The 138,419-nt window shown below is 50.6% G+C and overlaps 7 protein-coding genes and 1 pseudogene across 13 annotated transcripts in view; 5 read left to right on the plus strand and 3 right to left on the minus strand.

Moving 5' to 3' along the window:
- Nucleotides 1-1,136: 1,136 nt before the first annotated feature.
- Nucleotides 1,137-4,269, minus strand: CLP1 (cleavage factor polyribonucleotide kinase subunit 1). Of its 2 annotated transcripts, none has more exons than XM_055301010.1 (3): nt 4,176-4,269; nt 2,653-3,280; nt 1,137-2,259 (listed from the first exon to the last, which is right to left on the minus strand). In XM_055301010.1, the coding sequence occupies exons 2-3, from the start codon at nt 3,256-3,258 to the stop codon at nt 1,588-1,590; spliced, it is 1,278 nt and encodes a 425-aa protein (XP_055156985.1). In that variant the 5' UTR covers nt 3,259-3,280; nt 4,176-4,269; the 3' UTR covers nt 1,137-1,587. The 2 variants fall into 2 exon arrangements, with proteins under 2 accessions (XP_055156985.1, XP_055156986.1); XM_055301011.1 differs by lacking the exon at nt 4,176-4,269 and adding an exon at nt 3,967-4,089.
- A 4,582-nt stretch (nt 4,270-8,851) lies between these two features.
- Nucleotides 8,852-14,541, plus strand: YPEL4 (yippee like 4). Of its 2 annotated transcripts, none has more exons than XM_055301007.1 (5): nt 8,852-9,031; nt 11,377-11,701; nt 11,871-11,914; nt 12,254-12,362; nt 12,576-14,541. In XM_055301007.1, the coding sequence occupies exons 2-5, from the start codon at nt 11,561-11,563 to the stop codon at nt 12,663-12,665; spliced, it is 384 nt and encodes a 127-aa protein (XP_055156982.1). In that variant the 5' UTR covers nt 8,852-9,031; nt 11,377-11,560; the 3' UTR covers nt 12,666-14,541. The 2 variants fall into 2 exon arrangements, with proteins under 2 accessions (XP_055156982.1, XP_055156983.1); XM_055301008.1 differs by lacking the exon at nt 8,852-9,031 and adding an exon at nt 10,987-11,158.
- A 20,888-nt stretch (nt 14,542-35,429) lies between these two features.
- LOC129494262 (60S ribosomal protein L12-like) lies at nt 35,430-35,976 on the plus strand (annotated as a pseudogene).
- A 7,235-nt stretch (nt 35,977-43,211) lies between these two features.
- Nucleotides 43,212-76,231, minus strand: SERPING1 (serpin family G member 1). 2 transcript variants are annotated; one of them, XM_055301098.1, is made up of 8 exons: nt 76,074-76,231; nt 54,741-54,824; nt 52,920-53,352; nt 51,055-51,189; nt 48,792-48,995; nt 48,465-48,604; nt 44,990-45,209; nt 43,212-43,718 (listed from the first exon to the last, which is right to left on the minus strand). In XM_055301098.1, the coding sequence occupies exons 2-8, from the start codon at nt 54,798-54,800 to the stop codon at nt 43,465-43,467; spliced, it is 1,446 nt and encodes a 481-aa protein (XP_055157073.1). In that variant the 5' UTR covers nt 54,801-54,824; nt 76,074-76,231; the 3' UTR covers nt 43,212-43,464. The 2 variants fall into 2 exon arrangements, with proteins under 2 accessions (XP_055157073.1, XP_055157072.1); XM_055301097.1 differs by lacking the exon at nt 76,074-76,231 and adding an exon at nt 55,390-55,477.
- A 787-nt stretch (nt 76,232-77,018) lies between these two features.
- On the plus strand, nt 77,019-92,352 carry UBE2L6 (ubiquitin conjugating enzyme E2 L6). Of its 2 annotated transcripts, XM_055301287.1 has the most exons (4): nt 77,019-77,094; nt 82,059-82,154; nt 89,601-89,787; nt 91,647-92,352. In XM_055301287.1, the coding sequence occupies exons 1-4, from the start codon at nt 77,068-77,070 to the stop codon at nt 91,796-91,798; spliced, it is 462 nt and encodes a 153-aa protein (XP_055157262.1). In that variant the 5' UTR covers nt 77,019-77,067; the 3' UTR covers nt 91,799-92,352. The 2 variants fall into 2 exon arrangements, with proteins under 2 accessions (XP_055157262.1, XP_055157263.1); XM_055301288.1 differs by lacking the exon at nt 82,059-82,154 and having other exon boundaries at nt 77,021-77,094.
- Nucleotides 92,353-94,008: 1,656 nt separating this feature from the next.
- On the minus strand, nt 94,009-105,706 carry SMTNL1 (smoothelin like 1). Of its 2 annotated transcripts, XM_055301291.1 has the most exons (9): nt 105,587-105,706; nt 102,677-102,845; nt 101,211-101,905; nt 100,827-100,959; nt 100,656-100,707; nt 99,122-99,280; nt 98,806-98,920; nt 98,499-98,650; nt 94,009-94,497 (listed from the first exon to the last, which is right to left on the minus strand). In XM_055301291.1, exons 3-9 carry the CDS (start codon nt 101,901-101,903, stop codon nt 94,353-94,355), a joined length of 1,449 nt encoding a protein of 482 aa, XP_055157266.1. In that variant the 5' UTR covers nt 101,904-101,905; nt 102,677-102,845; nt 105,587-105,706; the 3' UTR covers nt 94,009-94,352. The 2 variants fall into 2 exon arrangements, with proteins under 2 accessions (XP_055157266.1, XP_055157264.1); XM_055301289.1 differs by lacking the exon at nt 102,677-102,845.
- A 6,278-nt stretch (nt 105,707-111,984) lies between these two features.
- TIMM10 (translocase of inner mitochondrial membrane 10) lies at nt 111,985-114,941 on the plus strand. Its single transcript, XM_055301088.1, has 3 exons — nt 111,985-112,083; nt 112,495-112,607; nt 114,493-114,941. The coding sequence occupies exons 2-3, from the start codon at nt 112,537-112,539 to the stop codon at nt 114,692-114,694; spliced, it is 273 nt and encodes a 90-aa protein (XP_055157063.1). The 5' UTR covers nt 111,985-112,083; nt 112,495-112,536; the 3' UTR covers nt 114,695-114,941.
- Nucleotides 114,942-127,432: 12,491 nt separating this feature from the next.
- SLC43A1 (solute carrier family 43 member 1) overlaps nt 127,433-138,419 on the plus strand; it is a 22,096-nt gene continuing 11,109 nt past the window's right edge. Inside the window, exons 1-6 of one of the 2 annotated variants that reach the window (XM_055301243.1) lie at nt 127,433-127,727; nt 128,856-129,022; nt 135,341-135,515; nt 135,621-135,676; nt 135,801-135,877; nt 138,144-138,236. In XM_055301243.1, coding sequence (XP_055157218.1) covers nt 128,869-129,022; nt 135,341-135,515; nt 135,621-135,676; nt 135,801-135,877; nt 138,144-138,236 — 555 coding nt within the window. In that variant the 5' untranslated portion in view covers nt 127,433-127,727; nt 128,856-128,868. Of the gene's footprint in view, nt 127,728-128,159; nt 128,291-128,855; nt 129,023-135,340; nt 135,516-135,620; nt 135,677-135,800; nt 135,878-138,143; nt 138,237-138,419 lie in introns of those variants that run through there. The other variant, XM_055301242.1, reaches the window with a different exon arrangement.

Here is a 138,419-nt window from a genome sequence, read left to right on the forward strand (position 1 = left end):
CTTTGTGTGAGTGGGATCAGTGTCTTTACAACAGAGGCTCCACAGTAGATCCCTGGCCCTTCCTTCTACTATATGAGAACATAGCTAGAAATAGGCAGTCTGCAACCCCAAAGAGAGCCATCATCAGAACACAACCATGCTGATGCCTTGACCTTGGACTTTCCTGCCTCCAAAACTGAGAAATCTGTTTATAAGCTACCCAGTCTGGCATTGTTACAGCAGCCTGAATTAAGGAATTAAGACACCACCCCTCTCCCATCCTTTGCCACTGCTCTGAGATTACAAGAGCCCTACATTATCTGGTCTTTATTGCCCCCTCCAGCCTGAATTTTTACCATTCACCCCTCAGTACACCACACCACCCTTTCCCTTCAAATACATCAATATTTTTCCTTTTTTAGGATTTTGAACTGTTTCCCCCACCAAGACGTCCCAATTTCACACAGCCATTCAAGTCTTAATGTGAAATGTGCTCAGGGGAGGCCTTTCCTGACTACCCGCTCTAATTAACCCTCCCAGTCACTCTGTCTCAGACCACGCAATTTTAACTCTACATAGCACTTACCTTTTTTGTCTGCTTATTCTATGTAAGCTCTGTAAGATTTTGTCTATCTTGTTCCCCATCTAGAATAGTTCCTGGCCAATAGCATATGCTCAATAAACACTTGTGGAAAGAATGAATCAAAGGGTATCAGATAATACTCAATAATCCAGTCTAAACTAGGAACACAAATCACTTGCAAGAAATCAAAGAGAACGGGGCTTTCTTTCCCAGCTTCTTACCACCCGAAAATTCAATTTACCTTGACCTGGGGCCCAGTTCCAATCAGACGGACAATACGAAAGACAGCTGCAGCTGAGAGCAAATGAGCTATGTATGGAAAATGATTAGACCAGAAATCTCAATCCAAGTTTATCACCAGCCTCTGTAGCTCCTCAGAGTAAACTTGGCATTAACAGATTTAGCATCTATTTACCTACAAGGAAAGGAAAACCATTATAAAAATTCACCTGCTTGGCTCACAGGTGGGCCCTTGGCTTTCTTTGAAGCATTTAGCATAACTCACTTCAATAATGTTTCCATCATGCTTAGGGGAAAAAACAAAATTTAAAAAAAATTATACCAACTTCTGTGGTATGGCAAAAATATTTATTAAAATTTCCCAAGTTTGAACTTTATTAGAAAGAGGCCTTCTGATTCAATCTTTCATCTTGGATAAATGGAATAACAAGTGCTATATACAGAATATAAAGCAGTGATAATTTTTAAAAAAGTTCCTCCTAAAAATTAGTCCACCAAGTAAGCATAGTGGAAAAAATATGATTCTCCAGGGCCTCGGAGAATACAAAGCGGCACCTTTGGTGATCCACGAAACCAATTATATGTTCTCCTGGTTCTTTTTGGTTCAAGATCAGAAAAGTTAGGCTTCCACCACCCATCTTAAGAGGTAGAAATATGCTTTCTACTAGTTCACTATTTACTCGTCTGTTTGGCCTCAACAGTCTCATACTTTAGCCCAACTTTTTTGCCTTTCATGATGGCCAGAAGATCTCGATGCCCCAGGCAGCAAGGCTTCATACCAGTCTCTACTTAAGATCCATGAACCGGATATCCATGATGAGAAGGAAGTTCTTAGGCAGTGGGCGGGGGGCTGGAGAGAGAACAGTAAACACCTGATGTTCCAGGTCCACACTGGTCACCACGATGAAGCCAGCCACACTGGTCTCAGAAAGGTTCTCCTCTGTGCCCTCAGCAGTGCTAACACTCAGAAGGTGGTGCACCATATCTCGTCCAGGTGTGACTGGTACTAGCTTGAGCTGATTGTCCTCCTGAGACATGCCCAAAGGCAAACAGGAGTCTGGGATAGTGGGTGCCCCAACTTTGTAGATTTTCACATCTGAAAATTTGACATTGAAGGCATGGGGATAGAAACAGCCCCGGAATCCATAGAAATACTCACGGATACGCTCATCCCTACACTCCCGCCGGAAGTCTTTGGAGCGTTCAACCACACCCCCTGATTTAGGGAGCAGCACAGTTCGGACGAAGTGAGGCAGGTCGCGTTTTAGTTCATTGTACAGTCGTTCTTGATCCAGAACCACAACCACATCTACCTCAAAGGCTGAGGCTGCGTGCACCAGGGCCTGGTACCCAGAACCCTTGACCCAGCCACACGTGTTAATGACACAGCCACTCACAGAGGCCCTTCGGTTCACTTCACACCTTTGATTGAACACATCCGCTAAACGAGATGTAATCTGCAGAAGGGAGCATCAAGATGAGGAAAGGAAACACAAAACGAAAGAACTCATAGTTATGTAGAGTAATTGGCTATTAGGTACCAGAAAACAACGACATTCTAAATGGCTAAGGTTTTAACCCCATAACACAGATTTCAATTTTATGTTGCTTCTTCTGTTTCGTGTCCTAAGTAGAAATTTAGTACATTACTTAAGAACAGGGCCACAGGAATATTTAAGAACCTGAGATTGACTTATATTTGAAACTGTCTTCCAAAGTCATGTGACAGTAATCCCAGCTGAAAGGGAGCAAAGAAATGGCCACAGACAGTTTTAATTAGCACACTTTTGCACAGCTTCCTACTCTGATAGCAGCCCTTCCCTCCATCCCACCTTGACTCTGGCTCTGACCTTATTATAAAGCTTGATGTTGGTGCCAGGAGTGGTGGAGCCAAAATGATACACCAGAGGGGCCTGGATAGAGAATCCCTCTTCAACATCTGCTGGCCGCTCAATGTAGAGGGCCCCCATGGTACCAGGGATGGAAACAGACCCCTGGCCCACATCCAGCTCCACATAAGTGGGACGGCGGCCCAAACGCACTGCATAGTTGAGCAGCAGACGGCACACTGTGGACTTGCCCACATCAGTGGGGCCCACGACCATCACCCGGGGACCTCGCTCTTCTTCCTTCTCCGCCTGCCTCCTCATCTGCTCCAAGGCTGTGTGAGTGTTGAGATAAAGCAACATAGGAGTGTCCTTGGAGACATAAGCCACCTCGGTGCGGCCACTCAGCTGTAAAGAACAACCATGCCAAGTGAAAACAGCCACCTTGGCACCAGCATCAAAGGTGAATTTCTTGTTTCGGGTCAGCTCTGTGCCAAATATTTCTGCCATGCCAGCCAGCAGCTCCAACTGAACTGACTGAGATGCCTCCACCTCAAAGCGAAGTTCTGTTTCTCGCTCTAGTTCAAATTTAGTTGTTGGCTTCTTGTCGTCATTGGCCTCCTCTCCCATCTTTTCTGTGTAGCTGCTGTGCCTAGAACACAAATTAATTACCAGATTGAAACAGGAGTTAGGACACTACTCAAAATCCTCCCCTGGATATTTCCCCTTACCCTCATTCTTCCCCTTAGCTGTGATCACCCCGACTCACTATACATTTGCCTGTCTACCCCCACTGGAATGTCAGGGTTAGGCAGTCTGGTTTGCTGCTGTTACTTCCAGTATCTAAGGCTCGACAACCCATAGGCACCTCATAAAAACACCGACTGAATAGATGACTCATACATTAGAAAAGTATATCTACACATTGACCTAAAACTTGATTATATCACTTCCATCGCTCCTTTCGTCACTCTATTGGGATACTCGACTTGAAAAGGAGACAAATACCCTCCCAGCTGTCTTAGTCCACAAGAAAGGGCGTCTGCAAACTGAATGCAAAGCAGAGAACCCTGGGTTCGGACTTAGGAAATAGCCTGGGGTGGGGGCACCTGGGTGGCTCAGGGGTTGAGCATCTGCCTTCCGCTCAGGTCATGATCCCGAGGTCCAGGGATCGAGTCCCACATCTGCTCCCTGCAGGGAGCCTGCTTCTCCCTCCGCCTGCGTCTCTGCCTCTCTCTGTGTGCCTCTCATGAATAAATAAATAAAATCTTAAAAAAAGAAAAGAAATAGCCTAAGAACCCGCTCAGCATCTGCTACTACTGTCGTTAGACAAATCACCTGATCTCCCTGAACCACCTCCTCTCCCCAAGTGTTGTGGGGATCGGTGAAGGGGAAGAATTACTTCGTCAACTAGAAAACGCCGAGGAACCGAGGAATGGTGAAGAACGATTTCCGACTGCGAACCGCAAGTCTAAGTCCAGCATCTGTCCCAGAACCCCGAGACGCCGAAATGTGCCCTGGTCCCAAAGGGCCGGCCGTTATCTCACCTGCACAGCCGCAAACACAAACCGGAAAACCGAGGAGCCCCCGACAGCGCCTAAACCCAACGGCACGCCGCGCCCGCCCGGATCCACGCCGGAAACAAAGGCGGTTCTGCGCAGGCGCGACGCAGGAACAGTGGGAACAGTGGCCGCGCGATGCCTATCGGGATCGGTAGTTTTGCCGGAACTACCTCCAGCGACGGAGCTCGCGCAGCCGCGCAGCCTTCTGGGAGTTGTAGTTACAAGATTGTTTTGATCGTGACGCCATAGGTGGGCGGGGCGGCGGCGTCCTTGTTCGCGAAGCGGGCGAGCGGCGGGTAGGATGCGGTGACGCCCCGCGCGAGGCGGGGACCCGCCGAGGAGCCTATGGTTGCCGGGACGCGGCTGGGGCGGACTCTCGCCCCCGAGGTTCCAGCTCACCTGCAGCCCGGGAGAGAGCGGGGCGGGGGGAGGGGGAGGGGAGGCGGGTGGGCTCGCCGTCTGGGTCCCACGACCGTCGGCTTGCCTGGTCCACAAGCAAGGTCGGGGAATTAGCGGAATCCCTCGGAACCCCTCGTGGGACCTGGGGACGTCTGGGGGTAAGGCAGGTGGAGGAGGCCGGCCTGGGTGTCGTCCCCTCCCCGACAGCGCTTGGCACCGAAACGGCGTTGCAATTTATTTTTTCTTAATATTTTATTTATTTATTCATGAGAGACACAGGGAGAGAGAGAAGCAGGCTCCATGCAGGGAGCCCGACGCGGGACTCGACCCCGGGTCCCCAGGATCACACCCCGGGCAGAAGGCGGGGGCGCTCAACCGCGGAGCCACCCAGGCGTCCCTACAATTTGTTTTAATAAAACACTTAAACTTCCAAGAATTCCTTCCAGTCATTACCCTACGTCTCTCCTCCGGAGCGGGGATTTCTTTGGGGGGCTCGGTTTCCCTCCCTGAACTCCCAACAGTTGTACAAGGCCGCCCACCTACCCCGCAGGCAGCAGTTGGGGCCGCATCCATCAGCCTCGCGAGCTTGGGCTTTGGAATCTGTGCTCTGCTCGGCCACTTTCTCGCTGTGTGGCTTTGGGCAAATCAGGCTAACTCTCTGAGACCCAGTTTCTTGTCTGTAAAACAGGGATAATAACAGTACCCAACCTCTTAAAGTCGTTTTAAAGATTGCATGGATGACTCGTGTAAAGTCCTAAGCACAGCGTAACACAGTGTAACACAGCATCTGATGTTAGCTTTTGAGTTTTTATTATAGGTTGAGGAGGGGGAGCTCTTATAATGCCATCCACATGTACAGCAGTTTGAATTTTTTATTTTTTAAAAAGATTTTATTTGTTTATTCATGAGAGACAGAGAGAGAGGCAGAGGCACAGGCAGAGAGAGAAGCAGGCTCCATGCAGGGAGCCAGACGTGGGACTCGATTCCGGGTCTCCTGAATCATGCCCTGGGCTGCAAGCGGCACTAAACCGCTGAGCCATCCGAGCTGCCCAGTTTGAATTTTTTAAAGCCCTTTCCAGTATTTTCTTTCTCAGCCAACGTGTAAAGTCAGTTGTATGATCTCCCAATTTCAGAGGAGGACGGAGACAGGGGAAGGGATTTGCCCAAGTTAGGACTCAAACTCAGGATTTGGGAGTCCGAGTCCAGTTAACATGATAGCAAACAGGTAGTGTTAGATGCCAGGTACTGTTCAATGAGCTTTGCAGGTGTAAATTAATGTAATCCTCTCAGGAACCCTATGAAACACATACTATAATTGTCACCCCCTCTTTATAGATGAGTACTTTCTTCAGTCCGGCTCTCATGGTTACTTGGGATCAAGAAGCCTGGGACAATTTTCTGGGTTGCCTCTTTCACACCCACTCTTACCTTCGCACTCATTCTGTCAGCAGGCAGTGCCATCCTCACTTTCTACGGCTTAGTCCTTGATGGTTTGCTTTAATTCATTCGTTCACCACACATGCGTTAGTTCTCCTGTGAACTCTCAGGTATCCTGTAACCATTCACCATCCTTCAAAAATTAAGTTCCAGGCTTCTGTTTGCAAATTCCCTCCCTGAATGAGCTCAGCCTCTCCTCTTTCCCCGCAATCTATTTCCCTGATCTCTTTCTTCACCTCCACACTCTCTCCCTTGAGGCAATTTCTCCCAATTATCTGAAGGTCATCTTTATTTGGCTTATTTGTGCAGCCATCTCAAGCTGAATTTAGGGAAAAGAAACCTCTCCCCGCCTTTAGACTATCTCCCATTTCACTTATTTTTAAAAATTAATGTCTACCTTCAATATGGGACTCTGACTCACAGAGCCGAGATCAGGAGTCCCATACTTCACCTAGTGAGCCAGTCAAGGCGTCCCTCCAACTCACTTCTTTTTTTTTTTTTTTTATGATTGTCACAGAGAGAGAGAGAGAGAGAGGCAGAGACACAGGCAGAGGGAGAAGCAGGCTCCATGCACTGGGAGCCCGACGACGTGAGATTCAATCCTGGGTCTCCAGGATCGTGCCCTGGGCCAAAGGCAGGCAGGCCCCAAACCGCTGCGCCACCCAGGGATCCCCTCCAACTCACTTCTTAAACAGAGTGAGGGCACAGTATTTACAGCATCTAGGCTTGCCTGCACTCCTTTTCTCCCTTGTCATCTTACACCAAGCATTCCTGCCATCACCACCACCCCCCAAAGAAGACTGTCCTCATGTCTTTTTCATTCTCACCAGCTAAAACCTTGATCATTTTCTTCCTGAGTTAAATTAATTGGCATCCCCTTTCTGCTTCCAAACTTTCCATCCTTGCCTTAAGAACTACTCACCTACATTTTTTCCCACTTCCCATTGTTTTCCTCAAGAATAGTTCCTCAAATCCCTCCTCCATTTACCTTTCCTCTCTCATCCACTGCCCATACAGAAACACTTCATTCTTTACCCAAGTCTCCCTCTTAGTTCCAAACCTCTGATGATATCACTCAAGGAACCTGCACTGTGTTTCAAAATTTATCTTCAACCCCAGAATCTTCCTTGGTTAAATCTTCAGAATTCCTTATATTTTTTTATACCCAGCTAGCAATGCTTCCCATGACCCACCATTGACCTATGCTTCCCTTCCTTACATGTGAAAAGAAAAATGACCCACGAGCTGTCCTCCCTGAGTACCTATCTTTGTCACACTTCATTTTCTAGATGGTAGCTAGCCTCCATTAGAAATTAGGGTTTTGGGGGCAGCCCGGGTGGCTCAGTGGTTTAGCACCTGCCATTGGCCCAGGGTGTGATCCTGGAGACCAGGGATCAAGTCCCACATCAGGCTTCCTGCATGGAGTCTGCTTCTCCCTCTGCCTGTGTCTCTGCCTGTCTCTCTCTCTCTTTCTCTCTCTCTGTGTGTGTCTCTCATGAATAAATATGAATAAATAAATAATCTGTTTTAAAAAATCCTTTAAAGAAATTGGGGGTTTTATCTTAGAGGATATGTTCTGTCCACATACTTCAGAGATATTCACAGGACAGCACTCCATGAGAAACGGAATCTGAGTCAAATGAAATATAATTGGAAGCTGATAGAAAAATAGCACCGAAACATAGAGGTTCTTCATAAGAAAGAGATTTGGTACACGTCTCTTGAGATATCAGAACTTAATAGTAAATCCTCTCTGGGTTTAAGGGTATTACGTGGAGAACACCGTTTTGAAGTAGCTACGGTTTACTAAGTGCTTATCACGTGCCAGGCACTTTTTAGGTGTTTACATGTTACCTCGCTTCACTCTCACATCTCCATGAGGTCAGTATCATGAGCTTCACTTAGCAGAAGAGGAAACCGAGCAGCACAAAAAGGATCAGTAAGTTCCCAGCGGTTCCTGGTGACTATACTGGCAGAGCTGCTATTCTAAGGTCTCTCTGAGACCAGCGCCAGACACTTGGACCACGTCTGAAGATGCAGCTCCACTGCCGGTGTGTGATCATCTTCCGTCGGGAAGCTCTGCGCTAGGCACTGCAGTCCCGGGATGCAGACAGGAGTTGCCCAAAGGACCTTTCTCAAAGTTTACAGCCCGGTGGAGAAGCTTACGTAATGTGGGCGTCTCTGTTCACGAAGCACAAGGAACGTGGAGGTAGCTGAGAAGAGGTGCCTGCTCGAGAGAGGTCAGACTCCATCTAGGAGTCCTTCAGGGGCATCACGCTGAGGCTCTGAGGCTTGGAAGCGCCCAGTTCAAGCTTAGGGGCACAGTTGGCCCCGTGTGACAATTAATATGTCTTCCTTTTCCCTGCGTCAGGGCTGGCATCCGAGCTGAGATGGGGAACGTATCATCTTGGATGTGTGTGCACACGCCTGACTCTGCATCCATCTCTCACTGTCACCGCCTGGCCGCCTCCCTTCCTCCAGCCCTGCCGCCCCTGCTCCATCCTTGCCCAGCCCCATCCTTTCCCCAGGTTCCTTCCGTCTCCTTGGCCACACTGCCTTCTCCTCAGCAACCAGCCTCTCCTCTAGCATCCCGCCTCCCCGGCCGGCTGGCCCTCTGCTCCCACCCCCCTGCACCCTTCTCTAGACCCATCCCTCGATGCCTGCCCCCTCCCTTCCTGCCGACCCGCCTCCTGTGTCTCCCAGCCCTGCTCTGACGTGGGAGGTGAGGGGGTGGGGGGACGGATGACTCACAGTGTTATGATGCAGTTCCACAACACACAGCTACATTCACCCACAGACCGGGGTACAGACGAGAGACAACCTCTGGCCCCCCAGCAGCTGGCCAGCTTGGCAACCCCAGGCCCGAGCCCCTAACTCCCCTCCCCCGCCCCCGTCCCCTTCCCCATTGAAGGAGCGGAAAGAGAAGAGAGAAGAGTGAGCAGAGAGATTGAGAGATTGAGAGAGAGAGAGAGAGATAGACGGAGATCTCTGGAGCAGACCTCAAGGTGAGGGGGCAGCCCTTCTCCAAATGAATTTTTTTCCCCTTTGCAAATTTCCTCCTCCTGCTGCGTGTTGCTTTCTCCCCATCGCAAAAGCATTATTCATCCACCCTTTGTCCTCCCTTCCCCCTCCCCGCTGCCTCGGCTCCTCTCTCAGCTCCTCCATCCCTCTCCGAGCTCTGACGGTTCCCGCACTTATTTCCCGGCAACTTTGGCTGCTGCATCAGGCCTCACTGGTTATTGTTTTGCTGCTGGTGCAGACCCCCGAAGCCCGCCCGCCCGGGGAGCTGGCTGCGCTGCTAATTATTTGGACTATACCATGCCGAGAACGCCAGCCTGGGGGGGGGGGAGGTGAAGCCTCGGAGCAGATGAGAAAATCACTGTGAGCAGGTGTCGTGTCCCCCCACCCCCAGCCACAGGATTCGCACCTGGTTCCTGGAGCCTCCTCCTGGGCACCTCTGCTGTCAGCGCTGGTTGCTCAGCACCCCCCCTCCCTACCCGCCAGCGCTCTCTCGCCCCCACCTCCCACGGTCCAGCCCCATCTCACTTGGGGGAACATCCTCTCCCTGGTGCTCAGGTTGCCTTTGTTTTTTTCTTCATTTGCCCAACTTGAATCTGCCTGTGATCTGAGCCCGGGAAGCAATGACCCCCTACTCCCCCTCCTGTGAGTGATTCTCTGGCCTTCTGGGCAGCCTCTCCTTGGCCTGATGGGGAAGGTGGGGAGAGAGAGGGAGGGAGGCGAGCTGCGGGCTGGAGAAGGAGCTGGAGAGCTGGGACCCAGTGCAAGCTCCCTGGCCGGTGCAGTAGGTGGAGCGCAGCAGAGGGGAACTCACAGGCAAAGTTGAAGGCAGACCTGGGAAGTGGGCGCTGAACGCTGGATGCTGGTGAGAAAGGCCCATCTCCTGTGGCCAGAGCCCAATGTCACCCTGAACTCAGCTCAAGGTGTCTTTCTAGGGCCCAACCAGGGGTAGAGGACCTCAAACTGAAGATGGGCTCTGTCTGGGGTTCTGCAGAGAGACTACATGGCCGGCCCAGGAAAGGCTGGAACAGCTGGGGCACAGGCGGCCACCGCATAGGACAGGACGAGAGCCTATGTGCCCTGGCCACTCGCAGCCACACTGCCTCTGCTCTGCTTAGTGGTCTTGCATTGCCGGAGCACCCACCTGGCACCTCTGAACCAGACTTGAGCTAAATCACCCATCACAGACCCAAAGGCACCATGGAGGAAAAGGCGGGACTTCACCCACTTATCAGAGCCAACAGATGACCCCTCCCTTCTTTATCTGCTGCCTCTAGCACCCTCAGCCACTTTGGGGCTGGAGTCTGGGCAGATAATGACATCTTCCTCGGCCTTCCTAATGAGAACCTAGCAATTTTATCTAATGTCACCCACAGAGTCACTGCTGTTGGTCCTTACCCCAGGAAGAAGGTGGAAACATGCTCTGCCTTGTACCCCAAAGCATAGGTTTGGAAAACAGGAGTCCCCCCACTTCTGCTCCTGCTGCCCGTTGCTCCCACAGCATACCACTTAGCCCCAGAATGCAGCCTTCCCCGACGTGATCCCCATTTCCCATTGCTTCCAGCTGTTAGAGTTGCCTGAAAGAAAGGTATTTTCTCTCCTAGGGCTGTATGTCCAAGTCTTTAACTGAGGCTAAGGCAACAGTGAGCAAGAGCAGTATATAGATCAAGGGGCTCAGAGGCTGAGAAAAGAGCCAGTTGCTGTTTCTGAGCTGGAATGAGTGGGCCAAAGTGCAGGGCTGGCAACGGGCCACGTCTGAGGTCTCTGGTAGCAAAGGAGACATCTATGAAATTCTAGTTCCCAGGATGCAGGACTTCAGCCCCCAGGAGAGGGCTGACTAGGGTGTGTGTGTGCCTGCCTTCTGGGCTGGCCTCCCCCCCCCCCCCCCCCCCCCGCCAAATCTGTGAAGGACCAATTGCATTGCAAATAGAGGCGCAGAAGAGAAAACCCGCCAGGCTTCCCCAACTTGTAAAAGGCTCTGAACCCGAGCCTGCCAGCACTTGTGGGATGCAGACCCTCACAAAAGGGCTGAAGCCCAGGAGAGGACACTCGCCGCCGATGACGTTGCTCCCATGGCAGCCTTGGTAGCAGCAGGCTGCTCTCGGTGGAGATCGGTAAAGACTCCTCCCGCCCCAGGAGGGACAGACACTGCGTCCCCGCCTGTGGCACCGGAGGCCTGGACCGGCCACCAGCAGAGCCGGGATTCCAGGGGCCTGAGAGACAGTGTGATGGCATGCTGAGGGTCTCCAAAGATCCCGTCTTCTCCATTCCCCCTGGGGAGGGGCTCCTCGGGAGGTCAAGACTCTCCTGATGCACTCTTTCCTCTTCACAGGTGACTTCCATTTCTATCTGGTTCACGTCTGGGGGGGCCCTGGCCGGGCAGCCCCCCCACATCTCTCCTGCCCTGAAACACGGCTCTAGCCAACCTGCTCCGCTGCTTCACCTGCGACCGTCTGTGTGGGGGCTGCACGGCGCCAGCCCCTCCGGCCCGCCAGGGCATCGTCCTCCAGCCGGTCATGCCCAGCTGCGACCCTGGCCCGGGCCCCGCCTGCCTCCCCGCCAAGACATTCCGCAGCTACCTGCCCCGTTGCCACCGCACCTACAGCTGCGTCCACTGCCGCGCACACCTGGCCAAACACGATGAGCTTATTTCCAAGGTACACCAGGTGGGGGACCGCCACTCCTCTCTTCTCTGTCCCACTGGGATCATCCAGACTCACCGAGGGGAGAGGCCACAAAGCCGTCCGCCCTCCTCACCCCTGGGGCATGCAGGCAGTGGGGCCCTCGGGCCACCCCGCAGTCACCGTCTGTCCTATGTCTCCACAGTCTTTCCAAGGGAGCCATGGCCGAGCCTACCTGTTTAACTCCGTGTGAGTCTCTCTCTCTCTTTGTGTATGTGCGCGTGCGTCTGAGTGTGGACAAAGGGGGTGAGCCATCAGCAGGTGGCCTTGCACCTTCAGCTTTTGCCTCTCCTTTCGCAAAGGGGTTCAGAAACTCAGTCGGCAGCTTGTGTCATGGAGAGTCTAGGCAGAACTGACTCCCCGGAGAGAGGAGGCCCAGCCACTAGTCCTGGGGGCCGGAGCGCTGCCGGCAGGGCTTCCAGGGGGCGGGTGGAGCACTCCCAGATGGAAGTTCCTTGGGGCTCTTTGGGGGCCCGAACTGGCAGAGCAACTCCACCGGTGCTGGGTCCTTCGTGTTTCCCGAGACAGGGTCAACGTGGGCTGCGGACCGGCTGAGCAGCGTCTCCTGCTCACGGGGCTCCACTCGGTAGCTGACATTTTCTGCGAGAGCTGCAAGACCACCCTGGGCTGGAAGTATGTAAGTACCCGGAGACGGGGCCGCCCTCTACGTGGACAGGTGCTGTGTGGCCCTCCGAGCCCCAGTGACCACTGCAGGGTGTTGCATGGTCCCGAAAGGCAAGAGGGAGCTGCTGGGTTGGACTGGGTGGCAGCCCCGGGGGCAGGGGTACACCAGGTAGGAGGAGGTGGGGATGTCTGTTTTGTCCTACATTCACTGCTTCCCCTCCACCAGGAGCAGGCTTTTGAAACGAGCCAGAAGTACAAGGAGGGGAAATACATCATTGAAATGTCGCACATGGTGAAGGACAACGGCTGGGACTGAGGGGCTCAGGCAGGCTGTGCCCTCCCTCCGCATGCCCACCCTCCCCACACCTGTCCCCTGGCCCTGCCAAGCAGTCCATACCAGCATGAGTACTGCCCCACCCCTGGGGGGAACCCAACTCCCACCACCCCTCCCCACCCCTTCCACCTCGTCACTCCTAGGTCCCTTGGGAACAGGGGCCCGGGGTACCCCAGGGGTGTTCAAGGCTCAGGGAGAGACAGATGGTCGTGGGTCCTTCTAACGCTGAGGTCCTGAGAATGGAGGTAATGGCAGGGTGTAAGGCAGGCAGAGGACCGTGGAAGGATCCGTGTTGGCCCTAACCTCTCTTCTGAGTGGAGGACAAGCCTTAGACACGGGGCTGGTAGGTCCCAGGCCATGGGAGTAGCAGATAAGAAGGGGCTGGTGTTGGAGTGAAATTTTGGCCTCAGACACCGTGAGACACCAGTCTCTGACGGTAAAGCTTCCCACCCCCGTTCGCAGGAGAAAGGATTCGGGGGTGGAAGGGAAAAAAAAAAAATCCCAGATCCCAAGCCCTGGGAAATAAAAGAATCACAGGGGTTTCCATTTCACTCCACTTGTTTGCTCATCTTGGCACTAAAGAGGCACTTTCGGAGTATCTACCCTTCGCCAGTGGGTGGGGTGGGCAAGCTGCTCCTGGGACACCCCCCACCCCGGTCGGCTGCTTCCAGAGCGAGCGGGCTTTCTGGGCATGCTGAGGCCCAGCCGCTGCTCCCGGGGCCACGGTCCCGTGGAGGGGAGGTGGGACAGCAGTACCACGGGGCCAGGCTTCCTCGTGGCTGCCACCAGCGAAAGAAACTTTTGTATGATACATAAAGTGTTTGGGTCTATTTTTAATAAAAAGGGGAAAAGCAACTGTGAGGCACTCTGTCCTCTTGACTTTCCCTCCCGAGCACCTTCAGTATACGGTCCTGTCACCAACCCCCTGGGGCCTGTCCCTTCGGGCCACTAGAGGGCAACAACTACTCCGTCCGTGCGGAGACCCCACTGGAGCTTTAGCCAGGGGATGGGTCTTCGGATGAGATTAGTTTAGTGAAGAGGTAACTTTTGTTGAGCGGTGTCCCAGCGGGAGCATCCAGGTCAGCTCCTCTTCCAGAGCCCTGGACAATGAACCCGGTTGTGCCAGGATCCAGGATGGGGTACCTGGAAAGGGGCTCATCCCTGAACCAGTGTATTCTTGGGTCCCACTGCCTTTCAGCCTGATTTTTTAAATGTTTGGGTTAGCTTGTGGCCACACAGAAGGCTGAACAGAAAATCGATCAACCAAGGTGCTGCCCTGGGCAGCAGGGACCAAGTGGAACGGAAGGGCTTAAAATCACAGCATCGGTGCCGTGTGACCCACGCGCAGTTCCTTGGCAGTGATGTGAAATTCTCACCGTTGTTTGCTGGGTCACAGACAACGGCAGGGTGGACTGTGCACATTATAGAAGTCTTTTTTTTGGGGGGGGGGTGTACACTAGCTTGTTATTCTGATTCATTCACTGGTACCGCAGATCTTTGTAGAGCACCTGTGACAGGCCAGGCTTTGTGTTCAGCACTAGGGATGCAATGATGAGCAAGGATGACTTCGGGGGACTTTCAGTCTGGCGGGAGGACAAAACAATAACCAGGCAAATCCAGGGCCAAGGGCCAAGGGCTCTGGGCAGTGGTGGTGGTAGGAAGGGTAGGCTCGGGAGCTCCTAGGAAAGGCTTAGCTTAGATTTGAGGCATCAAGGAAGACTTCAGTAGATTTCATAGAAGTGATGACTGATGGGAGGTAGAGGAGGAGCCATCAGGTGGGCACAGGGGGACAAAGGGAGGGGGCCTGATTCAGGCAGAGAAAACTGTGAGTCAAGTGGCTTGAGCTCAGTTATTTTGAGGAGGGAAGAGAAGTTTCCCAGAGCCAGAGTGGAAGTACCAGTGGGGGGGGGGGGGGGAGGAGAAAGAGAAAGAGAGAGAGAGAGAGAGAGAACACAGGAAAGACAGACCATTTGGGGATCTAGATTTCATCCCAAGGGTATTGGGAAAACACTGAAAAATTCTTGTTTTCTAATAAGAGGGGAGTGACATTATCAAATGGCTGTTTGTGCCCAAAGAGGCTCAAACAGAAATGTTAATATACCGAAGAAAGTAAGGGACATAAGCTAACTGTCAACATCTGAACGGAGAGGCTGTCTGGGCAGAAAGGCAGAAGGGAAGCCGAAGACCCAGAGATGCAAGAAGGCAAATGCAAGCCACGAAGGAATGATGCCCCACACCTCCGTGCCTCAGAGAAGTCTGTCCCATGGCTCAGGTTCCGCACGCCCACTGATGCCAGAGAGGCTGCTCTCAGGGTCCATCCAGCAAGAGACCTGAAATCCTAGCACTGAAGAGGAGGAAGGCTTCTCTTCTCAGACCCCAACGCTAACCCCGAAAAGCAGGCACAAATAAGCTACCTTCTTAAAGCTCCCCAAATCTGCCCTGCCCTCACAAATTCTGACTAAGCTACATACGTAGATACCGTGGGAAAGAGAAGAGGGGTAGAGAGTTCTTTGTAATCTCTCTGGAAGGAATCGTTTAGTGGCCTTGGACCCAGGGATCCGACTTAATTTTTAAGGTCAGGCCATGGACAGTACTTGTCCAAACCATGGATGCTCAGACAGGTGGGCCCTGGAGAAGCATCACTATGAAATCCCCTGTATGTCCCAGCGGGGTCACGCTGGGAACTACAGGTGAAGATGGGGTCTCCTTTCTGTGCCCTAATGCTAGAGGGACAGATCCTTGCCCCTGGTGAGGGTTAGCTCTTTTCCTTCACCGTGCACCCACTCTTTCTTGTGGAGGTCTTCAGTGACTCTCTCAACCTTCCCCATCTACCCTCTAACCCCAGGAACTCTTCTGAGACAAGCCACCACTTTTGTCCTTAAAGGTTTGAGGCTTTGGAAGATACCCTCATACAACCAGCAGGTGGCATCCAAACCCTCCAACCCCTCTGCTCAGGTGCCCTCTCCCTGGACCGAACCCACTCCACCCTCTCTCCAGATAGGTCCACAAAAAAATGGGAGAGCTGTCAGACTTAGGACAGGGTTCTATCTAGGCTCTGCAATTTAAGGACTGTATAACCGTGGCCGTGGTGCCTGTCTGGCTCTCAGTTTTTTCATCTGTCAAATGGGGTAGGTTACTTGCCAAGAAGCTATTCAGTCTCCCCACCAACTCTGAAGTGTCTAGCACGTGGAAGTGCTTCCGGACATGTGAGCTGTTAGTATGGCTACTAATAGGCTTCCCAGATGCTCACCAGGAGGACAGCTGATTGGCGCCCAGATGGGAGAGGAAGTCTTGATGCTGAGGAGGCAGCCGGCGCTGGGTAGCACTACGCGGCCAATGCCCTTTTAACATTGCACTGCTAGTGGTAGGTGCAGACAGTAGCACAATGTGAAAAGAGCTCCGGCCCGCAGCAGAGGCATGCCGGCCCTGCCTCCTCGCCCCTTCTCCCAGGCCCTGGCCCACTCAGCTCTCTTGGCCTCCCTCTGCCCCTTCTCATCCTGAGACTCCTGTCTTCCCATCTCAGGGCTAACCCTCTATTTCTTGTCCCCTTCCTCACACTCTTCCCAACAGACTACCTTTTTCTTAAGTTTTTTTTTTTTTTTTTTTTTTTTTTTGAGACAGGGTTCATGGAGAAAGGGATACATTGAGCTTACGGGGGACTGGTGGTAACCACACAAGTTTAGGGGACACTCACATGAAACTGTGTTCCCCTGGATGTGATCTGGGTCAGCTTCTCTTTTGGAGGAGCTTGCTGACCTGGACCACAGCACCCTCTATTCTTCCCTACTTGAAAGCTCCCTCCTTAGTTCAGATAAAGAGGAGTGCTAGGCCTCACGGGGACAACCTCAGATGTACGTCCAGGACCAGAGTGTGGAAGAGTATAGTCACAGGTCCCGGGAAACCCAGTGATGCTTCCAGGCCTAGAGGTGGAAGCTGCAGGGGAAGGCTCACCCTGCATCTCCCTCTGAGGTCTCCAAATCCACCGTATGGATTCAGCATGGAACGAAATTGTGAGGGCGAGTCCCCCTCTTGCAGTGAGCGTTAAGGGATGGGTTTTCACTGGCAGTGAAATCAGAATCTTAGCCGTTCCTGGTTTTATCCAGGGACTCTGTGGAGGGTTTTCAAGCTCACTCATAACTTCCCCCATTTTATCCTAGTCAAGGGGGCTTAAACACAGGATAAACAACCCTGAGACTCAAACCCCAAAGGCAGAAGACTGCCATGGAGGGACACCTGGAGAGCCAAAGGTGCAGAGCTCCAGCATGGCCTGATCCTGGCTAAAGCGCCTCTCTCAGAAGCCTAACTCCAGTTCTGGCCTGGTAAACTGTGCGAGCCCCAAAAGGGCAGAGGCTGCGTGTGTGGAGGGTGATTCCTCAGGCACACCCGTCAATGAAGGCCATCAATGAAGGCCTCCAGAGATGGAGCTGCCTCTGGGAGATGCCCTCCTCCCCATTCCACAGCCGGGGAGGCACACAGGGCAGGATTCCAGTTAGGAGCTCTTCCTCAGGGCTTCCCCTCCAGCTTCCTCCCACCCACCCCCACCCTCCCGGAAGCAGGAGAGGTCGCCCCCCGCCCCGCCCCGCCCCACAGTTTGCACAGTTGTAATGGCGGAAACCCAGGCCCCACTAGGGTCAGTCACCAGGTGTCGGGCGAGGCAGTCCCAGCTGGGAACTGGATCAGGCCAACAGGGAGCAGAGGAGTAAAGGCAGGGCGGCCCAGCCAGCTTCGGGGAGGCTGGTGGCAGACTATTCACCACGGAGCGCCCAGATCTCTCCCCGGGCAGAGCAGGGAGAGGGGGCTAGGGCCAAGATCCCCTCGGCTCTCACCCCCAACTCCTTCCAGAGCGGCCCCGCGATGCACCAGCCAGCAGGGCCCCTCCCCCACCTCGGGCCCAGGAGCCATCCCCCAGCTCCTTCCAGAGGCGGGTGCAGAGACCGAGGAGGAAATGGGGGAGGGGAGGCCCCGGCTCAAGTTCTCTCCACTCCCCCTCCTCATTGGCCACCATCTTCCGGCCCCTGCCCCCCGGAGCAGCAGGGGATGGGGCCCAGCCTGCGGAAGGGAGAGAAAGGGCAGGTGGAGGGTTAGCCCGAGCAGCAGGGGCAGGGGCCGGCCCCAACTGTCTCCTCCCACCCCCTCCCCGCAGCCATGGCGACGGGCGGAGGAGACCAGGAGGGTCCTGAGCGCCACGCTCGCGGAGCGGGCTGAGAGGGGCAGGGGGAAGTGCAGGGTGGGGGCTCTCTCCCGCAACACCCAGCCGTGCCCCCCGCACACACACGCCTCCGGGCTGGGCCACACACGCGCGCACACAAACTCCCTGCCCTACTTGCCACTCGGCTCAGCCCGCACGCCGCACTCCCCAGGCAGCAAGCCGTGGAGCGCGAGCCCCAGGACCCCCGATCCCGCCCCGCACCCCCGGATCCCGCACCCTGCGAGCTCCAGGGCCGGCCTCGCACCCGCTCGCAGCCACCCCGGCTCACCCCACAACTTCTCAGGATGCACAACTCCCGGCCGGCGCGGCCCTCCCCGCACACACCCCCACCCCCCCGCCGCCCGCACCGCGCCCGGGCACCGACGGACCGCCCGGCCTCGGCCCTGCCCCGCCGCACCCCCCGCCCCACCACACCCCCCGCTGGAAAATGACAGGGAAGCCGCCCCGCGAGCGTGCCCCGAGCTTCCCCGCTGCGGCCGTGGGCAGGGGAGGGCGGACCCAGAGGGATGCCCGCGCGTGGGGGAGGCAGGGGGGGCGCGGGAAGGCGAGAGAAAGAGCCCGGACCACCCCTCCCCGCCCGACACAGAACAAAACCGAAAACCGCCGGCGTTACCCTTCTGGGAGCTCCCGACACCCACACAGGCTCGTCGTTAGGCTCCTCTGCCCGCCACCTCCTTCTTCCCGGGCTCTTTCTCTGCCCTCCCCTCCCCGCGCCCCTCCCGGGCCTCGCCGGCCCCCGCCCGCGCCCCGCGCCCCGCGCCCGGCCCCGCCGCCCCGCCCCCGCCCGCCCCGCGCCCGCCGCCCGCCGCCCGCCCGCCCGGCCCGCCGCCCGCGCCTCCGCCCGGCTCGCTCTCGCCCCCTCGCCCCCTTTCTCCTTCCACACTCCCTGCCGTCCATCTTGAATACTTGGGATTCTTGAATGGAGTGAGCAGGATCCGCTCCCCCGGGCTCCCATTGGCTGCGGGTTAACCCTTTTGAAACGAGATCCTCCCTCCCATTGGCTGCCGGGCTCCCCTCTTCCCCCCCAACCCCCATCCCCTCCGCCTCCCGACAGCCGGCGGGGTCAGGGCGCTCCCGGGCGCCCCCTCCCCTGGCCCCTGGCCCCCTGCCCCCACCCGGGGCGCCCCCCCTTCCCGGCCCTTTCCGTCCCCCCCACCCCCCTCCCCGCAACACACCCGCCCGGGCTGCAGGTGGAGGCAGGTCCGCTTCCCGCCAAATGCGGCCCCAAGGCTGGGCTTGCAGAAGCCTTGCTCCCAGACGCCCCTTGTGCTGGACCTGGAGACCTTGTTAGGTGTCGGGGTGCGATTTCCTGCCCCCCCCCCGCAGCCCCCTCCTGCAGCAGAAGCGCCTCTCGAGCACGGAGTCCGCGCGGGAGGGCCGAGGGCTCGGAGCGACCCCGGCCGCCCCCCAGGCTGGGCAGGAAGAGGGCAGCTCCGGAAAGATCTGAGGCTCTTCAGAGAAGCTCATTCCCCGAGCGCCGCGGGGCAGGTCTGACCCTACCAGGAATGTGCAGCATCTGGAGCTCTGCGCGGTCACAAACAGCCCCTGGGACCAGCCCGGCCTGGCCCGCGTGCTGGGCCCACTAGGGGCTCTGAGTTGGGGGAGCCCAGAGAGGCCTGGGGGAGGGAGGCCGCGGGGGGCAGGGTAGGAGTCAGACCTGGCCGTCGGGAACCTTCCTTGTGTGTCCACATCTGCCCCTAACACTAACACGCTTGCCGCTGTCTGCTCGCTAGGTCTCAGTTTCCCCATTTGCAACAGATCGCTCTAGCAGAGCATGGTCCTATTCAAGTTTCTGTGTGAAGAGGGAAATGTTCTAAATCTGTGTCATCTGGTAGGGTATCCATTAGCCACGTGTGGCTATTGAGCCCTCGAAATGTGGCAAGTGTGACCGAGAAACTGGCTTTTTTACTTTATTGAATTGTAATTACTTTTACGTTTTTTTAAAAAGTAATCACACTCAACATGGGGCTGGAACTTACAACCAACCCCGAGACCAAGAGTGGCATGCTCTAGTGACTGATCAAGCCAGGCACCCCTGTAATTACTTTTATTTTATTTTTAAAATTTTTGTAAAGATTTCTTTATTTATTTATTCATAGAGACACACACAGAGAGAGGCAGAGACACAGGCAGAGGGAGAAGCAGGCTCCATGCTGGGAACCCGACGTGGGACTCGATCCCAGGTCTCCAGGATCATGCCCTGGACCGAAGGCAACACTAAACCGCTGAGCACCCCCCCACGCCCCCTAGAACCCTTGTGGTCCTGCTGGTGAATAACATCCTATGATTCCTATTGGGAAGAAAAAATCCTTTCTCTTCACCTGCAGTTACAAAATCCACTAGATCCAAATCGCAAATCACCAAGGGCATGGATGCCCAGGAAATGAGGTTCAAATCCCTGACACCTCTGTCATGGATCCTTTTTTTGAGTTAATCTCTGTTCTGACAAGGGAGCTGAGATACACACCTGCACACACAATACCATGGGAGATGTGGGCTAGCTAGGGAATTGCAGGTTGGCCCAAACTTCTTGTTCTTTCAAAGATGTAAATGAGGATGGTGGGGGTGAGGGTGGGAGATGTCCCCTGCCCAAAGGCAAACTTCAGGTTAGCTTACTTTCAAGTTAACACACATCCATGTATTTAGTACACATCTTTGGGCCTCTGCACACCACCGCCCTCCCCAACACACGCACACATATATCATTAAGTTCATTCAATAAATGTACTTCTCGGGATCCCTGGGTGGCGCAGCGGTTTAGCGCCTGCCTTTGGCCCAGGGCGCGATCCTGGAGACCGGGGATCGAATCCCACATCGGGCTCCGGGTACATGGAGCCTGCTTCTCCCTCTGCCTGTGTCTCTGCCTCTCTCTCTCTCTCTCTCTCTCTCTCTCTGTGACTATCATAAAAAAAAATAAATAAATAAAAAATAAATGTACTTCTCTGACCCAAGACGAATGTAGGGCTGGTATGAAGGGATAGCCAATTCCATGGGAGGGACAGATAGGCCCCTGGGTACGCCAGGGTTACAAGAACACGGACAGCCTCCATAGCCCACTCCCTCAATCAATGTGATTGAGTGATTCCATCGTGGCATCTTCTACCACGAGGAAAGAAAGCTGTAGGGTGGGAAGTTGTGTGTTCATCCTTAGGCTGAACAGGAAGCAGAATGAACAAGGGGCTGGAGCTTCTGGAGGAGGAGGGGTGCAGCATATCCAGGATTCTGGTGGCTACAGGCTCAGATGGGTGCATCCAAGGCCCTAATCCAGCGGAGAAAGAACCACTACAGAGAGCTGGTATCCACTTCCCGCTTCCAGAGGGCCTCTATCTGGGTAACATGCCATAGGAGAGCGGAAGACACAGCGTTGCCTGGAGAATGACTACTGTTTTCAGTACGCCTTCACTTCCAGGTGAAAACCGCTAAATGACTTCTCTGGGTAAGAGACAGATAAGGAGTTCAGGGACGCCTGGGTGGCTCAGCGGTTGAGCATCTGCCTTTGGCTCAGAGTGTGATCCTGGAGTCCCGGGATCGAGTCCCATGTCAGGCTCTCCGCATGGAAACTGCTTCTCCTCCCTCTGCCTATGTTTCTGCCTCTCTCTCATTGTGTCTCTCGTGAATAAATAAAATCTTAAAAAAAAAAAAAAGATAAGGAGTTCAGAGGAAGAGGGACTGCTTCCCATGGAGAATGGAATCTAAGAAGGCTTCCTGGGGGAAGTAGCATCTAAGATCAGAAGAACAGGAAAGATTCAGAGACAAGAAAATAGGAGAAAGGAGGTCAGGGAAGTGCAAAGGAGAGGAGACAACATATGCTGAAAGGTAGGATGTGTTCAAGGTAGGCAGGAAATTCAGTGAGAAACTAGGATGATGAAGGGGAACAGCAAGGAGGAAAAGGTAGGCCGGGATGGATCCTAGAGGGCACAGACACTTCCCTCCAGCCTCTACTCAGCTCCTCCAAAGATACTGTTTTTCTGGAAAATGCTCTTCTCCTTTTCCCCACCAAGAGATGCCGCCCACCAATTCCTCTAGCTGCCCCTCCGCCCTCCACTCCCTGCTGCTTCCTCCTTAGTCTGCAGGCCCCTTATCTGTGTTCCATAAGCATTCTTCCCAGGACAAAGTGGATACCAGTATCCCATCAGGGGGTGGACTCTCCTCGGTCCCTCTCGGCTCATTCTCCAGTCTCTGGATGTTCCTGCCCAGAAATGGACTGCATGGAGAAAGCTTCCTTTTTCGCTCACCACCTTCCAAACCCCTGCTTGGCCCATTGGTTCTCAGGAAAAAGTTGAAAAGGAGGGCAGCCCGGGTGGCTCAGTGGTTTGGCACCACCTTCGGCCCCGGGCATGATCCTGGAGACCCAGGATCCAGTCCCACATCGGGCTCCCTGCATGGAGCTTGCTTCTCCCTCTGCCTCTGCTCTGCCTCTCTCTCTGTGTCTCTCATGAATAAATAAATCTTAAAAAAAAAAAAAAAAAGAGTTGAAAAGGAGACCAGTAACAGCCAGAAATGGTCCAACCTGTTATAAGAGCGGATTTTGTTTTCTTTCTTTTTTTTTTTTTTTGAGAAAAAGAGCAAGAGTGAGAGAGAGAGAGAGAGAGAGAGAGCACAAGCAGAGGGGAAGGGCAGAGGGAGAAGCAGACTCTCCGCTGAGCAGGGAGCCTGAGGTAGGGGCTTGATCTCAGGATCATGAGCCCATGACCTGAGCCTGAGGCAGATGCTTGACCGACCAAGCCACCCGGGGGCCCTAAGGGTGTTAAAAAAAGGATCCAGGGGTTCTTTGGCTCCTAGCCACCCCATCACGTCCCTCCCTCCACCTCTGGGAGGCCCAGGATGTGCCTGGGCTTTGTACTGGCCTCCATTTTCCCACTATCTCCACAGCAAGTCGGGATCATTCTGGGAGTGCCCCCTTTGCTTTCCTCCTTGGAGCCCTACCCAGGGTGCACCACATGGAACTCTGTGATTGTGAGGCAGGGAGACCATCTGCCCCAATCCTCCACCTCTTGGAAGACCTGAATCTGAAATGCTAGGAAAGAGTGGCGTCCCTGCTTCAACATCACTGGGGGGGACTTGGTTGCCACTTAGTGGCTCCTAATTCATGGAGATGATACAGGCCTTTCCATCTGAGCCTGTTCAGTTTTCCCTCCTTCTCTGCCTTCTTACATCCTGCTTCTGTCCACTACTTATGTGTCTGAGCGCTTCCTGTGTGGAAGGCTCTGGAATCCTTGCTAGGAAGCATTCCTGGTCCCGAGATGCTCCCAGTTGAGGAGTACAGGGCAGATACACCAAGAGGAAGTCAGACAGATGCCCAAATAAATGTAAGTACTTTCTTCCTGAGGTGAACCCATTTCCCTGAGGTCTTAATCCTATTCTTGCTTCATCAGTTGTCCCGTTTTTGCACCTCCAGTCCCTTTACATGACCCAGAGAGAGCTGGGGTCAGCAAACCCCAGCCCACGGGCCCAATCCTGCCCCCTGCCTGTTTGAGAATCAAGTTCATCGGATCACAGAGGTGCCCGCTTGGTTATGGACTGTCACTGGTGGCTTTCCCACTACGGTGGCAGAGCTGAGTAGTTGTGACAGAGACCACATGGCTAGCAGCAAAGCCTAGAATAACCAGCTCTGTATAACAGAAGTTTGCCAACACTGAGTTTGCAGGAAGTTTTGGTTCTTTGGTTTCTCAGCGGGCTGTCATGGAACCCAAGAGAGGCCACTGAGAGGGGCGTGGAGGGACATAGCCCAGACTTTCCTCCTCGGCCTACACAGGTCTGCCCACGATGGGCAGGAAACTTCTCCCTGTGCCAGTTGGCTTTCTGCATCTCTGCTTCCTGTCCCACCTACTCACTCTTAAGCCCAAGCTGTCAGGCTTTGGTCCCTCTTTTCACTGAAAGGGCTCCCACTAGGACCACCCATGATGTCCTCATTACCAGTCCCATTCTTTTCTCAATCTCCATCACACAACCTCTCTCAAGTATTTGCCTTTGTAGACTAGTCAGAAATGGGTCTCTCTCAGGTCGCCTCCTACTTCTCCAACTATCCCATCTCTAGTCCCTTCCCACGCTTCATCCTCTTCCTTCCCCTGCTGCCTGCATATATGTAGTCTGCAAAGATTTGTCCAGCCCTCTTCTCCCTCCACACTCTACTATCACTGGGAAAAATCATACACATGCCTGATCTCAAGAATCAGAGAGCAAGTGAGCCAGGGGTGGGATTGGGGAGCCAAGGGAGAGGGAAAGAGAGAATCATAAGCTGGTTCCACACCCAGCCCAGAGCCTGATGCTGGGCTGGATCTCAGGACCTGAGATCATGACCTGAGCAAAATCAAGAGATGGATGCTCAATGTTGGGGGTGCCCAGGCACCCCCAAGGTTACTTCTATGTTGATGGCTTCCCAAAATATAACCTCTAAACTAAATGCCCAGATTTCTAACAGAACTCAGATGCATGTCCCACTGACCGGACAAATTGAATTTGTCCAGCATCAAACACATCTTTCCTGGGGATCCCTGGGTGGCTCAGCAGTTTGGCGCCTGCCTTTGGCCCAGGGTGCGATCCTGGAGTCCCGGGATCGAGTCCCGTGTTGGGCTCCCGGCATGGAGCCTGCTTCTCCCTCTACCTGTGTCTCTGCCTCTCTCTCTCTCTCTCTCTCTCTCTCTCTCATGAATAAATAAATAAATCTTAAAAAAAAAAACATCTTCCCCCACCTCTCCCCTGACTTAATCATTTTTGCTCTTCTTGCATCTGCCCCTTCATTGTTGCTATTCCCAAGAGATCTGCTCTTGACCCTTCTCTCTTTGGGGGCAATTGTATCCATTCCTATAGTTTCAACAATCGCTGATGCAGGAGTCACTGTCAAATCTCTATGCCCAGGTATGTTTCTAGCTGCCTCCCTATATTCCTAAACATTTGGGTGAGGCAAACATCTGATGCTTTTGCCTGCCCAGATTTCATCCTCCTTCTGGTAACTACACCTTACCTTTCCTTTGTGGAGACACATATTCTTTACTTTCGGTCCCCATGATTCACCTATGAGTTGACCTCATCTACCCCTCCAGGTGCAATCACAAAACCCAGGTGTCACTAGTTGTCTGTTGTGTAACCAATTAGCTCCAAACCTAATAGCCTAGAACAACACTCATTTATTTTCTTGCAGTTTCTGTGGATCAGGAATCTGGGCAGGGCTTTGTTGGGTCCTCTGATCATGGTGTCTCGTGAAGTCGCAGTCAAAGTGTCTCCCAGACTGGATAATATGCTCTATGTTGGCAAATTGAACTCCAATTAAAAAAAAAAAAGTGTCTCCCAGAGCTGGGTTTTGTCTAAAGGCCCAGTGGGTGAAGGAATTGCTTCCAAGCTCACTTGCATAGTGGTTGGCAGGATTCTGTTCCTTAAGGGTCTCATTTCTTTGGTAGCTGTTGGCTGGAGCCTATCCTCAAGTTCCTAGCAATGTGGCTGTGTCCAACGTGGCAGCTTGCATCATCAAAGCCAGCAAGACAGAATCTGTTAGCAAAAGAGAAATCACCATCTTTTGTCACCTAATCACAGAAGTAACAACTCCTCAGGGCACCTGGCTAAAAGAGCCTGCAACTCTCCATCTCGAGGTGATGAGTCAAGCCTCACTTCGGATTGAGTGTAGTGATTACTTAAAATAAATAAATAAATAAATAAATAAATAAATAAATAAATAAATAAATATATTTTTAAAAAACTTAAAAAATAAGTAGCAGCTCCTCAACATTGCCATATACTATTAGTTAGAAGTTATTCCAGTGGAGGGGACTATACAAAAGTACAAATATTAGGAAGTTCCATCACTAAAGGGCCACCTTAGACACTGTCAACCACCACCAATTTAGCCAGTTAAATCACAATAATTGATTCAAGGATGGGTATCCAGTCAGAGTCCATCAGAATCAGGCCTGAGATGCTGGCTGGAACCTTTGGGATAGTGGCATTGCTGGGGTTGTTATGCTAGTGGAAGGTAAGCTTGAAGCTGCTGGTGCTCATAGCCTGTAATGTTGAGAATCTGCCTACAATTAAAACATAATAGAGAAAAAGAAGACAAGAGATGGGAAGAGACAGATGCTTCACAACATCATTTGAGAACCTGATCCGGCCATGCTTGCAGCAAGATGTCTTAAGTTTTTAGTCATGTAAGCGAATATGTTCCCTCTTCTTTTTTTTTTTTTTTTTTTTTAAGATTTTATTTATCGGGCAGCCTGGATGGCTCAGCGGTTTAGCACTGCCTTCAGCCGAGGGCGTGATCCTGGAGACCCGAGATCGAGTCCCACGTTGGGCTCCCAGCATGGAGCCTGCTTCTCCCTCTACCTGTGTCTCTGCCTCTCTCTCTCTCTCTGTGTCTCTCATGAATAAATAAATAAAATCTTAAATATATATATATATTATTTATTTATTTATTTGAGAGAAAGAGAGAGAGAGCATGAAGAGGGAGAGAGGGAGAAAGGAGCCCAGTGCAGGACTTTGGGACTCCAGGATCATGAGCGGAAGGTAGACTCTTAACTGACTGATCCCTCCTCCAGGCGCCCCAGCACATTCCCTCTTCTATTCATATAGGTTTTAATATTTTGTCAACCACAACCAAAAGGTCCGCAGCTGATAAAATATCTCAGAGATACCTGGGGGTGCCTGGGTGGATTAGTCAGTTGGGCTCCCTACTCTTAATTTCAGCTCAGGTCATAATCTCAGGGTCGTGGGATCAAGCCCCGAGTTGAGCTCCACACTCAGTGGGGAGTCTGCTTGAGCTTCTCTCTTTCCCTCTGCTCCTCTGCACCCCACTCCTAAAATTAAAAAAATACATCTTTTTAAAGAGTGTCTCAGAGATACCTTGGATTCAGTTTGGCCAAACCCAGTTTGATTATCATACCCTCACCTTTCCCACACACCTGCCTCTCTCCCTACGTTCTATTTCACTGTTAAAATCACAGCACAGTTGCTCTGGCTGAAAACCTTGGAGTCCTCTTCCTTATCTGCTATGGAGATTGGAATAGTCTGTGCAACACGGCTCCATTCTATGGAACCCCAGGAAAAACCGTCTGCTATGTTTACAAAGGCAGGGGAGGCTCTGAGGTGACCCATGGAAACACCATCTCCACATAGGTAAACAGGTCACTCTAGGATCTTACAGAATTTCTAGATGTGAATCACATGACATAGAGGATGAGAATAGTGTATCTGACTCTCCTATCAAAACACACCATAGGCTAAAATGAAATTCTGGCAAACTGCCTAGTAGCTTGTGGTTTGGAAGGCACCCTGGGCTGGATTTGTGAAAATATTCCTTCTGTCTCTAAGTCAGATTAAAAGAAATTGTGCCAGTTGTACGTTAAATATACTTCAAAAATACAAATAAAAGCAAATTAATTAATTAAATAATTAAATAAAAATAAAAGAAATTATGACTGACATAATTTCTTTTATATCTTCTTCCTTAGAGTTCCAGTCATAATTCTAATCTTTATCTCTCTTTCCCTCTACTACTTTCATCCAATTGCCCTAAATCCTGTGCATGCTGCCTCTCAGTTGGTCCTGTTTTCTTCATTCCCCTGCCTCCAGCTGAATATCCCCCTTGGGCGTTTGTGTCAGCCTCTGAAAACTTTCCTCTAAACCCCTCCACTCTATCAGAGTATGAATCCTCAATACAACCTCACATCGTTCATCTGCCCAATATTATGGTGGCTCCCTAGTGCTCCCTAATCTTTACTGGGTCATGGACCCAGTTTTAAGGTGATGGAAGCTATGAGTAACTCCAGAAAGATCTGTAGTTTGTGTTATGGTGTACATCTCAAGGGGATAATGAACCCTTCAGACTGCATTTACATATACATATTTTTTTTATTTTATTTATTTTTTTTCATATACATATTTTTAAGATTTTATTTATTTGAGAGCAAGAAAGAGAGCAGAAGCAGGAAGAGAGGGAGAGGGAGAAGCAGTTTCCCTGCTGAGCAGGGAGCCAGAGGCATGGCTTAGTCCCAGGACCCCAGGATCACCACCTGAGCCAAAGGCAGATACTGAATCAGTTGAGCCACCCAGATGCCCCGTTTACATATTTTTTAATTTTAAAAAAGATTTTATTTATTTGAGAGAGAGAGAGAGAGTGTGTGTGTGTGTGTGCGCGCGCGCGCGCGCGCGTGCACGTAATCAGAGGGAGGGGCAGAGGGAGAGGGAGAAAGGGAATCTCAAGCAGACTCTACCCTAAGCAGGAAGCCTTGGTAGGGCTTGGGGCCTGGCTGGATCCCAGGACCCAGAGATCACAACCTCAGGTGAAATTGGGAATCACAGGCTTCACTGGCTGCACACGCCGCCCCAGGTGCCCCACAGACTCCATTTACATACTGCCCACCTGAAAACATGCCCTTTCATCTTCCTCCAAGTTAGACTGTCTTATAAAGGGTGTAGTCCTGGGCGCCTGCGTGGCGCTGTTGATTAAACTTTTGACTCTTGGCTTCAGCTTGGGTCCTGATCTCAGAGTCATGATCTGGGGGCCCTGAGATCCAGCATTGCAGCCAGCTCAGCACGGAATCTGGTTAAGACTCTCTCTCCCTCTCCCTCTATCCCTCCGCTCCCTGGCCCAATGCTCCCTTCTGCTTGAGCACCCTCTCTCTCTCTCTCAAGTAAATAAATAAATCTTAAAAAAACAAAACAAAACAAAAAAGATGCAGTCCAAAGTTTTTAGCACAGCATTTCTGGCCTTCCAAACTTATCTCTACCTGCCTTTTTTAGCTACATCTTCTGTCTTGTGCAGTTTTTAATATATATATATATATATATATAATTTATTTTTTTATTTATTCATTTATTTACTTATTTATTTGAGAGAGCACGAGTAGGGGTAGAGGCAGAAGGAGAGGAAGAAGCAGACTCCCCACTGAGCAGGGAGCCCAATATGGGACTTGATCCCAGGACCCTGAGATCATGACCTGAGCCGAAAGCAGATGCTGAACAAACTGAGCCACCCCGGTGCCCGGGTTACCGTTATTTTATGTCTGATTCCCCACCGGACAAAAAGCCTCCCTGGGAGCAAAGACTGTGCCCTTCATTTTTCCTTCTTATATCTCCCCAGATGGAAGGAAAGTTTCTCTGGAGCACTAATCAGAACACCTAGCTTAGTCTAGATAAATCATTGGCTCAGTGTGAGCTGTTTATTTTAGTTCTTTGTGCCAAGAACTCTCAACAAGAGATCTATCCTCTTAAACAAATTTGCAAGTGGACAATAAACTATTGTTGACCACAGACACAATGCCTTACAGCAGATCTCTAGAACTTACTTGTCTTGTTTAACTGACACTTTATACCAGTTGATTAGTAATTCCTCGTTTATGCCAGTTGATTAGTAATTCCTCGTTTCCCCTCCCTGTGGCTCCTGGCAGCCACCACTCCACTCTTGGAGTCTGAGAGCTCGGCTATTTTAGCTCCCTCAGAGAAGTGGAATCACGCAGTACTTGTCTCTGTGTCTGGCTTGTTTCACTCAGCATAAGGCCCTCAAGCCACATCCGTGTTGTTGCATATGACAGAAATCCCTTCTTTTTTAAAGTTCAATAGTGTTCCAAAAAATAAAATAATATAAAATAAATTTAAAAATAAATATATAAATATATATCCCCCCTACATTTTCTTTACCTATTCATCTGTCAATGACCATTAGGTTTTTCCTTCAACTTGGCTACTGTGAATAGTAGAACGGACTGCTGGGTCTTCTAATCATTTTCATCAGCATAAGGGTTTCAGGGTGATGTGCTGAGATAAAGTGATATGATGTCAGGCTCCCAATCTATATTCTTTTTTTTTTTAAGATTTTATTTATTTATTCATGAGAGACACACACACAGAGAGAGAGAGAGAGAGAGAGAGAGGGAGAGAGAGAGAGAGGCAGAGACACAAGCAGAGGGAGAAGCAGGCTCCATGCAGGGAGCCCTACGTGGGACTCGATCCCTGAACTCCAGGATCATGCCCTGGGCTGAAGGCAGATGCTCAACCGCTGAGTCACCCAGGCTGCCCTCTTTTTTTTTTTTTTTAAGGTTGTTATTTATTTATTCATGAGAGAGACAGAGAGAGAGAGAGAGGCAGAGACACAGGCAGAGGGAGAAGCAGGCTCCGGGGAGCCCAACGTGGGACTCAATCCTGGGTCTCCAAGATCATGCTGTGGCTGAAGGCGGTGCTAAACCCCTGAGCCACCCAGGCTGCCCCTCTCAATCTATATTCTAGTAGGTTCTGAATTCAAAACTTTTCAGTTTTAGTGGACCCCATGGGTATGGGAACTTCTTAGACCTTGTGACATAATTTTGGTTTGGAGACTATAGGTCCCTGATAGTGAACCTACCACATTTGCCATTATTGCTGCCAGGAATCCTTGCCTGGTAGCTGGGGCCTTTGGGGGTCCCCAGAGAAACTTTTTTTAAAAAAACATTGTTATTTATGTACTCATGAGAGACACACAGAGAGAGGCAGAGACACAGGGAGAGGTAGAAGCAGGCTCCCTGCAGGGAGCCCGAGGTCAGACTTGATCCCAGGACCATGGGATCATGACCTGAGCCAGAGGCAGATGCTCAACTGCTGAGCCACCCAGGTGCCCCTCCCCAGAGAAACTTAAAGGACTGGCCCAGTTGGTGGACTCGTAGGTGAGTTTATTGATTTCGTATTGTAGTCCTCACCCAATCCTGACCCTCAACACAGCGCAGGGCAGGAATGTCCCCTATGTCCTTGCAGAATAGGCATTCTGGAGGGATCTGAGGCAAAAAAAAAAAAAAAACTTGCTCCTGCTCGGTCACATTTCAAAATCCTTCCCACATTTTATTTTATTTGTATTTTTTTTTATTGGAGTTCGATTTGCTCCTTCCCACATTTTAGTCCTTCGCCCACACCCCTTATATTCACTGGGACATTTCATACCATGTGGTGGAAAATGGAAAGAAGACCGAAGACCGTATGAATCCATAATAGTGCATGTACCGAGGGTAAGGGACTCTGTCATTTTTTTTTAAGATTTTATTTTTTTATTATGAGAGGCACAGAGAGAGACAGAGGCAGAGAGAAGCAGAGACACAGGCAGAGGGAGAAGCAGGCTCCATGCAGGGAGCCCGATGTGGGACTTGATCCCAGGTCTCTAGAATCACATCCCGGGTCGAAGGCAGGTGCTAAACCGCTGAGCCACCCGGGCTGCCCAGACTCTGTCATGTTTGACGCTGTATTTCCAGTGCCAATATAGTGCCTGGCATCTAGTAGGCACTCAGTTAATACTCAGTGAAGGAATGAGTGGGACATTGGGAGAAGTCAGTGGACCTTAGTTTCCAGTTGGTGAATGCCTTGTGATTCCCTCCAACCACAAGCACTGACAGATCAAGGTCCCACTAAATATGTGAACACCAACAGGGTGATTCACATGTCTCCCACACGCCACATACGCAGCATTGATAAATCAGATAGACTCGCTCTGTGCACGGGTTGCATGTGGCAGCGTCCACATGCTGCGGTTTGAATTGTAAGTTCAGATTTGACTTTACTTCACAACCCACACTGGCCACTCAAGTTCCAGCCATCATGTTTTATTCCAGCCTGCGGAAGGAAGGATTAGAGAAGGGTGTGCCCCTATTTTAGGGACTCCTCACAAAACTATCCCTGATACCTCTGCTTACATCTCACTGTTCAGAACTTAGTCACATGTCCACAACTACCTTCAGGGGAGGAAGTCTTTATTTCAAGAGTCAGACACTGAGGGATTCCTGGCTGACTCAGGTGGTTAAGTGTTTGCCTTTGGCTCAGGCCCTGAACTCAGGGTCCTGAGATCGAGCCCCATGTGGGGCTCCTCCCACTCCTCCTGCTTGTGCTTTCTCTTTTTCTCTCTCTCTGGAGAATAAATAAATAAAATCTTAAAAATAAAAACAAACAAAAGAAGAAGTGGGGAACATATATTAGGGGAAATTGTTAATATGGTTGGGGAGGTGGTTTGACATGGAACATCTGGCCTTCAAAACCGGAGAAGCCTGTCTAAACTCATGCCCCCAACTCACTGCTGTTACCTGGAGAGTGACGGGCAGCAGGCCAATCCCACCTAGGGGTGGAAGAGTGAGCCGCGTGGGTAGAAAGCGTGGCTGCTGAAGTCAGGTGGCCATGGGATCAAATACATCTCTGGAACTTCCCTTTCCTCCGAGTAAGAAACAAGGAAAACAATACCCATTGAATGAGTTGTGGTATTTTACCAAGGAAATCCCTAGGACAAAGTTGTTACCCAAGAGTGGTGCTTTTTTATTACTATTGTGGTGAAACACATATGACATAACATTTAGTCTTTTAATCCATGGTTAGTGCACAGGAGTGTTAATATATGCACACTCTTGTGCAACAGATCTCTAAAACCTTTCCTCTTGCGAGACTGAAACTCCACATCCACTGAACAAGAACCCCCTTCTGTCTCCTCCTGCCACCCCTGCCAACCACGACTCTTTGTTTAAGGGCATGACCACCCTGCATAACTTATATGTAGAATCATGCATGCGGTATTTGTTCTTTTGTGACCTGCTTCTTTCATTTAGCATAATGTCGTGAAGTCCAAGTTCATATGGTAGCAGGATTTCCTTCTTTTTGAAGGCTGAATTATATTGTGTTGTATGTATACACCACATGTTCTTCATCCACACATTCTTTTAAAGATTTTATTTATTTATTCATGAGAGACACACACAGAGAGACAGAGGCAGAGACACAAGCAGAGGGAGAAGCAGGTTCCATGCAAGGAGCCCGACGTGGGACTCGATCCCGGGACTCCAGGATCATGTCCTGGGCAGAAGGCAGGCGCTAAACCGCTGAGCCACCCAGGTGTCCCTATCCACACATTCTTCATCCAATGGACATTTAGGTTACTTCCACCTCCTGGCAATTGTAAATGATGCTGGAAGAATAGTGTTTCCTACCTGAAACTAGTTAGTATCAGAAACTAGTTCTTTCTTTTAATTCTCTTGAGGAAGGACGCCTGGGTGGCTTGGTGGTTGAGCGTCTGCCTTCAGCTCAGAACATGATCCCAGGATCTGCGAGCAAGTCCCACACTGGGGTCCTTACAGGGAAACTGCTTCTCCCTGTGCCTATGTCTCTGCCTCTCTTTCTGTGTCTCTCATAAATAAACAAAATCTTAAAAAAAATACGCTTGGGGGGGAGCTTCGTGGTGTATTTGCTTTTTCCACACCCTAATAATTGTTAGGTTAAACATCTCAGGTGTTTGGATATGAGAATTCTATAGATACTACATATCAATTAGGGGGAAAGGGGATAAAGCTCCCCCCACAGCCACCCCGGACAATAACAGAGTACAGATTCTCTTTAGGTGGCCCATCTGACCAGATAAGGAAAGACAATATATCTGCTGGGCTGTCACAGTGTTTAATCCTTCAGCTAAAATTCCAGACGCCAGATGTTTATGTCCATGAAGGGTGTGGAACCATCGCCCCCAGTTCTGACAGATGCAGCCCATCCATGGAGTCCCAGATCCTGCCCAGGGATCAAAGACAGAGGCGAGGGGCATCAGTGAGGAAGAAAGACCACCCAAACACAAATGCGTGATTCCCCGGTTGAGAGATACTTGTCAGGGAAAACCCTGGCTGATAATAACCACAAGAAGCTGTGCTTTGCTATTCCTTCCTCTAGTGGTTTCCTGAGAAGACTCATTAAATAAGAATAACATCCATGTCATCATTATAAAGTATAATCTTTGCCCAAGTATAGACATTGTATACTTTGTGGGTTTTTTTAAGACCTTTTTTTTTTTCCTCTTAAATTGAGTGAGCTCCTCTACACCAGCCCAACATGGGGTTTGAACTCAAGACTCCGAAGTCAAGAATCTCATGCTCTACGGACTGAGCCAGCCAGGCTTCCCTGGACATTATATACTTTGAATCAAAAGTGTCTGCTGCACATTTATAGGCATAGATGAGGCCAAAGAAGCACCGTATGAGGCAACTTCCTAAGGAGCTTCCTAGGAGTTGGAGTGAAAAGGCAAATACTCATGCACATGTTACAAATTATACAAGGCAACGTATGCTTGGCACTGTGTTTGGAGGAGGGGTGGTTCTATTAGCCGGGAAGAGCAGAGATCCTTGCTGGGGGTGGGGGTTTGCACTGGATACAGAAGAATGGCAGCATTTAAATAAGTGGATAGGACTCAGAAATGCACTTGTTGTGTTTTGTTTTGTTTTGTTTTAGCTGCTATGGACTGAGCACCAGCTCTGTAGGTGCCTGGCTCCATGCTTGAAGCTGAGGATAATGAGAAAAAAGACATGTCTCTGCCTTGAAGGAGGCTTTCAAACTCATTTCAGCAGGGGAGTGGATGTTTCCGGGGAGGACCATGCTGCCCTAGCCCCAGAGACACCTCCAACACACTCAGTCCCCAGGAAGCAGAACTAGATCACCAGAGGTGGGAGACCCAGGGCTGACAGCCTGGCTCGGACTCTGTGTCCTGAAACCAGCCCAGTCCGGTTGCTGCCACCACATGGACCTGGCCCACAGTGAAGACATCGCTAGCGGCCCCTCTCCCCTCTCATGCCAGCCGGCTCAGTTGCTGCTCATTTGCAGCACAGCCCCTACACCTCACCCTGGAGGCTGGTATTTGGGCCTCTCCCTGTGGGACTCCTTCAGACTTTGGTTCTTTTAGCTGATATAGGAGAGAAGATGAGGAAGAAGTGCCACCAGGTCTTCCAAGAGAAAATGCTCAGCAATAAGGGGGTGACTGGGGGACTCACCTGCATGGAGGTGAGAGAGGAGATGGCAGGCTCTGCTTTGAATACCATCTCTAGCCATCCTGGCCGGTGACCCTGAGCAAATTATTTCCTACGGGCTCCTTTCCTGCATTTGCAGACCTGGCCAAACAAAGGCCAAGTCACAGGGTTATTGCAGATTTTCAGCGAAATAGTGAAAACGAAGCCCAGTGTGGAGCACACAGTAAAACCCATTTGGAAGAGGGTAGGGCATGGAAGGACCTGGGGCAGTGTCCCAGGAGCTATCCCAGAGTGCAGAGAGAAGAGGCAAAAGCCAGCAGCCGGGCCAGGGCATGTCCACGGTCGTGATTCTGGACAGGACCAACGCAACAAGGCCTGTCCTCGGCAGAGCCATTCTGCGGTCACTCAAGGAGAAATGGAGTGCAATGGGGGGGGGGGGGCGAGGTGGCTGTGGGGCCAGCCTGTCACCCCGAGATGATGGATGGGCCTATTCCACGCCTGGTAATTAGTGCTGACTGGCTCTGAAATTCTTACTGTGGGGGAATGTTCCCTGTGCCTCCGTGTCCCGGAGGCCCTGCTCCAGGATTGGGGCTGGACAGGACTGGGTGTAAAGTTTGCCCCACCACTCCACCACACCTTTCCACAGGCTGGTGTGCATGTGTTTCTGTACAGAGATGTGTATGTGAGTGCACGTGCACGTTAGTGACTCTTGTAGCAGCGTATGTGTGTACAAAAGTATGTGTGCATCCATCTGGCTTTGAGTGTGCATGTGTGCTAAGCTGCTAGCCAAGAGCAGGGTTAAATATGCAAGGAACTTTCGGCTGCAGGAGACAAAGGAGAAATTGTCTCGGGTCATCTTGAATCCAGATTCACCTGACCCCAGCCACCTCCACCATGCTGCCTCAGTTGGACCCCGACAAGATCCACATTGCATACCTGAGGTGCTCAGGTGGGGAAGTGAACTCCGAGTCTGACCTAGCCTGGAAGATCAGCCTGCTGGGTGTGTCTCCAAAAAAGGTTGGTGATTGGAGATTGGAAGGGTCTGAGGATGGCAAGGGTGCTGACCATTCAAAACAGACAGGCTCAGATTGAAGCAGTGCCTTCTGCCTCTGCCCTGATTATCAAAGTCCTCAAGGAACCACCAAGAGACAGAAAGAAGCAGAAAAACATTAAGTACAACGGAAATACCACTTTTGATGAGATGGTCAACATTGCCTGACAGATGTGGCACCAATCTTTAGCCTGAGAACTCTCTGGAACCATGTCTCTGGACATCCTGGGGATTGCCCGATCTGTGGGTTGCAATGTTGATGGCCACCACCCTCATGACATCATAGATGACATCAATAGTGGTACAATGGTATGCCCAGCTAGTTAAGAACTGCAAAGGAAAATATTTCAATAAAGGATCATTTGAAGACAAAACAAAACAAAACGCAATGAGAAGAATTTGCCAAATGCTAGTCTTTTGTCTGGGTCACTTGAAGCTGACTGTATTTCAAGAAGTCCCTTGGCTGGTGCCTGTTAGTTATCCAGATGGTAGGCAGCCCCTGTCCTGAGGAATAGAAACCCCTGTCCTTAGGGTCAGCGCATCCATGCTTCTATACAGGCTGCCCCTCCCTGAGTAGCCATAGCAGGTCAGGAGAGAAGTTTGGATATACAAAACCCAACTTGTTTTTTTTTTTTTTAAGATTTTATTTTAATTCATGAGAGACACAGAGACATAGGCAGAGGGAGAAGCAGGCTCCTCGCAGAGAGCCTATTGCAGGACTTGACCCCGGGACCTGGGATCACTACCTGAGCCAAAGACAGATGCTCCACCCCTGAGCCACCCAGACATCCCCAAAACCTAACTTGTGTAAAGGTTTTTCTGAAATGAAGTGATTCATATTTCCTCAACATTTCTTCCTAAGATCCAAAATTAAGTACAGTTCTTGGGATGGATGTGTGTAATTTGAACCAAGGCTTAGGACAAGGAATACCAGTAAGTTCTCAAAGATGAACTTGGGGGGCATCTGCCTGGCTGCATCTGTAGAACATACAACTCTTGATCTCAGGGTCATTAGTTCAATCCCCATGTTGGGCGTGGAGCCTACTTTAAAAAATAACATGATATAAAATCTTTAATAAAAATCAATTAAGTAATTAACATGAAATTACCTTGAGAGAAAGGGAATCTAGGTTACTAAGCACTGGAGTCTACTCTGCACTCCATCATTCATCAACCATGAGACCTTAAAGGAAAAGATACATTGCTTTCTTTCTTTCTTTTTAAAAATTTATTATTATATACGTTAGTAATCTCTACATCCAATATGAGCCTCAAACTCACAACCCCGAGATCAAGACCTACATGATTTTCCAACTAACCCAGCTAGGTGCCCCTTTGAAGATTAATTGCTTTCTAAGACTTTATTTTTCATCTATCAGAAGAGGATATAATGGGTGTAGTGCTATTATATATTATGTAAATTCGAGTTAAGCAAATTTGAAAAACTTATCAAATCTGATAAATTTGAAAAGCAAATCTCCCTAAATTCTTTATTTTTAAAAGATTTTATTTTTTAGTAATTTCTACACCCAACATGAGGCTCAAACTCACAACTCCAAGATCAAGAGTTGCATGTTCTACTGACTGAGCCAGCCAGGTGCCCCTATATCTTCCTAAATTTAAAGAAATCACCAAGGGTACATGATTTCAAAATTGGTGAGTTGACTGCGCCTGTGCACTGTTTATAACCATTGCCACACGACAGCATCCCTTGAGCTGGCAAAAGTAAATAATGGCGATTAGTGCTCATATTGTGTGAACTGAGCCATTGTTTATATGCATTATAACTTCTGAGAGTGGTTGCTAATGACTGATGCACTGTTGTTTTAATATTCAGCATTATCATTTAAAATATTTTCTGTATCTTGGAATGATATTTTCTCAGAGTTCATTAAGTGCTGGCATGAGTGCCAAAAAACACAGTCCAAAATCAATAACTTTGTAATGGAAGTTAGATATGATAAAACACTATGAAAAAGCCCAAAGAACTGTCGTGACATTCCAAGCTGTTACTTTAGGAGGGCCTATCTTGTGAAACATTAGAGATTTTAGTGTTTAGTAAATAAAAAATAGCACAAAGGCAAAAAATATTCTGCAATGGTTGAACATTCCTCTCCCCATCCTTTTATAGGGATTCTTCTGGAAAATATGTCAAATTACTTGGAAGATTTTATTTATTTATTTGAGAGAGAGAGAGAGAGAGAGAGAGAGCACGCGCAAACACTGGGGGAGCCCCAGGCAGAAGGAGAGGGAGAAGCAGGCTTCCCGCTCAGCAGAGAGTGGAGCCCAATGTGGGGTTGGGTCCCATGACCCTGGGAATGTCAAATTACTTAAGTCTTGAATTATCTGACATCTTCTGTAGCATATCCTTTCTATAAAGTGTGACCTTGCCTCAATGAAATTATGTAATCCATGAAAAATTATTTTCTTTCTTTCTTTTTTTAAAGATTTTATTTATTTATTTATTTATTTATTTATTTATTTATTTATTATTTATTTATTTATTCATGAGAGACATAGAGAGAAAAAGGCAGAGACACAGGCAGAGGGAGAAGCAGGCTCCATGCGGGGAGCCCAGTGTGGGACTTGATCAGGTCTCCAGGATCCTGCCCTGGGCTGAAGGTGGCGATAAAACGCTGAGCCACTGGGGCTGCCCTATTTTCTTTTTTAAAAGATTTTATTTATTTATTCATCACACACACACACACACACACACACACACACACAGAAATAAAGAAGAAGAAGCAGGCTCCCTGCAGGGAGCCCAATGTGAGACTCAATCCCAGGATCCCAAGATCACATCCTGGGCTGAAGGCAGATGCTTAACTGCTGAGCCACCCAGGGGTCCCGAAAAATTCTTTTCTTGAAAGGATTTTAAAAATTTATTTATTCATGTGAGACAGAGAGAGAGAGAGAGGCAGAGATACAGGCAGAGGGAGAAGCAGGCTCCATGCAGGGAGCCTGACATGGGACTCCATCCCGGGTCTTAATGTGGCACCTGACAACTTGGTAAGAGCTTTCTTTCTTTTTCTTTTTTTTTTTTTAAGATTTATTTATTTATTTATTTATTTATTTATTTATTTATTTATTTATTCATTCAGAGAGAGAGAGAGGCAGAGAGACAGGCAGAGGGAGAAGCGGGCTCCATGCAGGGAGCCCGACATGGGACACGATCCTAGACCTCCAGAATCATGCCCTGGGCTGCAGGCGGCGCTAAACCGCTGCGCCACCAGGGTTGCCCTCTTTTTCTTTTTCTTTCTTTTTCTTTCTTTCTTTCTTTCTTTCTTTCTTTCTTTCTTTCTTTCTTTCTTCTTTCTTTTTTCCTTCCTTCCTTCCTTCCTTCTTTCTTTCTTTCTTTCTTTCTTTCTTTCTTTCTTTCTTTCTTTCTTTCTTTCTTTTCTTCTTTCTTTTTTTTTCATGATTTTTTTACTTATTTATTCGTGAGGGACACGGAAAGAGGCAGAGACAGAGGCAGAGGGAGAAACAGGCTCCCTGCAGGGAACCCAATGTGGGACTGGATCCGAAGACCCCAGGATCACATCTGCCGTCAAAAGCAGATGCTCAACCACTGAGCCCCCCAGGTGCCCCAACCTGTGTCTTTCTCAAGTGACACATGTACGTGGCAGAGCCAGAACTTACTAAATATACCACAGAGGGAGCAGCAGCAGCAGCAAGAGTAAAACTATATGTAGGTAACTTGAAACTTCACGTAATAAATCATTTCTGATATAGACAAAAATTGTCCTTGATTTTTTTAAAGATTTTATTTACTTATTCATGAGAGACACACACAGAGAGAGAGAGAGAGAGAGAGAGAGAGAGAGAGAGAGAGGCAGAGACACAGGCAGAGGGAGAAGCAGGCTCCATGCAGGGAGCCCAATGTGGGACTCCATCCCTGGACTCTGGGATCATGACCTGGGCTGAAGGCAGGCACTAAACTGCTGAGCCACCCAGGGACCCCCTGTCCTTGATTCTTTAAGGAAAATCTCAGAACAGCAAGGTGCTTGGAAAGTCGCTAATAGTTTCTCTACACCTACAGAGGACCACTACTGTAGATTGGGAAATCGGCCACAGCTCTTCATGCTTCCTTATATCCATGCTCTTCACAGAGTGACTTTGCAGGTCTTTTAATACATGAAGACTTTTTCCTTACACTTTGATTCTGAGCTGGTCTAGGATGAGGCAGGTGTGATGTTGTATTACTTCCCAGCTTCAGATTCAAGAGACCTTCGTGTCTCTACTGACACTCTTGGACTCCTACAACCTCCGTGAGTAAGTCCAGACTAGCCTGCTGGTGGATGAGAGACCACATGGAGCAGAGCTGGTCAGCTGAGCCATCTCAGCCAAGATCCAAGACATGTGAAACAGCCTCCATGAGCTCAGCAAAGCCAAGCCTCATCGGGACTTCCAGCTAACCCCCCAGCTGGCACGTAACCAAGGCCACCCTAAAACTCTCAGGCCCACACTGATTCAATGACTCATAAATGTGTATCATTTTAAACAAACAAACCAACCTTAAAAAGTGACAAGAAAAGCCTCAGAACAGAAAATATTTCAATTCTCTCAACTTCCAGATTTGGATTTTCTACTCTTTTCCTGCTACCAACTTCCAGATTTGGATTTTCTATTCTTTTCCTGCTACCAGGTGATGCCTTCATTCAATCATTCAACTGTTTCTTTTGTTTGTTTATTTGTGTGTGTGAATGTTTTGGGGTAAGGCACTTTAATAGGTTTGGTGGGGGTATATAGAGCAGAATATAAGAAAATACAGATCCAGGGGGCTCCTAAGTGGCTCAGTTAGTTGAGTGTCTGACTCTTGGTTTCAGCTCAAGTCATGATCTCTGTGGGTCCTGGGATGAGCCCTGCATCCAGCTCTGTGTTCAGCGGGGAGTCTACCTGAGGTTCTCTCCCTCTGCCCCCCATGCCACTGGCATGTGTGTGTGCACATGCTCTTTCTCTCTAAAATAAATAAATAAATCCTTTAAAAAAAAAAAAAAAAGAAAAGAAAGGACACCTGGGGGGCTCGGTGGTTGAGCAGCTGCCTTTGGCTCAGGGCAGGATTCCCAGGTCCTGGGATCAAGTTACACATCGGGTTCCCTGCAGGGATTCTGCTTCTCCCTCTGCCTGTGTCTCTGCCCTTGTGTGTCTTTCATGAATACATAAATAAAATCTAAAAAAAAATTTTTTTAATCTTAGAAAAATAAAAAAAAATTGATTTAAAGTCTAGTTTGGAAAGAAAGGAAGTAAGCCTGGCCAAATAAGCTACCTACTGAATTTAATTCAGACAACGTGGGATCAATTAATAGCTGAGTGACCTTTGGATAGTTACTTAATCTTTCTGGGTTTTAGCTTCCTTATCTCACAAATGAGAGTAATACCTGGCTCTCAGCATGGTGGGGAGGGTCCAAAAAATTGGGAAAGTGCTGGGCCCCTGGGTCAGAATCCACTTTCCACCTCCTGACATTGCTTGTTCATATTTCAGGTGAGCATTGAGCATCGTCTTTAAGTCAGGATCTCCCCAGGGAGAAAGGAATCTTCCTGAATTTCAGAGGTGACTTGGCTTTCAGCAACCCCTCACATACAAGTCAACCCAGACAGGGAACTTGGCATCTCTCCAGTGGCCTGCAATGGACTTTTGCACATTGAAAGGGAAGGCTGTGCAGAGCTCCCCTGGCCATCAGGCCTGTTGTGAAGTGGTGAGCTCTCTGTGCCCAGACAGCTACAAGTCGTCTGAGTGACTCTTGTTTCATTCGCAGCCTTGGCTGGGGAGACTGAGCTGCAAGGAAGGCCTCTGCCCTGAGACCTGCTGTCCTGGGGTTTGGCCCCAGGGACTGTCTGCGCACAAGGAGCCAGGCCTGCCACAGTCTGAGAGCAGGAAACAGGAATAGGAGGTGAACCCAGGGCAGGGGCTAAGCCAGGAACACCCCTCATGTCTTCTTTCTGCCCCTCTGAGAAGTCTGACTCAATCAAAAGAGCTTGCAACTTTTGACCTTGGTGTTTTGAGTTTGAGCCCCATGTTCGGTGTAGAGATTACTAAAAAAAATTATAATAATAAAACTTTAAAAAAATACTTAAAAAATAAAATCTATCTTCCTATTTGTCCCATTAAGCTGTAGATTTTGAAGGTAGGATGTAGGGTCATCTTCACACTTCTGCTGCTTAGCATAGTGCCTGACACATCCGAGGTACTCAGGGAACAAATAAATGGGATATTTAATAAAAGTGGGGATTTTAAGACAGAAGGGCAGAGAGAAAGAAGAGGGCAGGCGCTGAACTTCACTCAGACACATGCTTTCACATCCCAGTTCTGTGTTTCCTAACTGCGTGACTTTGAGCCAGACTTCCCCTTTCTGAGTTTTCCATGGGACGCTGCAGTGGGGATTCAAGGTCTGCGAGGCTCCCAGCACGCTGCCCATGGAAGTTCCCAACAAAGTCCTTGACTGCTATTACTGTCAGAGTCCCAGACAAGGAACGCGGGGACCGTGATAAATGCAGGGCATAGGGCGCCTGGAGGGTTCAGTCTTTAGGTGTTGGACTCCTGGTTTTGGCTTAGGTCATGATCTCAGGGTTGCGAGATCGAGCCCCCAGTCAGGCTCCATGCTGGACCTGGAACTTCCTTAGGATTCTCTCCCTCTCCTCCTGCTGCCCCTCCCCTCTCCCCCACCTCGCAGGTAGCGCCACCCCCCCATGATGACCTCATCTGTAACTTTGTAGTGCCTTTCCACTCTAACTCTAGGTCCAGCCAGGTGACTGCTCTGGCCAATGGGATGATGATATAAATGCAGGGCAGCCCGGGTGGCTCAGCGATTTAGAGCCGCCTTCAGCCCCGGGTGAGATCCTGGAGATGCGGGATCAAGTCCCACCTCAGGCTCCCTGCATGGAGCCTGCTTCTCCCCCTGCCTGTGTCTCTGTCTCTCTCTATATATGTCTCTCATGCATAAATAAATAAAATCTTAAAAATAAAATAAATAAACTTGATGCAAGCCAAGGTGTGGAAAAGACTACTCCTTCCTGAGGCCTTTCCCAGAACTCTGCCATTGCAGGGTAGTGTGCTAGAAGGGTGCAGGAGAGACACAGAGGAGAGACACGGTGTCCCCCAGTTGAGGCCAATATAGATCACCCGACTATTACAGGTGCATGAGCAAACTCAGGGAAGATCAGCCAGGTGAAACCAGGTCAGCAAGACCACTCAGCCAATCCTGAGACTTCCACGAAATAACACAGGGTTGCTATGTTAAGCCACTGAGTTTGGAGTGACTTGTTACACAGCAATACTAGCTGACACAGGAGCCATGGTAGCCCTTGTTGTATAAAATTGAAAGGTAAATACAAGCGGTGCCTGGGTGGCTCAGATGGTTAAGTGCCTTCAGCTCAGATCATTATCCCAGGGTCCTGGGAGCAAGTCCTGTATTGGGCTCCCTGCTCAGCCAGGAGTCTTTCTCTCCCTCTGCTCCTCCTTCCTGCTCATGTTCTCTCTCTCTCTCTCTCTCTCTCTCTCTCTCATTTTCTCTCTCAAATAATAATAATAAAAAAAAACACAAAACACCAACAACAAAGGTAAATATGAGAAGAAGTCATGGTCTGTCAAGTTTTATTTGTAGAGGCTGGTTAACTTGAACCAGAGAAAGCTATAAAAAGTGCTTTGGGGAGCAACAGGGAAGGATGATAGAGGAAGGGCCTTCCCCAGACCCCAAGGAAGCCCTTCACACGGACAGCAGGGGACAGCCTGGGGCAGAGGTGGCTGGGGGTGAGTCCAGGCAGGCGGTAGCAGGGCTTGTGTGGTACGGCTTGCATTAGCCTGGTAGCCTATGGGTCTCAGACCAGGGGGTCGTACACCCGCCCCATGAAGACAGGGAACCTGTGCTGCTGGTCCCAGAGCAGGAAGAGAAAGGGCTGCTGCACTTCAAAGATGACCAAGTTGCGGGCCACAGAAACCGCTGACGCTGCGGCCGCCTCCACCCCGGACTCCGTCAGCTCCAGCATGGTCTGGTGCTGCATCGCAGAAACCTGAAGATCTATGTCTTCGGTCAGCCCGCACAGGTTGAGGTCATAAAGAAAGTCAAAGAATTCTAGAGCATAACCAGAGAAAAAAACAGTGAGTCAAAGGCCAGCAGGAGGGGCGCCTGACTAATGGCTCAGTCAGTAGAACACATGACTCTTGATCTCAGGGTTGTGAGCTAGAGCCCCACACTGGGTGGACAGATTACAGGAAAGAAAGGAACAGAGGAAGGGGGGAGGGAGGGAGGAAGATCAGCTCGAGGCCTCAGTTACTGGAGACATTTGTCCTAAATTTTCTGGGTTGGTCCCAAGTCCTACATTTCTCTTTGTCTTCCTCCCTTGCTTGTCACACCATCTATTGGGCCTTCTGGGACAGTTCACAGAATCCTCTATCAGTGGGCCCATCTTCATTCCAATCACCACCTTCTCTGAGGAGGTTGAGAGGCTTTGCCCAATCCCCCCAAAGAACCCTGAAAAATGACGTCCTTGTTTCCAAGGACCTTAGAGGGGAGGTAATACATCAGAAAGAGGACACATGTTACCAAATGAGGTCATATACAAGGGTGTGATGTCATATACTAGGAAACAAGTTCACCTATTAGAAGGTCAAGTTCTGTAACAGAAAGTGAAGTGATCTATCTGGACATGAGGTCAAAGATCAGGAAGTGAGGCCAATGGTTAGGTAATAGAGTCTCGGTTGCCTCCTCTACAGTCAGAAGCCTCCAGGCTCTATTATCCAGATCGTTCCTGCATAGTCCCATGGGGTGGCTGAGTGTTATGAAAGGTCCCTATGGAAGAGGTGTCCATGACCCCCCTGGTCACCTGTCCCAGTATCTTTGTTGCAGTGACCCTGGTGGATAGTCGAGTTGGAGACCTGGGTTGATGTTTTGGCTCACTTCTAACTAGCTCAAGGGACCCTGGGTAAGTCAGGTAAACTATGAATTTCCATTTCCTCACTGAACCAATGGGATAATAGCATATGGCCCTCTAACTCACAGGACTGAGGAACAGACTGAGTCCAACTCTAGAGTACAACCCACATTTTAAGGACATCCCCAGGGGGTGCCTGGGGGGGTCAGTTGATTGAGCATCTGCCTTTGGCTCGGGTCATGATCTTCAGGGTCCTGGGATGGAGCCCTGCATTGGGCTCCCTGCTCAGCGGGGAGTCTGCTTCTTCTTCTCCCTCTGCCCATCCCCCATTCTCTGTCTCTTTCTCAAATAAATAAAATCTTAAAAGAAAAATAATAACAAAAAAAAAAAAGAAAGAAAGAAAAAAGAAAAGGCCCTCCCCCTTACTCCCCACCCAATGGCCTAGGAGCAATCCTGAGCAGCCAGGGCTTACTTAGTTTCTCCATGACTGTCAGCATGTCCTGGTTGCTCTTCACTTTGATGCGGGGCAGCGTCAGGAGAGTGGGCTGGAACTTGGTCATCTCCAGTTTCTTCATGATGGCCTTGAAGACAATGGGGCTGAGAGCCTGCTCCAGGTCTTCGAGATAGTGTTTCGTGCTCTGGGGCACCATGATCACCAAGCTCAGATTGTGAGAGAGCTGCAGCTGCCCTACCTGCAGAACAAGAGATGCACCTTACCCGTCTTTCTACTCCAACTCTCCTGGATCCCACACCCTACATCCCAAGGCTCATCTTCAGGCTGCTGCCATGGTGCGTGCAATTGCCACAAGCAGCAGCTGGACCTAGGCTCCCAAGCTTTGTGACAAAATGGCAATACCAACTGGGTGAACAGTGCTGGTCTAACTCTGTGCTAGTGACATGCAGAGGAATGAGTATAGCTTTCTGGTCACACAGGCTGAGGACTACAACTTGACTCTATTGCTGACTAGCCATGTAATATAGACAAGTGATGTGATCTGAACCCTGCTCCCTTCTCTTCCAGTGTGCAGTGCATAAAGAACGTAACGTGTATAATATACCACCAGAGTTATCAGATGTGTCCTTTTAAAGACTTTTAAAATATTTTAATTTGGGGGGCACCTGGGTGGCTCAGTCAGTTAAGCCTCTGCCTTTTGCTCAGGCCATGATCTAAGGGTCCTGTGATGGAGCCCTGAGTGGGGTTCTCTGCTCATTGGGGAGTTTGTCTCTCCCTCTGCTCCTCCCGCTGCTTGTGCATTCAGGCGCACACTCTCTCTCAAGTAATCTTGAGTAAACGCTCACGTAATCTCCACACCCAATGTGGGGTTCAAACCCACAATACCAAGATCAAGAGTTGCATGCTGTACTGACCAATCCAGTCAGGTGCCCCAGTCCTTTTAAAGATTTTTGACGAAAAAAAAAAAGACTTTTGATGGCTCTTTACTGATTACAAGATTAAGTATAAGTCTTAGCATGGCATTTGAGACTGTAGACAAACTGATCCTAGCCTCCCTTTCAGGCCTGCCACAAAAGGACTTCCAATCGGCAGTCAGACAATAGTATGACACAAGTACAGGACCCATGCATTTAATATAAAGGGGTTCTCCACCCAGAGTGAATTTGCCCCCAGTGGACACTTGACAGTGTCTAGAGACATTCTGGTTGTCACAACTGGAGGAGAGGGGACTCACAGTGCTGCTGGTATCTAGTGGATAGAAGATAGGGATGATGCTAAACACTATCATGCCCAGGAAAGTCCCCCTGACAAAGAGTTATCTAACCCCTAACTAACGGTAGAGAAACCATAGTGTAATAGGATGTAAGACACTATCATTAAAAAGGCACGACAGTTAGAATTGGGACAGGGATAAGAAGAAACTAGATTGCAAAATTCAACTGGGCAATAAAGAGATTAATGGAAATCAATCATTGTTGGAATATAAAATAATATCCCAGAAGAAAATGGTTGTAAACCAATATTAATTGAAGAACATGGACAAAGAAAGGGTCTCTGCTGGCATAGGCACTGAATAGGGCAGACTCAGTGGGCAGGGTGTACCCTTCAGGTCCTGTGTACAGACCCTGAATCTCTGACTAAAGTATTACCATGCTGTGGTCTTGACTTTTCTTTTCTTTTCTGTTCTTTTCTTTTCTGTTCTTTTATTTTCTTTTCAAGATTTTATTCATTCATTAGAGAGAGAGACAGAGACAGCATGAGCAGGGGGGAGGGGCAGAGGGAGAAGCAGACCCCCACTAAGCTGGGAGCCCAACGTGGGGCTCGATCCCCAGACCCGGAGATCATGACCTGAGCCGAAGGCAGATGCTTAACCATCTGAGCCACTCAGGCGCCCCTGGTCTTGACTTTTCAAACCAGTAACCCTCCTATGCCGGAGTTGGTAAATCTAACCCCTTTAGCTGGGTAAGTGCTCTTAAATCCCAGAAAGATTTAGAAATTAAATATGGATATGACAAAGTAAACCAACTCCACAGTATTAACATTAGGGTAAATTGAGGGTAATCTGTGCGTCCATTATTCAAAATAGTGCTTGCAATTTTTAAGAGAGTCAGACATACTAGTTTTAGGCTTTGAAGTCAAGAGGTGTAGGATAATTAAATGTGAGAAGGATATTGAGGTGTTGGTGGAAAGCTGATTTGCGCTTCAAATTTAATTTTTATTTCACAGGGGGCTTTCAGTGCTTGGAAGATACAGCCAAACAGGGTTGTAACTCAGCCTTGACGGGTAGCTGACACGCTTGAAAAGAAAATCAAGTATATCAAATTTACACATGCCATTCTGGTTCTGTTAGCCATGAGTGGTTAACTACGTTAGGTAGGCAGAGATGGGTGGGTGGAAAGGTGCACAAATAGTCAAGAATGGTCAGAGGTAACCTCTTCTGTGAAGCCTTCCTGGCCATCCAGAAGTGGGTTGTACCCTTTACCACCCTCCAATGAATTCACTCATCTATTCAGCAAACATATAACGAGCACTTATTATATGTGGCATTGTTCTAGGCCCTGGGGACAGGAAACAGGGCAGGTAAGGTTTCTGTTCCCAAGGAGAGAGACAATATTTCAGAGAGACAAATAATATTCTAATAAAATTAGCAAATGAACCACCTAATTTCAGATAGTGACAGGTACCCTGGATATAATAAACGAGAGCAATGTTTCAGGATGAGGAGGCAGTTCCTTTAAGAAGGGGGAAGTTCTTGCCATTAAGGTGAACTTTGAACTGATAGCTAGACATGCAGAAGGAATAAGTTATGTGAAAATTTGAGTGAAAAAGGGTCAAAGCGGAGGGAAAAGTTAGGGAAAGTTCCCAAGGTGGAAACAAGCCTGGCACTAAGTCACCTGGTATTCTCTCATTGTATTCTATTTCATAAATCTGTGTCTTGCTGTCCTAACAAGGCAGAAATAGCTGGAAATAATTAGAATCTTCTGGGCTCCATATATAATCTTCCCTCCTTCCCCATCCATTGAAATTCTACTGTTCAATTTTTGCAAAGGGATGTAAGCCGTTTAACACATGCACACCTGTGCACCTACCCCACCTACGCACACGTTTATACCTACCCGGACATGTGTACACCTACATATGCATGCTCTACACAGGCACATGTGTACACACAGGACTTACTAAGTCACCAGGAGGTTGTCTCACCACCAGGCTGACGGGAAAGAGATACCTATGAACAGACTCACGTTTTGCCATTCGATGCAGTAGAGACGAAGAAACTTTAGGATCCCGCTTCCCAGCCTAAAATAAACAATGCCTGCCTCGGCCAAGCTACAGAGGGGAAAAGCAGAAAAGACAGGGTAGAAATACAGATGGAAGGAGTGGAAATGATGAATTCATAAGGGTCCGCCCCACATTGATGGGGCCATAGCAGAAAAGACATCGGGACCCACCAGAGCCTCAGAAACAAGAATGGGAAGGACCGAGAACATACCTTGGCCTTCAAAGTTGAGTCAGTGAAATGGGCCACAGGGTATTTCTTGCTGTTCATCATGAACGCTTTTATCACAGAGGATTTGAGGTAAAAGGGCTCCAGAGAGGTTCTTTTTGGATCAAATGTTGTCTTCCACTTGGCTAGAGGGAAGGGGAAGGAGGGTTACTCTAACACAGGCAGGAGAGGATGAAGAGGAGTTAAAGCCCAGTTGGCGAGGGTGGGACGGGCACAATGGGATCCAGCTGTGGAACCTGGGGCTGCATGGGCTTCGAGGCCAGGAAGAAAGGACACAGGATAGAAAGACCCCTGGGTCCAGGGCTCCCTTACCACTCAGGTAGACAGCATTGAGGAGGACAAGGCGGGTGTCTGAGGGCAGACTTTCCAGCAGTTCTGTGATCTTGTGGTTGGTCATCTCTGCCACCCAGGTGTTGATCAGTTCCACGTTGACATTGCTGTCATTTCCCAGGACTCTGGGGCTGCTGCCATACAGGCTCTGAGAGGCATTCACAAAGGTGTCCCTTATGGGCAGGTCTGGAGGATGGGGGGCAGGTGGAGAGAGGGAGGCATCAGTCCCCTGAACATCCTCTCCCTTCTAGGGAGGCTTCGGGAGGGAGCATGTTTCCTACTGCTTTGGGCTTGCTGGGGCAAGCATAGCAGGTTGGAGACAGAGCCCAGCCCACTCCTCTTACACATATGGCAATTGAGGCCCCTAGGAGGACGCCTGCTAGGCCCTGGCTACCTCTCCTTGCCATGCACCTGTGGCTTGGCGAAATAACTAACTTCCATTTGCCAGGGTTTTCCCTTGGTTCTTCCCTTAATTCAGCAGGGAACCCACTCTGCTTCTCGGCATCGGTGGAAGTTCATGGCAAGACTTCCTGGCTTTTGTTCTCCAAAGGTCAAGTCCACTAAAGAAAACAATGTTTCAGGATCCCTGGGTGGTGCAGCGGTTTGGCGCCTGCCTTTGACCCAGGGCGCAATCCTGGAGACCCGGGATCAAATCCCACGTAGGACTCCCGGTGCATGGAGCCTGCTTCTCCCTCTGCCTGTGTCTCTGCCTCTCTCTCTCTCTGTGTGTGACTATCATAAATAAATAAAAATTAAAAAAAAAAAAAAGAAAACAGTGTTTGAAAGAGAAAATTTTTTCCTGGATTAAATAGATAATATTGAATGCAGTTGTATTTTCTACCAATCTAGCAAGACTGACGATTAAGTTGATGGATAGCAAATAAGTACATATAGAGTTTCTTGAACATCTTCAACAAAGATTTTTCTCATCTTTAAAAAAGAGGGTATTTCTTTCTTTGCTTTGCTTTTTTTTTTTTAAGAGAATGGGTTGATAGGTGAGTTTCCTTTCTTTGTTTCTTCTTCTTCTTCCCTGTATTTTCTGTTTTCTACAATGAATGAATATTGTTTTTATAGATTAAAAAAAATGGGAAAATTTTTTTCCCTTTAAAGGAAAGCATGGAGCCTGCTTCTCCCTCTGCCTGTGTTTCTGCCTCTCTCTGTGTGTCTCTCATAAATAAATAAATAAATAAATAAATAAATAAATAAATAAATCTTTAAAAAAATAAAGGAAGGGGGCAGACTAGATCTGTCACTCTCAAGGCTTTTTAAGGACCTGAACTATCCTGAAACAGTCACATGTGAAGCCCACAATTAAAAGGGCTCTGGTTGGGGCACCTGGAGGCTCAGTGGTTGAGCATCTGCCTTCAGCTCAGGTTGTGATCCCAGGGTCCAAGGATTGGGTCCTGCACTGGGTTCCCCGCAGGGAGCCTGCTTCTCCCTGTGCCTGTGTCTCTGTCTCTCTCTGTGTCTCTCGTGAATAAATAAATAAAATCTTTAAAGAAATAAAATAAAATGGTTCTTGTTGAGGCTGGGTGAGGGCTCAGAGGCCAGCTGGCTCCATTTGCTTCCCAGAGGAGTGGGAACCCCATACCCCACTCAACCTCCCTGATCCCTCTCCACTCCCACCATGACTCCTGAAGCAGCTCAGCAGAAACCCAGGTCTCTGGGGAAGAAAATTTGAAAATTATTTTATCAGGTCATTTTGGAAGCTTATTCATCTTATTACATATTCAATAATGCAACATTTGTAAATGACCGCAAATTCATAGAACACAAAAGTACAAAAAACTAGATGTCTCAAGACTCCCCTGGCCCAGATGAACATTGTTTCTCTTGAGCTCTCTGGTACTGTCTATGAATAAATGCAGAAGGACATTCTTATTCTAACCAGAGCTAATGAATGGAAATGACTTGCCCAAGGTCTCACTAGGAGACCCATTGCCCAAGGTCTCACTAGGAGGCCCATTGCCCAAGGTCTCACCAGGAGGCCCATTGCCCAAGGTCTCACCAGGAGGCCCATTACCAAAGGTCTCACTAGGAGACCCATTGCCCAAGGTCTCACCAGAAGACCCATCCAGCTCCTAAAGCCAAAGGACATTCCTGCTGAGGCCCTTACCTACTCTGCAGCCCATCCCTAACCTGTAGCTCTAACATTCCCTCTGTCCTCTTTGCCCAGGGTTGGGTTCGCCCCAGAACTCTCTCAGAATGCTGCTCGGCAGCTGCTGCTCTTTCTTGGGGCACTCACCTGGGCTGTGGAAGATCTGAGAGACTGATGTGAAGCCTTTGGATGTGAAGGCCTTCAGGGCCTGGTGGACACAGGCAAAGTCCTCGGGGTAGGAGAGGAGATTCTCCAGGTTTCTCTTGGTGTTCTCCCCGGCCCCTGCAACAAAGGGCAGAAATAGGGAAAAACTTTAGGATCGAGATGGGGGCCTGCCATTCAGGACTAGGATTGAGGGACCAGGATGGAATTCGGGAGGTCGTTTCCTGCTATGGAGGGGATCACAAATCAACAGAGCAGGGATGACTGCTTCTGAAGACCATCCATAGGTCAGAATGAAAGGGGTGGGGGAATTAGGAATCATCACAGTTAGGCTTTTCCAGGGCTTTGAATCCTCTTCTCCACTTTCTACCTAATTTTAACCCCACACGGCACTGAAAGCCCAGTCCAATCACTGCCTATTGCACATGAATGATGATTTGGCTGGTTTGGGTGTATGAAGGTTTAACCTTCTAGGCAGGACACTAGCTCACTTTTAAAAGTAGAAATCAGAGGATCACAAAGAGGAGAGATGTTCAATACCCTTTTCGTTATTCATTATTAAATATTTACTGTGCACATATTCCCTGCAGTAAGAGATAAAATGTATGGAGCACTTACTGGGTTCCAGGCATCACATACTGGCTCCCATATTAGCTCACTGAATCTCCACAATAATCCTTTCACATCAGGGTCATTACTCTCCCTACTCACAGATGAGGAAACTGAAGTTTAAGGGATTAAGCAATCTGGTGCCTGGGTGACTCGGTCTGGGTCTGTTAAGTAAGCATCTGCCTTGGGCTCAGGTCATGATCATGGGGTCCTGGGATCGAGTCCCACATCGGGCTCCCCTGCCCCACGGGGAGTCTGCTTCTCCCTCTCCCTCTGCCTCTGCCTGCCACTCCTTCTGCTTGTGCACTCTCCCTCCCTCTCTCTCTCTCTTTCAAGGAAATAAATAAAATCTTATATAAAAAAAGAGAGAGACAGATTAAGTGATCCACTCTACTCAAGACCACAGATTTAGGCAGAAAAGGGAGAGAAGACTCAAGCCATAGATTCTGGGCAATAGGGATCCCTAGCTGGCGCAGCGGTTTGGCGCCTGCCTTTGGCCCAGGGCGCGATCCTGGAGACCGGGGATCGAATCCCACGTCGGGCTCCCGGTGCATGGAGCCTGCTTCTCCCTCTGCCTGTGTCTCTGCCTATCTCTCTCTCTCTGTGTGACTATCATAGATAAATAAAAATTTAAAAAAAAAAAAAGATTCTGGGCAATAAAGAAATCTGCCAAAGCCAATCAACTGAAATGTGTCTCCCAGCGGACATCTGGCAGTTTTGGTTGTCCTAACTGGGGAGTGTACATAGCTGTATACCCCATGGGACTTAACAACATCTCTCGGGAAGGCAAGGGACTAACGTGTTTTGACCTCCCTCTAAGCCAGCGACCAAGCTCTCTGTTTTCTTTTTTAAAGTAAGTACAACTATCTCCATTTCTTATGTGAGGACTCAGGCTCAGAGGAGTTGAGTAACCTGCCAAGGTCACACAGCCAGTAAACAGGATTAGCATGATTCTACTCTATGTCTATCGCTCATGGTTTCATTTTCCTTGTTGCCTTACCCTGAGACATAGCTGGGGACTGAGAACCTGTTTTATATATTCCTGCTTAGTCCATGGGGTTTTATAAGCAATAGTATGTGTTAAATCACTGTTAAATTAAGGAATAAATGAATGCTTACCCTCCCCCTAAACGTAACCCAGTTTTATAGCCTTTCCCCAAGGCACGGCTTTGCAGCCAGATGGGTTGGGGACCTTTACAGGAGGGTCCAACATACAACTTGGAGAGGACTTAGGTTCTTACCAAGCAGGACCTGGGTCAGGAGGCTGGCAATGCTGAATGGAGAAAAGGCCATGTTGGTCTCCACCTTCTTCACCGCTGAGAAGGCATGGTAGAGCTTCAGAGAGAAGGCTATCAAGGCCTCACTCAACTCGGACTCTGCCCAGTGACTCTCCACGTCAGAGCAGGAAGTGGCAGGCCCTGGGCAGAATGGCTCAGTAGTGGGCTGGGTGGGTTGAACAGTGGACCCGATGAAAGGCTGAGTAGTGGGTTCAAGAGTGGTATTGGCTGTTACGATGGTTGAGCTGATATTCAACAAGGTGGAAGAGTCCACGGTGTGTTGAGTGGATACATTCTTGGTGATCGCTCCCTCCGAGATGTTTCCTTCGCTTCCCCCTTGCCAGCTCTCTGTCATGGAGTTGGGGCTAGTAACATTCAGATCTGAGGAGGCTCTAACCTGTGGTTCAAGAACCTGAATTTCACTTTTCCTACCTTGAGGCACAGCTCCCCCCTCAAACACTCACAGCAGGAAGGGAAGGTAGAGATGTGGAAGATGTCCTGGACCGGAGAATGATTCCTGGGAAAGCCTGGTGGGCAAGAGGCCTGCCTTGGAGCTGCCACCACTACATCCTCCAGAGGAGGGGCAGTGCAGGAGCTGGTGGTGGTGGAGACAGGATAGTCTCCACAGAGGTAAGGAGCTAGGACTCTGTTATCTCCGAGGAATTGATCCCACAAGGGAAGCTGTTTCCAAAACTTTGGAGCTGAGGGTCAATGGCCGTTTATCCATGTTCTTGCAATTTCTTTAAGTATCTGCCTGTCTTGGTTCACCTGCCAGGCCAGTACAGAGATATTCGAGCTTGTGACCTCTGTGTGAGAAGTGGCTTCTCCATCAGCGTTCCAAAAGAAAGGAAGGAAGGGAGCAAGGAAGGAAGGAAGAAAGGAGAGAAAGAGGAAAGAAAGGAAGGGGGGGGGGGAGGAAGGAAAGAAGGGAGGGAGGAAAAAATAGTACAGACCAGTGGCTCTCAATCAGAGACCACTTTAATCCCTGGGGATTTTGGCAATGTCTGGAGACATTTTTGGTTATCATAGGGCAGGGAAAGGGATTGGGGAATAGGGTGGAGATGGTACTGGCATTCAATGGGTAGGAACCAGGATACTGCAAAATATTCTACAATGTCCCGGCTAGCCCCTCACAACGAATTAGCCAGCCCCAAATGTCTTGGTTTCTGGGTTGAGAAAGCACATATTATCCCATGTCAGTGATAAAAGAAACTGATGCTGAGATATTCAGGAACTGGCCCAGGGCCTCACTGAAGCTGGAGACTCGACTCGTGATTCTAGATCCCCTGCTCAACCCCGCAGAGCCCCTGACTGCCTAGGGCACCCCCGATGCCACCTCCACACACTCTGTGAACAGACACGCCAAAGCAGGCGCCCACCTCCCATGCGGCTGGCACCCGCGGCTGCGATGGGCCCCACCCGGACCCAGGGGTGTCTGCTGCCTCTCCTGGCGGTGGGGCAGGAGCAGCCCGGGCAGGTCCTGTGTCTCCAGCACCCCCCCCCCCCTTCCCAGCTCAGCCACGAAAACTCCTTGTCTTTGCAGAACACAAAGTACTGCCCATCTCCGGCCCTCTCTAGCCTTCCACCCTACAAACCGACACCCGCTCAAGGCCACCCCAACTGGCGGGCAGCGGGCCGGGAGGAGAACCCCGCTCGCCCGCGCCTCGCTCTCTCCGGACCCCGGGGCCAGGACCACACTTGCTGGTGCCAAGAGGAGCTCTCCTCGTTCGGCAGGCCCAGAACAGTTCATCTTCAGCTGCTCGCCCCCTCGAAGGGGCCACTCACCCCAGCCAGCAGCAGCAGCAGCAGCAGCGACAGGGTCAGCGGGGTCAGCCTGGAGGCCATCTGGGCGGTGGCGTCGGCCCGGACCTGCGGAGACAGCCAGCGCTGCAGTGCGTGCGGGACCCGGCACCCCCCGTCCCCCCCGCCCACCACCCCGGGCCCCCTCCCCCTCCCCCCGCCCACCACCCCGGGCCCCCTCCCCCTCCCCCCGCCCACCACCCCGGGCCCGCCCCCATTCCGTTCCAGGCCGCGGTCCCCCGGCGCGAATTCCAGCCCCCCCGCCCCCAGCCACCTTCCCTCAGGCTCCTCCCCCTGTTTTGTTTTCCCCAAACCGCTTCCCTTTCCCGGCACCGGCTGCCCTTCCTTCCCCCTCCCAGCCCAGTCCATCCATCTGTTCCCCCGGAGGGTCCTGCTCCAGCCTAACGAGGCCGCCGCGAGGCGGGGGGAGCAGGGGACGGCCAGGGGGCTGCGCACCGCAGCTCAGGCGACACCCCGGGGAGGGGGCACGGGCGGGGGGGGGCGCTGAAGTCTACAGTGCGAGCTAGCCAGTGGAGACGTCAGAGATAAAGAGGGGGCAGGAAACGGGGGAGGGAAAGAAGGAGCTGGAGACACCCCACTCCCCAAACCCCCGCCCCCACCCCCATCACCAAACCTGCTCCAAACTCCTGGTCCCTGGGCAGCTCCAGCGCAGACTGAGTGCAGTCCCACAAGGTCAGGGAGGTGGGGTGCGGGGGGGTCGGTCTTGGCTATTGGCTGGCCCAGGACACTGCCCAGTTACAAATTAAGGATGATTGATCGCTGGTGTGAGTTCCCGTAAACCGGGATGGGACGGTCCACTCGGTGGGGCTCTGGGCGCCCGGCCAGAATTCTGACCCAAGCCCCTTGGGGGCCAGGGGTGGGGAAGCTTGGTCCTGATAAAAGCCGCAGAGACCCAAACTGTGCTCCAGGGTTGACAAGCAACCAGCTATTTGGGAATCACTCAGCTCATCTCATCCTCAAAGTGACTCTCTGGAAACAGGTCCCGTTGTGCCCATTTGAGAGTTAAAATACCCGAGCCTTAGAGCAGTTAAAGTCTGGCTGGTGATCACCCTCACTTGGAAAACAGCTGGACTCTGAACGAAATCCCCTGAAGTCCTACCGGCCACCTGCTCTCTTCTGTGCTGTGTGGGTGTTCTGCTTCTCCTGTTGGAGACCTGGAACCAGTGGTTCTTCCCTTGTAAAGCAGACAAGGAATTGGAGGCACCCAGCCCAGCAAGCATTACATAAAAAACTAACAGTTGGGGCAGATGCCTTGTGGGGTGTGGAGGGGGATAGTCGCTGGAACCCAGCAGACGTGGCTTCCAGGCCTGCCTGGCTGGATGGGTGACCCTAATTGTTTCCCCCTTTAGCAACCTAACTCTCTTTTCAGGGTTGCCAGATAAAATACAGGAAGCCCAGTTAAATTTGAATTTCCAATAAACAACAACAAAAAAATTCTTTGGAGGGATGTTGCATGTAATACTGGAACACACTATAAAATTTTTTTGGTCATTTATCTGAAATTCAAAATTAACTGGGCATTCTGTATCTTCTCTGCTAAATCTGGCTACCCTGCCTCCTTTGCAAAATGAGGAGGTCTCTGATGACTTAATATAGCTCTGAAGTTCTATGCCCATCTCACTACTGGACCTGTCCTGTTTGGAACAGTCAGGAAAGTTGGCTGCTAGCTTCAGAACGATCTTAAGGGACTGACCAAGGACAGAGTGGGAGAAAATTTGTGCGTCTCCTTGGGGGTCATTGGAAAAGATCCATAGAGACTCTGCACCCGCTTTGCAAGGGCTCTGCAAGTGCTCCATTCCTCACGCCCACTTGGAAACCTTCTGAGTCTTGGGAAAGCTCCTTCCCCACAGGGGCATACACAATGCCACTTCCCCATCCCCAGGCCTAAGCTGGGGGCCTGGAAGGCACACTGAGCTTGAGGCTTCTGGGAAATGGGTCAGTCAAACAAAAAGAAGGTGGTGGAAGGCAATCTCATTCATCCTGGTTAATTCTCATGATGACTATGAAATGGGTGCTAATATAACTCTCCTCTTAAAAAAAATAGAGAGACTTAAATTGTTATTATTATTATTTTTTGACTTAAAGAAATTAACTGATATAGCCAACACCACATAACAAGTCAGTGACAAGCCAGGATGTGGATCAAGCTAAAATCCTGTATGAACCCCCATAAATGACTGGTAGACATCACAGGCTAACCGGAAGCAGCTACCAGAGAGAACATCCTGTGCCCAGCGGCAGGAGTATGGTGGTCTGTGGACCCGTCTAGGCTCACGGTGGACAAGGCCCAATAGAGAGGTTTGCCCAGCCTGTGGGTCTACCTCCTTCAGCCACCTTAGCTCTTTGGCCACTCTGGACGTTTAGAGGGTGTCTCTTTCTGCTTTGTGGAGACTCTCCTGTCTGATGAAGCTGGTACTGCAGCTGAAGCTCTCACCTGGCTGCAGACATTAGCATTTTTCCCCAACACAAATGGCCTGAGGTTGACTTAATTATGAGGTTTGCAGAATTTCTCACTAGTATGCGTGTTCAGATAGTCAATCGATTTAGGATTATGAATTAAGCCCTTCCCTCAACAGGGCAGGTCTAGGGTTTCTCTGCCACAAGAACCTTCTCTTCTAGTGGAGACCTCTTTCCCCATGTGAGATGTATCCATGGCTTCCGCCACTGTGGGTTTCCTGGATGAGGTCTAAGTTCTCGTTAAAGCTTTCTCTACTGAGAACATTCTATCAGGCTTTGAGCCTTTTTCATCAGGTTGGTCCTCAGGTAGCACAAGTACAAGTTCCTATGTGGGTGAACTCCTTCTCAAGATCTATACACCTGTAGTTTCTCCTCTGAAGGAAAGTGACCCAAAACTTGGAAATAGGGCAGAAGAATCAGGGTCGTTTTATTCTCAGAATGTAGAGAATTGTTCGAGGGACTATTTACTCCGTTCTCCCATAGACAGCTAGTACCACTCTAGATGCAGAGAAAAGTGAATTGATTACGTATAGAGAATGCGCTGGCCATTAGGGCTCCAGCCTCTCTTCACAACATTGGCTGAGAAATACTATTGGAGGGGAATAAGATTTGCTTTGACTTCTTATTTACTAAGGAGCAGGGCCCAGAGTCTGTAATGTCAGATGCTGACCCGCCAAAATGGATAAGATGCAAATGTTTTCTGTGTTGAAAGTAACATTTACATTGATGAAAGTAAAATAGAAACATTTGGAAGAGCAATAACGATAACCCCAAAGGTTGTGGTCTTCTTGCATTGTATGGCAGTAGCCAGTTCTATTGCTAACTTAGCCATGTTCTTGCAGAATTCTCTTTTTCACTGAGCACGTGCACACACACACACAGTTTCTTGCATCCTTTTTTTTTTTTTTTTAAGATTTATTTATTTGAGAGATGGAGAGAAGGAGTGGGGGGCGGGCGGAGGAAGAGGGAGAAGCAGACTTCCCGCTGAGCAAGGAGATCATGACCTGAGCTGAACACAGACACTCAACTGACTGAGCCACTCAGCCACCTGACTGGTGCCTGTTGCATCCTTCTTTGAACCACCTTTGTCATCCTGATGTTAGTTTCTTTAATATTCTTACTGTGTATTTGTCTGAGAATGATGTTTCTACCATTTTGAAATCTGTGTGGTGGCTTTCCCTTTTGTGGGGTTATTGATGCTTTATAAGTAAAGATGGACCATTGACTGACCTTTGTCTCATATTTCCTACAAATACAGTTCTCTCTAGGGGAAGGCACAGGGTGGCAGCCATGAGTGAAAGGGGGGGTCCCTACTGTAGGTGCATCCCTCCTCATATCTTCCCTCTCTCAGTTGGCCCCACATTGGCTCTTTCCTGCTTACCATTCCAACAACTCAGTCACCCTGGGAACCCACAAGCGAGTCTTCATTCACAGGACCCTTCTTCCAAAGACCCTCTTCTCATTATTAGCACTCCTGGGGGACACCTGGGGGGCTCAGTGGGTTAAGCATCCAATTCTTTTTTTTTTCAAAGATTTAATTTATTTATTCATGAGAGACACACAGAGAGAGAGAGAGAGGGAGAGACACAGGCAGAGGGAGAAGCAGGCCCCCATGCAGGGAACCTGACGTGGGACTCGATCCCAGGTCTCCAGAATCACACTCTGGGCTGAAGGCGGCGCTAAACCGCTGAGCCACCAGAGCTGCTCTAAGCATCCAACTCTTGATCTCAGCTCAGGTCATGATCTCAGGGTTGTGAGATTGAGCCCCAGGTAGGGTCCTACACTAATAGTGCAGTGTCTGCTTAAGATTCTCTTTCCCTTCCCCCATGCCCCTCCCTACCACACTCTCTCTCCCTCAAGTAAATAAATAAATAAATAAATCTTTAAAAAATAAATAAACATGACAAAATGAAAAGTTCTTCCAGATACAACCACTGGTAACACTTCCAAGTGTATTATTCCAGACTCTACTCTCTAAAAATTTTATATATATATTTTATAAAAATGTATAAAAAATATATTTTATAAAAATTTTATATATAAGATTATATATATATTTATTTATCCCACATGCATCATGATTATTTCTCCATAATTTCTTTTCTTACTCAGTTAAGTATCATGGACTTTGTTCCATGTCATTACAGGCAGCTTTACCTATTCTTCCTAACGGCTGCACAGTACTTCATGTATGGACGTATCACACAGTATTTTTGAGACAAATGGGTCGATTCCCAAACCCCCACTGACTGCATGCTAGTTCTAGAAAGCTCTCTTGCCTGCCCACTTTTACACTTGTTAGCAGCTTAACAAGTGCTTAATGTGTCTCTCTGCCACATTTCTGTCTCTAACCTTTGACTCCAGCTCTCTGTTGCCACCTCTTGGGGTAGAACACCGTTTGGATCATTTGCTCAGCTGTGAATTTGGTCCCCTTCCAGATCGTGATTTCTCATTTTGACCTGTTGCTTCTGTTTCCATGCACTGCCCGATGCCTCCCCAGTCCCAGGAGCCATCTGGCCTTACCCATCCCTCATTCACCTGTGTGTGACAGGGCACAGGGAGCCAACATCCTCGCCCTGCCTAAGTTGAACATGGAGCCCATATGGTCACTTACCCAATTAAAAACTATTCGGGGAGGGGGTGGTGCCTGGGTGGCTCAGTCAGAGTATATGACTCTTGGTCTCAGGGTTGTCAGTTCAAGTCCCACACTGGATATAAAACTTACTTAAAAATAAATAGAAGGATATTGGTAGGTAGGTAGACAGATAGGTTAAAAACTGTTCTTGGCTTCAGCCTCTAAAATGCAATTGCCCTTGGCTTACGAGATATCAAGCCATGTAAATATCTCATCATTCCAGGGGTGCCTGGGTGGCTCAGTCAGCTAAGCTACTGATTCTTGATTTCGGCTCCGGTCTTGATTTCCGGGCTGTGCAATCAAGCCTGGAGCCCCGAGTTGAGCTGTGCACTAAATGGGGAGTCTGCTTCTCTCTCTCTCTCCTTCTGCCTTTGCCTCTCCCCCTGCTTATGCTCTCTCTCTCTCTCTCTCAAATAATCTCTTAAAAAACCTCACCATCCAAATATGTATCTGTCACAAATGGTCATTTTTTTCAGATAGAAGAGTGGCTATACCTTTTCCCTAGCATCATGTGTGACGAGACCCAGCAGTGCAGGCAGGGGGAGGTGCATGTGCCTCTGAGTTACACAAACTTGGATTTAAATCTCTCTGTTCGGGGATCCCTGGGTGGCGCAGCGGTTTGGCCCCTGCCTTTGGCCCAGGGCGCGATCCTGGAGACCCGGGATCGAATCCCATATCAGGCTCCCGCATGGAGCCTGCTTCTCCCTCTGCCTATGTCTCTGCCTCTCTCTCTCTCTCTGTGACTATCATAAGTAAATAAAAATTAAAAAAAAAATAAAAATAAATCTCTCTGTTCTGGGCACCCCGGGTGGCTCAGCGGTTTAGCGCCCCCTTCAGCCCAGGGCATGATCCTGGAGACCCTGGATCGAGTCCCATGTCGGGCTCCCGGCATGGAGCCTGCTTCTCCTTCTGCCTGTGTCTCTGCCTCTCTCTCTCTCTATCTCTCATGAATAGATAGATAAAATCTTCAAAAAAAAAAATCCCTCTCTTCTGCTTACTAACTATCCAACGGGCCTTAACCTCTGGGAGGAGTCAGAGTTCCAAATCCGACATGGGGGTTGTACTGTCTCTCCCACAGGGCCATTTTCAGGATGAAGTAAGATAGGTTTGAAAAGCATCTAAGAGGTGTTTGAAAATGACGGTTGTGATGAGATGCTTACTAACAGCTTTAGAAGGGTGATGGCTGATTTCTTGTAATGTCCAGAAAAAGCACCATTTTTCCTTTCCATTAGAATGGCCATAAGCTGGCTGTTCATGGACACAATTGTACATAAAGGGCGGGTTTGTTTCTTGAACAGAGTGTGCCTGTAAGGCCCTAGACTTTTGTTTTCATCTTCTGATGTGACACCTAAGAATCTGCCATGGCTGCCTCTGGTCTTTGTAACATTAAAAAAAAAAAACTTATAGTGAGAGATAATTCATAATGAAAATTACATAAAATAAATACACAATTTAACAAAAGATAATAAAGTTTGTATCTATGTGCCCACCACCCAGGTCAAGAAACAGAATGTGGCTGGTGGGCCAGAAGCATCCTGTTCTCCTCATCACAACTCTATTCCCTACATGAAGCTGTGACTCAAATGAGACGGTAACCAGCTCCTTACTTCTCTTTATTTTATTTCATATTTTTAAAGATTTTTTTTGAGGGGATGCCTGGGTAGTTCAGCAGCTGAGTGTCTGCCTTCGACTTGGCATGATCCCAGTCTGGGGATGGAGTCCCACATTGGGATCCCTACAAGGAGTCTGCTTCTCCCTCTATGTCTCTGCCTCTCTCTCTCTCTCTCTCTCTCTCTCTCTCTGTGTGTGTGTGTGTGTCTCTCATGAATAAATAAAATCTTTTAAAAAAGAAAGATTTTTTTTTAAGTAGGCTCTATGCCTAGTGTGGAGCCTAACACAGGGCTTGAACTCATGACCCTGAGATTAATAGTAAAAAAAAAAAATAGATGCTTAATTTACTGAGCCACCCAGGTACCCCTAAAGATTTTTCTTTAAAGATTTATTTATTTGAGAGAGAGAGAGAGAGAGCAAGAGCAGGGGAAGGAGCAGAGGGAGAGAATATCCAAGTAGACTCCCCGAGTGTGAAGCCAGACACAAGGCTCAATCTTACCACCTATGAGAGACAAAACCAAAAAGTCAGATGCTTAACTGACTAAGCCACTTGAGTGCCACAAAGATTTTTAATTTTGTTTTTATTATTTTTTTAAAAAATATTTTTGAAATATTGTATTTATTTATTCATGAGAGACAGAGAGAAAGGTAGAGACACAGGCAGAGGGAGAGGCAGGCTCCACTCAGGGAACCTGATGTGGGACTCAATCCCGGGACTCCAGGATCATGCCCTGAGCCAAAGGCAGACGCTCAACCACTGATGTCCCCCAAAAGATTCTTTTCAAATAGGCCCTACACTGAACACAGGGCCTAAACTTATGACCCTGAGATCAAGAGAGTTCTATGCTCCACCAACAGAGCCAGACAGGCACCCCAAAGATTATATGTTATTTTATTTTTAAAAGATATTACCTGTAAGTAATCTCTATACCCAGTATGGGGCTTGAACTCATGACCTGGAGATCAAGAGTTCCACACTCCATTGCCTATGCCAGGCCAGGCACCCCTCATTTTTCTTTTCTTGATTACCAATGAGATTGAGCACTTTGTCAGACTTATTGTCCACTTGAGACTTTTTCTTTGATGAAATACTTTGGGGCATAAAGTAATGGGCTCTTCGGGACACCTGGGTGGCTCAATGGTTGAGCATCTGCCTTCGGCTCAGGTCGTGATCCCAGGGTCTTGGAATTGAGTTCCACATCAGGTTCCCTGCATGGAGCCTGCTTCTCCCTCTACCTGTGTCTCTATGTCTCTCATGAATAAATAAAATCTTAAAAAAAAAAAAAAAAACAACCTGATTAGCTGTTCATCCAAGTTCTTTCTTCTCCTGGCTGTATAGGTAGACCACATTTCCCGGCTTCCCTTGCAGGCATAGGAGCCACATGGTGGGGATCAAGCTCATGGAATACAAGCGGAAGTGACACAAGACAGTTGTTCCAGGCCTGGCCTTGAAAAAGCCCCCACCGTGAAAGTCTCTTTTCTCCCTCCTCTGCTGGCTGGATGCTCATGCCTAGGATCACTTTGTGGAGCAGAACCTCCTCTGATCAGGAACATTAATTTTGGACTTTACCTGAGCAAGAAATAAAGTTCCACAATTGTGATCCTGGGCTGCTCTTACAGTTCATCCATTCTAATGTTTGCCCATTTTTTAAATTAGGCCTTTTCTTTTGATTTAGGAGCTCTTTTTGGATGCAAGCCTTCTGTCAGTTATATATGCTGTAAATTCATTCTAGCCCATGCTACACCTTTTCATTCTATCAATATTATGTTTTAAAGAATGAAAATTCTTCATTGCAATATGATAAAGTTTATCACTCTTTTCCTTTATGATTAGTGCGATTTTGCATTTGTTCATAAAATTTTTCCATCTATGGTTAAAAAATGTATTCTCTGCTTTTGTTATCTAAACTTTTTAAATATTTTTAAATTTATTTTTATTTTTTAAATATTTATTTATTTATTCATGAGAGACACAGAGAAAGAGAGAGAGAGAGGCAGAGACACAGGCAGAGGGAGAAGCAGGCTCCATGCAGGGACCCCGACGTGGGACTCGATCCCAAGTCTCCAGGATCATGCCCTGGGCTGCAGGCAGTGCTAAACCACTGAGCCACCCAGGCTGCCCGAATATACAACTCTTGATCTCTTGTGGGTTACTTGGAAATGAACTCAGTACAAGCTCTTCACCCAGTTACAGGCCATTTGGGATTCCCATCTGTCGGTCCCTAACAATTCCATCTTTCCCATCTCTCTCCATCCTTCATCTAAGTGAGTGAAAGGAAAAAGATTACCCCGGACAGAAAGAGAGTAGGTGTGAAAAGCAGCACATCAATTGCACACCAGGGTCACCTGCTAATGTCTGCTGAGGCTGGGGGCTGATGAGGAGGACTCATGGAGGTGTCCTGGGCTTCAGTCAGAATTCTGGCCTGCCTTGTGAAAAGCTCAGATTCCATTTCTGGCCCATGCAGTTTCCTTTCAGCCTACCACCTGCCACACAGCAGACACTCGATAGATAATTGTGGAATGACTGAATGACCAAGGTTCTTTGATATAGGCCATCAAGGACACAGATTAAACTGTCCCACCGTGCCTTCTAGCAGCTCTTTTCTCCTACACACCCATCCGGACAGTCACTTCTGGCAGCTGCTACCAGGAGGCTGGTGGTGCCTGTTACCTCCTCTAAAGAACTGATAAGACTAGAAGAGGACAGACACAGAGATATTACACATGGGGAGGGGGAGAGCAAGCCCTCCCCCAAATTCCAGACAAACAGCTGCGCCAGGAGCCCATTAACAATTCAAGGTCAAGGCAGTTTCTTTATTTCCCCGACCTACCCCACCCCAATAGTTTCTCCAGTCCTGCTTTCCTCTAGTGACTGCTAGTCCTGGGTTATTCCCATTTTCCTAATAAAACACCATTTCATTAAATAGTTAAGACATTTAAACATTAGCATCTGTTGCCTACATTTACCTGTAGAGGGCACGAAAATGATCGTTTGGTAAAAATATTAAAATCTTACAAATGGGGGGGTACCTGCCTGGCTCAGTTGATGGAACATGTGACTCTTGATCTCAGGGTTGTGAGTTCGAGCCCCACACTGGGGGTAGAGATGACTTAAACATAAAATCATTAAAAAGAATATTTTTTAAAAAGATTTTATTTATTTACTCATGAGAGACACAGAGAGAGAAAGGCAGAGACATAGGCAGAGAAAGAAGCAGGCTCCATGCAGGGAGCCCAATGTGGGACTCGATCCCAGGACTCAAGGATCACGCCCAGAGCCAAAGGCAGAGACACCCAACTGCTGAGCCACCCAGGTGTCCTAGAAAAATCTATTTTAAAATAGAAAATAGGGGCATCCTGGGTGGCTCAGCGGTTTAGCGCCGCCTTCAGCCCAGGTCCTGATCCTGGAAACCCAGGATCGAGTCCCATGTCGGGCTCCCTGCATGGAGCCTGCTTCTCCCTTTGCCTCTCTCTCTCTGTGTCTCTCATGAATAAATAAAATCTTAAAAAAATAAAAATAAAATAAAATAAAATAGAAAATATTACAGGGATGCCTGGGTGGCTCAGTGGTTGAGCATCTGCCTTCCACTCAAGGCGTGATCCCGGGGTACTGGGATGGAGTCCCGCATCCGCCTCCCCGCAGGAAGCCTGCTTCTCCCTCTGCCTGTGTCTCTGCCTCTCTCTGTCTCAAATGAATTAAAACAAAAACAAAAACAGGGCTGGACTGATGCTTCCTATCCAAACCCACTGTATTCTATCATCGCTTAATATTATCCTTGGGTTCACCTGCTCGGTTTAGGATTCATTTGGGATTCAAACCCAGTCTTTTCATTTAAAGATTCATTTATTTTGAGATAGAGCACGAGCGAGCACCACCTTTTCATTCAGTCGGAAGCCGTCTAGGACCTTCTTTCTGGGCCACGCTTCGGGCCACGGAGCAGCTCAGACAAGTGGCAAAAGCTCCCAGGTCACAGAACTCTACCCTGACCACGTTTTTTCCAAAGCTACATTTTCATCTCCCACCACCATCCGCATTTGCTGCCGGGAGAGCTGACCCGGGAAGGAGGCCCACAGGCGGCCTCGGGCCTCTCTCCTCAGCCTCTCCTCCATGGAGGCTGAAATGGAAGTGAGGGAACAAAACCCTGGGGAGAGGGGGCGGCCGGGTGGGGGAGGGGAGGAATGGGGGGCTTCCCTCCACCCTGGGAGGCGGCCTCTGATCAGGACCTGGTTACCTGGGCGACAGGAGTCCTCCTCAGGCCTTGGCGGAGCCCCCCCCCCCCCAGCCAGAATGCTAATTTACTCTTCTTCAAAGCTCCGTCAATTCTTTATTTTTTTATTTTATTTTTTATTTTTTTATTTTTTTATTTTATTTATGATAGTCACAGAGAGAGAGAGAGAGAGAGAGAGAGAGAGAGAGAGAGGGAGGCAGAGACACAGGCAGAGGGAGAAGCAGGCTCCATGAACCGGGAGCCCGATGTGGGATTCGATCCCGGGTCTCCAGGATCGTGCCCTGAGCCAAAGGCAGGCGCTAAACCACTGCGCCACCCAGGGATCCCTATTATTTTTCTTTAACAAGGTGCTGCCGCCCGCATTTAAAGAGACTTTGTCCTTTGTTGGCCTTTCTGAATGGTCTTTATTTTTTTTAATTTTATTTATTTATTTATTTATTTATTTATTTATTTATTTATTTATTTATTTATTTTTTCTGAATGGTCTTTCAGGCAGCGTTCTGATTGAAACAAAACCCCCATCTGCAGTAGTGTCCTCACGGGGCCTAGGGCCGGCTGGGGTAGGGCCCCCTGGGGAAGGCCCACAGCCACCCGGAGGGGCACCCTAGTCTCCCGAGGGTGCTGGAGGAACCCAGGTGCCCATCACCAGACGCCCTGAAGGCCCCGAAGCTTGAGGAATTCCAGTCCTGGCCCCAGGAGGCTTTGAATTTCTAGACCCCAGTCTCCTCATCTCTGAAATGAAGAGCTTTTATTCTTGCCAGATTCTCACACACCTCTGTGCTTTCACGTTAGCTGCAAACTGAACGGTGCCCCCCCACCCCCTACATTTCTACGTGGAAGCCCTTACCCCGAATGTCACTGTATCTACAGATGGTGTCTTTAGGAGGTAGTCAAAGTTAATGAGGTCATAAGGGTGAGGCCTGAATCTAACGGGGTGGAAGCCTTCGAAGTGGGAGAGAGACTCCAGGAGAGGACACGAGAAGTCTGTGTACCAGCCGGGGAGAGGGCTCTCAACCCCAACTCGACTCTGCCAGCACCCAGATCTCAGACTCCCAGCCTCTGAAACTGAGAGAACATACACCCCTATTGTTTAAGGCACCCAGGCTACGGTATTTTGTTACGGCGGCCAGAACTGACTCATGCAATATGTTTAAGACTCGTTTTTTTAAAATATTTTATTTATTTATTCATGAGAGAAACAGAGGGAGAGAGAGGCAGAGACACAGGCAGAGGGAGAAGCAGGCTCCATGCAGGGAGCACGATGTGGGACTCGATCCTGATCCCAGGGCTCCAGGATCATGCCCTGGGCTGAAGGTGGTGCTAAACCCCCTGAGCCACCTGGGCTGCCCAAGACTCATTTTGTTTACCTAAATACACTTATGTAAAAAGGAAACTTGACTTTCCCTTTGTAATTGGAAAATCGGTAGCACTCACCATAAATAGAATGAATCAGAGTCATTCTGGCACAGAGCCTTGAGCCCAGCCAGAGCCTTGAGCCCAGAATATTCAGGGGCCTAGAAAATGCTTTAATGTAAATTTCTTTTAAAATCAGAAGAAAAGGGTGCCAGTGATGAGGGTCTGCCTTCGGCTCAAGGCATGATCTCCAGGTCCTGGGATCAAGTCCCACATCGGGCTTCCGACAGGGAGCCTGCTTCTCCCTCTGTCTCTGTCTCTGCATCTCTCTGTGTGTCTCTCATGAATAAATAAATAAAATCTTTAAAACAATAAAATCAGAAGAAAAAAGAAATACAATAATGAATCCAGCCTGGATTATATTCTTATTTTTATCAATGCAGTTATAAAATATAATTTTAAATTCTTCTTTCCTTCCTTTAACGAAGGAAGGGGCGCATGGAGCAAAAGTGCCTGGGACCCATGAAAATCAGAAGGCAGCCCCGGAATGAATGTACGCATAAAAGAAACACAATGGAAACAGAATGATGCTACTCACTTCTAGCAAATACTGCCTGCTAAAATTTCTTTTCTTTTTTTTTTAGAGAGAGGGAAAGGGTGAGCTGGGGTGGAGGGGAGGGGTAGAGGGAGAAAGAGAATCTCAAGCAGCAGGGAGCTGATTGTGGGGCTTGATCTCACAACCCCAAGATCATGACCTCCGCTGAAATCAAGAGTTGGACACCTAACCAACTGAGCCACCCAGGCGCCCCTGCCTGCTGAGATTTCTGTATCTCCTTTTTGTGCCTCTTCAGTCCTTCTTAAGAAAGGAGATTAACACGGGGCTCCTGGGTGGCTCAGTTGGTTAAGCATCTGCCTTAGGCTCAGGTCATGATCTCTGAGTCCTAGGATCCAGCCCTGAATCAGGCTCTCTGCTAAGTGGTGAGTCTGCTTCTCCCTCTCTCTCTGTGATCGTTCTCACTCTCACTCTCTCTCAAATAAATAAATAAAACCTTGATTTAAAAAAAAAAAGGAGATTCACATGTATTAGGTATTTAGCTAGTAGAGACATGCTAGCACCAAATTAATACTTTCTTCTCGAGAAATCAGGATCAAAAGAAATTGAAAAGGGAAAAGCTGGGGTGCCTGGATGGCTCAGTAGTTGAGCACCTGCCTTGGGCCTAGGGCATGAGCCTGGAGTCCTAGGATTGAGTCCCACGGGGCTCCCTGCAGAGAGTCTGCTTCTCCCTCTGCCTCTCTCTCTCTGTGTCTCTCATGAATGAATAAATAAAATCTCGAACCAAAAAAAAAAAAAAGAAAGAAAGAAAAGAAAGAAAAAGGAAAAGCTTTCTAAGTCTGTAATTTTTTGTTATCTATACACCCAAAATTGCTTGACAACCCTTCTGTTGGCTCATCCTGTACTGGGGAGACACTGGATTTGATGATGATGATAGTGATGATGATGCTAATGTTAGTTATCATATTCCTGTGGTCTAGGTTTGGTATGACTGATTACTGTATTTCAGGCCCTGGGCTAAAAATTTTCATATTCAAATCTCACATAATCCTCACAAGGACATTGGGAACATGGACTATTATCTCCATTTTATAGATAAACTAAAGCTTAGAGAGGTTAAGTAACTTGCCCAAAATCACTTAGAAAATGTCAGAGCTGGGCAGCCTGGGTGGCTCAGCGGTTTAGCGCCGCCTTCAGCCCAGGGCGTGATCCTGGAGACCTGGGATCGAGTCCCACGTCAGACTCTGCATGGGGCCTGCTTCTCCCTCTGTCTGTGTCTCTGCCTCTCTCTCTTTCTCTGTCTGTGTCTCTAATGAATAAATAAATCTAAAAAAAAAAAGTCATCTATTTAATAACTATCATTTAAAAAAAAAAAAAAGAAAATGTCAGAGCTTTAAATCCAGGGCTGATTGGCTCTGAATCTCATGTTCTTAATCCCTAGGTTACAATTCCTATTTTTGTTTCCTTCTCTTCCATTAGTTTTCTACAAAAAAACAAAAAACAAAAACAATACATTGTAGGGTTCCCTGGGTGGCTCAGTTGGTTGGGCATCTGACTCTTAGTTTTGGCTCTGGTCATGGTCTTGGGGTTATGAGATCGAGCCCCAAATTGGGCCCCACACTCAGGGAGTCTGCTTTGGATTCTCTCTCTCCCTCTCCTTCTGCCCCTCCCCCCACTTGTCCCTGGAGTCCCAGGACTGAGTCCCACATCGGGCTCCCTGCATGGAGCCTGCTTCTCCCTCTGCCTCTCTCTCTCTCTCTCTCTGTGTGTATCTCATGAATAAATGGAATCTTTTAAAAAAAATCACAGAATCTATAAATAGACACATTTATAGATCAAGAGTATTGAAATGAATATGCAAATAAAAGCAAACTGGTTTTCCCGATGGGGTGGGGGAAAGTCAATTAGACCTCTATTGGACACAAAGAATTTGCATGTCTATAAGGATATTTTGCATGCTATTAGCTACTACAATTTACAGAGTTATATAAGAACTCAAAGACAAGAAAAGGCAGGCAGTTTAGAAAGGGTGTGTTGGTGGTGGCCCAGGTGGCTCAGCGGTTTAGCACTGCCTTCAGCCCAGGACCTGATCCTGGAGACCTGTAATCGGGTCCCACATTGGGCTCCCTGCATGGAGGCTGCTTCTCCCTCTGCCTATCTCTGTGTGTGTCTCTCTCTTTAATAAATAAATAAAATCTAAAAAAAAAAAAAGTGTGCTGAAGGTGGACTACTCTATTAGGCTCTTAAGTTCATCTCTAGCAAGCAAACATAAACATATACTCTGTATGTAGTCTTTAAACACACAGACTTGGGACTATCCTGTCAATGGTGTCTAAAAAGTATTTTTTCCCAACTCCTTTTCAGATGATTTCTGAGACAACCCACCCCCCAATCAATGACAAAGCTGTCACAATGGGAGGTTTTGCTTCATCTACGGGTGGAAGGTGACAATTCTCCACCCTGAAGCCCCTGGAAGGGTCCTGAGCAGGGACTAGGCTCCATCTGTGTACATATCTGCAAAGGTCACAGCCATCATGAAGCAAGAAAAACCCTGATGCTGGGGAAGAAAGAAGACTTTGCAGATGGGAATACGGTATTGCGAAGGAAAAAAAAAATTCTCTTTAAAGATTTTATTTAAAATCTTAAAAACAATAAGTAGCTTAAAATAATCAATATGCCAAAGAGCCGCATCTTGGGGTGGCAAAATTTGTTCCCCACGGTAGCAAGTACAAAGACACTCCAGAGTGGGGTTCCTTACAGTGCCAAGTAGCTAAAAAAGCAGATGAAGCTGCCCAGGACAGGAGGAAAAAAGCGTGGTGAGGACAGTAAGCAGCAGCATGAATTTCTGCTCTAAGGGGAAAGTTCCTACTTGGCTCTAGCCAACCACTGCCAAGACCAAACATGGGCTGATATTGCCAAGTGTCTCATCTTCCGAAATAAGGCAGAAATAAAAATTTTAATGTTAAAAGCTTTCAATTTTATTTATTTGTTTTTAATTTATTATTTATTCATGAGAGACACGAGAGAGAAAGAGATAGAAACACAGGCAGAGGGAGAAGCAGGCTCCCTGTGGGGAGCCCAAAGTGGGACTTGATTCTAAGACCCTGGGATGAGGACCTGAACCAAAGGCAGACATATGCTCAACCACTGAGCCACCCAGGTAACCCAAGACCTTTCCGTTTTAAAGGAAGAATATTTTAAAGATTTTATTTTTAAGAAATCTCTACACCCAACATGAGGCTCAAACTCACAACCCTCAAATCAAGAGTCATATGTTTCACCAACTGAGCCAGCCGAGGCCCCTCTAAAGAAAAAATATTTTGGGATGCCTGAGTGGCTCAGCACTTGAACCCCTGCCTTTGGCTCAGGGCATGAGCCTGGATTCCAGGGTTCGAGTCCCACATTGGACTCCTTGCATGGAGCCTGCTTCTCCCTCTGCCTATGTTCCTGCTTCTCTCTGTGTCTCTCATGAATAAAATTTTTTAAAAAAGAATATTTTAAGTTTTAAATGTCATTCATTTTTGAAGAGGCTATTGAGAGAAAAACTCTCTAAAGGCGTGATACACAAGGGAAACCATTTTAGATTTCTTTCTTTTTTCTTTTCTTTTTTAAAAGATTTTATTTATTTATTCATGAGAATACGCAGAGACAAGAGAGAGAGTGAGAGAGAGACAGAGAGAGAGAGAGAGAGAGGCAGAGACACAGGGAGAGGGAGAAGCAGGCTCCATGCAGGGAGCCTGATGTGGGACTTGATCCCAGGTCTCCAGGATCACACCCTGGGCTGAAGGCGGTGCTAAACCGCTGAGCCACCTGGGCTGCCTCCCCCCCCCCCTTTTTTTTTTTAAGATTTTATTTATTTATTCATGAGGGACACAAGAGAGAGAGGCAGAGACACAGGCAGAGGGAGAAGCAGGCTCCATGCACCGGGAGCCCAACGTGGGACTCGATCCCGGGTCCCCAGGATCGCGCCCTGGACCAAAGGCAGGCGCTAAACTGCTGCGCCACCCAGGGATCTCCCCAGATATCTTTCTAAGTCAACATGACTATATAGAAATTTTATTCAAACCCAAACCCGGACTTATGGCCCATCACACACGCATTTCACATCTGCTTTGTGAATGAGTCACCTAAAGGAAAACCATCTCGTCCTTGAGCTACCACTCAATGCTCCTATTTCCTGCATTGCTTTACCACAGAACTCGTGATTCCTGCCTATACGCTAATCTATAATCTTTGGGGCTTCTACAAGACACAAGAAGTACATAACCTTGTAAAATCTATTCCTTCTCCAGGACAGTTTCTTCCCTGTGAAGAGTGTGTTTCCCCAAGCAGCTGTCTTACCTTTGGCTGGAGGAAAACTCTTTTTTTTTTTTTTTTTTTTTTTACTTTTGGACATTCTAAAAGGTTGGTTCATTTGCTTCAACAGGTAATTCATTCACATTGTTCAAAAACTTAAAAGGAAAAAAAATTTTAAAGGAAATGAGGTGTATAATGAAAAGACCCCCCCTACCCTGCCCCTCATATCCAGTTATCTAATTATCCTCACTAGATATAAGCATCCTTCCAGGGCTGCTGTGGACATGAGGAGGCAAATGTTATTCTTCCCTTACCTACACAGATTATAGCATACTTTTCACATTGTACCATATTTTGCTTTTTTCCCATAAAGTTTATCTTTATGAGCCTTCTCCATCAATACATAAGCAGCTTCCTCATTCTTGCTTATGGCTACACAGTATTTATTTGTATGCGTGTTCCATAATTTATTTCACCAGGTCCCTCTTGATAGGGATTGTTTCCAAAGTTTTGCTATAATAAGTAAATTGTTATTTATGTTAGTTCAAATGTTGATAAATATACCTATAGAATACAATGCCTAAAAGCAGAACTGATGAATCAGAGATGCATATTTATGATTTCACCAGTTACTGACAATTTGCTCGTGGTGGAGACTGTACAGATTTACATTTCTACCAGCAAAATACGAGTGCCTATTTCCCATACTCTCTCAAAGACATGTATTAATGATTCAACTTCAAGATTTCTTTTTTGCCAATCTGATAGGTGAAAAAGTACTTTGGTGTGCTTTTCAGATATACACTCTTCCTATTGTAAACATAGTTGCTGATTTTTTCACTTTTTTTTTTTTAGATTTCTTTTTTTTAAAGATTTTATTCATTTATTCATGACAGACACACAGACAGGGAGAGAGAGACAGAGACACAGGCAGAGGGAGAAGCAGGCTCCATGCAGGGAGCCTGACATGGGACTCAATCCCGGGTCTCCAGGATCAGGCCCTGGGCTGAAGGCAGGGGCTAAACCGCTGAGCCACCCAGGCTGCCCTAGATTTTTTTTTTTTAAAGTAATCTCTGCATCCAGTGTGGGACCCAGACCCATAACCCTGAGATCAAGAGTCACATACTTCAGGGGCGTCTGGGTGGTTTAGTTGGTTAGGCATCTGTCTCAGGCTTGGGTCATGATCTCAGGGTCCTGGGACGGAGTCCTGCATTGGGCTCCCTGCTCAGGGCGGAGTCTGCTTCTCCTCTGCTCCTTCCCCCCCTTGTGCTCTCTTTGTCTCTGACAACCAAATAAAGAAAATCTTAAAATATAAATAAATAAAAATGTTATTTATTTATTTATTTGAGAGAGAGAGGGAGAGTGGGAGGATGAGCAGAGGGAGAGGGGTAAACAGACTGGATGCCAAGTGTGGATCCTAACGTGGGGCTCAATTCCATGACCCCAAGATCATTACCCAAGCCAGATGCTCAACAACTGAGCCACCCAGGCACCCCCAGTTTACCATATTTGTTAGTCATAAGAATAGAGATGGGAAGACAAAGGTAGGGAGGTTGTAAATTGCATTGACCAGAGTCATGGTTGAGCATGGAACTCAACATACCCCAATTCTGGACCAGGGAATAGTTCCTAAATACTAGCTATCTTTGATGGCAAAACAACAGTCCAGGGATGTGGAGATGACTTAGATAAGCAACATTTTTAAGAGACAATGTTAATAGTAGTAAAAATACTACTAATAAATATTAAAATGCTGCCCGATGCCTGCCCAGGAGCAAATGTGCTGGGCTGGAAGAACAGAGATGTCTGAGTTTGTTCCCTGACAGCAATGGTAACACTATCTTCCCAAACAGGAGAACCCTTTTGACTTCCCTCCGATCTAGTCACTGGCATTTCATTTGTCCATTCTACAAAATGTATTGAGCACTCACCACCTGAGGCCCTGGGCTGAGCACCATGAGGTGTGGACGGGTGGGGCTGACTCTGTCCTCACCATTGAGCAGAAGAGGCGCATATCTTGTGGATTTCAAAAGATTGCAGGAGGGGATCCCTGGGTGGTTCAGGGGTTTAGTGCCTGCCTTCAGCCCAGGGTGTGATCCTGGAGTCCCGGGATCGAGTCTCAGGATCGAGTCCCACATCGGGCTCCCTGCATGCAGCCTGCTTCTCCCTCTGCCTGTGTCTCTGCCTCTCTGTGTCTCTCATGAATAAATAAATAAAATCTTAACAACAACAACAACAACAAAAGATTGCAGAAGAAGGGCCTGTAGGCTTGACTTTTGCAAGATTCAGCTCTGCCAACTCTAAGTCTTGCCTGTGTGTTGTGAAGACAAAATGCAATAATTTCCATGACAAGTACTTGGTGGGTACAGAATGTACTTTATCTGCTTCTGCTGCAAGGTTCAAGTTGTGCGGAAGGTGAGCCTTCACTGCGTCTGTGAGGGGAGGAGTGGGTTTAGAAGGATCCCACATATCCCCTGGGGCCCATCCCTGGGCTTCTTCTGGTCTGGGAGGTGTTGTCTAAGCACCTCACTCTGGGCCACATTCCACTGAGCGGATGAGAAATGGGCCCAGTCAGGGGAAGTGGCTTGTTCAGGTCATGGATTAGGACCTACATATCCCTAGGCCTGGCCTAGTGAGTCTCTGCAGGCTTCCCGTCTGGGGCAGGGAGGGTTAACCTGACACTGCCCTAGTCCTCTGTCTCCCTTCAGCCCAGAGACATTCTCAGGGAACACAGGGCAGAGGAGAATTTCCTGCTTCTTCAGATGGAGGAAGAACCTCAGAGCAGCAGACAAAGACTTCATCCCACGCTACGCAAGCGCCTCCACTTTCCATACACACCCACGGCATCTTTGCTCATGCTGTTCCTTCTTCATACACCCTAACCCCACGTTCTCACTCTCGCTAACTCCGCTACTTCACAATTCACGTGGATATTTATCTCTTCCAGGAAACCTCTGCGCCTCTGCCCAAGCAACTCTCCTCCAGGCTCCCACGGCAACAGATGATTCCTTATATCCTTAGGCTTTCTGCTTTGTATTAAAAATATAGGGGCCGCACTCTTTCCCTCTGTCTGAGTAGCCTGAGAGGTCCTCAAGGACAGGGGAACTCACTTTGTTTATTTATAACATTTATCTTTAAAGTACTCTCTATATCCAACACGGGGCTTGAACTCACAGCCCCAAGATCGAGAGTTACATGCTTCATCAACTGAGCCAGTGCCCAGTGCCCCCAGGACCTCATTTTCCCCTCAGGATGTTCCTGAAAGACACTGCTTGGCCCTCAGTAGCCAACACTTAACAAGGATCAGACGTGGGCTCAAAGGCCTTTGTTCCCTCACCTTTGGGACAGGTCCCTATTCATTTCTGGCATACAGAAGATGCTCGGTAAGTTTACTGAATTGAATTAAATAGCATTAATCATTCTGCAAATGCATCCCACCTCTGAGCATTGAAGTTACTTGGCTCTAACACACCGGGATAAAAACTATGTGGGGTACAGAGCTCAGAATTCAAAACACGTGCTCCAAATACTCCGATTTCCGTCCTCATTTGGATTCTTGACACGGGTTTGTCGGAGTGAGGAGTGTTGAGTCCTCCCAAGGAGCCCAGCGTTACCAGGGAGTCTTCCCCAGGGGCTGCCTCGTGCTGGGGCTGCTACTCCACCGCCTCTCAGGGTCGGGCTCGGGGAGGGGTCCCTGCCCTTGCAGGAGGGCGGAGACGCCAAGCCGGGTGTCGGGGGCGCACACAGTAGGGCCCCTCTGTAATGGAGGGCCTCTTGGAGAGAGACTCCCAAAGTCCATCATGGGGCTCCCCCAACCGTTTCCCACGTTGGCTCTCAGAGTGGCCCTCACTAAACCTTAAACCCAGCAGGGACCGAACTGCGGAACTGCGGCCGGGACCCCAGAGCGGGAGGAACGGGTCCCACGGCGCCCCCTTGCGGTGCTCTGCACCCAGGCCGCGCCCGGGTCCAAGCGTCCACGCCGCCTCCCACCCATTTCCAGAGTCCGGACACCGCGCCCGGGCGAGGGAGCGGCTGGTCCCGGGGGCCCCGGGAACGCGCTCCTGCCGCTCAGGGCGGGGTCTGACGGCGGGGGCCGGGGCCGGGGCCGAGGCCGACCTGCAGCGGGGCGGCGCTGGCACCGCGCGCAGCCTGTGCTGACTCACGGAGAGGGTCCTGCGGGCGGCGCCGAGGCGGCCGTGGGCATGCGGGGTCGCGGGAGCCGGAGCCGCAGCTAGAACCCGGATGGGCGGACCGGCGCCGCGCCCCACGGTGCTCTCCGCCCAGTGCACGGCGCCCCCCAGCGGGCGCGGGGGGCTCGGCAAGCAACGCCACGCGCGCGGGTCCTCGGATCCAGCCCCCCACGCGGGACCGCGGAGACAGGAGTCTTCGGCGCGGCGGGGGCGGGGCGCGGCGGGTGGGCGGGGCGGGCTAGAGCGCAGCGAGTGGGCGGGGCGCAGCGGGGGGGGGGCGGGCCAGAGCTCAGAGAGTGGGCGGGCCAGAGCGCGGCGAGTGGGCGGGGCGCAGAGAGTGGGCGGGGGGCGGGCCAGAGCGCGGCGAGTGGGCGGGGCGCAGCGGGGGGGGGGCGGGCCAGAGCTCAGAGAGTGGGCGGGCCAGAGCGTGGCGAGTGGGCGGGGCGCAGAGAGTGGGCGGGGGCGGGCCAGAGCGCGGCGAGTGGGCGGGGCGCAGTGGGTGGGCGGGGCGCGGCGAGTGGGCGGGGCGCGGCGAGTGGGCGGGGCGCAGCGGGGGGGGGGCGGGCCAGAGCTCAGAGAGTGGGCGGGCCAGAGCGTGGCGAGTGGGCGGGGCGCAGAGAGTGGGCGGGGGCGGGCCAGAGCGCGGCGAGTGGGCGGGGCGCAGTGGGTGGGCGGGGCGCGGCGAGTGGGCGGGGCGCAGCGAGGGGGGCGGGCCAAAGCTCAGAGAGTGGGCGGGCCAGAGCGCGGCGAGTGGGCGGGGGCGCACGGGCTGGGTGGGCCAGAGCGCGGCGAGTGGGCGGGGGCGCAGAGTGGGCGTGGCGCGGGGGGCGGGCCAGAGCGCGGCGCGTGGGCGGGGGGCGGGCCAGAGCGCGGCGAGTGGGCGGGGCGCAGAGAGTGGGCGGGGCGCGGGGGCGGGCCAGAGCGCAGTCCGGCGGGAAGCCGCAGAAGCCGGGACGCTGGGTCCGAGATGACCGCCAGCAAACGGGTGGCGAAGGTAACGGCGGTCGGACGGCCCCTGTCTCGGCTCCCCTCGCCTCGCGTGCCCTGCCCCCTGCATCCCGCCCCGGCTCCCCGAGCGCGGTTATTTGTCGCCGTCGCCGCCGCCCCGTCGGAGGAGCGGGCTCCCGGAGGGGCGGGAGCCGAACTGGGGGGAAGCGAGGGCGGGCGGGGGGCGCGGATCGAGCGGGGCTGCCGCTGCGGCCCTGGGCTGTGCTGGGAATGGGGCTGAGCCGGCTCCCGTGGAGCCGAAACTGGTTTCGGTTTCGTTTCTTCTGCCAGAAACTTGGCCTGGCAATCGCTCGCGTCTCCCGGGGGTGCTAGAAAGGTTCCGAGAGCCGGGCGCGCCGCTGGGGTGAGGGGGTGGTGAGGCGCAGAGGTAACGGGGAGTGGCTCATGCCCCGGCCGGAGATGAGGCACCTACGTTTCTAGAGTCCGGGGAAGTATGGGGTGTTGAGTAGGGGTCAGGCACAAAGTCCCCTGGGTATTCTCCGGAGGAAAAGCTGCCAAGGCGGAGCTGGAAGGCGTCCTGGAGTAGGTGGCGCGCGCTCGTCCTTCTACAGATGTTGTCGGAAGCCTGTCATGTGCTGGCTCCTGTGCTAGGAACTCCGAGGCAGAGATGAGCAAAAATCTTGCCCCTCCCTCCTTGAGCTTTCTTTCCAATCAGGGACACAGTTTGCAGATTGACTTATTTTTGAGAGAGAGAGAGAGAGAATTCCAAGCAGACTCTATGCTGAGGACAGAGCCTGAGCTGGGGCTGGGGCTGGATCCCACGACCCTGAGATCAGGACCCCAGCAAGCTGAAATCAAAGAGTCCATGCTTAGGGCTCCTCGGTGGCTCAGTGGTTGAGCGTCGTCTGCCTTTGGCTCAGGTCGTGATCCCAGGGTCCTGGGATGAGTTCTGCATCGTGCTCCCGGCAGGGAGCCTGCTTCTCCCTTTGCTTCTGTCTCTCTGTGTCTCATGAATACATAAATAAAATCCTTAAAGAAAAGGTCCATCTTTAACTGACTGAGCCACCCAGGGGCCCCTCCATTCAGGAACACTATTTAAAGTGAGGTCTGGGAGGATGGGAAGTGGGCAAACTTAAGGGTGGGAAAGCCCAGGGTGTTTGAAGGACTGGGGTGTAGCCTGCGTGTGGGCAGAGGTGGGGAAGCAGGAGCAGTCGTGGTGAGGTGGGTCTGACATGCCCTAGACTTTGTCTTGGAAGTGCCCCTCCAGTGTGTAGGGTGGGGGCAGGTTTAAGGGGGTGAAGAGGACTGCCGGCTCCTCTGAACCTTTGAGAAATAGAAGGTCTCAGATTGGGGCATAGAGCTGGCCAAGCCCAGAAGAACTGAAATCTGGAGGTTAGCAACAAAAGGACGCGGAAGGTCTTTCTAGTCAAGTGGGAAAGGGCTGGGAGCCAGTATTCGCCACACTGACACGACTGAGTGCCAGGCTATTTACATTAGTTCGTGAAGTTCCCACAACAACTTTGTGTGAGATAAATTTTTACAAATGAGGAAGTTGAGGCTCAAAGAGAATAACTCAGTTGTCCAGGGTCACCCAGGAGGGAGTGATAGGGCTGGACGTGGAGCCCAGGTAGGTGGTGCTCAACCTGCAGGCTCTTCCAGTGACTTCTTTACTTTCATTTTCTGTTCCTTGGAGTCAGGTGGTTTCCTAACGGGCCTCAGGAAAGAGCGGGGCGTCTTAGCTTGAGTTTCACTATCCTCAGGCTTGCAGCGTCTTTGGCAGAACTCTTCTACAACCGAAAGGTCCAAGTGATCCCCGTTATAGTAAAGTCAGGAAGATGTCCATTCCAGAGCTTCTCTGTTTGGCTTAGGGCTTCATTCCTTTTTTTCTTTTTTTAAACTATGTCTATGAGGTGATGGCCCTCACTTTTTTTTCCCTTTAGATTTTATTTGTTTATTCATGAGAGACACAGAGAAAGAAGCAGGAGACATAGGCAGAGGGAGAAGCAGGCTCCCTGCGGGAAGCGCCGTACAGGACTCGATCCCAGGACTCCGGGATCACGACCTGAGCCAAAGGCAGACGCTCAACCACTGAGCCACCCAGGGCTTCCTTCTTGCCAGAGGGTCATAGATGTTACTGGAGCTAGGACTCATGGTAGCAGGTGCTTCTACTTGGGGAGTAAAATATAAATGAGGGGTCCTAGACTCTGGGCACAAGGCACAAGAAGCAGTTTGTTGGTATGAACAGAGACGGAGTATGGGCTGAGACACAGGCGATGAGGCCAGGGTTGCGTTTAGATATTGGGGGTGCAGAGAAAGTTCACGTGGTCCACAGCCTGAAGAGCCCTTCCCAAGCTGTGGACTAAGTTTGAGCTTTCTGTCTGCCTTTTGTTTGTACCACCATTTCTCAGCCTTGTCACTGTTGACATCTGGGGCTGGGTAATCCCTTGTACGATGTCTGTCAGCATCCCTGGCCTCTACTCACTAGATGCTGGTGGCACTTTCCTGCAACAACCCAAAGTGGCTCTAGGCATTGCCCAGTGTCCGCTGGAGGGGTGGGGTCAAATTGGCACCAGTTTGAAAACCAATGGTTTGGGACCCCTGGGTGGCTCAGTGGTTGAGTGTCTGCCTTTGGCTCAGGTCGTGAGCCCAGGATCCCAGGATTGAGCCCTGTATCCAACTCCCCACAGGGAACCTGTTTCTCCCTCTGCCTGTGTCTCTGCTTTTCTCTTTGTGTCTCTCATGAATAAATAAATAAATAAAATCTTTTTTTTTTTAATAAAATCTTTAAAAGAAAAGAAAACTGATGGTTTATAATAACCATTTGGTGTTCCAGAGGAATATGACCTGTCCTTGGATGTCTTTTTCTTTGTTATTCTTGTTGTTTTGCTTTCTAAAAAAAAGGTCTGTTGTCCTACAGGATGGACCCCAAAAAAGGAGCAGGGTTCTTTGGTCAGATTTTTTTTAAAGATTTTATTTATTTATGCGTGAGAGACACAGAGAGAAAGAGAGAAAGGCAGAGACACAGGCAGAGGGTGAAGCAGACTCCGTGCAGGGAGCCTGACATGGGATTCGATCCCGGGTCTCCAGGATCAGGCCCTGGGCTGAAGGCAGGCGCCAAACCGCTGAGCTACCCAGGCTGTCCTTTGGTTAGATACGTTTGAGAAGAACTGCGTGCCGTGGGCTCACATCTTGGAGATTCACGATGCACAATAGCATATTAAAGGCTCTGGGAAGTCCTGCAATAAAGAAATCTGTTTAGCTTTGTGTTTTCCAATGTACTTGACCATAGAACCCTTTTCCATCCATAATTCTTTTTTTAAAAAATATTTTATTTATTTATTCATGAGAAACAGAGAGAGAGGCAGGAGCAGAGACACAGTCAGAGGGGGGAAGCAGGCCCCCTGCAGGGAGCCCGATGCAGGACTCGATCCCTGGATTCCAGGATCGTGCCCTGGGCCAAAGGCGGGGGCTAAACCGCTGAGCCACCCAGGCTGAGCCACCCAGGCGTCCCTCCATCCATAACTCTCAAGCTTGCATGGAGCACACCGTACACATTTGCTCTCACTGGGCCCTCTGCCTTGGATGCCTGTCCCCTTCTCTGCATGGCGGACTCCTGTGTACTCTGCGTGGCCTGGCTCAGTGGCACCATCTGCAAAACCTTCCTGCTCCCCTGTCCTGCCCTTCCCTGTTGTGTGTGCACACATGTTCCTCACACAGTCACATTCATGTTTCTGCCAGTACCCCAGGGAAGTTTCTGAGGGCGGGGCCCTTCCCACTCCAGTGTCAGTAGAGGATGCCCTGTAATGGGTTGGAGAGTGAATCCAGTGATATGCAGGCACCTGGGCCACATCCTGGGGTGGCGTGGCTGGGGCAGGGGTGTGAGTCACTCCTTGTTCCCTTGTTTCTCTGCTTGGAGTGTAGAGTTCTCCTGGGCTACAGTCAGCCTGAACCATCTCCCTTGCCCGGCCCTGGTCTGGAGGAGTTTGTCATGAGCACATAAGGACCTGTTGTCATGCTGGACACACAGTGGATGCCTTGGGAAGAAGGGAGGGAGGGAGAAAATGAGGACCTTGTGTCTCTCCAGGGAGAGAGAAAGAGGACAGAGGTGTCGTATGTAGTATCTTTGTTTTAGGAGGAAAGGCTGCAGATAGAGTTTATTTCCAAGTGGTCATAATGTCTGGAAACAAGGATCATGCATCCCCCCCCCCCTCCACTTAGTACCTAAAGAGCTTGGTGAGGCTTAAGGCAGATAAGTCACTTAAAACACTCAGCACTGTGCTCGACATATTCTTTTCTTTTTTTTTTTTTAAGATTTTATTTAGTCATGAGAGACAGAGAGAGAGAGAGAGAGAGAGGCAGAGACACAGGCAGAGGGAGAAGCAGGCTCTACACAGGGAGCCTGACATGGGACTCGATCCCTGGACTCCGGGATCATACCCTGGGCCGAATGCAGGCATCAAACCCCTGAGCCACCCGGGCGTCCCATAAAATCTTTTTTTTTTTTAAAAGATTTATTTATTCTTTGAGTGAGACAGCGTGTGTAAGCAGAGGAAGGGCAGAGGGAGAGACGCAGACTCTCCGCTGAGAAGGGAGCTGGATGTGTGGCTCAGTCCCAGGGCCCTGAGATCATGACCTGAACTGAAATCAATAGTGAGACACTTGGGCAGCCCAGATGGCTCGGTTTAGCGCCGCCTTTGGTCCAGGGCCTGGGATCGAGTCCCACCCTGCGTGGAGCCTGCTTCTCTCTCTGCCTGTGTCTCTGTCTCCCTCTCTCTGTGTGTCTCTCATGAATAAATAAATAAAATCTTAAAAAAAAAAGTGTCAGACACTGAGCCACCCTGGAGCCCCCAAGCCTGGCACATTCTAGGTGCTCAGTAAGGACTCTTTGCCAGGTCCTGTCCCAGAGGGTGTCCTCTGGGACTTGGGACAGCTTGCTGCTGGGACAGGCAGGCAGATGGGGGGCTGAAGTAGGGGAGGCTAACCCTCTGCCCACTGCTGTGCTCCCTGCAGGAGCTGGAGAGTCTTCAGGCAAAGCTTCCCCCCTACCTACGGGACCTGTTCAGTGATGATGCGGACGTCCTGGTGTGGCATGTGCTCCTCCTGCCCGTGAGTGTTCCTGGGGACCATGGCTTTTGTTTGGGATAACAGGCCAAGGACATAGGGAGGCTTAGGACTACTTCAGACTTTACCCTGCCTAGAATTACTTTTCTTGCCCGGAGACCAATCATGGGCAGAGGTCTCTGGGTTGATTGTTTCTGAGGTCGAAGCAGGCTGATGAAGAGGCTGAAAGACTTCTGGATTTAGTAGGAGACTCTTTCCTCAAACCAGTAGTCACCTCAAGCCTGCCACACAAGTGTCAGCAAACAAATGACATCGAAAGAAGGAAACAGATCCCTTGGATCTTTGTCAAGGGATAGGGATAAACTTCCTGTTTTTCACAGTTGGCGGAATTTGACCTCTCAAACCTACAATGTATTTTGCTTTCTTTTAATGATCATATTTCAGATAACTTTTTTTTTATTCCAGTGTAGTTTGCATACAGCGATATGTTAGTTTTCAGGTTTGCAATGTAGGGATTGGACAACTACTGTTAGGTACGACTACGTAGATAACTCTTCTCTGATTTTGATTTTTCTCCATTTATGAGATCTCTCTCAATAAAATCTCCCCTGAAAACCATATTCTAGAGGACCTGTCTGACTGCCAAGATTTCTATTTTATCATTAATAGACGGACAGTGTTTTCTACGGGACAGTCATCTACACACCTTTAGTTTTGTGAACATGAAAATTAAAACAGTGAACCTTTTTGGTAGCTCTTTGGAATATAAAGAGAACAACTCACTGGATTATTTAGGATTTGGACTTCTTACTTCTTTAGGATTTGGACAACGCAGTGTCCTGGTTTAGGCCATCTTCTCTTTAACTGATCTGTAGTCTTGAAAAGGGGAGAAAGGCTGGAGTCGGGGCCACATATGGACATCTGTTGTGTCCTGTGGGCTGCTAGGTTCAAGCAACCCATTTACCTGGCTTGGAGTAAGAACACCTGCTCTGGGCCTCAGGTGCCAGAGGATGAAGGTGCCAGAAGGTGCTCCAGGGATGGATTAGATCCCAGGGAAGCTAGCTCTGAGGTGGATAAGAGTCAAAGTGGGGGAACAGGGGGAGCAGGTCAGAAGGAAGGAGGTGGACGACAGGGACACTTGGGGAAGGTCCCATTGCAGCAGATACTGTGAAATCAGAAGACCCGATTGTTTGGCAAGACAAAGTGGTTGGTTTTCTGTTCTGAGCACAATTCCAGTATGTGGAGGCATGCCCTGCCTCACCAGCAAGCAGTTCTCAGGACACCAGCTGGGTGTCTTCCTCTTTAACTCACTTCTGATACTATCTCGCTGGAGATAGCGTCAGATCACACAGATTACGGCCCAGTCCCACAAGACTGTCCCCTCTGCACACACTCTCCAAACTCCTCTCAGATATCAGTTGCAAGTCCAGCTGCTTCTGACCGAATGGTTATAAACCAGAGGTTCCCATGACCCCTTCCTCAGGTTCAGTTAATCTGCTGGGGTGGTGCACAGAATGCAGACACATTTTCCTTTTACTAGATGAACGTATTTTCTGAAAGGGTATAACGCAGAACAGCCAGGTGGAAGAGATGCACAGGGCCAGGCATGGGGGAGGGCATGGGGCTTCCACACCCTCCCCAAGTGCACCACTCTGCCCAAACCTCCACCTGTTCACCAGCCCAGAAGTTCCCCGAAACCTGTCTTTTTTGGGGTTTTGTGGAGGCTTCATTCCATAAGCATGAATGATGAAGTCATTGGCCATTGGCGATTGGACTGTAGTCCTTCTCCCCTCCAACCGTCCAACCCTGTGGTTGGTTCCCCAGCTCCAGCCCCATCCTTAGGTGCTTCCAAAAACTATCTCATTAACATAACATTTGGGTCACTCTCAACACTTGGGAAATTCTAAGGGTTTTGAGAGCTGGGAGCCGGGGAGCTATGGACAAACCTGAGAAATGTGTCTGAGTGACCAAATATATATTTCTTTTTCCTTTCTTTTTAAAAGATTTTATTTATTTATTCATGAGAGACATACAGAGAGGCAGAGACACAGGCAGAGGGAGAAGCAGGACTCTTCCCAGGACCCCGGGATCACAACCCAAGCCAAAGGCAGGCGCTCAACCACTGAGCCACCCAGGTGCCCCCCAAATATATATTTCTTATAAATCACAGTAGCACAGTAGGTGTGCTCCCAGAAACTAGCCAGAGACCTTCCATCCATGCAGGGGTCCTGAACAAGCATATTGGTTGGGAAGATTGATGCAGAACAGCCAGCTAAGGGGGCCCCCAGGTGTCTGGTGAAGCCATAAAGGAGGTGTGGTTGGGAGGCAGGGGAAAGAGAATCCAGAAAGGTCTGTGGGGCAAGCAGACAGATGGCCCTTCAAAACCTCCATCTCAGTATATACGCTTACCAAGGTGGCCCCCCCCTTGTCACTTCATATCAGGGAGGCTGACGGTGGGACAAGCCTTGGAAGCTCCTGGTAAGAGTTGCCATTCACTGAGAACCCCTGTGGCCTGAGCACTGTTTCCAGGACACTGCCTGAGCAGTCATCCTGCAGTCCTCTCAACCACCCCACCAGGAAGCCTGGATCTTTTACAGAGATGAGAGGGAATGGAAGCCAAGGGGGCTTAGTGGTTCGTCACACAGAAGGTGGCACAGGGTAAGGTGGCAGGGCTGGGGGGATAGCCACGCGCTTTCTCTAAACCCAAAACTTAGAAGGAAATCAGACTTTTTCAGCCAACCCCAAGGTACAGTATGAAGCCATCGGGTGGTCTAACTTCTTCATGTCACGGATGGGAAACTGATTCCCTGAGGAGCTCCCAGCCACGCCGCAGGCCCGAGGCAGAGCTGGGGCAGCTCCTGGGGCCCCTGCTCCAGGGCTCCGCTCTCCTTCCCCACTAGGGCCCTGGAAGCTGGCATGCACCCCTGCAGGCAGGACACACTGGTGTTCTCCATCCTGTCCTGAGGCTTCACCCTTGGCCCTGTCTCTACCTCACAGGCCAGGGCTCTTTTTTTCTTTTTCCTTTTTTTAATTTTTTAATGATTTTATTTTATTTATTTGACGGAGAGAGAGCACCTGCACCAAGCAGCGGGAGCGGCAGGGGCAGAGGGAGAAGCAAACTCTTCACTGGGAAGCCTGATGCGGGGCTCATTCTAGGACCCCCGATCATGACCTGAGCCAAGGCAGACGCGTAACCAGCTGAGCGCCCCCCCCCATCCCCGGCACCTGCCAGGGCTCTTCTTATCAAGAATAGAAATGCTGAGGGGATCCCCTGGGTGGCTCAGTGGTTTAGTGTATGCCTTTGGCCCAGGGTGTATCCTGGAGTCCTGGGATAGAGTCCACGTCAGGCTCCCTGTATGGAGCCTGCTTCTCCCTCTGCCTGTGTGTCTCTGCCTCTCTCTCTCTCTCGTCTATCATGAATAAATAAATAAAATATTAAAAAAAAAAAGAATAGAAATGCTGAGACATTCTCCTCATCACCCCTTAGGCCATCCCTTCTTCTATCTCAGACACTCCCAGGACCACGATGGCTCCCATTTCGCCCTCTGCTAAATGAAGAGGAGCTCTTTTAAAACCTTGACCCTGGGTTTAAATCTGTAGGTCATTCTGGCTGTCTTTGTCTTGTCTTCTCAGTAACGAAGTTTCTTTTTTTTTTTCTTTTTTTTTTTTTAATGTTTATTTATTTATGATAGTCACACAGAGAGAGAGAGAGAGAGAGAGAGGCAGAGACACAGGCAGAGGGAGAAGCAGGCTCCATGCACCGGGAGCCTGATGTGGGATTCGATCCCGGGTCTCCAGGATCGCGCCCTGGGCCAAAGGCAGGCACCAAACCGCTGCGCCACCCAGGGATCCCAGTAACGAAGTTTCTGAAAGGAGCTGGAGCTTTGGAACCAGCAGGGAGCCCCTGTGCCCTTGTGCTGGGGTCACCTGAGTCCTCAGGCTGCTCACTTCTGGGAGCGTAGACTAGTGCTCATGTGTGGGGATGTAGGGTCGACCGTGCTAGGTTCCTGGCTAGCGCACCACCGTGGCCCTGGCAAGCTACAGTGAACTTGAGTTTCCTCATCATAATATAAATGCTAGTAGTGGTGAGTTTTCATAATACTTCCTGTATTGGGACACCTGGGTGGCTCAGCAGTTGAATGTCTGCCTTTGGGTCCGGGCATGATCCTGGGGTCCCAGGATCGAGTCCCACATTGGACCTCTTGCATGGAGCCTGCCTCTCCCTCTGCCTGTGTCTCTGCCTCTCTCTCTCTCATAAATAAATGAGTAAATAAAATCTTAAAAAATACTTCCTCTATTCTCCAAAGGTAGTGCTTTCCATGTGAAGGCCCTGTTCTAAGGCCTTAACATAAATGAACTCATTTACTACTCACATAAGCTCTGTGAAGAAGCCTATTATTATTCTCATATAGAAGCACAGAGAGGTTAAGTTACTTGCATAAGATCACACAGCGAGGGGATAGCAGAGCCAAGATTCATCCTGAGGCGGAGTGGCTCCAAAGGCCATGTAATCCCTACCTTCTGCTGCGTGGACTAATGTGTGTCAAGCCCTTCACATAAGGTGGCACAGAGTAGATGCTCGGGAGAGCTTTCAGTTTGCTCAGAGTCTGGAGGTTCTGGCTCCTGGCAAACCCAAACCCCCAGTCACTCCAGCCCGATTTCTTTCTTTAAGAATTTCTTTTTTAATTCTGGTAAAAGTACACGATAACACCATTTGCCATTCTAAGCCTTTTTTTCTTTTTAAAGATTTTATCCAGGGATCCCTGGGTGGTGCAGCAGTTAGGCGCCTGCCTTTGGCCCAGGGCGCGATCCTGGAGACCCCGGGTCGAATCCCACATCGGGCTCCCAGTGCATGGAGCCTGCTTCTCCCTCTGCCTGTGTCTCTGCCTCTCGATCTCTCTCTCTCTCTCTGTGACTATCATAAATAAATAAATTAAAAAAAAATAAAGATTTTATCCATTTGAGAGGGCGGAGGGGAGCAGTGGGGGCAAGAGAGATGGACAAACTGACTCCATGCAGAATGCAGGGCCCAACTCAGGGCTCGATCCCAGGTCCCCCATCTCATGACCTGAGCTGAAACCAAGAGTCAGATGCTTAACTGCCTCACCGACCAAGCCACCCCGGCGCCCCCCATTCTAACCCTCATGTTTATAGTCAGCGGCACTCAGCTCAGTATGTTCCCATTGTTGTGCGACTATCCCCATGGTCCACCTTCAGAACACTTTCATCTTCCCCTTCTGGAGCTCTGTACCCATGAAACACTGACTCCCCATTCCTCCTCCCCACCCCACTCAGCACCTGCCAACTCATTTTCTATTTTATGGCTATGAATCTGACTCCTAGGTACCTCCCCCGAGTGGAGTCCTATAGTATTTGCTCTCTTTTTTTCTACCTTATTTCACTTAGCATAATGTTTTCAGAGTTCATCCACATTGTGGCACTTTACCATTCTTCTTTTTTTTTTTTAAGATTTTTAAAATTATTTATTTATTTATTCATGAGAGACACAGAAAGAGAGAGGCAGAGACACAGACTGAGAGAGAAGCAGGCTCCTGCATGGAGCCTGATATGGGACTCGATCCCAGAACTCTGGGGTCACACCCTAAGCCAAAGGCAGACGCTCAACCACTGAGCCACCCAGGCGTCCCTTACCATTCTTTCTTAAGGGTGAGCAACATCCTATCGTACATATAGGCCACGCTTTGTTTACCCACTCATTCATTGAGGGGCATTTCAGTTCTTTCAACTTTTTGCCCCTGTGAATCATGCTGCTGTGAGCACAGGTGTACAAGTATCTTTTGGAGTCGCTGCTTTCGGTTCCTTTGGGTATGTACTTGGAGCTGAAACTGCTGGATCTTATGCTAATTTTTTTTTTTCAAGATTTTATTTATTTATTCATGAGAGACACACACACACACACAGAGAGGCAGAGATACAGACAGAAGGAGAAGCAGGCTCCATGCAGGGAGCCCGATGTGGGACTCGATCCTGTGGCTCCAGGATCATGCGCTGGGCTGAAGGCGGTGCTAAATCGCTGAGCCACCCACGGATCCCCCTAATTCTATGCTTTGATTTTTAAGGAACTGCCATGTGGTTTTGCACAGCAGCTGCACCATTTTACATCCCCGAGCCCCTGACATCTTAGCATTTCATTTTCTCCATGTCCTCTCACCACTGATAATGATGTTGTCAATCACTTGCTCACTGTGCCCACAGAGAAGGTATCTGTCCTTCCTTCTCCCCTAATTCTCAGATGACCGTTGGTGACAGTATGCAAAGACCTTGAAGGTATTATGTGAAGTGAAATAAGTCAGGCAGAGAAAGACAAATGTCATGTGGTCTCTTATGTGTGGAATCTAAAGAAACAAAACCCAAAAAACTCAACTGACAGAAAAGGAGATCAGGTTCTGGTGTTTATCGGAGGCAGAGTGGGGCATATGGAGGGAGGTGGTAAAAAGGTATAGACTTCAGGGCTCAGTCAGGGAAGCATCTGACTCTTGCTCTCAGCTCAAGTCTTGATCTCAGGGTTCTAAGTTCAAGCCCCATGTTGGGATACACACAGGATATGGGACCTACTTAAAAATTTTTCAAAAGTAAAATGTGTAAGGGTGCCTGGGTGGCTCAGTTAATTAAATGTCTGCCTTCAGCTTGGCTCATGATCCCGGGGTCCTAGGATCAAGCCCCACATCGGGCTCCCTGTTCTGAGGGGGAGCTGGCTTCTCTCTCTCCCTCTGCCTGCCGCTCCCCCTGTGTGTGCTCTCTCCAATAAACAAAAATCAAATCTTTTTTTTTTTTTTTTTTTAAAGGTGCAGACTTCCATGTATAAGATAGGAAAGTGCTGAGGACACACAGCGTGGGGACAGTAGCTGACACTGCTGTGTGGCACACGGGATAGTAAGACAGTAAATCCTAAGAGTTTTCATCACCAGGAGAAACTTTTACCTTTTTTCTTTTTCTTCTTATTATATCTGTATGAGAAGATGGATATTAGCTAAGCCCGTCGAGCTCATCATTTCACTGTGTATGTAAATCAAACCTTTGCGTCATATACCTAAAATTTATGCGGTGATATCTGACAATTATTTTTCAGTAGAACTGGAAAAAAGTTCATTATTGGGGGGAAAAAAAGGAGGTGGTTCTTAGAGCTCATGTAGTCAAACTTGACCCAATTTTCAAATGAGGAAACAGACTCAGAGGTGGGGGCGGCTAGCCTGCAGTCAGTTGCCCAGCAAGAACCAGGATCCGATTTTTGTAACTCCCAGGCCAGTGTTGTTTTGTGACTCGACTCTTCCACGAATCTGTGGCTCAGTCATCAAGTGCGTGCAGGTGCCATCTGTATCCATTCATGGTCCTACCTGGGGGGATAGCAGAGGATGCTGGGAACCCCGGGGTAGGGTGGGGAGGAGGGGAGCCAGACCAAGGCTCTAGGAGGAAAACCATCTTTCTGGAGGAGACATGTCTTAAAACAGAGTTTAACCTTCTGTTGCACAGGAGAAACCACCCTATAACCTCAAGGCCTTCCACCTGCGTATCAGCTTCCCCGAGGACTACCCGTTCAAGCCCCCCACGGTGACCTTCACCACCAGGATCTACCACCCCAACGTGGGCCACGACGGAGACGTTTGCCTGCCTATCATCAGCAAGGAGAACTGGAATCCTCACACCAAGGCCTGCCAAGGTGGGACTGGGTCTCCCCTAACAGGACGGACTGATCCTGGATTCAGGGTTATGGGACTGGTTTTGAGGCAGGAAAGCCCAAAGAAGGGGAAATAAAGATTGCGGGTCTCAGCCTGTCTTTGGGCAGAAGGGATGCATCCTGAGATCCTGGGCTGGCTGGCCTGGTGCTGCCTCTGCTCGTCTACCTGGGCAGGTGTAACAGAGCAGCATGGTTAGGGGTCATGGGAGAGAGAAGCCGTAGGCTCTAGGGGGAAGCACTCTGGGGCTCTGTCTGCGGACCTTGGTGAGGTCTGCTCCTCCCCAGGCTCGACGCCATAATGACAGTCGAGGGGATTGGCCCAATGATGGCAGTACATGTCGATTAAGCCCTTGGAGGGCCATGCTGGGAGCTTTGCACGCTGGCTTCACCCAAATCCCCAGCAGCCCCATGTGCGGTGTCCCTGTCGCCCTGTTGTTTAACTAGGTGAGGACCCTGGGGCATGTGACAGGTAAAGCGCTTGCCCGCTGTTGTACAGCTGGCAAGTGGCTGAGCTGGGCTTCAAAGCCAGGCTTGGCTGACTCTAGGACAGAGCTCCCCAGGAAGACGTTCTGTAGAGAAAGAAATGTTCCATAGCCACACAGTGCGGTTCCCCAGTCAGTAGTCACGTGTGGCTCTTGAGTACCTGACATGTGGCTAATGTGACTGAGGAACTGAGTTCCTAATTGCAGTTAATTTTAATTCGTTTCAAGTTATGTATCTGCACATGGCTAGTGGCTACCATAGTGGACAGTGTGTTTCTAGACTCCATGAGTGTGATCTGTGTGCAGAGTCTGTCTTGCTTCTGGACCAGCTCAGTTCTTCTTTTTTAAAATTAATTAATTAATTAATTTTTAAAGATTCTATTTATTTATTCATGAGAGACACAGAGAGAGAGAGAGGCAGAGACAGGCAGAGAGAAAAGCAGGCTCCATGCAGGGAACGCAATGTGGGATTTGATCCCAGGACTCTAGGATCACACCCTGGGCCGAAGGCAGGCGCTTAACCTCTGAGCCACCCAGGCGTCCCTCATTTATTTTTTTAAGAGACAGATAAAGAGAGATCGTGCACGCTTGAGTGGGGGTGCAACTGAGGGGATGGGAGAAGGAGAGAATCTCAAGCAGACTCCCCACTATGCAAGGAGCCTGACGCTGGGCTTGATTTCATGCCCGTGAGATCAGGACCTGAGCTGAAATCAAGAGTCAAATGCTTAACTGAGCCACCCAGGCTCCACGACCAGCTCAGAGTTCTTAGCCTTGGGAACAAGGATCCCTGGGGGGAGAGGGGGAGGGGAGATGTGGTCCAGGGGGACTGTGGAGCACTCTTTGCGTAGAACCCCATGTTTGTATATGTTCGCATGTGCACATGCCTCAAGTGATGGGCCACTCCCTTCACCAGGTTCCCAGAGGAAAGATTGGGAGCCACTGGGCAGTCGTGGTTTCCAGTCTTTAGTATCAGAACCCTTTTTCCCAAATAAAAGTTGATTTATTTGGAATCCTATCAAACAGAAAAACAGAGTGGTTCTTGTTGAAAAGGGGGTGAGACTCAGAAACCCCATTTATCTCATCAACCCCCATGATGGGAAGCTTCTCTGAAGCCACAGAACATGGTTTGAAAGCACTGGTGCAGCCGGTCAGGGTTCTGGGCCCCATCAGTGAGGAATGAGGGCCATTTGACTTGGTCATAGAGTCACCATCGTCATTCCATCCAAGGAGATGGAACCTCCTTGGGAGTCCTCCACAGAGTGAGTGTGGGATGCCGGGGGACCTAGGGGTGGGCTGCCATCGCCTCCTTCCCAGGGTCTTTCTCTCATCCTAATGTCCTGATCTGGCCTCTCTCCCCAGTCTTGGAGGCTCTCAGCATGCTGGTGAATAGACCAGACCTGGGGCAGCCAGTTCGGGTGGAGCTCGCCGACCTGCTGACGCGAGACCCAGAGCTGTTCAACAGAAAGGCCCAAGAGTTCACCCTCCAGTATGGAGTGGACCGGCCCTCCTAACTGGTTCTGACCCCTCTCTGTTGCTGGGTCCTCTGTGTGATGGACGAGATGTTTGACAGACTGTGTGCTAGAGCCCCTCTCATTTGTTTCATGTTTTCCTTCATGGGTTGTTAATCATTAGTCTGTGTGTGTGTGTGGTGTGTGGTCCCATTCCCAGGTTCACCTGGCCACAGGTGAGCCTTTCCTGCTCTCTTTTTCTACCCCAGAGCCAGAGGAGTTCACGTTTGTGCAGTGACAGGCCAGCTCTCCAGCGCTCTGTGGCCTGAAATTCTGGTCTCACTAATTGCTCTTACAGACACAGGTCACCTTTGGGCCAGGTGGCAGGAAACAAGCCCAGAAGGCAACTAGAATCTCCATGGGGCCCTGGCATCCCGGGGGGCAGAGGGGACATGGGGAGTGTGCATGGGAGAAGGATTTGTCTTTACAGTTGAGCAATTTGTTGAGTGATTGAAGTCAGACTGCTAATAGGTACTGTATGTTTAGATTTCAGTATTAAACGTTTCCTTTTCTACTGATAAATCACAAAATAAAGAATCTCGATCCTGGAAATCTGACTACATGGTTCTGTTTTTGTTTTTTTTTTGTTTTTTTTTGTTTTTTGTTTTGTTTTTGTTTTGTTTTTAAGATTTATTTATTTGAGAGAGAAAGCACAAGTAGGGAAAGAGGCAGAGGGAGAGGGAGAGCATCTCAAGCAGACCCCCTGATTAGCGCAGAGCCTGAGGCGGGGCTCGATCTCACGACCCTGAGATCATGACCTGAGCCAAAACCAAGCTTTGGATGTTCAACCAGTTGAGCCACCCAGCACCCCTGATAACGTGGTTTTAAACTTTTTTTTTCTTTTTCTAAAGACTATTTATTTGAGAGAGAGAGAGAGAGAGCACATGTGGGCAGGGGGCTGGGCAGAGGGAGAGGGAGACTCTCAAACAGACTCCAGGCCGTGTGTGGAGTCTGAGGCGGGGCTCATTCCCAGGACCCTGAGATCATTGTGAGCTGAAACCAAGAGTCGGATGCTTAACCGGCTGAGCCACCCAGATGCTCCCGACTACATGGCTTTGAGACCACTTGCAATCCCATTAGGTTGCCAGTTCCTAGGGGCTAGCCTTCGCGCTGGGAGGAATGTCCCCTTCCATCCAGTCCGGAGGGACCACAGGAACCATCTGCTGTCCACTCATCAAAGTCGAGGATGAATTTGGAGCCTGGCTGAGTGTTTGTTGAGAGGACGGAGTGGTCTCCTCAGGAGAAGGTGAGGCTGAGGGTTAGCTCCCATCTACTAAAAAGTGTGACCTTGATGGCTCACTGGGCTTTGAGCCTCGTGTAACCCCAAACACCATGGGGAAGGCTGGCCACGAGGGACTAGGCTGGTAACACGTCCACAGGGGTAGCGCCCCTGTTTTGCAGATGAGACTACTGAGGCACAGGGTGCTTCCGTGAAGCCCAGGTCTGCTCTGCCAGTCAGGGCAGGGCCCACACCTCTTGCCACAGTAGCGAGCTGACTGGTTTTTGTTTCTGTGTTTTTCATGAGCTGTTCTTACCAGCCCATGAGCTCCAAACGGCTGGCAGAGGGAGACAGGACTATTAGCAGGAAATTATAAGCAGCTCAAGGCTTCATCTCTAATGAACAGTGGAAAAGCAAAAACAAGCCAGAACTTCAGCCTGAAGGAGGGACTTTCAGCGGGCGGTGGTGCTAAGCCGCTGGAGGCTGCTGCTTGCAAGAGACAGAATGTGGGGTGAGGGATTCACCCCAGGCCCTGCTAACCTAGTTTGAGATTTCTAGAGAATCTTCTATTCTAGCACCCGCCCTGGATTTTCTAATCTGAGAGAAGTGTGGAAAGGGAAGAGAACTGGGAAAAGCGCCACCAAAGGCTTGAAATGTACAAATGCATTGACTTTTGGCCTCACCTATGGAATACTTCAGTGACAGGCACCAGACAAGGCCGGACAAGGCCCTTTGCTCATTTCATTATTTCATTCAACCCTCACAACACCTATTTTCCCTATTCACATGGTAAACTGAGGCTCAGAGAGGTTAACTCATTGGCCCAATGTCACATAGCTGCTTAGCCATGGGACCCGGGCCATTGTCCTTTCCCGAATGTCTGTCCTGATTGTGAGAAGATTGAGTTGGGTGAGGAGCCCCAGTGGCCGGGGTTTATCATTCCAGAGTGAGTGAGGTTCCTGGGTGGAGGATGGAGGTGCACTGAGGGGCCAGACAGGGTTTTATAAAAGTACTTTTATTTATTTATTTTTAAGGATTTTATTTATCTATTCATGAGAGACACAGAGAGAGAGAGGCAGAGACATAGGCAGAGGGAGATGCAGGCTCCCTGCGGGGAGCCCAACGTAGGACTCGATCCCATCGTGACATGGAATCACAGCCTGAGCCAAAGGCAGGTGCGCAACCACTGAGTCCCCCAAGTGACCCCATAAAAGTACTTTTAATGCATTTGACTCTGGTGCCACCTGCTCTTGTTCCAGCCCCAGCTCCGCTGCCTCCTGGCCACGGCTGCTCAGCTGGACACCCTGCCCACCTCCACCCACAGGGCCAGCCAGCTCCTCATTTCTTCTTGGTCTTCACCAGTCCTTTCTGCACAAGGCTGCGGTATAGCTCCTGGATGTAGGTGTAGACACACTTGGAGTCGGGCACTGCCAGCCGCACCATGTCGTCCACCTCCAGCAGCTGGGCGCAGTCGGCCAGTTTCCTGAGGGGCAGAGGTGGGGTGGCTGAGCAGTAGAGCCAAAGCTGAAGGATGTGGGAGCCAGGGGAAGGGGGTGGGGGCATGGCCCAAGGGTGAAACCCACTGAATCGTGTATGTTGGAGCCGAGAGGTCGTCTAGGTCAACCGGCCCACTGTACACATGAGGTAACTGAGCCCCCGACAGTCCAAACTCCAGAGCAGCTTGGTCTGACCCCAAAGCCCGAGTTGTCAGTGCACCGTGGGTCCTCATGTGGGAGGGGGACCCCTGGTTTCTAAGTCTAGATCAACCCACCCCTCCCATGTGCTCATCCCATCTGCCCTCCAGAAGGCCAGCCCACCCCCCCCCGGGGGGGTGGTTAGAGGATGGAGCTCCAATCCTGGCTGGAGGGCAGCTTGCAGCTGCACCATCTCCAAAGTCAGCAGATGCATGGTCTCCATCCTTCATTCAGTCTCTGCCTCTTTATCGAGGACCTACTATGTGCTAGTCACTCTCTGAGGGGATTCAACACCACACAAAACCAAAAGTGCCCCACTCTCAGATTAGTGACATTCTCATAGTGGAAAATAGGCAGTAATCAAACGTGCTATGGATGGTATATAAGGTGGCGAGAGGTGATAGGGAGAAAAGTAAGGCATGAAGGGAGAAAGGGTGTCCCTGTGTTAAGGGGCATTTTCTAGCAGAGAGCTCAAGGAAGACCTCTTAGAAAGAAAGAGTGAATCATGTACGTGTCTAGGGGAAGAGGATTCCAGATGGAAGAAACAGCATGTGCAAAGGTCCTGAGGCAGGATTGCTTGGTGTGTGTGAGGAACATGGAATTCAGCAGCCAGTTCTGTTTTGGTAACTTCCCACCTGCTCTTCGGGGCCATGTGCTGCTCCTGGCTCTGCCGAGGCCCATAACCCGAGCAAACCACTGTCAGGCCTTGCCACCACATGCCAGGTGCTTTATCACCTTCTTGCCCTTGAGTGGTCTCGTTTACGTCTATCCTCTGTCCTTAACGAGTGGAAGAGGAGCTGGAGACTCAGAGCACTTTGGTGGTGTCCTCACAGCTGGGACTCAATCCCAGGCTTGCCTCTGGGTCCTTGCCCCAAAGCAGGGCCTCTCAGCCTGTCAAACTTCAACGGGTGCCTGGCAGTAGGAGGGTCCAGGGTCCCGGCGGAAACCCTGTCTTGGGGCAGAGACAGCTGGGCTGAAACCCGCGCTGGACTGGCCTGAGAGCCGGGGGAGGGCACACGCTGGAGGATCTCCAAGGACGGGATGCGCTGGCAGCAGCCAATATGCTGATTTCTGCTGCTGGGGGTCAGGGTGCTGTCGCCCTACACGGGAGCAGCTTCCCTAGCCCGGGCCCAAGGGGCAGGGCCGGGCTCCTCGGGCAGCACGGCTGACCGAGCCCACCGAGGGGCGAGCGCTGTCCCCCCACCTCCCAGGATTCCGTGGGAATCAGGTGGGCTCGAGAACAGGGGCAGAGGGGGTGATGGCCGTGGCAGGGGCCTCCTTACTTTGCACACGTCATCTTCACATAAAACCCGAAGAGAAGGGAAGTGGCTGCCAAGAGTCCCAGAGCCAAGGAGGAGGGGCAAGACGCAAATCCAGCAGGTCAGCCCCTCCATCCTGCACCATCCTGCACCGCTTGCGTCCCTACCCGCCTCCTTCCCTTTCGCTGCCACCCCAGGCCTCCTGGCAGCCCGTTGTCACCCGATGATCCGTTTTGCCTGCACGAGGCTCGGCCTGGCTTGGGACCACGGCAGGGCAGCTGTGGGAGGCCGGGGACACTCGGTTCCCACTGCTCACTTAAGAGTGCTCGGCGCCCGCTGGGAGTCCCACTTCTGTGCCACGGCTCTGCCAGGACCCTCCTGGGGGAGCCTGGGGTGTCGAGGGACCTCACTACTCGTAGCTGCCAAGAGGACAGAATGAGATACCCCGAGGAAAGCCCTTAGCAGGAGGCCCGGCACCTAATGACCCATGGTTCATGGGGCTTGTCATCATCGTTAAAGGTGTTTCTGAACCCAGAGCAGGACAAGACCCTCCTGACCCCCTCGGCTGCCCACCCCAGGGCATTCACTCCATCCCGTGATGGGAAAATGTGAAACTGGAAGGAATCTTCTGGAATAGCAAGCCTGGTGGTTTTCGAATTGCGTCCGTGGTGCCCTAGGGCCCCGTGCATGTGCCTCAGGGAACGTGTTGGGAAGGGTGTTGGGCGCTGAGCTGGTGCGCTCCAGGAACCACCCCCAGCCTAGAAAGGTTCCCTTTTGAGGGGTGACACTGATAGCCCATGATCCTCAAGCTGGGGAGTGAAGACAAGGAAGTGACAGAAAGTGGAAAATTGTGCGGTTAATGGATTAGAAGACTCCACAGGGTAAAAAAAATCGCTTGGAGCAGGGGTGCTGACCTAAGTGAGTTAGAGGAGAGGGGTGGGGACAAGGAGAGAGCTCACGGTCTGAAACCAGGATTTTAAAGGCGGTACAATTTGGCAAAACCTCTAGGTCATAACCATGAGCAGGTGGCTGAGGAGAAGAGCGATCAGCTCAAATGACCAAAAGGCCGGTGGGTTGTAATGATTCCTCTTAACGGGTCACTTCGTCCAATGTCATCCAGGCTGCGGACAATTACCATTTGGGTTAGGACACGCTTTGCGCCCACTGTGCCAGTTTCATTACGTACAAGTTAGAGGCACGAATGTCAAGCTCTACAAATGAGCTAATGTTTGAAGCAATATCTATGTTGCATAAGAAAAGTGTGATTTAGTTAAAGTTCTAAAAAAATTAAAATGAAAAGGCCCCCCTATAATCTGTTTTACACATCGGGCATTCACTTAATCGTTCGCTTGAGGAAACTGCTGAAAAAGAACCCACCGCAAAGCACCGCTCTGCACCACGCCTCTCGTTTTGTCTGTGGGGGACACGCAGGCCCAGAGAGGGGAACGTTGCTACCCTAGGCTTCCTCGCAGGTCGGTGGCCAGGCCCGGGCTAGACTGGAGGGCTCAGCGTTCCAGCCCAAAGTGTTGCTGATGTCCCCAGTAACTCACTCCCCGTTCCAGGCCTTTGGAGGTGCACTCATCTGTCCCCTGGGGGCATCAGAGTTGACCCCACTGGCAGCATCCTATGCATAGTCCATTTCTACCAGGTGGCTCAGGAGCCTCTCCCTGGGCTGGAGAGAAGGGCTGCTCCCTGGCATGTGCTCCTTGGGAGCCCTAAGGCCATCAGGGTGCAATCAGGCCTCCCCAATCAGTAGACAGAGGCCTCTCGCTGAGGCCGGCTCCGGTGCTTTGGTGGTGGGAGCACCTGCTCCCACCTGCCAGGTCTTTCCCTCTCAGGTTCCTCCTTGGACCACACTGTTCCTCACACTCATCTTGCTTTTACAGCCACCCCTGTCTCCATCCCACCAGCCCTGGCATCCAGCCCTGTGAGCCTCAGCAATAAATCCCCCCTCCAGATTCCAAGGGGGTTAATAATGATCATAAAAACAGTGCTACCCTCCATCATCACAGAGGAACAACCACTAAGATTCTCTTTCTGGAGCTTTTGCTATGATAGTGACTTCACCTAATTATTTACTTACTTCTCACCTGCGGAAGAGGAAACGTCATGCCCATTTTAAAGATCAGAACGCAAAGGCTCAGAGATGTCCCAGAGCCTGTTCAAAATCACATAGCTAAGAAATGGCCGAGTCAGACGGTGGCCCCAAATCCCGGTCACCACCCTGTTTAACGGCAGGCTTGCCTCTTCTCTCTTACCCTGCCTGCATTTCCTTTAGGGCACCTCCCCGAGCCCCCCATTACACTTAACACCGGGGGGGATGTTTATGACCTGCCTCGCCTGTAGACACATGAGACTTTGCCGGGTTCACCCACTGCCGTATCCTGATACAGTTCCTGGCGATCCAAAAGTGTCTGCTGGACTCCTGAACGTGTCCTGACCACCCCACTAGCCGCCCCCCACGAGCCCAGCTGCGCCCTGGCGGCCCTGAGCTCCACCCCCCGAGGCTGTTGTCTGTGGCTGAGGCTTACTCTGCTGTGGAGAAGGCCAGGGTGAAGTTGTGGCGGCGCTGCGTGGGCTCCAGGGCAGCATAGTCAAAGGCATCGGGGAAGAATTTGTGGATGAGGGCGCAGAAGGCCATGCCGCTGCTCCAGCTGGAGGAGAAGTTCTGGATGTCCACGTGCTGCAGGAGAGCGGGCCCAGGGCAGGCCTCAGTGAGCCTCCGGCTGGACGGCCTGGATGCATCGCTCTGGGGCTTTGTGCCACTCAGACCCTCCCTGGCCCTGCTGCCCTGGGAAGGGTCCCCTGCGTCGCTCCGGCCACCTGCTCCATGCCTACCTCGTAGTTTCTGGTCATGGCCCGGCACCACTCCAAGAGCATGTTCTTGACACCGCCAATGGCTACTCCCGCTGCCTTAGTGTTTCGGAACAGGGCCGTGGGGCCTGTGGCTGCCCTGCAAGGGGAGGGATGGACACAGCCAGACCAGACAGGTGACAGGCCACAGGGGGCCCCATCAAGGAGGATCCCCAGCCCCAGACATCAGTCTTCCCCACCTTGGCCTGGGCTGTTCCCAGGCCCTCGGGCCCTCAGGCCTCCCCACCCCACCAACCAGCCCACGGTTCCTGGGGAAGGTCCAGCCCAGCCGGCACCCTACCCGCCAAACTTGTCCACGATGGCTTTGCGGTTCTGTGCACGGGGCCCCCGGGGCCGGGCAGGGGCTGACACCCTGCGCTCTGGTGCCTTCTCTTTCTTCTTCTCCTGGGAGGCAGGGGGCTCTGTGGGACTCTGGGGCGTATCGCTAGGTGAAGACTCACTATGGAGGAGGTTCAGAGCAGTGTGAGAGGGGCTGGGAGCAGCCCCTACAGGGCACGGGTAGGGGGCAGGGGCAGGGGGCAGGGGGCTGGCTAGGGTGGGAGCTCCCTGCGGTCTAAAGAGGCATACGAAGTCGTGGCCCCCACTCCTGGCACACATTTCCTCTGTGCCCAGCACTGGGAGGGGCTCGAGGCGGAAGAAGGAGGCTCAGTCTAGTTTTGGGGAGCGTGTGGTCTGCTGAGATGTGTGGGCAGAGCTAAGACAAGTCTGAGGTCTGGCCTGAGTTTGAATCCTGGCTTTGCCTCTTATTTGCTGAGTCATGACACTTCTCTGAGCCTCAGCCCCCTCATCTGTGAACTGAGGACAAGAACAGCTACCTGACAAGGTGGCTCTAGGACTTGAGAAGGAAGGGGAGTGGAGAGCACCCAACTGTGTCTGCCATGTAACCGGCCACGTGCTCAGTGAACATTGACCTGTTACCTCCCTAAGAAAGTGGCACAGAGGGCGTGTGGGTGGCTCAGTCGGTTAGGCCTCTGCCTTGGGCTGGGGTCATGATCTCAGGGTCCTGGGGTCAAGCCTGCTCCACGGGGAGCCTGCTACTCCTTCTCCCTCGGCCTCTCCTCTCTGCTGCTGTACTCTCTCCCTCAAATAAATAAATAAATAAAATCTTAAAAAAGAAAGCAAGTGGCACGTAGGTGAATTTCAGGTCAAAATAGGTTGATTCTTTCAATGAGTTAAGTTATGTAATGGCAAGAGAAGTCTCTCACTTTACCCAGCACCCACCAGGTACCACGCACTGTGTTAAGCACTTTATACCATTTTTAAAAATTGATCTCTATGCCCAGCGTGGGGCTCAAACTCACGACCCTGAGATCAAGAGTCACACACTCTACCCACCGAGCAAGCCGGGCACCCAAGCACCTTCCATATTTTATGTCATGGAAGCCTCACAATGATCCTACGAGGTAGGGACAGTTACGGTGCTCAGTTCACAGAAGAGGAGAATAGTGACACGACCAAGGTCACACAGTGTTAAGTGGCAGAGTCATTGTCTGAACTCAGGGACTCTGCTCATGCTCTGTGGGTAGTGATGGCACCACGGAAACAGACCAAGCCACAAGATGAGGTGCCCCGTGAAGATCTGCCAAGGATGCTGAGGAGGAGGCGTTAGCAGCAGAGAGGGAGCGGGCCAGGTACGCCTCCTGCTCCCTTTGCTCCCATCCTCCGGCTCCTTGGGTTTCCTGGGCTCTGCCCTGGGATGGAGGCTGAATGCCAGGAATCCTGGAAAGTCTCAAGGTCAGGTCCAGGCAATGGTGGACTTTGAAGGGAGCATGTGGGCGAGGCAGTGGCGACTAGGGCCCAGAATTTGACATTACCTGGCGGAAGGACTGGTCTCTCCGGAAGCTGCCGCGTCTGGACCCACCCCGTCTGGAGGAGGGAACGGGAAGGATGGAGGGAGGCTGGAGCAACCATGATGAGCTGCCTGCACACCCCCTCAGGGCAGCCCCTGCAGCGCCCCATCCCCACGGGCCCCTGGACTCACTCACCTGGGCTGAGGCCGCTGCCCTCCTCCGTGGGGCTCTCGAGCCATTCCTCAGGGGAGCTGGGGACTGCTCCTGCGCCCTCCTCCGACTCTCTCTCCACGCCCTGGTCCTGCTCTTCCTTTGGGCCACCTGGCTCCTGGAATGAACATGATCTGTGTGGGCTCATGGTTCCACAGACACCTGCCCAAGGCTTTGGGGGGACCTCAGGGAGATCTGGAAGGCAGCCCGGGCCCACAGGGCTGCACCCCCAGCCCGGCTCTTGATGTCATTGGGATGACTGGACTTGCCCAAAGGAATACAGTGGGGGCGAGGGGCTTACTTCCTGGGGTACTGGGGACTCCAGAATGCTGTGGGGGCCTCCTCCCTCCTCCCCTTTGCCTCACTCACTGCCTCCTCCATCGCATCAGCCTCCTGAGGTTCAGCCTCGGCCTCTGCCTCCACAGCAGCCTTGGTCTGTGCATCTGACCCAGCCTCCGGGGCACCAGCTTTCTCCTGGGCTTCAGCCGTGGGCTCCTCGGTCTTGTCGCTCTTCTCCTGAGAGGCTGCTGTGGCCTCCTCCTTCCCGTCAGCCTCCCTGGCTCCGGTCTTGGCCTCCTGCTCCCCAGCAGCCCGCGTGGGCTCAGCCTTGACCTCATCATTCACACGGGCTTCCTCCTGAGATTCAGGCTTGGCCTCCTTCTCATCAGCTTGCTGCTTCCCAGAGGCCAACGTGGTCCCCAGGGCTTCCTCAGCCTCCTTGGGGCCAGGCTGGGTCTCTTCCTTCCCATCAGTCATCTCCTGAGGAGCCACTGTGCTCTCTTCCTTCCCGCCATCTTCCTTGTGCAGTTCAGCCTCCACTTTGGCTGCCACCTTGACCTCATCCAACCCATTTGCTTCCCCCTGAAGTTCAGGTGATGTGCTGTCCTCAGCTGCTGCTCTTTCCTGCTTTCCTGCTCCATCTGGAGGTGTCTCTTTGACTGTTGGCTCCACTGAGCCTTTGGCCTCTTCTGCAGAGGCTCCACCTCCCAGTGTTTCCGGGGCCTCTGTGTTTGGGGAGAAGGTGGTGCCATCCTCAGTGGGCTTCCCTTCCTTCTGCTCCATCTCTGGAAAGTGGGGACAAGCAAACCTGGTCATGCCCCCTCCCTGCATCAAGTGAAGACTCCTCCCTCACAGAGTGCTGGCCCCAGAGGGTGGGGGGATGAGGGGGGCTGGAGTCCTGCTGTTCAGTCCTGGGTCCCTCACCGTTTGGACATGTGACCTGAGCATCCACTTTCCCTGCAGTAAAATGAAGGGGTGCAGCGCTACTTCCCCCAGGGTGAGGTGTTGGGCCATGTTGACTTGACATTAGATGGTGTTCAGGCTGTGGCTTGGGCTCTAAAGAACATTAGATCACATAATGCCTTTTCAATGATTTTGCCTCTTTCTGATTATGCCAATGAGATGGTTACAATGTGATCCTGCCATCCGGAAATAATTGCCCTTCTCCCCTTTTAATGGAGGTAGCTAGGGGTGCCTGGGTGGCTCAGCGGTTGAGTGTCTGCCTTCGGCTCAGGGCGTGATCCCAGTCCAGGGACCGAGTCCCACATCGGGCTCCCTGCAGGGAGCCTCCTTCTCCCTCTCTCTGTGTGTCTCTCGTGAATAACTAAATAAAATCTTAATGGAGGTAGCTAGCCTCAGGCCCGGAGCCCAAAGCAGGCGGGAGTATCTAGAGAGAATCTAATGCACTGCTTTGTTTCCGTTGTATTTATTTTTACAGTTACTTTCTATTTCTGGCCCCTGATATTGACTTTCCATTTCTAATAGTGATATAAACTTTCTTTTAAAAATGTATTCATCGGGTTTAAAAATAAGTTAACTCAAAGGAAGACATTCACCAAAGCGGAGCACAGGTGGTACAGATGTGCCTCAATCCCGGGGGTGGCGTAAAAATGCCTGCAATTTGGGAAACCCTGGACCAGCTTCTCTCTGGGCCTCTGTCAGCCTCACCAGCTGCCGCGGCTCCGTCTGTGGTTCTCAGGAAAGGTGGGCCTGGACCTGGAAGAGCTTATTCAGGGGAAGAATAGAAACGTACTCTCATTAACCTCTGCCAGAGAAATCTGACCCTCTAACTGCCAGGGTGAGGCGGGGAGAGGGAGATTAATGTACCTTGACACGAACTCTCCTATTCGAGTACTGTATATACTGTAGGATCTAGAAAAACAGGTGGGTGGGGGGACGGGGCCAGCTCCCTCATCCCCCTGCCCTTCTTGGGTATCTGTTTACAAAGAAAACAATCCTCAAATAGTGTTCAGGGCATGACTCAGGCAGTAAGAGTAGTAGGTACTCCTGTCACTGGCTAAAAATACCTCCTGCCCTCTGCCATCACTCTGGGTGGTGGCACCCGGGGCACCTGGGCAATTGGCGCAGAGGCAGGACGATGGGCGGGCTGGTGACAAGCCCCTCAGGGCAGGGCCCGGGGGGGTCCCTGGAGTCAGTGCTCCCAGGATTTCCGAGGAAGCAGGCTGGGATGTGCGAAGACGTCCTCCAACTGCACCCCTCCTGCCAGAGCCCCTTCACGGTTCAGCAGCCCCAGCAGTACCCATGGCTTCCCGAATCCTCAGGCTCCACTGACAATGACAGGACTGGTCTAGATCAGGTTTATCCAATCTCTTCTGCGGAAAACTAGGGTCTCCCAAGACATTAATAGGAGCTGGGGTTGGGGAGGGATATATTCTCTGGCTGAGGCTGTTCCAGCAACAGCCTACTCTCCACCCCTTGAGAGACACACAACTTTGTTGGCACGTAAGTGGGTTTCAGATACTCCACAGTAAAAGAAGCCTTCACTTGGCTTAGCTTTGTTTAACTCACTGTTCCCCGAAACTATTTGATCATGGATTTGCTTTTTCTTGCCTTCTCTTCTTTTTGCTCTGCTTTTCCTGAGACACCTGGACTGCTATCTGGAACCATGCCCTGGTTCTCAGAGGAAAGTGTGGCAAGTGCTGGCCTGAGTGATCCGCACAACCCCTCCCTGCCCCATGCTCTTGTTTGGAAGGTGATGTGGAGCAGGGGCGAGAACCATCAGTTCTGGAGTCTTCCCACCATGAGATCCCAGCTCCCACTCTGCTGACCTTGAGCAAGTTATCCTGTCCTCTCTGGGTTGTGATTTCTGGAGATAAAAATCCCCTTGGATGATTAAGGAAGCCAATGCACAGAAAGTATTTTGAGGCGCACCTGGCATGAATGGAGCATCGGGACTCTTTTATAATTGCTATTATTTTTAAGTAGGCTCCACGCCCAACATGGGGTGTGAACTCACATCCTTGAGATCAAGAGTCGCATGCTCTACCTGGAGCCAGCTGGGCACCCCTGAAAGGAGCCCTTAGCACAAATCAGCTTGGATGGTTGCAGGTTGGCCTCTGCCCGTTAATGTTGGCCCTGACCGGGTCGTGAGGGCATTTGGTTGGTAAGACAAGGCAAAGAGGACTGAACACCAGTAAGATGACAACAGGCTCCTTTTATGCCTCCAAGTGTAGTGGTGTTTGGCTAAGACTTAGCAGAGCGCTGTAGCCATCCTGCCTTTGTCTACATGCTGCACACTGCAGGGGGGGGGGGAGGAGGGAAGGCGGGTGCATGTGGGCGTGTGTGGGCGCGCGCGCACACACACACACACACACACACACACACACACACACACTCCTCGGCGGACCTGGGTGTTCATCACCTCAGCTTTCCACACCCCCCAGGCTTGTCCTAGTAGATAAAGAGTGAAGAACCCCAGAGTGTGAGAAGCCAGGAGACCAGCACCTACCCCAACACCAGCGATAATACAGCAAGTTGCCAGCTTACCCTGCAGTGCCCTGCACATCTCACCCATTCCTTGCCCTCACCCTTTGGAATAGGTGTTACTGGCCCCATTTTACAGATTAGGAATTTGAGTCTTGGGGAGTTGAAGCCCCCTAAGTAAAGTCACAGGAAGGTTCGAGGGCCCACCCATACCCAGAATCCGGGTCTCCTGACAACCAAGCTGGCATTTGTGCCGGAGATGCTGCTCCCACCAGCTCTTCGGCCAGTGTCCCCTTCAGAGGCTCTAGCCCAGGCCCAGGGGCACCCCACTGATGCCCAGGGGCAGCTGGGGGTGGCTGAGGAGGGCAGCTGTCTCTCCCACGTGCACGGGAAGCCCTGTCCTCCGGCCCTCCCTCCCTTACCACCTCTACTCCTCCTTCCTTCCCAAGAAGGGGAAGCCTACGGCACCCTGTTCTGTCCAAAGCAGCGCTGCACACAGCTCCCCTTCCCTCTCCCTGTGTCTCTTGGCTGGCTGGGAGAACAAGAACCCAGGAGCTTGAGTTCCAAGCCCTGAATAGTGTAGAGGACGCTTGATGGTTCTGTTAAGATCCCCCACCACCACCCCTGACCCCCAGTCTGTCTTCTGTGCTCCTGACACTGCCGCCATCCCTCATCCCAGCCAGTGACCCTCCCCTGGAGACACGGCTCTCAACTGCATAGAGTCTGCCTCCCTCCCCAAGGGGACAGAAGTCCCCAGGCCCTCTCTGCCCCTGCCAGGTCCTCCCTGTGGATGGCCACCTGCAGGCTACTCTGTAGGTGATCTCAAGTTGCCCAGCACCCTGGGGCTGGGTCCCTGACTTCTGGCATCCAAAGAGAGCTGACATAGAGGTGGAGAGGATTAGCAGAGGGCCTCGGTTTCCCCAATGCTGGGCCTCCACATGGAGGTTCTGGTCCTTGGAAGGCAGGAGAGGGATGGGCAGCGGGAGGGGCCACTTACAAAGGCGCCCCGGGGCTTCTCCTACCTGCGGGGCCTCGGCCTGGGGTCTCAGAGCTGTCTCCTTCCTCCAGCTGACCGGCCTCACTCCTGGGCTGCCTTTAGCCCCAGCCAGCGGCCTCTAGCCCCCAGCTCTTCCGTCTGCCCGCCTCCCCCTCCTCCCCCTTCCACTCCACCCCACCCCCACTTCAAGAGCCTTCAGCCGAAGAAGAGCATTGTTTACCGCCCTGTTGGTACAACACTTCCCCTTGGCCTAGGAGGCTCAGATTTCCCGTGAAGATCTGACAGGTGGCACCTTTCAATCACAGCGCGTCTTTCCTGCCCTGACCCCAGCGGTATCCATCCTGTGGCCATCTTTCTTCCCAATGTACCCGCCTGGCCCTGGGGACCCTGAAAACCACCTGCAGGCCCATGTGGGCGATGGTCACCAGCTCTCTGGCCTCGCCTGCCCATCCGGAGCCCAGGCTAGGCCTCTTCTGCTCCCTTTGCCCCCCTCACCCCATGTTCCTTTAAATAGTCCTTTACTCTTCCAAGGACAGAAGCAGCTGCTGAGAGGGGGCTGCAGAGGGGGTGAACAGGACAGCTGCCAACAGGGGGATGTCTGGGGGCTCACACAGCGCAGAGATGTGGAGGGGAGGGGTGAACAGGTGAGGAGGCTCTGGCTCTCGGATGGAACGCTGGGCTTAGCATTCAGAAAATACAAGGCCAGATGACGTGACTGGTACCTAGGAGGCTCTGAACAAATTGTCGTACTGAATTGAGATTTTTTTTTTTTAAGATTTTATTTTTAAGTAATTTTTATGTTATGTCCACCATAGGGTTTGAACTCACAACCCTGAGGTCAAGAGTTGTATGCTCTCTACGGGCTGAGTCAGCCAGGTGCCCCTGAATTGAGATTTTGTTCAGAAAAACAAACCTGTATCTTCTTTATGTGTCCTGCGATCTCAGAGAGGTACTACTTTGGGAGAATGTGTGCAGGGGACAATCCCTATCCCTTACGCAGCCTGGGACTCCCCCCAGCTGCCTCCCCTAGTTCCTTCCACTTCAGCCACACTGACCTCTTTTCTGTTCCTGAAATAAATGGATTCCTTTCCACACTCAAGGCTGTAACCTTTTTGCTTCTGCTCTTTCCAAGACTGTTTCCTTCTCATCCTGCTCTCCACTCAAACTGTGTTCCCTCAGAGAGGCTTCCGCAGCTTCAGTTCCTCTCCATCATTCCCGCCTGGTTTATTTGTTTCACAATATTTATTGGAATCCAAAGTTAGCTTGTTCATTTCCTTATTACTTGACTCTCACTGGACTCTAAGCTTCATGAAAGTGGAGACTTTTTTTTTTTATCATGCCCATGGCTATGTGCCCAGGGCCTAGCAAAGTGCCTGATTCATATGAGGTTATATATATATATATATATATATATATATATATATATATAGAGAGAGAGAGAGAGAGAGAGAGAGAGAGAGAAGGTCATGTGGGGGAGGAACAGTCCTGTGGGGCTTAAGGCCCCTCTAAGGATGTTGGCTTTTGCTCTGCGATTGGAAGCCAGTGGAGCCTTTCAGGTTGTGAAGGGACATGATCTAACTTTAGTTTTTGACGAGATGACTCTGGTTGCCGTTTTGAGAATAGACTGAGGGGGGAGCATGAGCTGAGGTGGGGAAACCAGTCAAGGCATTACTGCAGTAACTCAGGTGTAAGATGGTGGTGGCTTGGACAGGATGGTCAGTACTGAAGGTGAGGAGATGTGGTGAGGAATGGTATTAGTGGATAGCAGTGATCAAGACTGTGCCAGCTTTGTCTCCAAGCCACTAGAATGACCCTTCCGCTCAAGCCACTAACATTCTTGCTCTGTTATCTCCTGCTCTTCTTAAGGGAGTCCACCTAGGCTGTCTTTGTATTCTCTACGTCTCTCATGAGTGGTCAGGGCCCATATAAGATTCTGGGTGACAACCCTGCATCCTTTCCTTTGGGGTTGAGGTCCCATCCAAGAGGACAATACTGATCCATGCTGAGTAGCAAATACACAACTGCCTTCTGGGAGCCTGGGAGGGTGGGAGGGGTGGAACACGGTAGAGCAAGAGGCCAGAGGCTCAGGACAGAGGTCAACAACTTTAGATGACACATCTGGATTCCAAAGAGATCTTGGAAGTTGGGGCTGTATAAACTGTTGTTGTTTTCATAAGAAGAAACTTAACAGGAATAATTGGAATTCCTACCTATGGGTTCTCAAATCCTCAACCATGTAAGTATAGGAAGGAAGACACAGTCTCATAGTAGATAATAGCCATGACATCATCATCAGAAAGAACAATGATTACCTGGGCACTTGGAGGAGCAGGAAAGTGCAGAATTGTTCCATAGAAATAAAGTCTCAGGTGTTCCAAGATGAATAAGTCTTCGAGATCTGTTATACAACACTGTGCACACAGTTAACAAAACTGTATTGTGCACTTAAAACTTTGTTTAGAGGGTAGATCTCATGTGAGGTGTTCTTGCCACATAAAAAAGGGGGGCCTTTTTAAAAAAATATTTTATTTTTAAGTAATCTGTACACTCAGCATGGGGCTCAAACTCACAACCTCAAGATCAAGAGTCACATGCTTCTCCAATTAAGCCAGCCAGGTGTCTCCAAAGAGAGGCCATTTTTTAAAAAATATTTTATTTATTTATTTGAGGGAGAGAGAGAGAAAATGTGCACAAGCTGGGGGGAGAGGGAGAGGGAGAAGCAGACTCCTCACTGAGCAGGGAGCCTGGCGTGGAGCTTGGTCCCAGGACCAGGATCATGACCTGAGCCCAGGGCAGATGCTTAACTGACTGAGCCATCCAATTGCCCCAAAAGGGGCCATTTTTGAGAAATTGGGAGAAATTGTATATGTGCACAAGATTATATTAAGACATTACTACAATTGAAGGCATGAAAAAAATGGCATTGTGGAAAAGGACTTTATCTGTTAGAGGTAAAAACAGATGAAAATATGGCTAAATGTTAACTGTTAAAGTCTGGTGATGGGTATGTGGAAGTTCAGTATACTGTGCTCTCCACTTTTCTGTATGTTTTTAATTTGCTCTAATAAAAGTCTAAAAATTAAAGGAATGAGAACAATGATTTCTTTTTATTGAGCATCTGCCATGGACTAGGTGCTTTTAGTGCATATTTTATTTTTCTTTTTTGTAAGGATTGTTTTAACTTTTTATTTTGACATAATTGTAGGATTACAGGAAGTTGCATAAATAGTACAGAGTACTGACAGTTAAATCTTACATAACTATATGCAATATCAAAGCCAAGATATTGACACTGGAACAATAGTGTGTATAGTTCTATGACATCTTATCACATGTTTAGATTCATATAAACAGGGACCCCGGGGTGGCTCAGTGGTTTAGCACCTGCCTTCTGCCCAGGGCATGATCCTGGGGTCCCAGGATTGAGTCCACGTCAGGCTCCCTGCATGGAGCCTGCTTCTCCCTCTGCCTGTGTCTCTGCCTCTCTCTTTCTCTGTGTCTCTCATGAGTAAATAAATGAAATCTTAAAAAAAATTCATGTAAATATCTCCACAATCTGGGTGGATAACCATTCCATTGCCACAAAGATCTCCTTTGTTCTACTCCTTTATAGGCACACCTTCCTCCCTCTTCTCACCTGGATGGCTCTAACCCTTGGCAACCATTTATCTCTTTGTCTCTATAATTTTGTCATTTTGAGAATATTATTTAAATGGAATTATATAGTATGCTTTCGTAACATCTAATAAAAATCCTTTTTTTTTCCTAATAAAAATCCTATCGAGGAAACAGATTACACTTTTAAGAACCTATCTCCTTTTCCCATGCGATTTCTTTTTCTTTTAAAGATTTCATTTATTTATTCACGAGAGGCAAGGTCATAGGCAGAGGGAGAAGCAGGCTCCTTGCAAGGAATCCAACGTGGGACTCCATTCCAGGACCCTGGGATCATGCCCTGAGCTGAAGGCAAGCTCAACCGCTGAGCCACCCAGGCGTCCCTCCCATGCAATTATATTCCATAATATGTTGACTATATTATTAAAAGCAAAAACCACTACAACATGTGTCCACTAAAACATACATACAATAGTTTTCACAGCAACATTGTTCTAACAGCCCCAAGCTGGAAACAACCCAAAAATCTATCAACAGTGAATGGATAAATTACCTGTGGCTCATTCATACAATCTAACACTAGACAGCAATAAAAAAGAATGAATAATGGTTACACACAACAATGTGGATGAAATCTTAGACACTACATTGAGCTAAAGAAGTCAGGCACAAACCAACAAATAGTGTATGACTCCATTTACCTGAAGTTCAAGAATAGGCAAAACTAACTGGTGGCAATAGAAGTCAGAATACTGGTTAACTTTGGGAGAGCCGGTATTGACTGGTCAGGAACATAAGATAACTTTTAAGGGTGTTGGAAATACATTGTATTTTGATCTGAGTGGTGCTTATGAGCATAAATATATATTTAAAAATTAAGCTTAAATTTTATGTATTTTAGTCATTTTCCTGTATAGATGTCATACCTTAATTTTATTGAAAAAAAATAGTTTTTAAGTAACCTCTACACCCAAGGTGGGGCTCAAATTCAGGAGGATGGCTGGGTGGGGGGTGGGGGGAGGTTTGGAATCAAGAGTTGAATGCTCTACTGACTGAGCCAGCTAGGGGCCCCTGTTATACCTTAAATTTTTTTTGAAGTGTGTGTCTATGAATTGAGAAATATTTATTTTATTTATTTTTTAATTTTTAACTTTTTTTATTTTTAAAGATTTTATTTATTTATTTATTTATGAGAGACACACACAGAGAGAGGGGCAGAGACAGGGGCAGAGAGAGGAAAGGCAGGGTCCATGCAAGGAGCCTGATGCGGGACTCCATCCCGGAATCTGGCCCTGAGCCAAAGGCAGATGCTCAACCACTGGGCCACCCAGGCGTCCCTATTTTATTATTTTTTAATATTTTTATTTATTTATTTATTTATTTATTTATTTATTTATTCATTCATTCATTCATTCATTCATTCATTCATTCATTCATGAGAGACACACAGAGAGAAAGCAGGCTCCATGCAGGGAGCCCTACGTGGGACTCGATCTGAGGTCTCCAGGATCACACCCTGGGCTGAAGGCGCCGCTAAACCGCTGAGCCACTGGGGCAGACCTGTACCTTAATTTTTTTTTTTCTGTACCTTAATTTTTAAAAAGATTTTCTTTATCTATTTGAGAGAGAGCGCACGCGCTCAAATGTGCACTGCACGTGGGGAGAGGCAGAGGAGGAGGGAGAGGGCGAGAATCTCAAGCCGATTCTGCACTGAGCTGGGGGCCAGGGCAGGGCTCTGTCTCATGACCCTGAACCGACCGAGCCACCCAGGCACCTCTAGCTTAATTTTCAAGGATTGGGGCACAGGGTTTGCGAAAGAGGAGTCCTTGGAGGAGACATGAGGGCTGAATTTACGATCCTGACTTTCTTAGGCAGTGAGGGAAGCACACAGTGACCAGCCACACAGCGTCCGGCCCACCTCCTCCAATGGGCAGCGGACGCTTTGCATCTTCTACACTTTGTTTACTGGGAAATCCCTTGAGAAACAAAAGGATTGGGGGTGGGTTTCTGTGGTGTAGGGGTGCAGATGGAGCAACGCACGGGGTCTGGAGAGAGCAGCTCACAGCCCCTCAGCCCCTTCCTCCTCCTCGCTCTGATGCACTAGGTTAGCCCCGGTGGCAGCCAACATTGCTCTTGTTCGTCTCTCTCGTCCGGGGCGTCTGGAAGCTGCACGGACCCGGCTCGTCCTCCTGTGAGCGCGGCCCGAGCTCGCTTCTCTGCGAGCCCGGAGACAGCTTAGCACCTGCAGGCCGCTGCGCTCCCTCGGTCCTGGGAGCTCTGGCTCGCAACCTCGGCTGCACCAAGAAACCGCCCGAGGTCAACTGAAACATTTACTGAAGTCTGCGTCCTACTCCCAGACGTTCTGATTTGCTTGGTATGAAGCGAGGCATGGGCATCGGGGCACTGGGAGCGGCCCGGGCGACCGTAACGAGCAGCACAGACACTACGGCCCTTGGAGGGCGTCCTTCCTTCTCCGCGCCGCGCCGGGGTCTGTGACCGGCCGTCGAGCCTCCGGGGCTGCGGCCAAGCTTCGCGGAGCTCCGCCCTCCGGCGCCCGCCTACAGACAGTCGCACTGCGACCTCTCCGCCGAAACCCTGGGGACGGCACGGCCAGGCTGTAGGCGCTCTGCACTGCGCCCAAGCCTCTATGGTATTTTGGCGTCCCCTCTAGCCCTTGCAAGTCGCCTTCGGGCACCGCCGGCGGCTCCTCTCTATGGTAGCCGATTTCCCCGCGCCGCCTCGTTGGGGCTTCACTCCGGAAGCGAGTCCGATCAAAGTGGAGGCGGGACTTCCCTCCCGGAAGTGACCCACGTGCTTCCGCCTTAGCCTACCTGGGCGTGCGGTGGCTGTCTAGCTTTTGCCCGAAGTTGAGGACACCGCGGGCACAGTGACTGGCCCCAGGCCGTGGTAAGTGACCTCTCGCTTCAAGGTGACCCCGATGGTGGCGCCGCCACGTCAGAGGTGCAGCCCCTGGACCGGGACCCGTGAACCTTAGCACCGCGTGTGATCGAATTCCCAGCGCCCAGGAGGTTCAGGCCCCGCGGTTCAGTGTTCCTTTCCGGTCCCGAGATCTTTTCCTGGGTAGAGTGGCCACGAGGGGCTGGGGCGCCAGGGCTCGATTTCCAGCCCCTCCATTGACGTGCTGTGTTCCCCTTCTGGGCCTCAGTTTCCATATCTGTGAGATGGGGTAGTTGAGCCCACTGAGGTCAGTGACCCCTGCCCGCCCGGTGTCCTATGATTCTTCCGCATCCTCTACGTCTCCCTGGGATGGGAAACGGAACGGGAGGGCTTGAAGCTGACGGTGATGTCCGCTCCCAGGACTAGGAGGCCAGAAGATCTTTTCCACGGTGCAGCGCTGAGATGGATCCGCTCAGGGCCCAGCAGCTGGCTGCCGAGCTGGAGGTGGAGATGATGGCCGATATGTACAACAGGTGAGAGCCGACAGCGCGCTCCTTGTCTTTGACAGTGATCCTAGGTCACCCTTCCTCAGGGCACCTGTCGGAGGGTGCGCACCCCCGCCTACGCTCCTTGTGGCTGAGGGCCAATGCAGACGCCGTACGGGGCGCTAGAAGGAGTTGGACATCTAGGTTGGAATGCACTTGGCAAGCGAGAGAAGCCCCAGTCCAAGGTCTGGTTGGCTTTCAGAACGGTTGAGCGTTTGCCTTTGTGGCAAACAGCACACAGCCCGCTTGGTGGTTTACATTTCTTAAACTCCTACTCCACCTCGGGCACATGCTGAGCATTCTACGTGCCTTCATCTTTTGTGATCTTCAAAATGATCCCCGGGTCGGTTTTAGTTGTCCCATTCCAAGGTGAAGACATGGAGGCTTCTAGAGGTTAAATAACATTCACAGGGCTCACAGTTGGTCAGTAGCAATGTCAGGACCAGGACCTCGGTCTGACTCCAAACGAGTGCCCACAACCATTTGGCAGATGCGGGAACAAATCATGACTGCGCCAGTCACCACTAGTGTGGCCGTGGGCAAGTCACTTGGACTGTTTAGTGGTTTTCCCGTCTATAAAATAGAGGTGGGGCACATTATGGCGCAGTCAGTTGAGCATCTGACTCTTGATTTCATTGCAGGTCGTGATCTCAGGGTCATGGGATTGAGCCTCACATTGGGCTCTGCACTCAGCAGGGAGCCTGCTTGACATTCTCCCTCTCCCTCTCCCCTGTTCGCCCACACACATGCCCGCGCAAGTGCTCGCTCTCTTTCTCAAATACATAATACTAGTTCTTTTAAATAAATGAATAAATATTGCTTCTAAGCCTTTTGGCTAAGATCAAGTGTAAAAAAAATAAATAAATAAAATGGAGATAATAATGGTGCCTACCCCGAGGAGACATTATAGATGTTAAATGTAGAAATGTGTGACAAGGGGTGCCTGGATGGCTTAGTCGGTTAAGTGTCTGCCTTTAGCTCAGGTTTTGGTCTTGGGATCGAGCCCCACGTCCAGCTCCCTCCCTGCTCAGTGGGGTGTCTGCTTCTTCTCCATTTCCCTCTGCCCCTCTCGTTGCTTGTGCTCACTCTCTCTCTCTCTTAAATAGATAAATAAAATCTTTTTTTTTTTAAGATTTATTTATTTATTCATGAGAGACACAGAGAGAGAGACAGAGACACAGGCAGAGGGAGAAGCAGGCTCCTCGCAGGGAGCGTGATGTGGGACTCGATCTCAGATCCCCGGATCAGAACCTGAGCCAAAGGCAGACGCCCAACCGCTGAGCCACCCAGGCGTTCCATAGGTAAATAAAATCTTAAAAAAAAGAAATGTATATAACGAGCTCTTATTGGGTTTGTATCATGCCCAGTACACAGTAAGTAGTCCACATGTTTTCTGGTTTTATTGGCTTCAGCTCCATGGTATTTTCTCTTGATGGCTTATCTTGAAGGCTGTATATTAGAATACTTCCAAATATTTAAATAATTTAAAAATGCAGGCCATGAGGTCCTGTGGGTTCATATCCCAGCTTTACAGGATCCTGAGGCTCTCCATGCCTACATTTCCTTATCTGTAAAATGGGGATAAAGATTGTGCCTGTCTCACAGGGTCATTGTAAGGACTGCATAACCAGCCATGTCAAGCACTTGGCATGATGCCTGGAACATACCCAGTAGTCAACTAATGGCTCCTGTTTAAATAAACTTGGGCTCAGATCAGGTCAGCACTCTCAAGGACCTTCTCAGATGGTTGTGATGCGAACTGAGGATTTACACTGCCTTCCTGGGATGTGAAATTAGCAGGGCAGGCATGTTGGAGAGTTCCTGGTTGCCTCAAGATGCTGCTGAGCTGACCTTGCCCTTCCTTCCCCTCCAGAATGACCAGTGCCTGCCACAGGAAGTGCGTGCCTCCCCACTACAAGGAAGCAGAACTGTCCAAGGGCGAGTCCGTGTGCCTGGACCGCTGTGTCTCCAAGTACCTGGACATCCATGAGCGGATGGGCAAAAAGTTGACAGAGTTGTCTATGCAGGATGAAGAGCTGATGAAGAGAGTGCAGCAGAGCTCTGGGCCCGTGTGAGGCCCCAGGCAGTATACACCCCAAGGTGCGCCCTGCCCCTTCCCACTCGCCCAATAAAAGTGCCCCTATTGGGTGTCATCTGTGAAGACTCCCGGGCCTCGGCTCCCTCTGGAGAGCCTCCAGGAACCCAGAGTATGGTAGAGTTACTCTCCCCAGTTGGAGAAGGGGTATTTGTCACACTGTGATGTGACTGTGTATGTACGTGTATGTGTGTGTATATATATTAAAACAGATTTGTTGACACCTACCACACGGAAAGCAGTCTGCCTGGCATTTGGGAGCAGGGGCAGCAGACACAGCCTCCACCAGCAGAGGGAGTCTAACGTGTTTAAAAGCACAGACTAGTGGGAGGTTTTAGGTTGTACTCCAGGTCAGCCACTTGCTGAACATGTCACTTGACTGTGCTTTAGCTTTCTCATCTGTGAAATGGGGATAATCATCTGGTGGTTGTGAAGATTAATGGTTTAATACGTTTTTGGCATTTAGAATGCTAACTGGGACAAAGGAAGTGCTCAGTAAATACTAGCTGTGTACATGTGTTTAACAATTTAAAATTTAAGTGGAGTCAGGTGGGCATTTTTCCAGATAATAAAGGAATATTTAGAGGAGCAAGTAACAGGAGATGGGATTTGAGAAGGAAGTAGCCAAGCCAGTCCCTGGATTCTAAATGGCAACATGAAACATACGAAGGGATCAGCTTTGTGTGTGATGTGAGTGATCAGGAAGTAAGTGAAAACCACTGCCATTCACTGTTCACCTGAATCAGGGACTGCGCTCCTCACTCTGCATGCGGTATCTGATCTAGCTCTTCCCACCATCTTTCTGGGCCGCAGTGTTGGTGCATGTGAATGTCCTGGCAGATGTTCCACAACAGCATTAACAATGCTGAAAAGAGGGCAGCCCAGGTGGCTCAGCGGTTTAGCGCCACCTTCAGCCCAGGGCGGAATCCTGGAGATCCAGGAGATCCAGGGTCGAGTCCCACATCAGGCTCCCTGCATGGAACCTGCTTCTCCCTCTGCCTGAGTCTCTGCCTCTCTCTCTCTCTGTGTCTCTCATGAATAAATAAATAAAATCTTTTTTTTTTTTTAAATTTTAATGATAGTCACAGAGAGAGAGAGAGAGAGAGAGGCAGAGACACAGGCAGAGGGAGAAGCAGGCTCCATGCACTGGGAGCCCGACGTGGGATTCGATCCCGGGTCTCCAGGATCGCGCCCTGGGCCAAAGGCAGGCGCTAAACCGCTGCGCCACCCAGGGATCCCTAAATAAATAAAATCTTTAAAAAAAAAAAACAATGCTGAAAAGAGGCAAATGCCAGGTTCTTATTAGGCCATGCTCCAAAGTCATTGTCTGGTTTCTACTTGTGATGATGAAGCATGGTTACATTGGCAAATTTGAGTTTATGGATAATTGCAGAGCTGGGAAAATTGTGAACCTCACGGGCAGGTTTAACAAGTGCGGAGTGACCAGCCCCAGATTTGATGTCCAGTTCAAAGATCTAGAAAAATGGCAGAATAATCTGCTCCCGTCCTGTCCTGCCAGTTTGGTTTTATTGTCCTGACAACCTCAGTTGGCATCATGGACTGTGAAGAAACAAGATGAAAACACACAGGAAGGAAAATCCTGGGATTCTTTTTCTAGGGATGTAATATGTACAAATTAAATGCCTATTCCATTCAGCTGGGCTAAGGGGACCTAGTAGGCAGGGGGGCTCAGAGCAGTGTTTGCTTGCTTGAAGTGTCACGAGAGGAGCAGGGGCTGACTGCTACACTCGCTGTCTTGCTGAGACCACTGCCTCCAGTTCTGAAGTGTCCTGGAGAGCTGGGCAGCTTTCAGAATGGCTCACTCCCTCTAGGTGGGATTTTGATTGACACTAATGCCACTGTGGCTGCAGTGCCTTCAGAGTAGGGACAAGTGGGTGTCAGGGACGAATCCTCTCAGGTAACTGAGCATGGAGTAAAGGAAGCACTAGAAACAGGGAGTTGGGTGCTTAAAAGTTCAGCGCCATGGGCGTCAGGGTGGCTCAGTCACTTGAGCAACCAAGTCTTGATTTTGACTTGGGTCATGGTTTCAGGGTTGTGAAGTGGAGCCCTGGTTGGGCTCCGTGTTGGGAGGGTGGAATCTGCTTAAGATTCTCTCTCCCTCTGCCCCTCTCTCTGCCTCCCCCCCCCTTTTTTTTTTAAAGATTTTATTTATTCATGAAAGAGAGAGAGAGAGGCAGAAACATAAGCAGAGGGAGAAGCAGGCTCCATGCAGGAAGCCCGATGTGGGACTTGATCCCAGGACTCTGGGATCAAACCCCGAGCCAAGGGATGCCTGAGTGGCTCAGTGGTAGAGCATCTGCCTTCGGCTCAGGGCCTGATCCCGGGATCCGGGATCGAGTCCCACATCAGGGCCCTTTTGGGAGACTGCTTCTCCCTCTGTGTTTCTCTGTCTCTGTCTGTCTTGAATAAATAAATAAAATCTTTAAAAAAAAAAAAACAAAAAACCCTGAGCCAAAGGCAGACACTCAACCACTGAGCCATCCAGGTGACCCTCTCCCTCTCTTTAAAAAAACAAAAAGTGGGGCAACCTGTGGCTCGGCAGTTTAGCGCCTGCCTTCAGCCCAGAGTGTGATCCTGGAGTCCCGGGATCAAGTCCCACGTCAGGCTCCCTGCATGGAGCCTGCTTCTCCCTCTCCCTGTGTCTCTGCCTCTCTCTCTCTCTCTCTCTCATAAATAAAAAAATATTAAAAAAAAAAAGTGCAGGGCCAAGCCAGACCGCCTGGGGTAGAAGTTTCTACCAGAGTGATCATGGGTGAGGTCCTTACCTGCCTTGTGCCTTAGCTACTCCATATGTAAGACGGTAGTTATGGTACTTACCTCATCCAGTGAGTGGTATGAAAATGAAGTGTTAGTCACTAAAACACAAAGGAGAGTGCCTGCTGCTGTCGCCTTAAGTACTTGATGATGTTAGCTTGTTTGTTTATTTATGGCCGAGTTTGGTGTGAGAAGACACTCGATAGACCCTGGGAAAACCTCCCAGCCTCGTCCGTTGACCTTGGCGGGTCCGTTGACCTTGGCGGCGGCCGAAAGTGAGGGCTCCTTCCTAGGTACGGAAGTGCAAGCTTGGGCCAACAGGTGGCGCCGTCTGCTCACAGCATCCCAGGCACAGCCACAGTGCCCCCTCCAAGGACTATTTGCCTCTCAGCCTCTCAGGTGCCCGCGTAGTGCTAGGGAGAGGGGAGGGGTGAGAAAGACAGGTATCGGGCCTGCCCTCGGGTTTAAAAAGGAACATCAAAAATTCTGATAGTGCGTAGCAAGAACATCTAGAAGGGGTGGTAGGAGCGGAGGGAAGAGGTTCCAGCTGGAGGGAATAGTACTTGCAAAGGCATTGAAGTGGCAGAAAATGTGGAGCGTCCAAGAAACAGCTTCAGAGTGCCGAGAGCGGGGAGTGTGAGGGAGGTGGTGGTGAGAGAGGAGACTTGGGGGCTGGGCAGACAGCTCCAGAAGAGCCTGAGAAGCCCTGTTAAGGACTTTGGATTTTCTCCTACTGAGGGCAGCAGCAAACTGTTGGAGGATATAAACCCTGGCAGCGAAAGTGACAGATCTGTGTTTCCGAGGCTCTCCCTAGCTGCCAGCTGGGTGGGTAGTGGAAGAGGATGGTAGGTAACGGATTAAGGGGAGAGGTGCCAGGGAGCCAGTAAGAATAGCTCTGGAGTTGCAGCGGTGTGCTAAGAAGTCTATTATTTCAGTTAATCATTTGCAACAGCTCTGAAGCAGGTATGGTTATTCTCGCCTTACAGATGAAGAAGCTGAACTATGGAAAGTTAGTTACTGGCTGAAGGTCACACAACAAGCAAGTGAGAGCGAGGATTCCAGTTTATTCAGGCAGCAGAGCCCACTTTTAACCACTCCTCCAGAATCGGGGAGGTAGGGGGATGCTCCCGAAAGAGGTACAAGTCAGCAATTTCATTTTTCATTCAACAATATTTATTACTGGCTGCTAGGTGCAAAGAGCTACAGAAAGCATCCAAAGTGGATTTGTTCGTTCCCCGCCCTTGTGAATGTTGAGGGGAGCGGGAGGTGGGTGCTGGGGAGATAGGACACACATACAAAGGGTGGTAGGATAGGTTAGCCTCTTTCTGCCATTGAGTGGCATTCAAAACTCCCAATCCTCATGTATTTTTGCTAGATTATCACAGTTTTAAAGTCAGGAGATGTCTTCCAAAAATCTGGATTTGACTTCTTTTGAAAGTTCAGAGTATCTAACAAGTCAGCCTACGTTCTTGCTTGGCCACAGTCTGCTGGAGGAGGAGCAGCAAAACTCCCACTGCTAATTTCTTCCCTTCTCATCTGCTTGACCTATAGGCATTTAGTCTGTGCCTGCTCTGGGTTTTCAGTTGAGCCAGATGCTAGATGAGAAAACACGTAGATATCCTGGAATAGGCAGGCTCTAAGATGGCCCCCAATGGTCCTGCCCACAGTTAGTCCTTCCTGCTCCAATCTGCTTGAGTGTGCACCAGACCTACAGACTTGCTTCTAACAAACAGCACAGCAGAAGGCAACAGGATGCCATTTCCGAGGTTAGGGTAGAAGAGATTGGAATGGTCCTCTTGTTAGCTGGCTCTCTCCTCTTGCTTATCGTGATGAAGCATACATCTTGTGAGCTGCCCTGTGAAAGAGGCCTATGTGGTAAGGACCTGAGGGCAGCCTCCAGCTGGCAAGGAACTGAGTCCTGCCGACAACCACTCAAGTGAGCTCAAAAGCAGATGCTTCTCTAGATGAGCACAGCCCCAGCTGACACTTCACAGCTTTGGGAGCAACCTCTGAAGCAGAGAGGACCGCCCTAAGCTGCACCCTGACTCCTGACCTAGAGAAATTAAGATAATGAATGTTATTTTAAGCCATAACATTTTGGAATAATTTGTTTTGTAGCAATAGCTAACCAATACACGTACAGTTCTCACAGCTATTACAATTGTTTGAGGGCAGCCCAGGTGGCTCAGTGGTTTAGTGCCGCCTGCAGCCCGGGGTGTGATCCTGGAGACCCGGGATTGAGTCCTACGTCGGGCTCCCTGCATGGAGCTGCATGGAGCCTGTTTCTCCCTCTGTCTGTGTCTCTGCCTCTCTCTCTTTCTCTGTGTCTCGATGAATAAGTAAATAAAATCTTAAAAAAAAAAAAAAAACTAAAACAATTGTTTGAGACTAGGTGTTTCTAGTGTTTCTGGTGTTTCTACCCCTATACCCAGCATGGGCCAGGCACCATTCCAGGCATTTGGGACACATCAGTGAACAAAATAAAGATCCTTGCCCTCTTGGAACATGTACGCTAGTGGAGACAGTTTTGCATAGTAGAAGTCTGGGTTGGCAGTGCTATTTTGAAGGAGAAAGCATCTTCAGCTCCTGGGGGAAGGTTCTTAACTTCAGGTCTTGGACTCCCATGAAACTCCAACAAAAACCACGGATGGTTCTTTTTTTTTTTTTTTTTCAGATTTTATTTATTTATTCATGAGAGACACAGAGAAAGAGAGAGAGGCAGAGACACAGACAGAGGGAGAAGCAGGCTCCATGCAGGGAGCTCAACGTGAGACTCCATCCCAGGTCTCCACAATCATGCCCCGGGCCAAAGGTGGCACTAACCCACTGGGGCACCCAGGCTGCCCCTATGGATGGTTCTTTAGAAAAATAGACATTCACGTGGAATTTTACATAGTTTTAGGGATCGTCATAAAGATGTGTGTAAGCTGACCTGACAGAGGTGTTCTAACAAGCATTGTTAAGAGAAACAAGATACAAAATTGAATGGGGGGGGGACCTACTAAAACCAGTTGCTTTTGCAGTTGTGATAAGTGCCACAGGATATGTTTGGCAGCTGTGGGGCAACGTAAAGGTATGTGCCCCCAAATCTGGGTGCTCAGAGAAGGATGTCCCCCAGAATGTGGTAGGGAAATGAGATTCAAAGGATCAGTAGGAATTTGCCTGGCAGGTGGCAGGTAGGTTGTGGGAGAGTAGTGATGAGGAAGGTGGGCATGGATCCCTGCCCTGGGATGTATACAGTCCATTGGATGAAACAGACACATCTTGATGGGTTTCATTAAAAGGAAACTCAGATGTATAGATCACATAGCAAGGGGATTTATTGCTGGAGTAGGCAAGGAACCTTCCCCAAGGAAGTGACCATTAAGTCATACTCTGAAGAATTAGATAGGCTGGGGCAGGGGAATGTTCCAGGCCCAGGAGGAATGAGGTATGAGAACATGGGGTTTTATTGGGCATGAAGAGGTCACCATGGTGAAAGCATAGAAAAGAAAGTGGCCAGAAGGGAGGCTGAGGCAGCAGGTAGGGCCCAGGTGGACTTGGGGGCATCGTGGGGAGTTTGTATTTTTGTCTGAGGGTCATGGGAAATTTGCAAGGGGAGCAGTCTGATCAAGTCTGTGTTTTCAGGGGCAGCCCTGGTGGCACAGCGGTTTAGTGCCACCTGCAGCCCGGGGCATGATCCTGGAGACCTGGGATCGAGGCCCTCGTTGGGCTCCCTGCATAGAGCCTGCTTCTCCCTCTGCCTGTGTCTCTGCCTCTCTCTCTCTCTCTGTCTCTATGAATGGATAAATAAAATCTTAAAAAAAAAAAGACCTGTATAAAAAAAAGTGTGTTTCCAGAAGATCATTCTGACTGGACGGTGAGGTCACAGGTGGAATCAGAAAGGCCAGGTTGAGAGGGGCACCTGGCTGGCTCAGTCAGTGGAGTGTGTGACTATTGATCTGGGGGCTATGACTTTGAGCCCCATGTTGGGTGCTAAAGATTACTTAAAATCTTTTTCTTTAAAAAGATTTTTTTTAATTTATTCATGAGAGACACAGACACAGGCAAAGGGAGAAGCAGCCTCCCTGAAAAGAAAAGAAAAAGAAAGAAAAGCTAGATTGGAGTAGAGGTGGCAGCTGCTGATGACCTGGGCTTTGGGATGGCAGTGGATGAAAATAAGAGGTCTTTAAAGATAGGGTCCACAGGCCTTGGAGGAGGTTGGATGTGGAAGGTGAGGCAGGAAGCAAGTCGGGTAGCTCCAGTTTTGTGGCTTAAGCAACTAGGCGGAGGCCGATACTTTTACTGACACAGGCAACAACAGAGCAGGAGCAGGTTAGGGAAGAGGATCATGATCATTATTGGGCACTTCTTATTTTATTTTATTTTTTAAAGGTTTTATTTATTTATTCATGATAGACATAGAGAGAGAGAGAGAGAGAGAGAGAGAGAGAGAGGCAGAGACACAGGCAGAGGGAGAAGCAGGCTCCATGTCAGGAGCCTGATGCAGGACTCGATCCCGGGACTCCGGATCATGCTCTGGGCCAAAGGCAGGTGCCAAACCGCTGAGCCACCCAGGGATCTCCCACTTATTTTAAAAAGATTTTTAAAAAATTATTTATTTATTTATTTATTTATTTATTTATTTATTTATTTATTTGAGAGAGAGAGAGGCAGAGACACAAGAGGAGGGAGAAGCAGGCTCCATGCCTGGAGCCTGAGGTAGGACTCAATCCTGTGACTCCAGGATCCCACCCTGGGCCAAAGGCAGGCGCTAAACCACTAAGCCACCCAGGGTTCCCTAAAAAGATTTTTAAAAAATATTTTAAGTAATTTATTTATTTATTTATGATAGTCACACACAGAGAGAGAGAGAGAGAGGCAGAGACATAGGCAGAGGGAGAAGCAGGCTCCATACACCGGGAGCCTGACCTGGGATTTGATCCCGGGTCTCCAGGATCATGCCTTGGGCCAAAGGCAGGCGCTAAACCGCTGTGCCACCCAGGGATCCCGATTTTTTTTTAATTTTTATTTATTTATGATAGTCACAGAGAGAGAGAGAGAGAGAGGCAGAGACACAGGCAGAGGGAGAAGCAGGCTCCATGCACCGGGAGCCCGACGTGGGATTCGATCCCGGGTCTCCAGGATCGCGCCCTGGGCCAAAGGCAGGCGCCAAACCGCTGCACCACCCAGGGATCCCCGGGATCCCGATTTTAAGTAATTTTTACACCCAACACGGGGCTCAAACTTACAACCTCAAGATCGAGTCCCATACTCTACGGAGCAAGCCAGTTGGGTGGCCCCAGTTACTATTTTATTTTATTTTATTATTTTTAAAGATTTTATTTATTCACTCATGATAGACATAGAGAGAGAGAGAGAGGCAGAGACACAGGCAGAGGGAGAAGCAGGCTCCATGTGGGGAGCCTGATGCAGGACTCGATTCCAGGACTCCAGGATCGCCCCCTGGGCCAAAGGCAGGCACCGAACCGCTGAGCCACCCAGGGATCCCCCCCAGTTACTATTTTAGAAGATCCAACATAATTGGATCTTTCCAGCCTCAACCTCACAGGACAGTCCCCTCATTCTGTGTGCTTCATCCATTCTGGCCCTCGTTCAGCAAGCTGAAGGTCTCTGGTATCCTCCTCCCCAGGCACTGTGTCCTCTTGGGGGTCGTGGGAAGCTGTCTTCAGATCAGAGCACAAACATACCTCCAGTCTAGATCAGACCCCTCTCCCCAGTGATGTGTTCACAAAGCACCATACGTCTCTCTCCCTTAGCACCTTCTTTAGATGCAGTTACAACTCCTGTGGTGATTATTTGAGTCATCTATACCTCTTTCCCATTGGGTTTTTCATTCTCTGAGGGTAAGGTCTGTATCTTACTCACCATTGAATCCCTAGTGCCCAAGACATGCAAAGGTGTGTTTTTTAATTGAGATATAATTCACATATCATAAAATTAAATATTTTAAAGATTTATATTTATTTTTTTAATGTCTTCACCCAATGTGGTGGCTTGAACTCATAACCCTGAGATCGAGTTGCATGCTCCACCGACTGAGCCAGCCAGGTGCCCCCTGTTTTTCTTTTGTTTTTAAAGATTTTTTTTTTTTTTTTTTTTTTTGTTTTTAAAGATTTAAAAAATTTTTTTGACTAATCTTAAAAGTAAATATTTTAGGGATCCCTGGGTGGCTCAGCTGTTTAGCACCTGCCTTCAGCCCAGGGTGTGATCCTGGAGTCCCGGGATCGAGTCCCACATTGGGCTCCCTGTATGGAGCCTGCTTCTTCTCTGTCTCTGCCCCCCTCTCTCTCATGAATAAATAAATAAAATCTTTAAAAAAAGTAAGTATTTTAAAGTGTGAAATTCGGGGATCCCTGGGTGGCGCAGCGGTTTGGCGCCTGCCTTTGGCCCAGGGTGCGATCCTGGAGACCCGGGATCGAATCCCACATCGGGCTCCCGGTGCATGGAGCCTGCTTCTCCCTCTGCCTATGTCTCTGCCTCTCTCTCTCTCTCTCTCTCTCTGTGACTATCATAAATAAATAAAAATTAAAAAAAAATAAAGTGTGAAATTCTATGGATCTTAGTGTGAAATTCTATGGATTCTATTCACCTAGTTGTACAACCAAAAAAAAAAAGTTGTACAATCATCACCACTAATTGTATGACATTTTCATTACCCCAAGAAGAAACCTTATAACCCATTAACAATCACTTCCCATTTTTCCCTCCTCTAGTTCCCGGCAACCACTAATCCACTTCTGTCCCAGGGGACTTGCCTATTTTGGGCATTTCATATAAGTGCAGTCATACAGTATGTGGCCCTTTGTGTCTGGCTTCTTTCACTGAGCAGTGTTTACAAGGCTCTTCCATGTGGTAGCAGCATGGATTGCTATGACCAAATATGATTACATTGGAGATTAGTACACATACTATTTTGTTTGTCCATCAGTTGATGAACAGCTGGGTTGTTTGCACTTTTTGGCTATTCTGAATGACACTGCTATGAACGTTTGTGTCCAAATTTCCGTGTCTGTGGCTGTTCTCAGTTCTCTTGGGTATATCCCTAAAGTGGAATTGCTGGTCATGTGGTCACTCTATGCTAACTATGCAGGGAACTGCCAAACTGTTTTTCCAAAGCGCCTGCACCATTTTATTTACATTCTTCATGTAGAAGTTTATAGTAACTACTTATTAGAAGAAATAACTTCTTTTTTTTAAATTTTTATTTATTTATGATAGTCACAGAGAGAGAGAGAGAGAGAGGCAGAGACACAGGCAGAGGGAGAAGCAGGCTCCATGCACCAGGAGCCCGATGTGGGATTCGATCCCGGGTCTCCAGGATCGGGCCCTGGGCCAAAGGCAGGCGCCAAACCGCTGCGCCACCCAGGGATCCCCAAGAAATAACTTCTTACATAGTGAATTGGGTACTATTATTTCCAGCACTTAACTAGAAGAGGGAGACTCAGGAGCATGCATACCTTGGGCAAAATTGCACAGCTCATGGCTGCAGAGCCAGGATCGGGACCCAGCCTGTGTGACTGCAGAGCGGGTACTCCTGTCTGCCCAGCTGTGAAGCAGGCTGCAGCTGGCAGATCCCAGGTGATTCAGGTAGTGTCAGGGAGACAGAGTCTAGGAAGGGATCACTTTTGAGGGCAAGAAGGGGGCTGAGAAATCCTATCAAGTCTGATATAGAAATGTATCTTAGGTCTCTTCCCCTCCCCCCCTTTTTTCCCACCTTAACTATTACAGTGGTTTTAAGGTCTTTAAACTATTGTAAAGTCTCTCTTTCCAATATATCCTCCTTCATTCATTAAGCAAACTCTATCACATCTATCACCATCCTGAAAAAGAAAAGAAAACACCCTCCAGGAGTTCCTGTCAGTATCTCCCAATACTGGAAGTCCTTGGCTTTGCGGAGGTCCTTCGAGACTGACCCCAGTTTACCTTTTCAGCTTCACATCCCACCACTCCCTTTCATTTATTCACCCAGAGTTGACCGGGGAGGGGGGGCTCGTTGCGTGCCAGGTGCTGGGACAGGTGGCAGGCATACATCTACCATGCAGCTGCAGGCTCACAGGAGGTTTACAGCTTGTGGGGAGGAGGCCAACAGTGAAACCAATGAGTCTAGGTCAGCGGGAGGGCTTCAGTGGAGGTTAGGCTAATGTTTTGGGGAGTACATGGACAGGACCCCAAACCCAGCTTAGGAGGCCGGACAGCTTCCAGGAAAATGGTAAAACTTGAAGTGAGTTGTGAAGGATGAGTACATTGGAAATGAAGGAGGGAATGTGCCATGCCCACAAGAAGAAAGAGCAGGTGAAAAGGCAAGGAGGCATGAAACCAGCTGACTTCACGCTTCATTACACAGGTACTTGTTAAGTGCCTCTTAGGTGCCAGGTGCTGTTCTAGGTCCTGGGGAGACAGCAGGGAACGCAGACCAGGCCCTCGCCCTCATGGAGCCGATAGTCCATGAGAGGAAAATGTGGAAATGTGTTGGGGGTGAAGAAGGGCAAGCATTAAAGCCATGGGAGCCCATGAACCTCTAGAGTCCAGGGAGGGGCCCACAAAAGCCCCTGAAATTTGAAAGCGAGTATGTGTGTGTGTGCTCATGTTCACACATGCATTTCACAGGGAGTGGACTCATTGTATACTGTATTCCCAAAGGGATCCAAAAGTGTCTTGGGTTAGAACCCTTATTCTAAGGCCCCTTGTGTTAAGTTAAAGTGTTTGACCTTGATCTGGCAGTTCCGGGAGCCAGTAATGAATTTTAAGAGGTGAAACCATCAGAGCTTGACACCTGCTCCTGCCAGAGAGAACTCCTTGTGCCTTTTTCCCTGCTGAGCCTTTTGCTCTTGCTCTTCCTCCTGGCCTGGAGGAATGGAAAGGGCCACACTTAAAAGCCAGAAGATCTGACTTCCCATTCTGCTCTCCACCCACCATGTTCCAGCTGCCTGCCGCCAGCCTTCTCCCCCTGTGAAAAGTTGTGAGGTTGAGATGAGCCCATAATGTTTTGAGGATTTAATGATTTTTGTCTGGAAAGTGCCCAGCATTTGGTAGCTGCTCAGCAAATGTGAGATCCTCTCTCTTGGCTTGATGGCTTAACTCGGGGATTCCCCTCTCTTCTGAGGTCTTCCCGGGCAGTTGCTCAAATTGCCACAGAGCTTTGTGGGTATCACGGCTCACTCTTAAGACGCCGTGTTAAGCTCACATCTGTAATGACTGGCCTTCGCCTCCCCTCATTAGCCCACGTTAGCCCACACCTCCCCTCTATTTTACAGATGAGGAAACTGAGGCTCAGGGAGGTTGACAGATTTGCCAGGAATCAGTAAGGGTCTGGAAGCATCCTGTCACCAGGTCTTCAGACATAATGATAATAGCCACAGCAGCAGCAACAAGGAGCACTTACCGCGTTCCTGAGCACCGAGCTCAGCATTTGCCCTGCACCACAACCCCCAGTTCATCCTTCACCTCCCAGCCTCCCTAATTAGGTACTGTTATCCGAATTCACGGAGGAGGAAACCGAGGCCCAGAGAGGTTAAGCAGCTTGCCCAAGGTAACCCAGGCCAGCCCCTTTCAAAGTCCAGATGCAGACCTCCAGCTGACTAACCCCAAGGAAACTCGTGTCATTCTGCTTCTCGGAAAACACTACTCCCAGCTGCACAGTTCAAAACCCCACCCAAGGCCGCCCTGCCTCGCGCCCAGCCGGCTCGCAGCTGAGTCGTCCCCTGTTTTGACCACGGATACAGGGGGCGCTGCCCAAGTCGTCGGGGGGGCCCGCGGCGGAGGGCGGGGGCGCGCGTGGGGGTGGAAATACTGGGTGCTGGGCGTGTGCCGGGAGAGGCCATCTGGGGACCAGAGGGCGAGTCACGTGCGCCTGAAACTCGACCTAGGGGGAGGGGAAGAGAAGGGAGCCCCCGCCCCTACCTCGGGGCGCAGCCCGGGACGAGTGTAAATACAAGCCTTCACTCCGCGATCCCCTCGGTGTGTGCCCCGCCTCGCGGGTCCGGGGGCGCCGGCGGGTCCCCAGCTCCCCGCCGTGCTCCGAGGGGCCGGAGGAGGCCAGGGCAGCCGCCGGCGGCGCTGAGTCCGGAGGCGGCCGGGCCCCGGCGCGCGAGGTCGGAGCGCGGGTGCGGCTCAGAGCTGGGCCCGCGGGGCAGCGGACGCCGAGTGTGGACGCGCCGCCTGGGCGCTGCGCTCCCCGGGCCGTCGCGTGTGTGGCCGCGGGAGGCGCCTTTGCCCGCCCCCGCCCCCGACCGGAGGTGAGCAGCGGCCGTGGTTAGGGGTCCGCGGGGAGCGCCCCCCGGGTCGGCTCCCACCGACGCTCGCAGGCTCCGCAGAAAGACCCGCTCCCCGAGCCCGCGGCGCGCTGCGCGCCCCTCCAAGCGCGCTCCTCCCTCCCCCTTCCCCGCGGCCTCCTCGGCCGCACTTCCTCGGTGCGGAGCAGCAGCACCCGCGGGCACGCCGGGACCAGAGCCCCATTTCACAGATGCGGGCGCTGAGGCCCGTCCTCCCCCTGGCCCCGGCGGGTCCCTCCGCTCCCGGCGGCCCTGTCCCCCCCGGCCCGCCCCCGCCCCCGCCCCCGCGCTGCCCGGGCCGCGTCTCCTCCCACGGAGGTGGCGGCGGCCGCGGCGGGGGGTAGCGCGGCGGGGGGAGCTCGGGCTCCTTCCCTCCCTCTGGTAGACACGCCCGCCGCCGCCGGCCGCCGGCCCATCCGCCGCACGGTCCTCACGAAGTCAGCGGCCGCGGGACTTCCTGCCGCCGCGCGAGCCCCCTTCCCCGGCCGGGAGCCCGGCTGGCTCGGCTGCGCGCCGCGCGCTGCCCCGTGAGTGGGGGCGCCCCGCCCCGCCCCGTCCCGCCCCGCCCGGGGCCCCCTTCCACGTGGCAGCCGGCGGCCGGGATGCCCGGGGCGCGGGGCCGCGGGGCGCCCGGGCGGAGAGGGGGAGGGGGCGGGCCCGGCCGGAGCAGTGGTCGGGGCGGGGGTGTCTCGGGCCAGCTGCAGACTTCCCCTTCCTCCTCCCGCTGGCTTCGGGGGGTCCTTCCTGGCGCGGGCGGCCGGATGCCGGCGGCGGGGGCTTCAGACGCGCTCTGCCCCCGCCGACCTTTGGGGACTCGGGGAAGGGCGGGTGTGGGCCCGGGGAGCCGGCTCCGCGCGTCCCGGCCCGGGTGGGGGAGCCCGGCGGGCGCCGGGAATCTGTTGCGCTCGCCCAGGACCTTCCTTGTTTCCGACAGTGGCCCCGGCGGGAGCCCGGCGCCGCGTGAACTCCTGGCACAGCCGGTGCGCCCGCGGCCGGGTTGGCGGCCCCCGCCGGGAAGCCCGGGGCCCCGGGGCCTTCGCGGGCCGGCTGGGGGGGCGGGGGCCCCTCGCTCAGCGCCGTGTTCCTGTGCAGGCTCGCGGCCGGCATGGCCCCCACGCTGCAGCAGGCGTACCGGAGGCGCTGGTGGATGGCCTGCACCGCGGTGCTGGAGAACCTCTTCTTCTCCGCGGTGCTCCTGGGCTGGGGCTCCCTGCTGATCATGCTCAAGGAGGAGGGCTTCTATTCCAGCCTGTGCCCAGGTATGCCCAGGAGGGGCAGGTCCCGCCGGGGAGGGCAGCAGAAGGGCCAGGTGGAAGTTGGAAGAGAACAGGTGGCCCAGGGGACAGACTGCAGGGCTGCTGGGCAGGAGCCCTGGGCAGGAGCTGGACAGCCGCCCTTCTTGAGCCCTTCAGACTTCACCTACAGGTTGGGTGGCATTTTGCCCACTCTACCTCGTTTATCTTTTTTTTTTTTGTTTATTATGATTTTTATTTATTATTTATTTATTTATTTATTTATTCATGAGAGACACACAGAGAGAGAAGCAGGTTCCCTGCAGGGATTCCTGTGTGGGACTTGATCCCAGGATCCCAGGATCGAGTCCTGAGCCTAAGGCTGGTGCTCATCCACTGAACCACCCAGGCGTCCTTATTTATCTAATCCAGTCCACCAAGTGCTGGGGATCCTGCTGGGCTTTCAGACCCCAAGACTCCTGGGCAAAGTCCTAAGTCTTTGTTGGCCTCAGCTCTAGCTAGAGCAAGATGGAGACCTCTAGAAGAACTGCAGCACCTAGCTGGGTGAGGGATTTTTTTTTTTTTTTTTAAAACCAGGACTCCTGTAAGGCTACAAAGTGCACTTGAACATAACAGGTCTTTGTCCTTCCTCTTCTAGGGCTTTGAGCCCCCAGGTGTTCAAATCACTCACCTGCACAAGGTTAATAAACCTCCAGTCCTCCAGGCCAGGCATTGTGGAGGAACCCTTTTTTCCATTTCAATTGCTTTGGCTTCCTGTGAGTGGCCCCTATTGAGGAAGTAGGAATTCTAAGGTTCCTGAGTGGAGGGGAGGAGTCCAGGTCCCCTCTGAGCTGTTTCCCCTGCAGACTGCAGAGGACTGGCCCTTTGTCACCTAGTGGTCTTGATGCTTGCCACTGCCCATCCTGTCATTCTTCCTGCCTTACTCCCCCTCTTTGTTGTTGTAGTTGTTTAAATCAACTTTCTCAAAGATTAATTTGCATCACGCATTCTGGTGAGATGTGATCCCAGGAACCATCACCCACCACAATCAGCATTTAGGATATTTCCATCACCCCCAAACTCTGGCTTCCCTTTTGCTGCCCATCCATCCACCTGTGCTTTGTAAAAACACATGTGAGAGCTTTATTAAGATATAAGTCAAATACCTTACTATTCACCCATTTAAAGCATACGGTTTAAGAAGTGAAGCAACCATCACCATAATCAATTTTAGAACATTTTCTTTACCCCAAAAAGTAACACTGTACCCATTAGCAGTGCTTAGTTTGCCTAGGACAAAAAAATATATATATATATATTTTGACAACCATTTGTTACCATTTAGTAAACCTCCCACTCTGGGGCTTCAAGCTCCCAGGATATAGCCACCCCTCCCCCGTAATCTTCTCATCAGCTCTTCTGTTGAAGAATTTGGCCTTCAGGATGACCTCTGGCTTTGGGGAGCCCTCTCTTGTCTCCACTTGTAGTAGTCTGTGCCACATCAGTGATAGGAGCTGTTCTGAATATTTCATATAAATGACATAATAGGTGGTCTTTTGTGACAGCCTTCTCTCTCTTTTTTTTTTTTTTTTCCATTTAGCATGGTGTTTTGAAGGCTCATCCGCATTGTAGCAGGTGTCAGGACTTGGTTTCTTCCCATTGCTGAAAAATAGTCCACTGTATGGATCTGCCACATTTTTTTTATCCACTCATGAGTTTATAGGCATTTGTTTCCACTTTGGGGCCATTATGCATATTCCTGTGAACACTTGGGTACAAATTTTTGTGTGGACATATGCTTTCCTTTCTCTTAGGTATTTACTGAGGAGCAGAATTATAGTTCATTTAGTAACTCTGTGTTTAACATTTTTTTTAAAGGATTTTATTTATTTATTTGAGAGAGCACAAGCAGGGAGAGAGGGAGAAACAGACTCCTCGCTAAGCACAGAGACCAGTGTGGGGCTCGATCCTGGGACCCTGAGATCATGGCCTGAACCAGGCAGACACTTAACTGACTGAGCCCCCCGGGTGCCTCTGTGTTTTAACATTTTGAGAAACCGCCAGACAGTTTCCCACAGTGGCTGCACCATTTTATGTTCCCCCCAGTGGTCTAGTTCCTCCACATCCTCACCCACACTGATGATTGCTTATCTTTTTTATTATAGCCATTGTAATGGATACAAGTATTATATTCTTATAGTTTTGATTTGCAATTCCATAATGGCTAATGATGGTGAGCATCTTTTCCTGTGTTTCTTGGTCCCCAGTATATCTCCTTTGGAGAAATGTCTGTTTGGATCCCTTGGCCATTTTTAAGTTGGTTTTTTTTGCTCTTTTATCATTGAGTTGGAAGAGTTCTTTATATGCTAGATGCAAGTCCCTTATGAGATCTGTGATTTGCAAAATTTTGTTCTCCCTGTGGACGATCTTCTCACATTCTTCTTTGGAGCACAAAGGTCTTTTTAATATTGGTGAAGTCCAGTTTATCTTTTTCTTTGCCATGTGAGTTCTGGTGTCATGTTTAAGAAATCCTTGCCTAACCTAGGGTCGTAAAGACTTATGTCTGTGTTTTCTTCTAAGAGTTTTTATAGTTCTCTTACATTTATTTGTTTATTTATTAAAGATTTAATTTATTCATTCATGAGAATGAATGACACTCTACCACTGAGCCACCCAGGAACCCCCTACAGCTTTTACATTTAGATATTGGGTCTGTGTGGGGGTAATTTCTGTATGTGGTATGAGGTGTCCACCTGGTGTGTTGAGCTGTCCAGAAGTGAGCATGTAACTGAGCCAGGTTTGTCTGGGGTCACTAGAGGCGACCAAAGCAAACCCTCCTTCTTTCTCAGAACTTATTTATCCACTCTTGGAAAGCAAGGCATAGCTGTCTCTCTTCCCCTGGCTCTCCTTCCCTCAGGTGACTCATCCTAACCATCAGGCTGAGCCATCAGGCTGAGCCATCAGGCTGACTGGGGGTGCTGTACCCTCTTGTGCCTCAGACATGCTGGCCTACCAAAAGCACTATTTTCTGCTTCTTGTTAACATTTTTCTTAAAAAGATTGTATTTATTGGGCATCTGGGTGGCTCAGTGGTTGGGCATCTGCCTTTGGCTAGGGTCGTGATCCTGGGGTCCTGGGATCAAGTCCCACATTGGGCTCCCCGCAGGGAGCCTGCTTCTCCCTCTGCCTGTGTCTCTGCCTCTCTCTGTGTGTCTCAAATGAATAAATAAATAAAATCTTTAGTAAAGAAGAGAGAGGGAAAAAAAGATTTATTCATTTATTTGAGAGAGCCTGAGAGCACGAGTGGGGAGAGGGACAGAGGGAGAGGAAGAAGCAGGCTCCCTGCCTAGCAGGGAGCCCCATCCCAGGACCCGGGATCATGACCTGAGCTAAAGGCAGACGCTCAACTGACCGAGCCACCCAGGCACCCCTATTTTCTGCTTCCTGAAGTCACGTTCACTGTGGTCCCAGCCTCCCTCTACAGGGTCACATGAACGCAGAAGAAGACCAGGAATGGGTATCCCCATGGTGTCTGGAAAGATCCAGACAGTGTGGCTTCCAACTCTGTGTGTCGCTTGGCTTATTTCAGGTGTTTACTTAGCCTTCTGAATATCTCAGTAACCCCATGTGTAAAACAGGACCAATCATCCCTACCCCGCGGGACTGCTGTGAATATGAAATGAGAGCAAGCATGTGGACGACAGGTGGGGGTCATTGTTACATGCTGGACCCAGCTTTGCTGTCTTTGCTGTGTGACCTTAAGCAAGTCACCCATCCTCTCTGGATCTCCATTTCTAAGCCCATGAAACGGAGTGGATGCCCTGCATCCTTCTTGCCACAGAGGAGTGATGTGAGGACCAAATGATGTCATTTGACAAACGTGGAGTTCATCATCGGGGGGCTCACTAGCTCCTACCTCGGGGCTCCCTGGCCACACCCTCTGTCTTCATGATGTTTTTTGTTCTCTCTCAAGGTGTCCCCTGGAGTGGGTGGTCAAACTACTTTTAGGGGTGTCGCGGTTGAAGAGGGGTCTATCACTCAGCATTCAGTCAGGAGCAGTTTAATTTAACACATACTGCTGTATATCCAGCAAAAGTGCCAAAACGATAAAACAATGCCTGAAGTTCATCAGGTCTTCACTGTTTGCTAGTTAGGTCTTCAGTCCTCACAGCAGATCTGTGATCTAGGTATTATTATTAACACATTTTGTAGAAGGGAAAGCTGAAGCTCAGAGAGGCTTAGTAACTTGCCTGGGGTCACACAGTAATAAGGAGCAGAGTGAGATTTCAACTCCAGCTGTGACTCCAGGACCTGTCTCCTGGTCCTCATGGGCATGGTGTAGACATCTCCAACCTCCTTGAGTGTAGAGTTTTCCTGGGGCAGTCCCACTGTAGACAAGACAACTAGCTGGAGCCCAGGCCTATAAGTGTTTGGGTGAATGGGACTGTTGAATGCAGCATGGCGAAGCATCGAGGTGCGACGAGGTGCTCACCAGCTCACCAACCTTGTAGACTAAGGAAATGGGGTCATTGTGTGAGTGTTTGTATGTGGCAAGCCTCAGAGCTAGCCAGCCTCCAAGGGGGTGGCAACCCACCACTATCCCCATTTCACAGATGGGATAACAGAGTCTCAGAGTATCAGCACAGCCAGTGAAGCCAGGATTTGAATGTGCTCATCTGGCTCTAGAGGTGGAATATTTAACCCTGATCCTGCTTTCCAGTGCTTCACACACCGTCACTTGTAGGTCACCCTAATGATTTTGCCTTTTCTTTGTCATAGGTGTTGTTTACTTAATGCTTCCTTTTTTTAAACCAACTCGTTTGAAAAAAATTAGCCTAATTTTAAAGTGTAATATCCTTGGAATCTTGGGTTTGATTGTACTTACACATCATACATATATATGTCTAATACATACCCATGCATGTATCTAGATGGTTAAGAAACATATACACACATGTATGTGAATATATTGGAAAAATGTATGCATGTTTCTAACATACATACATATACATGCATGTGTTTTTCCAACACATTCACATACATATGTATGTATATGTGTGTGTGTATTTAAGAATTTATCATTTGAGAGAGAGAGAGAGCACAAGCCAGGGGGAAAGGCAGAGGGAGAGGGAGAAACAAGCTCCCCGCTGAGCAGAGAGCCCTACATAGGACTGGATCCCAGGACCCCAGGATCATGACCTGAGCCAAAGGCGGATGTTCAACGGACTGAGCCTCGCAGGCAGCCCTATGTGTGTGTTTCTGATACACATTGAAATAACTAATGATTATGAAACATCAAAGCCCATTCCAAAACTTCTTCCTCATGTTCTTCCTTATGTTAACACACAGGTCACTTCATCCCTCTGCTGCCTGCATGCCCTTTGGATATTTGAAGTCAGGAGTCATTGTCCCAACCCAGGGCAGATGCTTCCCTTCCCAGCATTCAGGCATCGTTACGTCCTCCTATTTTGTTCTCTTCATGGCACCTGTCCCTCTTTACCTCTCTTTTTTCCTTTCTTTCTTTTTTTTAAATGTTGGCTCTATGCCCAACATGGGGCTTGAACTCACAACCCTGGAGATCCAGAGCCGCATGCTCTACTGACTGAGCCAGCCAGGCGCCGCAGCACACCTGTCACTCTAAATCAGTGTCCATTTGTTTACTTGTTTAGTATCTGATATAAGCTCTGCGAGAGCTGAGAGCTTCTGTTTTTATTCACTGTGGGATCCCCAGCACCTAGAGAAGAGGCTGAGCACAGTGTGACCCTCCAGGAGGACCACCACTTACCCGTCCGTCAGCTGTTTCAGGAGAACCTGCTCTGGGCTGGGCTCTGGGCAAAGCTCACCATCCCCAGCTAAATCTCCCAAGGAACTGGGGGGTTAGGCCTCCTCTGCTCCCTTTCACGGGCTAGGGGCCTATGGCTCAGAGAGAGAAAGGGACTTGTTCACAGTTGCCCAGCTACTGGGATGGTGGTGAGAATTGGGACCCTGGTCTGGCTGCCTTCCAGGTGTACCCGGAGTGTGCCCTTGGCAGTGATACCCAGGCGACAAACGGGGCAGGGGAACAGCCACCTCGTGAGTCAGTGAGCACTGAGTGAAGTGAACCACCCTCCTTCCCCCACCACCATTAACCTTTTCATTAACTTGTCACGACTCAAATTGGCGGTTTACCTTGAGGAAGAGTCCTCAGACTCCAGAGTAGGAAGGACTCTGGGCCACCCTCAAAGTCTCCAGGTTGACAGTAAGTCATAAGCATGGGATCTGAGCTCAGGAGCCCTGACTCCAGGCCCCGGTCTCCTGCGCCCAGTGCTCCTGCTGCCACGTGTTGAGCCATCCCTTACTTCCTCAGCAAACATCACCAACGCCACCCGGGATGAGCAGCGCAAGTGGCTGAGCTGTGACCGCCAGGAAGAGATGCTCAACCTGGGCTTCACCATCGGCTCCTTCGTGCTCAGCGCCACCACCCTGCCCCTGGGGATCCTCATGGACCGCTTCGGCCCCCGGCCCACGCGGCTGGTGGGCAGGTGAGGTGGTTGGGTGGGGGGGGGCGAAGGCAGGGGCTGGCTCTGCACGGGGAGGAGAGGCTCAGTGTTCACGGGCAACTCCTCCCCTTCCCTGGGTCTCCACAGTGCCAGCTTTGCTGCGTCCTGCACCCTCATGGCCCTGGCCTCTCGGGACACCAGAGGTGAGCTGTTGGGCCCCTTGTGCGCCCACAGGAAAACAATGGGCGGATCATCTGCCCTCCCAGGTCCTCCCTTTGGCCTCCCACAGCTCCCCAAATGCCTTCACCCACCCTCTCCCCTTCCCAGTTCTCTCTCCGTTGATATTCCTGGCGCTGTCCCTGAATGGCTTTGGTGGCATCTGCCTAACGTTCTCTTCACTCACGGTGAGTGTGACAGGCCCCACTTGGCAGCAGGGCATCCAGGAGTGGGGTGGGGGTAGAAGTAGGTGAGGGAGGGGGAGAGTGGGTGAGGGAGGGGCCTCTGGCCGCAGGGCAGATGCACATGTGTGCCTGGAACTGTAGGCTGCAGCCAAGGGTAGGTGTGAGGCTGTGCGTGTGGGGACGCGGCAGTGTGTGAGTGTGGTTGTTGGGGTGTGCGTGTGTCCTGAGCACGTCATGTCTGCTGGCCTGGGTTCTAGGCACTACGGCCACAGCACGAACAGAGCTGCCAACTTTTCAACTTCCCTGAACTTCCTTGTGGGGGCTATGCCTGTAGTTGTAAGTGCTGGAAAGAAAATACAACTGGGTGTCTGGCTAGTGACAGGGAAGGGGCAGCCTGTGTGTGTGTTCGCCACTCTGTGTATTGTGTGATGCCCTACATGGGAAGGGCGTGTGTAGAGGAATGCATTTGTGAGTGTTTTAGGTTAAACCATGCAAAATAGCCAGGGTTTGACCGTGGTGGGTCTACACGTACAGCTTTTCCACGTGGCTCGGCCTCTTACGTATGTGTGTTTGGCGCGCGTGTTGCTCTGAGCGTGTACCTGTACGTATGTGAGTGAGTGTCAGGGCTAAAGGCATGTGCGTGTGTGTGGCAGGAGCGGGCCAGGAGGAGGCCCGGCCGGCCCCGGGCTGTTTATCCCTGCCCCGTCCTGACGGCCAAACTGGGTGTGTTTGGCCGAATTTCACCTCACCCGCAGCCGCCCTTAATTCCAGCCTGGGACATTTCACAACTCCCGGGGCAGCGGGTCCCCTCCTCCCCGCCCCCTGCGCAGCCCCCTCTCCACGCCGCAGCTCGGCCCGGGCCCCTGGGGCCCTCCCCGCCCCTGCCCTGCCCCGCGCCGCGACCCTGCCCGCCGCCCCTCCCCCTGCCCGCCGGCCTGGGGGGGGCCCAGGCCGCCCGCCGCCCCTCCCCCCTGCCCGCCGCCCGTAATCTCCAGCCAATGGCAGGGCCCGGCGCCCGCCCCGCCCCCCGCCCCGCCCCCGCGGCCTCGGCCGCCGCCCCCCCCCCCCGCCCCCCGGGACCGACCGAGCGGGGACGTCCGGTGCTGCCCAGCCCCTCTGCGCCTAGAGCCCGGTCGGCCTCGCGCCCCGCCCCCGGGCGCCCTGCTGGGCGGGGACAGAGCCCGGGATGGGGGGGGGCGCGGGGGGGCGGCGGCGGCGGGGGTAGGGCTCGTTCCCTGGCGCCCTTGGCCGCGCGCCTTACCCGGCCGGCGGGGGCGGCAGGGAAGCCTCTGCCCCCCGGGTGGGGGGTCAGCCTGGTCCCACCCCTCTTTCATGGCCACTTGGAAGCTGGTGGACGACTCCCTCCTCTGCGGTTACCATCTTCCTTCCCCGAGGCACTGAGGCCGCCCCCTTGGCCTGGGCTACCCCCCGCGGAGAGGGTGGGAGTTTGGTAGGGCATCTGAGGCCCTTCCCAGCCACGGGAAGCCACGGGGCCTGCTGGCCTGGGGGCGCCGGACGGGGTGGACGCGGCAGCGTGACTTTGCTTTCTCCTCCCCGGAGGGCCTGGCGCAGGCCAGGGAGCAGAGCATATGATCGGGCCTCTAGGGGTGCGGGTTCTGGGCCTGCTCTGCTCAGAGCCACCAGCGGGGCGGCGGCGGACACCTGGCCTGCTCCTCCCCCTCCTCTAGTTCCACCCTTCCCTCCCTGGCACCTCCCAGGACTTGTCCTGGCTCAGCAGGTGGGGGCCACCGTGGCCAAACTGGGTGTGTTTGGTTTAACTACAGAACCAGCCATGGTCACAGCCTGGCGGCCTGGGAGGGAGCAAGGATCGCCAGAAGGGGGGAGAAAGCCATTCACAAGCTCTGTCAACTTGAGTTCATTGCTCTCCCTCTCTGGGCTTCAGTTTTCTCATCTGTCAAATGGGTTGCACTAATTTCGTTTATTTTTTTAAACCACCATTGCATGGGTTATTAAGAGGTGTCACACAATAGAAAAGTTCCAGAAACAACTAACTTGGGAAACCCCCGGGGGGGGGGGTGGCTAAGTAAAAATGACAATTTTTTTTTTCTTTGAGGGCAATCCTGGAAACCTTTGAGATGCCAGCGTGCACTGGGAAATCTCTAGGATGGTGTTAGCTGGTTTCTGACCATGATCTTTGAGGGCTGTAAAGCCTGGATGCATCCAGCCTTTACCCCACAGGACTGGGCAAGGGCGCCCTGGGCGAGTGTCGGGGTGCTCCTGGCTCACTGGGGCTGCTTCCCTCCCTTAGCTGCCTAACATGTTTGGAAACCTGCGGTCCACATTCATGGCCCTCATGATTGGCTCCTACGCCTCTTCTGCCATCACGTTCCCGGGAATCAAGGTATTAGAACTGTTTGGGGTGGGGGGCGGTGAGGCCACCTGTGTTGTCTTTTTGCCTCCACCCCTAAACTGCGTGGGGCTGGGCGAGTAGTGGCCGGCATGTCTGAGGATCCTGCCCCTGCCGGGCAGAAGTCAATTCCCACCACCATGGGGCAGAGCACTGAAGCATCATGGGATGAGCCCG

The sequence above is a fragment of the Nyctereutes procyonoides genome, unplaced genomic scaffold (assembly GCF_905146905.1).
Source record: "Nyctereutes procyonoides isolate TBG_1078 unplaced genomic scaffold, NYPRO_anot_genome, whole genome shotgun sequence".
Taxonomy (NCBI): Eukaryota; Metazoa; Chordata; class Mammalia; order Carnivora; family Canidae; genus Nyctereutes; species Nyctereutes procyonoides.

Bases quoted from the DNA above. Each gene is read 5' to 3' on its own strand.
- CLP1 (XM_055301010.1), bottom strand. From the start codon at position 3,258: ATGGGAGAGGAGGCCAATGACGACAAGAAGCCAACAACTAAATTTGAA. The intron at 2,260-2,652 runs GTCAGAGCCAGA...TCCCTTCTGCAG, and splicing joins ACATCAAGCTTTATAATAAG to ATTACATCTCGTTTAGCGGA.
- YPEL4 (XM_055301007.1), top strand. From the start codon at position 11,561: ATGCCCAGCTGCGACCCTGGCCCGGGCCCCGCCTGCCTCCCCGCCAAG. The intron at 11,702-11,870 runs GTACACCAGGTG...ATGTCTCCACAG, and splicing joins ACGATGAGCTTATTTCCAAG to TCTTTCCAAGGGAGCCATGG. The intron at 12,363-12,575 runs GTAAGTACCCGG...CCCCTCCACCAG, and splicing joins CCACCCTGGGCTGGAAGTAT to GAGCAGGCTTTTGAAACGAG.
- SERPING1 (XM_055301098.1), bottom strand. From the start codon at position 54,800: ATGGCCTCCAGGCTGACCCCGCTGACCCTGTCGCTGCTGCTGCTGCTG. The intron at 51,190-52,919 runs GTAAGAACCTAA...CCTTTGTTGCAG, and splicing joins CCTGACCCAGGTCCTGCTTG to GGGCCGGGGAGAACACCAAG. The intron at 48,996-51,054 runs GTGAGTGCCCCA...CCCATCCTCCAG, and splicing joins TCAGATCTTCCACAGCCCAG to ACCTGCCCATAAGGGACACC.
- UBE2L6 (XM_055301287.1), top strand. From the start codon at position 77,068: ATGACCGCCAGCAAACGGGTGGCGAAG. The intron at 77,095-82,058 runs GTAACGGCGGTC...TGCTCCCTGCAG, and splicing joins CCAGCAAACGGGTGGCGAAG to GAGCTGGAGAGTCTTCAGGC. The intron at 82,155-89,600 runs GTGAGTGTTCCT...TCTGTTGCACAG, and splicing joins GGCATGTGCTCCTCCTGCCC to GAGAAACCACCCTATAACCT.
- SMTNL1 (XM_055301289.1), bottom strand. From the start codon at position 101,903: ATGGAGCAGAAGGAAGGGAAGCCCACTGAGGATGGCACCACCTTCTCC. The intron at 100,960-101,210 runs GTGAGTGAGGCA...TGTTCATTCCAG, and splicing joins CTGATGCGATGGAGGAGGCA to GAGCCAGGTGGCCCAAAGGA. The intron at 94,498-98,498 runs GTAAGCCTCAGC...TCTGCCCCTCAG, and splicing joins CTGGCCTTCTCCACAGCAGA to GAAACTGGCCGACTGCGCCC.
- TIMM10 (XM_055301088.1), top strand. From the start codon at position 112,537: ATGGATCCGCTCAGGGCCCAGCAGCTGGCTGCCGAGCTGGAGGTGGAG. The intron at 112,608-114,492 runs GTGAGAGCCGAC...CTTCCCCTCCAG, and splicing joins ATGGCCGATATGTACAACAG to AATGACCAGTGCCTGCCACA.